The following is a 144,179-nucleotide window of genomic DNA, read 5'->3' as shown; positions in this document are numbered from 1 at the left end:
TTGCAAATGGAGAAACTCCACGAGAAGCGTCGCTCTCTATACATTGCGTTCCTGGTTGCGGAGAAAGCATTTGACCATGTCCGACATAAAGTTAGCTTAATTTAACTTTTTCTAGCAGTAATTAGTGCGAAAAGAACTACCACCATCCGGAAAGTAACGCTGGAAGCGTGCCAGGGATAAAAAAACATTCCATGTCTCTATATGTGTTCACCAAGAAAAGCCCTCTTACTGAACCTCTTTGCTCTTGCTATGACCACTATCACGCAGGGCAGCAAATGTTAGCGCCCTACACACTGCTTTATACGTGAGATGTTTTCCTATATATCATGGCTTCATGCATTACCGCAACTTGGATGAAGTTATGTTCCTTAACTGGCGTTCCACGTGATTGAGCTACTGACAAACGTCTCACATCCCAAAGCTGCGACAATGTCGTTCTTCATGTTGCCTTCTATGGTTCTGAGTGCTGGCCATTATCAAAGACTATGAACAACACCTTGTAGTAATAGAGACAAAGATGTTGTATTGTGTCACATCCACGATCGATATGAGATCGCACCCATCATAGGGCATGCAAGGCGTGTTACATGCTATGGTCATGTAATCCTGCTGACAAAAATTCACTAGTTAACATTCTCCTGCGCATTTAAACCGATGGGAAATAACCATACGGCCTCAGAAACAATGAAGGCTTTATACGCTAGATTGTGATTTGAGCCCCTCGACTCCATCCAAATTAGGCCTAAAGCCCGACCATATGGAAAACATAGGGGTGGTGGTGCGAACGCCGTAGATGGGAAGCCATTGAATAGGCAATTTACGGAGATAGTACAATAGGCCTAACAATAGCCTGAGTGCTCGGAGCTGCGGTTCCCCCCAGTAAACTGAACTATGACCTAAAGCCCAGGAAAATTGTGATATCTACATTTAAGCTATCACTTTCGCAAATAACGTGCATGAAGTCTTCATGTTAACAGGTACCTGTTTAAGGTTTGGGGGGGGGGGGGGTCCCCATACAGTTAAGTCCTTGGGTGTTTAACATAGGTACCGGTCGTGGAGACTTAATCCTACGGTCCTCTTGAGACACGGATTGATTTTGTGACCACAATAAGAGCCCCGCTGAGACAAGCAACAACGGCAGTCTATAGCAAGTGCATGGCTTAGCATTCATACTGGTGGATGCAAGAATTACCTAAATCTTTACCGAACTAAGGAATACGTCACCCGTGTTGAAAGGCAACACCACGCCGGGGTCCGAAGGTCTCTTCTCGCTTGAGCACAACCACCAGCAACAGGAGTTCGCCCGAAGTATGAGAGTCCAGGAACTATGCCGGTTCCCATGGTATCAGTATACCCAAGGTAAGGTTTCGTGACCAATTTGCCACTTCAGATGAGTCCCCGTGCAGACTCGGGTCTGATCGCCCTGATTAGGCCTTTGGCCTTCCCCTACTACATTACGGCCGGCAAACCAAAGTGAGTGCAGCGTCTCCCGCTGCCACCTCTATGAAGGCTCCCTCGGCCACTTGGTTTTGGTTTGGCCGACAGGGTTGCCGCCCCGTCTTCCTCACCGCCACCTCTGAGCACCGGGGTCCCCATACATGTAAAAGGGGGGCGTGAAATTTTTTTTCACCGAATGTAGTTATGTGGGGTATCAAATGAAAGGTCTCGGTTAGTACTTTCCGAAGCCAGTTTAGTTTTTAGTTTTGTTTTGTTAGAAAGGGGGAGTGGGAAGTGGGAGGGGTGGAAATTGATTATTTCTTTAACAGACCCATTCTCAGAAACTACACAACCGAAAAATCTTGAAAAAATAATGAAGCTGCCTCTATATGGTGCCCACGCTTCAAAATACTCTCCATATCGATATCTGTTCAAATTAAGTTAATAATAGTATAATACCATATTTTTGGGGAAATTGAGTAAAACCCCCGTTAAGTTTATCTCAGAGTTATAAAAGTTGGTAGTATATAAAATATAATATGGAGCATATTATTCCCAAGTTTGATCAAAATCATACTATTAGTAACAAAGTTACAGTAGCACAAAATTGAGTTTACCGTGTAAATTTGCAACTGAATACCAATATCACACTAAAGTGGGTAGTCAGACATGCTAAATGCAAATACATAACGGGCTACGTATAAATGGGATAGTTCTACACTCAGATATACTTACAGAAGAAGCAAACAAAATCTTTCATACCTGAAGCGCGCAGCTTCCGGTTTCCCGACTTGTTTAGTTGGTATAGGAGCTTGCATCTACCATACCTTCCGCAAATATGCAACCTGGGAGAACCGTTGCTCTAAAAGGCAGGTAAAATGTATTATATATCATTCAAAGTTGCAACATAAGTTAATTTCTCAGCATGTAGCCTGAAATTACATTCTGCATCTGTCGACCTTACTTCTCTATAACAAACAACAAAGATGCTCAAAATAATTTCAACAGTGTAATATGCTGGAACCTACGCTTAGAAAATGATGAAATGACGGTGTTGCCGGGATTCATTGAATTTCCATAGCTTTATACATAACCCAAATCATATTATTGGATTTCGAACTGGTCTGATCATAGCTAGTGCTCTTAGCCTTTATGTAGATATCAAAAGTTCATGAGTTACAAAATTAATTTCGAATATTGTTCGTAAGTTTCCAAAAATTTCATTGAGAATAAAAAAGTCCACATTGCATGTTTAGCTCAAAGGCCTATAGGTTTCAATCTAATCTAATCTAATCTCGTCGAAACGTACAAGAATAAAATAGTTATTCTTTTCTTCCTCTCTTTATGATGCTATAATATAATTCGTGCAATTTAAACCGTCACACTATCCATCTACCTCAAAACTGATTAAAGATTTCCAACTGTCAACCACGAGAATGCCAGAACAAGCACGTAACATAATCTTCTCACGGATATGTGCAAAAATAAAAATCTCCCACATACGTAAGTCGCCACAAAATATTTAATTCTCCATTATTTTTCGGTCATTTTAACAAATTTTGCACGTTTTCAGGTAAATATTTTTATTATGTTTCCCCAACTTAAATTTTATTATTTTACTGTTGATTTTATACCCATAAAAAATCCGTGAAATTCCAAAAAACGGAATTGTAGTTGAAATGAACCTATCATCGAAATAAATCGACATGATACAGATACTTTCATATATGGCCGCGCAAAATCCGCACTAAAGATGTCCATCAAATGGTGAAGGCGCATTAAAATGGTCAATGAACAAGTTACGACTTACTGGAATATGTGAATATGTGAATTGCTCCCGAAAAAATTATTTGCGTGCGAGTGTCGTACGGTAAGTACAATGCATATATACGAGCACGTATGAAAAAATACTGTCATACGTTAGATAAAAGTTTACTATGCGGTGTACAGTGGAGCACAATTAACACAGAACTTCTTCAAATTTACACCACAAAATTTGGATCTGAGAGTTATAAAGTGTGCGATGTTCTAAAGGTTATGATGTTTTGTCAGATTCCGTCATGCCTGAATAGCATCAACTTCAACCATATCTAACTGCAAACCGAATAATAATAAAGGTCTTTTGCTGCAAGTTGCAAATTTTTAGCTCCTTTGGGTATTGTGTGTAACCTTCTACAAACTTTGGTGAATGCGGGGGAGCAATTAAAGTTTTCTCAAAAGATTGACACACCGCTGTTTCTAGACCCCACGATCTATGTACCAAATTGTAGGTCCGCGTCTCCTCTAAACTGCAGTTTGTTGATAATCAACTATGACTAACTGGCTCTAATACATACTCATGTATCAGCGCAAAACCCGATCATTCATTTCGAGAAAGACGAAATTTTCAAAAAAACAAACACAGTTAGCCCCTAAGAATGCATACATCTAAGAGTAGCTCCACAGAGGCGATTGTCGACGCACCCTGCTTGTTACTTAGTTCGACCTAACGGCTACCATACATATGTAAGTTACTTTCCAGTGTGGTACTATGGAAAACAAAAAGTAAAAAGAATGTACCTTTTGCACTCGGTGATGATGAACCTTGTGCAACAGAAGCACAGGAGTAGTCGATAACCTTTGTGCTTTTCCGATAGTCCTTCAGCAGTGGAAAAACTATCTGTCAGCAACCCAGCTAGACAATATTAGTGAGCACTGGGCCGACTTCAAATTATTTTTCTCTCCGAAAACTTCCCAATTAATCCCCACAAAAGTATCATAAAAGTAAGTACTAAAACGTCGAACTGAACCGATGGAAGCTCCTATCTAAGTGCTCGTTGTTAGTGAAAGTCAACATAACACGCAACAACACTGGCAAAGCTCTTGAGTTTCAAGCAGTATACACTGTGGCAAATACGAGATTGTTTCCGAATACAAAATTCAATGCCGCCTTTCCATGCATGTTCTCACAATTTAAATGTTACTTTATAATGTAGGCTCACCATAATGATTCAATCTATCAAGCTCCCTTCATTCTTGGTTCCTCCAATAATGAAATAATGTATTTCAGATTTTAAGAATTACAGAGATAACTTAAAGCTTGCTTTCCGTTGACTTTATCTCAACGAGCACTTTCGGCTTTAGCTCCTTATAAGCTAGCATGCACGTCTGCGGGAGTGTGGTTCACTTACGACTGTTAATTACACTGAAAACTCTAGGTCACTTCACTGGGAAGTGATTGTACTCTTTTCCCCCTCGGACACCAACTTCTCGTGATGGGGATTTTGGACGCCTAACCAGATTCATGTTTTCCCACGAACAAATCTTGGAATACAGGCTCTCCACTTCAATAAATGCACCCGGTGTCTCGGACGCGATCAGCTAGAAAGGATAGTATAGTAACTCCTTTAATGAGAGCTGAAAACGTGGCTACGGCTGACCTGTCAGGGGCAACTTTGCCTATTTCTTCCAGAAAACGCGGGAAGAAGGCTTCGCAGGCAGCCCCAAAAAAGAGAGATGACTACAGCTTGCCGTCGAAGTCCTCTCTTCCGCCTCTACCAAGAAAAGCGGAAGAACAAGAAGCTGGTGATATGTACGCAACTGGCCGAAAACCTGGTAGCGTGTACCTGGCAGTACCCACAATCGACGCCAACGGAAGGCACTGCAAAAAAGGCGAAATATATTGAGAATGGGTTACTACACTACCAAGTGTGGCGATATCCAGAGAAATCGGACAGAAGGAAGCGAAACTTCCGGCGAAAGGTCAAAACAAGCTGGCAACCCTGGTAAGATCTACACCGGATGCAGCATGTGTCTATAAATATAAAGGTTAATCAAATTAACCTGCAACAGCCAAAGACTCTTTCTATCAATTGACAATAAGGCTGGCAAAGTTTCAGGACTGTCCTTATATATTTCTGGTTCAAGCCCCATGGGTCTGTAAAGGGGACAAGCATTTATTTCCATGAGGGATCGTCGAGGACGGAGAGCCTTCGTGCTGATGTCAACATTTTTAGAGGCAACCATGCTGAGACAATTATATTCCAAGCACCTTGTTGCAACATACAGTACCAGGTTAATTGCAAGAGAAGAAACGTCATAGTCGTCTCTGCTTACTTACCCTACGATACTTTGTGTCCCCCACCGACGCAAGAATTAAGGGATCTAATAATGTATGTAGAATCAAATGGCTTGAACTCTTAACAGGTTGTGATGCGAACGCTTAGCATATTTGTTGGGTCAGTAGTTAATCCAATCCTAGGGGAGAAAAACTGTTGAATTACATCACTTTAGCTGGTCTGATCACCGCGAATGTAGGGTGCGCTCCTACGTTCGTGAGGCCAAGAAAAAGTGAAGTAATTGACCTAACAATATGCACTTTAAACTTGTTAGAGTTGATTAATAACTGGCGAATGACAATAAAGGCGACTAAGGAAGTTCAATTAGAAACTTTAAATTGCATACCTCTAGAGTACTTTGAAGAGGCCTCCCCTATTTCACAAGGTCAAATCTGTAAAACGCTTTAATGGTGGAAACGAGAACTACAGGAGGAAATCAACCAGACGATTTCTAAATCGCGCTTGCAAAACTAACAAGAATGAAGACTGGTTAAACTTCAGCAATTCACAGCATGAATATAAGAGGCTCGAACCTGGAAGGTGAAGCGGAGACTTCCAGACTGTACCTTAATAAGGATGAATCGGCCAAATTGAACTCTCCTAGAAAATCGGTAGCAACTTTCACGAATACCAGAGTCCATACAGACTCTCTTGGAAGTAAACACCCGGGAGAACAGGTCTCAGATGAATTGGCGGTTGAGACAGACTGTTCAAAACGAAGGTGTTGCAAGGAGAATTCAGACACTGCGAGAGTGGTTGTTACGAATCAAAAGGAGAGAGTTGCTATACTATCCATTGAACACTTCACTCACCTGGCATTGAAAGCATCTATCCGGGGATGCTAAAAGAGGTTATAGAGCACTTAATGCAAATTCTAAGAAACTTTTTTCGAGGATTTCTTGCTCTAGGCTACGTGCTTTCCTCTTGACAGAAGGTTAAGGTAGTCTTCATACCTTGGGAAATATGGTTGTTCAAATCAAAAGAACTTCGGACAAATCTGCTTAACATCATTTTTGCTGAAATTTATAAAGAGACTGGTTGAGCGTCACATTCGCGAGGTCACACCCATTAAACGGAATCCAACATGCTTATCAGCGTGGAAAGCTTTGTCAATCTGCCTTTCACTCCTTGGTTTCAAACATAAAGGATACAACTCTGGAAGGTGAGTACGTGAGGGGATGGTCGCGGACATTGAAGCGGGAGTTTGACTGTGCGCCATTCTAAAAGCTCCGTGATGCCTCCTGAGATAATGGTGTTGATGAAACAAACACAGAGATTGTTGTGTGCAGAGGTGAGTAGTGATTGCTACCTAACAACGGGAACCACTAAAGGCTGAGGAAGGAGGTGCGCTATCGCCACTTCTTCTTGTTTACCTCGAAAGGGTGCTTGCATGTATTACTCAATTTGCAGCCCTTGCATTTGTTTATTCAGAGCATTCTAATCCGAGCACTCATAGAATAATTCCATTAGATCCATGGGGGAAGGATCAACGTGGTGCACAGAGCATTGGACTAGTTATTAGGAGAACTGAACCCAGTTTTCGCAATGCTTTCTGATTTTCGGATCTCCATACATCTGTTTGGTAGAAGATATGAAGTTACCCTGAAATGAAGAGAAAACTGGAACAAACCAGAAGAATGTGGTCAAAAACCGTCATTGTTCCTGGAGCTGCAGTCTACCCCACGATTAAAAACGAAAAGTTGGTTTTCCTTTGGGGCAGCAAGCAACGATCATTCAGGTTGAAGTGGCCATCGCTCCATCCTAGGCAGGGTCTGCCTCGTCTTCTTTTTCCACCATCGATATTGCTCTTATAGACTTTCCGGGCTGGAGCATCCTGTATGTGACCCGCCCACCGTAACTTATCGAGCTGGCATTTATCCACAACCTGAAGGTCATGGTATCGCTCATAGATTTCGTCGTTATGTAGACTACGAAATCGTACATCCTCATGTAGGGGCCAAAAATTTTTCAAAGGATTCTTCTTTCGAAGGCGGCCAAGAGTTCGCAATTCTTCTTGCTAAGAACCCAAGTCTCCGAGGAATACATGAGGACTGGCAAGATCATTGTCTTGTACAGTATGAGCTTTGACCCTATGGTGAGACGTTTTGAGCGGAACAGTTTTTGAAAGCTGAAATGTTGGCTAACAACAACCGTGCGCGGATTTCATCATCGTAGCTGTTACCGGTTGTGATTTTTGACCCTAGATAAAAAAAATTATCAATGGTCTCAAAGTTGTATTCTCCTATTTTTATTTTTCCCGTTTGACCAGTGCGGTTTGATGTTGTTGGTTGGTTGGTTTTCGTTGCTGGCGTTGCACCTTATAATTTGTCTTGCCATCATTGATGTGCAGCCCAAGATCTCGCGCCGCCTGTTCGATCTGGATGAAGGCAGTTTGTACGTTTCGGGTGGTTCTTCCCATCATGTCGATATCGTCAGTACAAGCCAGTAGTTGGGTGGACTTAAAGAGGATCGTACCCCCGCATTTACCTCAGCATCACGGATCACTTTCTCGAGGGCCAGGTTAAAGAGGACGCATGATAGTGTATCCCCTTGTCGTAGACCGTTGTTGATGTCGAATGGTCTTGAGAATGATCCTGCTGCTTTTATCTGACCTCGTACATTGGTCACGGTCTGCCTACTCAGTCTTATCAATTTCGTCGAGATATCGAATGTTTTAGCAAAAGAGGCCTCAATTTCCCCTATGGCCACGACCGAACCAGCGATCAGGGTGTCGGTAGCATTGACTATTGCTACTATCAAAAACTGGAAACAAGATTCCCCTAATGACAGCTGGCCTTGATGCTGGTAAAGTCATCAAACATTTCCTGACAGAATCAAACAAACATATGAAAATTTTATCAGGAAAGCGCAATTTTCACCAAGGAATATGGCGTGACTCCCTAAAGTTGCTTTTTGTCGTCAAGGTCATCAATCTTGAAAACTTGGTGGAAATATCAGCAGCGTTCAGAAGAACTAAGCAAGTCGGAATGCCGGAGACTGGCGCTTCGGATATAAACGTTTTGTGTTCATCTTATGTCAGAAACTTTTTACCCAAATTTTTCCATTTGTATATGTCGATATGTGATGAAGACGTCATACGCGTTGTTGAATGATTGAAATTCACAAAAAATTTGTTAATAATAGTTGGATTTCCTTCTCAAAATTATGCCTTATATTATCCCCAATACCACTGCTAATTTTTGTAAATTTCTAGCATAAACTTGACAGGGTTTTCGGATAAATTTCTAAAATATGCTAATATACTTTTATTAACTTTATTTGTGCAGATATCCGAGTGGGATGTATTTGGAGGTCTAGACTTCTTTTTTTTCTCAGATTTTTTGGTTAGATAGACTCTGAGAACGAGACCTGTTACACTTCTTGAGGGTCATATTCTCAGACCTTATTCCCTTATGTTATACCAGAGATCAAATATCGGACCAGTTTCTAAAAGAACTGGTTGAGCTCTTTCATACTTACATGGCCACATTCTATGAAAAAAATGTTGCACCCTCCTTTTGCATGTATGGGAAGCCTACCCTTAAACTCAACACAAAATAGTGCCACTTGCTGATGTAAAAGGATCGATAGACCACACGTTTTCCCCAACTTTCGTGACAATCGGTCTAGCCGTTTCCGAATAAATCGGGTGTGACAGACAACCAGGCAGCGGACAACGAGACAGACATCCACTCGACTCTAATAAGGGTTTGTTCAACAAAACCTTAAAATTGAAAATATCCGGCGAAGGCAAAGCTGGAGACTTCCGTAGCCAAGTCCAAAACATATGTACCGCCTTAGGGGAGCAGTTTACATTGCAAGACATATGGTATCGCACCGATGGCAACAATCCAGTTAGCAGCTGAATTAGCGCATAATTACCCAAATGTGGAAATGCATATTAAATTGCTAGTCTGTCGCCGTAGAGAGCAGACGTCCTTAGGTCTACTTTTGTACGGACGTCTGGCCAGAACAAATTTTGTTAATCGAGCTGGATGAATCAGACCTCCCCGAGTCGCCGGGAATCACATAGTGGAGGAAACTGATAGGGACGCTAAGTGTATGCTATGCATAGGAAGGATAAACCTTTACAGAATAATATCTATTCTTCCAGAAGCATCAAGTGTCGATCTGACAGATGTAGTGGCTTTGTGGTCATGCCATGACGAAGCTATCTAGGAATGAATTAGTCAGCCTATACACAAAAATGATAGAATAAACCTTTTCAATGATAGCTTTACATTTACTCCGTAGAGATTGGTCTCGGAGGAGAAAGAACCGAAACCAATAGTTATTGCCATTGACTTCAATGCATGGGCTGCAGAAGTTCTCTGACGAATGCAAGAAGATGCTACTTTTGGAAGTTAGATATCATATTGGCTAATCATGCATGGTTCAGTTATAAGCTTGACTTTGGATAGACTTTCATTTGTTTCTGATATGGTTTGTTACATTAGAGAACGCTAAATTCACAACGATCCCCACGCAATCTTTGACATGAAGAGCAAGCTATCCGGTGGAGGGACTAGGAACGTCCGAGAATAAGCATGATGAACGAACATTACTGCAGTTGTGTTTGAATGAGGACACCATACTAGAGCTTTTCCTGTTACCGCAGGAGACTCAACGATCCTGAGTTGTTTACTTTTGCTTACTTATCTTTGATCTCGGTCAGATCTTCGCTCGTGTCCTCGAGCCAAAACGAGTGACTCAGAGAGCAGTTAGTAAGACCAGTCTGGAAATGAAGCCAGGTTTCTACACGGAACCTCAAAGAAAGCTCAAGCAAGTAAAGCAAGAATGAGTACTTCAAAGAAATCTGCGCAGAAACGATTATAAACTAGAGGAGATGCGCCTAAGGGGAAGATTCCAGAGTCATTCCGCAAATTTATTTGCGTTTGTTTTTAGTGCTAACATTGCCATATATATACTTTGTCTTGCCATCATTGATATGCGGCCCAAGATCTCTCGTCGCCTGCTCGATCTGGATGAAGGCAGTTTGTACGTCTCGAGCGGTTCTTCCCATGATGTCGCTATCGTCAGCATAGGCTAGTAGTTGGGTGGACTTAAAGAGGATCCTACCCCTGCATTTACCTCAGCATCACGGACCACTTTCTCGAGGACCAGGTTAAAGAGGACGCATGATTGGGCATCCCCTTGTCGTAGACCGTTGTTGATGTCGAATGGTCTTGAAAATGATCCTGCTGCTTTTATCTGGCCTAGTCAGTTTTATCAATTTCGTCGGAATACCTAATTCTCTCATGGCCGTGTACAGTTTTACCCTGACTATGCTATCATAGACGGCTTTAAAGTCGATTAATAGATGGTGCAACTGATGTCCATATTCCATCGCCTGCCGCAGAGAGAAAATTTGATCTGTTGCTGATTTGCCTGGAATGAAGCCTCTTTGGTATGGGCCAATGATGTTCTGGGCATATGAAGCTATCCGGCCTAGCAAGATAGAGGAGAATATCTTATATATGGTACTCAGCAACAACATAATTGCTGCACCGTGTGATATCTCCCTTTTTATGTATGGGACAGATAATGCGTCGTTGCCAATCGTCAGGCATTGATTCGCTGTGCCATACCTTGAGCACAAGTTGATGAACCACTTGGTGTAACTGGTCGCCTCCATATTTAACCAATTCGGCTGTAATTCCATGGGATCCTGGCGACTTATGATTTTTTAGCCGATCAATTGCACGGACTGTTTCTCCTATACCTGGTGGTGGCAGTATTTGTTCGTCGTCTTCACTTGGCGGGACCTCCAACTCGCCGAGGTTCTGGTTGTTCAGTAGCTCATCAAAATACTCAACCCATCGCTCCAATATGCACATTTTGTCGGAAATCAGATTTCCCTCTTTGTCTGGGCAGGATGAGCATCAAGGTGTATAAAGCTTCATCTTGCTGACTTGTTGGTAAAACTTGCGGGCCTGATGCGGTTGCTCCTTGTACTCTTTGAGTTCACAGACTTGTTGGTTCTCCCAGGCTCCCTGTTTCCGTCTGTGAATCGCTTCTCCGCTCGACGGAGTTCGTGATAAGTCTCTGCGCGTGCCCGCGTTCTTTGAGAATGGAATATTACCCGGTATACAGCATTCTTCCGTTACGTAACTAGCTTACATTCATCGTCAAACCAGCCATTCCGACCTCTATTGCGGCTGCGGCCAAGTATGTTTGTGGCCGTATTAATGACAACGTTCTTCAGGTGATTGTGAAGATCATTTGTTGATGCTTCATCTTCAGGTCCTCAGTTGACTGCGGTTATTGCGGCATCCATTTCCCTCTTATAGGTTAGGTGTTGTGGATGGCTTCAGTGTTAACTCTCACCTGATTGTCAGAGGGGATTCTAGGTGGTATTGTTATTCGAGCTCGGAGTACCATGCCAACGAGATAGTGATCCAAGTCTGTATTAGCCTCCCTACATGTTCTGACAATCATCAAGGCTGAGAGGTGGCAGCGTTCGATCAACACGTGGTCACTTTGGTTGAAAATGATCCCGTCTGGAGAGACCCATGTATGTTTGTGGACCGCTTTCCACTCAAACCAGGTACTTCCAACAACCACTTCGTGTGACACTGCTAATTGGATGATCTGCAGTCCGTTATCATTTGTATTTTCGTGTAAGCAATGGGAGCCAACGTATCACCTGGATACGGGCTCCTTCCCTACTTGGCTGTTAAAATCCCCAAGTAGGATTTTGATATCATATCTGGGGCAGGCTTCGAGGGTGCGTTCTACTGCCTCGTAGAAGGTATTCTTATCCGACTCTAGGGCGTGAACGTTAATGAGGCTTACATTTCTAAACTTGCCTTGCAAACGCAGAGTGCATAGTCGTTCGCTTATGCTTTTAAAGCCGATAACAGCAGGTTTCATTTTTTGGCTGACTAAGAAACCTACTCCGAGCACATAGTTTACTGGATGACCACTATAATGAATAGTGTAGCGGCTCTTCTCCAGGAAAACGGTCCCTATCCAACGCATCTCCTGTAATGCTGTTACATCAGCCCTATATTGGGACAGGGTATCGGCTAGCTGCTCAGCAGCTTCATCTCTGTACAGGGAGCACACGTTCCATGAGAAAATGCACAAAATGCGAAGAGTGGTTTTAGTGGGAAAAAATCCCTCACTCCAGAACATATGTACGTATGGGCCGGTGCGTTTTGAAGATTTTCATCTTAAAAAAAAACGATTGAATTTTAATACAGATGAGTTTTTAAAGCCCAGTCAAATGCAAGTTTTTTATGTGCTATGTAGCGGCAGTGCTTCAACAATTATAATATTAATGCAACTTCGCTCAGCTTCCTGGAGAATGTCCATCTTTGACAGTAATGCATCCAATATCATGCTGAGTTGCAATAATTTTCACCATATCGGACTACTGGCAGGGATTTTCAAGGCCATCAGTCTTGTATAAGAATCATTCGGGTCAGTATATTATGTGATTGCTTGTTATCTGTTTTTGGGAACTTACTTCCCTTTTCCGGGTTTCCCGGAACAATTTCAGGTTTCAAGTTTGATTATGCAGTCATTAGTTGATAAAATATTGTGCGACAGTTACTTATAAAACCAAATACATATGCGATAGATTTGGAACTTTGACGCAACTTATATTTTTCGATTTCCGGCATACATTTTTGATGAACATTTTCTGGAATACCTTGAATTGATAAATTTGAAAAGATGGACAAAATTTGAATCCAGCCACTGTAGCAATGCAAATCTGTTGCCTACCTTTATCCGCGTTCGATTCGCAATCATGATATTCATAAATCCGCTTGAGTCGTGGACAAAACAGCTTAAATGTGGATTTACCTGAAATTCGAAAAAAAGTACGTTTCATTTTTGGCACGAACTCCTCGGACCAAATAAAAAATTTATTCGAGCCCCGGTGAGTGGAGTAACGTTATACGGTAGCTGAACTTTATGTGCTCGGAATTATTAAAGCTCTTATCGCACCGCGGGCGAGTTTGATGTCTTCCGCTCTAGATCGCGATTTTAAGACCATCAATGTCGTCTTTAAGACTGATAGCGCGATGGATAAACCCACACACGTTCACACAAATTCGGGGCAGAGATGAGGAGAATCTCCAAAAATTATCTCTAATATGCCTTGTAAATGCTAATAAGGTTCTGCCGTGGACATAAAAAACAGCCGTTTAGGCCCGGTCACTTTTCATCTGTTCGAGTGCTGATGGTATCGAAGGCAATTATTGTATCCAACATGCATGTTTGAGCATATGCCATTCTTCATATTTGTCATCCGGGACAAGGTACCGAAAATTGAGGGTTGAAATAATATCGAAGAAGAAAGTGACGCATACAATTCCATTCGATATTTGAGGACCATTTTTATCAATCATCAAAAAGTGTATGTGAAAGCGATGATGCAAGAAACTTGGGCTAGATAGTTTCTAAATTTGAGATATAATGTATTCATAATTGTTGACAATTTTATCAAAACTAAACTTTTCACTATTGACAAAATTGTTGATACGATGGATAGTAAAAGTCACTGCATTACATCTCCTTCTAACTGGAAATAACAATAATTTTTATATTAACTGCCAATTCAAACAATTTCCGATACCTTATTCACACACTTACATACAGATCTACAGATTGCTGCTCTACTCCTCGCATGTATCTTTAATCAGTTCAATGCACTTTCGGGAACAAAAACGTGTGCTGACACTCATCCTGCATGCGGACAATACAACCCCTCGGGATCGTCCCTTTGTTGGTACTGTCCGCGTGTCTATATTACTAGTCCTTGAAAGTTTCAGCGACTCAGGATCATGTCGCCTGTCAACAAGTTAAATTCAATCATTTTTCATCAAATTTGTATCTTGCTTGTACAAATATTTGACCAGATGTGATTTCTTTCACGCATATTCCATGCGTGGAAATTGGAAAAAGGGTTCTTTCAAAAATAATCCGGGAAAAACATCACCAGATACGATTCAATTATTTTTTTAGCATCAATAAAACCATGTAGTAATCATCGATTGTTGCTTCGTTTCAAAAACACCAAACCGACTTCCGTAAAATCATTCACTTAAGGGGGGAAAATAAGACTCGCAGTTTGATGCAGGCGCAGGTGTTTCTCCAGGTGCTTATATCAAGAATAATTTTAAAGATTTAGATACTGATCATTAGATATTCTGGAGACTGTTCTCTGGCATCAGAATAACGACTCATTAGACTTTGTTGTTTGGATACTTAAAGCATATCAAACAGCTTGAAATTTCCGGAAAAGTGTAATTAGAGTGAGAATTTTGGTAAGAAGATTTTTCGGGAGAGATACGTAATTATCGTCGACCGTCCATTTAAAGTGATTGATTGTTTGAATGCAAATAAATATTGCATCCCTTCAGGCACTCATAGGAAAAGCAGTGGTGTTCAGTCCCAATCGTTTTGGAGTAGGAAATGTTTTCGTAGCGCATTTTGAGAATTTCCTTGGTTAAAAATATGCTGCAGCAACGCAGTCTGGGAAAACAGAATATGTTTATGTGTTTTTCACTAGGAGTACGTAACGTAAGCGCCTCTAGACAAATGGGTGCCTACTATGTGCACTTTAAATCGAAGAACGCCACTTCATATTCACCATGTTGAGCATTTGTACAGAACTTAGGTAGCCGTGAAATAGTTTTTATCTTTCCACTTTTAATGAAATGCATGCGTGCTTTTAGCAAGTGGAAAATACTTTGCTCCAAGGTACAAACGAATAACGAAAGTTAACATCTCATTTTGCAGAACTATCAATAACCCATTGTCATTTTTGAACTACATATACAATGCAACTTTGATATAACAAATTCCAAGAAGATTAGAAAATATTCGTTATACTAAATAATTTGTTACAGTGAAATTTTTTATAGAGGTTTGGTTGGTCTACGATTCGTTTTAAGGGGCAGCAATACTACACAAATTTCCCAAAAACCATCTTTAGTTTCTTTCCTGAAAAAAAAATCTAAATACATTTTACATCTATCTACATTAAATTTTAGTGCAAACATACCAAAAATTTGAAACGCGTTTATCTCGAAACTACAACTACGTTTGCCGGACTCAAATAAATCTTTACGTATTGACTTGAGATTTTAACTGTATATTCACAATTGCATTTCGCGCGGAAGTGCATGGGATTCCCGCGATCAAGTGCATGGTTTTCTTTATAATTAATTTTCGGACAATTTTCATCGAAAGTTTTAATTCTTTTTTAAAGGGGGTCGTGCAAAAAACGATATATTGGAAAAATTCTATGAACTTATCTAGCTATGTATATCTAGAACTGAAAAAAAAATCCTTATTTACCATAACTTGGTTCGGCGTGTGACCTTCGAAAAGGGAAGCGTCGTCGAAGAAAGCTGTGTAGCCGCCATTTTCTTTTGCATTATTTTCAAAAAAATAATTTGTACAGTTCATCATATGTACAATTACAGACTTTTATAAGAATTTTAATTTACTTCATTGGACCGACCCTATCAAAAATCATATCGAAGCAAACATTTACGTAAATGACCACATGAACACCGCGTATCAACTCGAGAGGAAAATTTATCCCCAGAGGCGGTTTGAAAAGCACTCCTGCTCATTATAGACAGAATAAAAAATATACTGTCTGTCCTGCTGAGATTAACAAATTAATTCTAGAGAAATGTAGAACCCACGAACTATGACAAATAAACCGCACAACGGAAAGGAAAAAACTTCGAACTCCCGGTCAAACAAACCTAACAAATGTAAAAACGAGCCCTTCATCCGATATATCTTAAGTCTAAGAGCATAAAAAGACACATCTGTAGAAGGTTGCGAAAGATCTAAAAACACCCAGATAAAAAATCCCACCCATATACAAGGAAAATGGGAACCAGGCTCTTTCTGCACAAGGTAAAGCGGTTCTCTTTGGGAAGCATCTAGAAAGTAAAGACTCTAGGTACATCACCTCAATCAAAGAAGTTGACCATTACCTAATACATAGTGTATAACTAAATGATCTTAAAACAAAAGTTAAACAAACACGCCTCCTAATGAAGCACTTGATTATAAATTTATAACAGGGAGAGTACTGAAAGAATTGTCCGAAAGGCAAAAATCAGCATTCAGATTAAAGTACACTCCCTAACAATGGAAGTGGACGAAGTCTAATCGTATCGATCAATATCATTACTCCCTACTATAGCCAAACTATTTGAAAGGTTTCTTCTCCTTCAGAGACTGAAACAAATCATTGTGGATCGAAACCTAACAACAAACCGATGAGAGGAGAATACGAAGGCCGGTTCTGTCACCGAGCGGGATAAAAAGGGCCTCCCTAAATACCAGGCGATTGTTGAGGAATAAAACAACAAACGCCTGGCAAACGAGCAGAAAGCGAAGCCCACTGCTCTCAGAAGCAATCGATCTTAAGATGAGGTCGAACAAAAACACAAACGGAGCAAAGTGGCAAGAGCTCCGTCGCTAAGCAAAGTCTGGAGAAAGGTAAGCAGCAACAGCCAACCGACGAGCCGTGAACTGCGCAACTCTTTAGAGGCATGACCAGGAGCCATTTACGTGTGATACGGGGGATGTCAATTCCGCTAGCGATGAACTAGCACCGGAGGTGTGTGCCAGTGTTGACTCCAGGCTTTCGGAGATGGTCATTGAGTATCTCCTGGACACCAAAGACCCAAAGTAATCCGTATGTCCCACGTTATAGCTTGCGAGAACTCCAGGGACTTTCTCGGTTCGTGCGCCGCAAAGATCAGCGACGCCTGGAAGAGCATAAAGCTGAAAGTCTCTACGACGAAATTCCGAGGAGACCGGTTGCTCCCATTTGGTTGGAGAAGATCCGCATGGATAAGGACAATCTCGTCTAATGCTTGCGACATCAAAATCCAAAATTCCCATGAACGACTGGGTAGTTATCAAAGAGGAGGAATCCCAGACGAATAGCCAACATTTCCTAATTCGTATAAACGGAGAGTGCCTGGAGACACTGGAAAAGGTAGTCTATGAAATGCGGTTCGGCGTCAGGAACATAAAGGGGAAAGTTTTCCGCTTTGCAAAGCCGAATGACGACCTGGATTCAATCGACGCCGCCACCGAGCTGTTGGATGAGATGAGGATCGACGGCCCGACGGGGTGCTGACGATCTCCCCAACGCAAGTAGATCATGCTGAGGATAACACAAATAAATTTGCAGCACTTGAGATGCACCTCATCTAATCTGCTTGTCTTCTTTCTAGAGGAAGACATCGATATCGCACTAGCACAGGAGCCTTGAATCGTAGTGACCAAACCTTAATGGTTTGGGGCTCCTAAGCAAACACTATAATTCATTCCATAGTACAGGAGACGCTGATCAGGAGAGACTTAGAGCATGTATCCTCGCGAGGGGGAGTCTGCACACTTTTCAGTGTCCGGACCTTAGTTCACGTGACCTAGTCGTGGGCAAACTGGAGCAGGAAAGGGTAGAGAACGTGTATATTTCCGCGGCTTATACAGCTCACGACCAATCAGCTACGCCAGAAGAATTACAAAATTTCACGGCCACCATAGCAGCAAAGGAGGCCAATCTGTTGATAGACAGCGACGCCAATGCAAGGCATACGCTTTGGGCAGCTCGGAAATCAACGAGATAGGTGATTCTTCGATTTTATTATTACAACAAATCTATTGGTATGCAACAGAGACAGTACACTAGCCTTACATTTTCTCAGCTCGGAAAACTGTGACGGTTGGGAAGAGGTCCTTGATATCACTCTATTAACAGAGAATGGAATTTTTGGGTTTGGAGAACTGGAGAGTGTCTGAACAGATATTCATCTCAGGTCATAGTTGGATACTTTTCAGTCTAGATCTCGGCACAGAGATCTCCAAATCCTTCAGAGACCCGAAGAGATTCGACTGGAGGAAGTTTGGTTAAGTTATCAAGAACAAACTCTCCGGTGTTGACAAGATTGGCATGACAGACGAACTGGAATCAAAGGTCAGGGTACTGGGAAAGGCCTTCCATACCGTCTTTAAAATCTCGTACCCTGCTAAGAACAGCAAGCACACTGCCGCCAAGGTGGAATGAAGTTCTGTCCAGCCCCAGGAAGCTGACTAGGGAGATCTTTAACATTTGCTGCAGGCATAAATATTGGCAGCCATACAATGACTGCTTGAAAAAATACAAGTCAGCCATCAAGATCGCCAAGAGGTGGTCTTGGTTGCACTGTTGTCAGACCAAAAAACACTAGCGAATCCACAAGGCTCAGTAAGGTTCTGTCTAAGGATTCTTAATAAGTCCTGAAGGCTCCTGGACGAAATTTTCTGGTGAAACTTTGGAACTGCTGGCTCAGGCGCAGCCGGGCGAGACTCTCAAATCGATAATTACCGAGGAGAAGATCGGTTGGGCAATAAACAACTTCTCCGCATATAAATCCCCTGATGCCTTAATGCGAGTAATGCTGTAGTACTAACAAGAAAGGGTTATGCCGTGGCTTGTAGAGATTTACCAGAGCTGTATCTTTTTGGGATGCGTACCCCGCGCACGTGCAGCAGTGGTTCTCATACTGAATGCGGGCAGGCGCGCCATAATGCAACCACAGACCAGCGAGCTGCGAACAAAGGTACGCGTTAGGGTGGTGCCATCCCTCCGGTGCTCTGGTTAGCAGTGATTGAAGAAATTTTGCGAATATTGAACAGCAGTGGGATAAAGGGGGTGGCGTATGCTGACGATTTGGTGATAATAGTGTGAGGGATGTTTCCCTCCATGATAAGTGCATCATGGAAGGAGCGCTGCGAAAGGCGTGCCCACAGATCGCAAGATGTTGACTTGGCATAAATCCAACCAACACGGAACTGATGCTATTCACCATCTGGACAAGGGTACCTGACTTCCACCTAAAGCGGCTGAATGAACAAATATTGTTCTTTCTTCCAATGTAAAGTATCTTGGTGTAATCTTGGATCCAAAGCTAAATTGGGGATTGAACATAGAGCTGAAGGGTCTGTATAGCCTTCCATGCCTGCAAGAGAACCTTTCCAAAGAAATGTGTCTCCGGCCGAGGATGGTACATCACACACCGCTTTCTCTGTATGGTGAGAGAAAAAATGTACAATAGAACCTGCTACCGGGGTTCTGCAGTCCTGCTTGGTAGATGCTCTCATTGCACTCCTGCCTCTCCTCTCCCTTTAAATATGTTGCATGCAGTGCCGCCAGACTACGTGAGTCCGGATGCTGGACAGCGAAGCGCTACGGCCATTCTAACTTCCTTGACGAAGTACTTCAGGGAATCTGGGCAGTCTTCACGGACAATGCCACACGCAAGCTCAACTTCACGCGAAACTTTGCTGTGGACTTTCTAACCAGGGTAGAGTGGAAGACCGGCGTTATGCTATAAGGTTATAACACAGTGTTCTTCACCAACGGATCAAAGATGGTTTGTGGATTCGGTGCGGGCTTGTCTCGAATACACACAGTGTATTCAAGTCGTATGGTCTCCCAGGTTTGACAAGTGTATTCTAAGCGGAAGTACTAGTGATATTAGAATCCTATCGATGGCTGGGGCATGACCGAAACCCCAATCATAACATAGCCTTTCTGACCGACAACCAAACGGCCTTTAAGGCCTTGTCCTCAGCGACGAAATCCTCCAGACTGGTAAAACAGCGCAGAAGCGCGCTGAACACTCTGGGCGGGTACAGATGTTGTTTTGCTGGCGACTGTCAATGGCGGAATCTACTCGCAACTACTTTGCAGCCGCGGGCCTCAAATAAGGGTTCAACATATGTGCCAAGTTAAAAAGGATTTGGCCTTGTTATAACCAAACCCGATTACGAGAGCTCTTGTGCCAGACGCGTGCAAATGCATACAAGACTACAGCGGACTGGACGGGCACTGGGTCATAGGAGACCATGCCACCAGGCTCGGCATACCCTACAAATCGCATTGCCGAAGCTATAGAGAAGAGGGGGAAATCCTCAGGCATTTCCTGTGCGATTGTCCTCCTCATAACGACAGGCATGATCTTAGGAGTTAGTCCCATCGAAACAGCGCACCACAGCGCTAATTGGGCTCCTCATAACAGCCGCTGATACCTGCCTATCCTACTTAATACCAACTCGGTTTTCGTGAAAAGCATCCCGCCATCCAATAAGTGCACAAGATCACGAATCCGATAGAAAATGCAATGGTAAAAAGGCAGGTGTACTCAGCTATTCTTCTCAGTGCCCCCCAGGCGTTTGATAAGGTGTGGCATAGAGGTCTGTTCTATAAATAACATGTGGACCTCAAAGAAGAATTTTTTTCACATTATAGAATGGACCAAAATTTGATAATTAAAGTTAAACCAAACTAAAGTTGACATACAAAAAGGAGAATCCAGCTAGAGTCATCATAAACGGACCACACGTGGCACAGGCGGGTGAAGTTAAATACAGTGGATGCGAATCTCAGCTGAAAAAGACACATCCTAAGAAAGAAGAGATGTCTAATATTTGAATGTACTATAAACATTTATTTGATCTTTTGAACTTTAAGGACCATTTCTTCAAGGTGATTATAACACTTAATATAAGTAGTAAAGACATTTCCAACCTGATACACATTTGTTGTCATATTCATTTATACCGAGAAAAGGTCCCTTTTTTTCAACATTGTTATAAAATTATGATTCTATTTTTAAAAGTAATGCAACTCTTTGAAAAAATTATCAATTCAAATCTGAAACATATCTGAGATAAAGAAAACTGCCATACAAAGGACAAAACATCCTCCAATTCAATTGGACCAGCAAAGAAACGAAATGTTACATTTGAAAAAAAATACTATGCAGACATATACCAAAGCAAGAATCGTGACTAATTACGGAAATTAAAACTCTGTAATTAATTATGTATCTGAAGTTGAAGCCTTTTAGATCTGTCTCTTTCTCTAGGCTGCGACTGTCTGAATGGAGGACATGTAGAGTCGTAATGGCGTGCTATATGGACTGACGTTGTACTGATATGGAACTAAGTTGGCGCTAAGTTTTTTTGTCTGGTGAAAATAAAAATGAATAGCAAATTAATGAAATAGAAAAAATGCAAAATGGTGAAACATATTCACAAGAAACATATTCACAAATGGGAATACGTAAAGATCAAATCACTCTTTAAGGCGAATCAGATGAAATAATAATATTTTCAGGAGACAGTTGCAAAAGTTTGCGTAATCTACACATATGTAGTAAAAAGCGAACAAAAAGGATGAGAGTAAAATAGAGGAATAAGACCATTATGACCATTATGTTTATCTGTCTATCGAATGAAATTTGATGGACTAATTTAATCCCATGCATTATTTTGGATTAGGTTTGGAGGAAGAGCTGTCGTATACTTCGTATCTATTAACCATATAAGATAACCAAGGAATACCTTAATCAGTGCTTTAAGGGGGTCATCCCGTGTGTCGGGTTGGAGAAATCGATTTTTTTTTGCATGAATAGTGGAGAATATGTGGGCAAAGGGACTTTCCGATATTCCGAGTCCTTCAGAAATTACAGCGTCAAATAGGTAAGAAGTTTGCAGCCGCGGCTAGAGTACTCGATGTGAAAGAGCACCGAATCTTTTTTTACCTGCTAGTTTTTTACCTGAGCCTTATAAATTTGAACACAGGTGTAAATATAAAAAGATGAAAAACCAATCAATTGTCTAAACTTATTTGCTGTTTGGAGTAAAAAGGATAATCCAGTCTAGAGTGAGCACTGAAAAGCGTTCAAGTTATACTCAGTTATATTTTGTTGTAAGTATTGTGCTGTTTATGTGTTCAGTAATTTTTTTAAATGGATCGTACGAAGGGAGATCGCTTTAACGTTCAACTAGCACTAAAAAACGAGTATTTCATGGGAATCGATACTCATCAGAAAAGAAGGAAGGACTTCGCATCAACATCAGCAAAGAAACTTTTAGCAAGCATGAACATCGATGTTCCAATTGCGACAAGTTTTGTATATTGGATTTTGCTGGAGTTTTCTCCAGCATTTCTGCAAATTTCTGCAAGTAATAAAATATACGTAGTAGTAAAAAAGGAATGCTACACTACATTTTTTGGGCTAGCTTTTCGTCGACACGCAAATTCGATAGAAGAAATGAAGCAAGAAATTTGGGAAAGTTCCATAAATGTTCTACAGACGAAAATCCCTCAGCATCAAAATTGTCCAGCAGGCGAGGACAGTTGGTGCAAATGGCGCAAAGCGGAAGCTAAAGGAGAACTGGATAGTTTTCACCACGAGAAGGACCCTTTGACTGAAGAAGTTCAAACAGTCATCAAACCAATCTACGAAGATTTGTCACGAGATGATCTCGTGAACAGAAATTTAGGAGCAGAGACCCAGAATAACAATGAGTCGTTAAAGGCATTGATCTGGACTTTCGCTTCTAAACACCTTCATTCTGGGGCCAAGGTCGTAGAAATAGCCACTTTCTGGCTGTAATTATTTTCAATGAAGGATTCAATGGCATTCTCAAAATCCTAGTGACAATGGGATATCAAGTTGGTCACATATGTCAGGTTTATGCCGACCGCCATAATGAAGCGCGAATTTGGCGGTCCGAACGACGATCGACTGACCTCGCTAAAAGAGCCAGAATTGAAACCAGAGAGCAACAATCGGCCTTACAAGACTTTTTTGAAGAAACGGAGGGTGCTCTCTATGGGCCAGGTATAGCAGATTAATGGTGAACTAAAATTTTACTGTTGATAATCACATTTAAATTTTCAAATGCGTTTTTCTCGAAACTGCATCTTGAAAATCGGCTGCCACCATAGCTCAAAATCTATCCAACCAAATTCTTTGAAATTTTCACGGCTTCTTTAGTACATATTTCTACGGTCCGCAAACTAGGATAATTGCAATCGGACGGGTGTTTTTTTTTTTTATTCATAAAAAAAGCTGTAAAAAAACACCAAAATCCAAAAAATTAAGTTTAAAAGCCCACCAAAAATTTGCCTTTTAATATTTTCTAATTATCCTAGTTTGCGGACCGAAGAATATTGTCCACTTTAAAATGCCGTTTAATTTTTTTTCCTCAGATGAACACAGCGCCCTCCAGCGTGGCAGCAGGAAAACACCTTTTCTTGGAGATGGGTGCATAAATTAACACGTATTCCGAAAATTAGCTACGAAATCAAACTGAAAAATTGATCACATATACTAGAGATATCGATAAACATATGGTGAAAAAATCACGTTTCTATCTTTATCCAGTCCTTCAAAATAATGTTTCAAAAAAAGGCAAAAAAAAACGGCCTTCACACGGGATGACCCCCTTAAAAGTTCAATCAAACGAAAAATCTTAAGCTACGATGTTCGATGCCACCAAAATATCACGAAGTGTGAAGGTGTGAACTATAGATAAGGTGGTTTTCACCTTTTCACAACTTCTTAGATTGACAACCTTAAAAGTCCAATGATTTCGTTTACATGTCACTATTTAAAAACGGCGGTCAGAGGGTAGTATAGGCTCTAGGGCGAAAAGTGGATTGGTACCCACGATGGAACATAAAACGTCTGCTGAACCAACATCAAAAGCTCTACTACGAGCAGCAAACCCTACATTCAGCTCCGCATGGTGATCGCTGGAAATTCCTTCTTAACAAAAAACTGCAGATGGAGAAGGAAGGCAAGTCCCTCGCGCAAAACGGGACAAATTGCAGCAACTGGTCCTCCAGGTTGGGGTTGGGTAGGGCCAACGACACTATATCGAAAACCGAAGCTAGGAAGCTTTGAGAGGAGCCTCGGACAGAATGGATTTTACAACGGCGAACCCGGCAATGAAAATGGAATAAAAATTTGCGCATTTTCACTCCCTGTACAGTCCGAGTGGTGCCCAGCAGCTAGCCGATACCCTCAATATAGGGCTGATGTAACAGCGTTGCAAGAGATGCGCCGGACAGGGAACGTTGTAATGAACAAAAGCCAATACACCATATATTATAATGGCCATCCGGTACTCTATGTGCTCGAAGTAAGTTTCATAGTCAGCCAAAAAATGAAGCCTGCTGTTATCGGCTTTGAAAACAAATGTGCCTTATAAACGTTCCCGCCCCCTAGAGGAGACTGCACAGTCGGAGAAGGATACCTCCCACGATGCAGTTGCACTGAGCCCCGAAGTCTGCTCCAAGCATGATATTAAAATCATACTTCGAAATTTTAACAGTCCGTATTCTCAAAACGAATAAGTCCGTATTCAGATGATACGTTCGCTCCCATAGTTTAATAAAGATACAAAGGATAACAGACTGCGGATTATTCAGTTAGCAGTATCGTACAGGATGGTTATTGGTAGTACCTATTTCGGGCGGGCAGCGGTCCACAAACATGCATGGGCCTCCCCAGATGGGACCACTTTGAACCAAATTGACTACCTGTTGATTGAAGGCAGCCTCAGCCTTGATGAATGTCAGAACCCATAGGAAAGCCAATATAGACTCAGATCACTATCTCGTTGGCATGGTACTCCAGGCTCGAATTACAACACTGCCAAGTATCCCCTCTGACAATCAGGTAAGAGTGAATATGGAAGCCATCCTCAACAAAGCCCTCCGTAATACCTATAAGGAGAAAATGGATGCCACAGTAACCGCAGCTTACAGATACCCTGGAGATGAAGCATCAATAAATGATAAATGAGCCACCTGAAGAACGTTATCATTGAAACGGCAACAACATACTTGGCCCCAGCCGCATAAAAAGTCAGAACGGCTGGTTCGACGATGAATGCAAGCTAGCAATGCAATGCTGAACTTTCAAAGAACGCGAGCACGCACAGAGACCTATCATGAACTCCGACTTTACAGAAAGAAAAACGAAACCTAAAAGAACCTGCAAGCCAGTGAACTTGAGAAGCAAAGGGAGGAACCGCCCCAGAAGGGGAAATTTTACTAACAGTTCAGCAGGATGAAGCCTTATTCACCTCGATGCTCATCCTGCTGAGACAAAGAGGGAAATCTGATTTCCTACCGAATGGACATAGTAGAACAATGAGTTGAGTACTTTGTTGAACTGCTGAACCCAAATATCGGCGAGTTGGAGGTCCCGCAACTGAAGGCAATGAACAAATGCTGCCACCGCCAAGCATAGAAGAAACAGTCTTGCAATTAATGGGCTTGAAAGTCATAAGTCGCCAGGAGCCGACGGAATTACATTACATCAAATCAAATATGAAGGCTATCAATTACACCAAACGGTTTATCAACTGATGGCCAAGGTGTGGGACAGCGAATTAATGTCTGGCAACTGGCAACGAGGCATTATCTGTCCCATACTTAGAAAGGGGATATCTCGTAGTGCAACAATTATAGAAGTTTCTCGTTGCGGAGTACTATCTATGAAATATTCTCCATTACCTTGCTAGGTCGGATAGCCCCCAGAACATCATCGGCCCATACCATATCACTCCAGGCAAATCAGCAAATATGGCTATCAGTCGCACCATTTTTCATCAACTTAAAGGCCGCGTATGATGGCATAGCCAGTATAAACTGGACACTGCTATGCAAGATCACTCTCGAGACCATTCAACATCAACAACGGTTTAAGACAAGGGGACGCCCTATCATGCGTCCTCTTTAACCTGGCACTGGAATGGGAAGAACAACCCGAGCTGTACAGTCTACATTCATCCAGATAGAGCAGGCGACGCGAGATCTCGGGCTGCACATTAATGAAGGCGAAATAAAGTACATGGTGGTTTTGAAGTTATAAGACAACAACCTCAGGCTGCAGATTCCAAAATTTAAATGTCTTCGTGTTATTTATGAATTCCTCCGTTCAGTATTCAAGTCCTGATTAGGTACAGTTTTTATTGTAATTCAAATTACTATAATATTACTTTTTACATAACTCTTTCACTATAATTATGAAGAACAACACAGGCAACAATAATATTCGCCATTTTACAATATTCGATATCCGCTTTTTTTACTGTGACATAAGTTGAAGATTGAATGGGTTTTCTTGGTTACTCAACGTTGAGCGAAAAACTAATTGCCAGGAAAAATATGTTTGACATCTCACACCTCCAACTCTTGGTCGCGTTCGAGAGAAAAATGCTCCGAAGAATTTTTGGCCCCCTACATGAGGATTGACGATTCCGTAGCCTACACAATGACGAAATCTATGAGCGATACCATGACCGTCCGGTTGTGGATAAAATCCGGCTCAATAGGTTACGGTGGGCGGGTCGCTTAATCCGTATGGATGAACATGATCCAGCCCGAAAGTCTATAAGGGCAATATCTTTGGTAGAAAAAGAAGACGAGGCAGACCCTGCCTAGGATGGAGCGAAGGCTTAGGCCAGGACGTCAGACAGCTTTTAGGGATATCGAATTGGTGGACCTCGGCGCAAAACCGGGATGTTTGGAGTTCCTTATTAATGCAGGCCTAGACCGGATACCGGTTTTTGCGCCGTTGATGATGATGATGAATTCTCTTTGTTCCGGGCCTGTGGAACCATCCGGCCTAGGAAGATAGCGGAAAATATCTTATGGACGGTACTCAGAAACGTAATACCTCTATAACTGCTGCACTGAGTAATATACTTTTAAGTATGGAATAGATAATGCCTCGTTGTAAATCATTTGGCGTTAAATTGCAGTCCCAAACCTTGAGTATAAGTTAATGAAGTGGTTAATATAGTTGGTTGCCTCTATATTCAACCAGTTCGGCAGTAATTACATCGGTTCCTGACGACTTGTTAGTGTCCGTACTTAGACGCCGTTTGCAATTTGTGGGACCCCCAACTAGCCGATATTCTGATTGTTGGGCAGCTCATCCAAATACTCAACCCATCATTCCAAAATTTCCATACAGTGGATTTTTTCCTACCTCCCCCTGAACATCGAAATCTTTATGGCTTCATCCTCTTGACTTGTCGGCAACATTTCCTTGTGTGATTGCTCCTTATATTTTTTAAGTTCATAGATTACGTAGAGTGACAAAAATTGCTTCTCTGCTCAACGTGCACGCCCGTATTCTTTGAAGTTAGAACTTGGTGTGTTACCCGGTGTGCAGCATTTTCCCATTGCATTGAGCTTATATTTATCATCGAACCACTCGTTCCGACATTTTTTATGTTGGTGGCTGTACTAATGGCAACGTTTTTAACATGTTTGTGAAGATCATTTGTCTCTGCTTCATATTCATGTGTTACGAAGGACTTCACTATCTGTGGCTTCAGTGTTCATTCTCACCTGATTGTCACTTATCTGATCCGAGACAGTGTTCCCATTGAAGCCTCGAGGATAATTTCAATGCGTTAGTGATCCGAGTCTATATTGGCTCTCGTATTTGATTCAGCATTCATCAACGCTAAGAGGTCCGTTTCAAAAACACGATTATGATGATCAGTTTCATTGAACGTGCTTCACATTTGCTTGCAGACCTCTTTCCGCAAGAACCAAGTACTTATAATAACCATTCATTTGACACTACCAGTTGAATAATTCGCCACTTTATGGAAGCTGTGAAAGCCAACGTATCCTCTGCAGACGGTCTCTATCCCTACTTGGCTGTTCAAATCTCCAAATATGATTTTGATATCATACCTAGCACAGGCTTCGAAGGTTGATTGCCACTCCCGGCTTATATTTCGAAATTTGTCTTTCAGTTGTAGAGTACATAGCCGTTAGCTTATATTTTCAAAGCCGATAACAGCTCAAGAATTTAATATATTTTGTTTATGAATTGAGGAAATCGTGAATCCGCTACCAACTTGATGGCCGACCGAACCATTTAGAAAGCAACATACTTTCACGATTGTGATCAACTAACCCCTCAGATTTGGCTGAGGAGAGGCAGTATCTGATGAGTTGCTTCAAAATATACAACAAAGACAGTTAAACATGGTGGAGGTAATGCCAAGGTTTGGGGAGCGCTTTCTTAGCAGGGGTACCATTACTAAGAATAGATAAATATTGACAAGCACGTCAACCTACAATATTAAGAACCATCATGGAATCGTTAGCTTGTAAGTCCATCCGATTCAATTGTCAATTTATACTCTAAGCATATAGCCAATTTGATTAAGGAGAGAATTTAGAAGAGTATATTGAATTTTTTGACTGGCCAACTCAAAGGCCAGACCCGATTGAAAGTCGATAATAGAATCAATAATTCCATTAATTAATAAGACACCCTACTATACCAAATATTAAAAAGACAGCCCATTGCAAATCATGTTGTAGTATGATTTGTTCGAAAATTTAGTTTTTCTCACAACAAATCAAAAGGACACTATATCTACGTTCGCTTGAATGTTAAATTATTTAATGTTGACATATTTGTTCGTAGGAAAGAAAAAATTCTATAGAATATGTTCATACGTGTTGGGTGACAGACTTGGTAAGGTTAGGAGGATATGTTCCTTTTATCCGCCTTTCCTTGCAAAGAGTAAAGCGTTGTTGGCACATATGTACATTTATTAGATAGCCTCTACAGGGCATTATTTTCGTCTAGCCGGTAGATTTCACCCATGTTTTTCTGGTACATCTGAAATAAATTTGGTTGTTAAATTGTCACCTTTTTTTTTACGGCAGATGGGTGGGTAGGCCCTTCCTTTGATTCATTACGTGCTCATTAAAGGCAATTGAACCGACACCATTGTCATTCCACCTTCCCACAAACATGTTGTAGTCTGCATCTTGGAAGTGGTCCTCTGCGCTTCTAGATAATTTTACAAATCTTGTAGTATCACTAACTAGACATCGCTCTAGTCTGCTGTTGCAAATTGTTCCAGTAGCTTCATGTTTTCTTTTAGTGATTTCGTCCAATAGCTTCGAAGATGTGAAACAGCTATAAAATGCAAAGATAATGTGGTACCTGGATCTCCTTCTCAAGTCTGTTTAGGAAAGACAATATCTCATCCCCCATATTCCTTTTTATAGGAGTTTTTGCTATCATTATTATTTTTGCCCTGGTAAAAGTCGGCTGAAAACACATATCCCAAAGGTGTTCCGGCAATCCATGCTTTATACCACCCCTGTATGGACTTACCCCGGATAAATTGCTTTGCCGAATGACGGCCATGACCATTGATTCGTCAATCAAAACAGTCGTTAGTCCAAACACTCTTCCAAAATCTAGAAAAGTACTGTCAAATATGTCTAGTAATGGCTTAACTTTGGCAAATTTATCCCGTTTGGTAATTGTTATTGTCAGCTGCATGAAAATATTTCATAATTCCATCAAATCTGTTTCGGCGCATACAATTTTAATTCGACCAGTATAGCCGGCGACGCAATACACTGTTATATCCTGATAGGAGTAAAATAGCCAGGCACACATTCATTTCACTATTTTCAAGTGAAAAAGCATGGTCTCCCTTTTGAAAAGTATATCTCGGAGTTTCAGTAAGAAGTAAATTTTCAACCACTTCATTCAGAAAAAGTTCGAAAATTTCATGTGGCAAACGAAGGACATTTGCTGCGGGCGGCTGAGGATTGCAGTACTAGCACTGAAGGTTTGATTTTTCGAAATCATTAAAACACCAATGTCCCACCACCAATTGCTTTTTCCTGATTAGTTTTCTCCTTATAGATGTTTGTTGTGTCGGCAGCTAATGTTATTTGCCTTCCTGCTAGATTCTGGATCTGGACATCTTTTTCTGGTCCTGAATGCTGCTTAGTTATTCCTTCGTTCAGAAGGAGTTATGAATATAGACAAGTTATCAGTGCGTTCAATGACAGGAGAGGAGTTACCACTACTTTCAGAATTTTCATCATCATCAACGGCACAACAACGGGTAATCGGTCTAGGCTTGCCTTAATAAGGAACTCCAGACATCCTGGTTTTGCGCCGAGGTCCACCAATTCGATATCCCTAAAAGCTATCTGACGTCCTGACCTTCGCTATCGCTCCATCCTAGGCAGGGTCTGCCTCGTCTTCTTTTTCTACCATAAATATTGCCCTTATAGACTTTCCAGGTGGGATCATCCTCATCCATACGGATTAAGTGACCCCGCCCACCATAACCTATTGAGCTGGAATTTATTCACATGCTATCGCTCAATGATTTCATCGTTATGTAGGCTACGGAATCGTCCATGCGCATATAGGGGGCCAAAAACTCTTCGGAGGATTCTTCTGTCGAACGCGGACAAGAGTTCGCAATTCTTCTTGCTAATAACCCAAGTTTCCGAGGAACACATGAGGACTGACAAGATCATTGTCTTGTACAGTAAGAGCTTTGACCCTATGGTGAGACGTTTCGAGTGGAACAGTTTTTGTAAACTGAAATAGGCTCTGTTGGCTGACAACAACCGTGCGCGGATTTCAGAATTTTCGCTTATACAAAATTTAACATATATACCAAAATTTATATAACAATATAATAAGAAAAAAACTTCAAATTTTGTTCATCTGCATATTCAAGGAAAATAAACAGTTGTTTTAAATACCCAGTGTTACACAAAGGGAACAATGCATCCAGAGTGTGTGACCAATGTTGGGTTTGTGCAACATACTGACTACATCACTGTTGCCACGCACACGTCGACTAGACTATAATACGAGCGAAACAAGTCGGGAAATCGGTAGCTCGGCGCTTCAGGTATGAAAGGTTTTGTTTGTTTCTTCTGTTAGTATATTTGTGCGGAATTATCTTATTTGTACGTTGCCCGTTATGTATATGCATTTAGCATGTCAGACTACTCACTTTAGTGATATTTAGCTGCAGTAAATTTACACGGTAAAGTCAGATTTTTCGGTTGAGTATTTTCTGAAAATTTGTCTATAAAAGAAATCATCACGTTCCACCCGTCCCACTCCCCGCTTTTCTAACAAATCTCAAAACTAAGACCGGCTTCGAAAAAAACTAATCGTGACTTTTCCTTTGATACCCAACATGGTTATATTCAGTGAAAAAAAATTTTACACTCTCCTTTTGTATGTATCCCCCTAAATCTCAACGTAAAAGGATGTCATTCACTGCATATCTGAGCGTTCACAGTTCCCTCCTCATCATCAAATTTCGTGTCAATCGGTATAGCTGTTTCTGAGAAAAGTACGTGTGACAGGCATTGAGACAGACATAGCTGGCTTGTACGCCCCTTCCCAAGGATCTGAGTCTGCCTCTTCAAAGAGTCGCTTGTAGCAATAATATTTTACTCTGATGTGCGATCACCTACTGCAACTTCCGACAGCGGAAGCTACTTTATGATACGGACGAAGGGTCGAAGATGAATGTAATAACGGTAGGAGTTGCACAGGGGTTTTTTCTGGGCCCTCTGCTATGGAACTTATTATATAATGGCGTTTTACGGATTCCAGTACCTAAACAAGGCGTTGTCGTCGGATTCGCAGATGACGTTGGAGTGGTCATAACATCCAATCACCCCGACGAAGTACTAATACATGCGGACGATGAAGTCTTGGCTTAAAGATCACGGGCTGGAGCTTGCGGAACACAAGCAGAGTTAGTGCTCTTTACAAAGCGGCCGAAACAGAAAATTGTTGAAATTTACATGGTCGCGTATGTCGTTAATTCTCAGCCATCGCTGAAATATCTGGGAGTAACATTCAACACCAAGCTGAGCTTTTCACCCCACTTAAAGCTTACTGGGCGAAACGCGGCGACTATCAGCTCAACACTGGCGAGGATGCTTCCAAATATAGGCGACTCAAAGCACAGTCGACATGCGTGATTGCGGGGATAATCCCGGTAGGTATTCTAACCGATGAGGCTAGTTGTTTGGACGAGAATCAGAAAGCGAGCCTAAACAAGCAAAATGAGCGTATGTGGTCATCGGCTGCATGGCAAACAGCATAGGATCAGGCGAAGAATGGCTGGTGGACACACAGGCTTTTCCCAGTCATAAGTATGTGAACTATGCGGAACCACGGTGAGATGAGTTACGATCTGACTCAGTTCTTAATCGGATACGGTAGATACAGGAATTACCTCTATAGGTTCGGTCTAGATGAATCGCCCGATTGTCCTACTTGTGAAAATACAGGTGAAGTTAGAGTTGGAGTATCAAATGAAAGATCTCGATTAATAATTTCCAAAGCCGTTTTCAGGTTTGGCATTTGCTGGAAAGGTGGGAAGTGTGGGGATTGAAAGTGATCATTTCTTTACCGGACCCATTCTCAGAAACTACCCAACTGAAAAATCTGAAAAAAATCAAAAGGCTGTCCCTATACGTTCAAATAATGTTAATTATAGTATGTTACTATCATTTGGAGTAATTGGCTGCAAAACCCCCCTTAAGTACATCCTGGAATCATACAGCAATATAAGCTATAGTATGGAGCATGACCCTACCAAGTTTGGTGGAAATCGCACTATTACTAACAAAGATATAATAAGTCAATGCAGAAATGTCTAATAGGACAAATGCACAAAACCTTTCATACCTGAAGCGTCCAGCTTCCGGTTTCCCGACTTGTTATTTTATACAAGGAATAGCTGCATATACATAGTATTCCAGTTGGGCAGGAAATAGATTTTTTGATGTCAATCTTTTGGAGTATCCTTAGCCCAAGGTTACATAATAACTGGGTTTTGCACACGATTTGTCAAATTCCCCAAAAGTATAAAATCTTAGGTTAACTGCTTCATAACCTACCTTATTAACTACATTAGAACTTCATATATTTCTTTTGAACTAAATTCTGTTAATTCCGCACCGCACCGATTTTCACCTCTTCTTAACTATTTGCTTCTTTTGATAGACCCAAAATTAATAAACATATATGGGAGTGCTTTCATCAATACGCTCATTATATAGGTGAGCATTATATTTCACGAGAAGGTGCTCCATAGACTCCTGGTCGATGCCATCTAAACCAACAGCATGTCAAGTACTGTTGAAAAATTCAATGGACTAGGTGCTATCAAAAAGTCATAAATGCGTTATGCATAGTCAAGCAAATAAACACTGTAAAAGAGACAGACAGGAACACGATACTAATTAAAAATGCTATGGCCACCCAGTTCTGTGTAACTTCCAAGAATGATAATCATCCTATTGATAAAATCAGGCTAGACCAAAACAACAACTAATTATATTTCTATAGTGTTTTCTTAAACCACTCATTGCAATATCTCTCAATATATGGATGCATACGTCTCTATTGACGTGTACACATGTAACATTTTATATGCTGATGATTCCATAATGAACCGATACGCAATCGATCAAAGATTTCTTTCTCAAGGAGGCTTTCAGATAGTGGTCGATATAGTGGGGGCCGCCTTTCAGCAAAATCTGTACCCACCGCACTCAACGTTAAAATTCAAAAGAATTATTGGCTAAATTACTATTGAAAGACCGAACTTATCATTGAAATATCATCGCTCAAACTACAAGCACCTATTCTTCGAGGTGTGATTTTGCTGAAATAGTGCCTGCAAGAAAGATATTTTTCCGAAAAAGAACTTAAACAAACATCACTGAAAGAAAAATCAATCGAAAAAAGTAAAAATTAAAATTCCAGCGGAGACATCGCATTTGAATATACTCGGGCTACCACGGTTGCTGGCTCAGGTGAAAGAGAGCTGCAACAATGGTTACTGCTAACTGTTGAGCAGCTAACCGGCTCATATTTTATACAATCACTTTGTTCGCATGCAGTGACAATTTCGTCTTCGAGTTGGCGAGGCGATTAAAAGAAACAAATGGCTAAGATCAATCGCCAAGATGTCTCGTATTCAGGGGAATCGATCATGGATCGAATAACATGAACATTATGTCGCTCCCAATACCTTCCTCGATTTGTTTCCGTGTGATCACGTTGACTGCCAGATACAATTTCTAAACAGTATCTATGATCCGCGCTCTGTGTGTTGATGATGCTATTCTAAGATTTGGGAATACTTAGGTTTTGGTTTGTCGTTTTCTGTCAACTTATTTCAAATACAGCAGGAAAGATAGTTACCTATGGAAACACATGGATTTAATTAAACGGCTGGTAATCGATGTTGCGCCTTATTCATTTTGTCCGTAAATATACTTGGCTGCTTCGAAACTAATGGAATATGGAATATGAAAACTCCTTGATATTTTGATATCTGTAGGTAGATCGATATCATGCTTCTAGAAAATAGGAAATTGTAATTCCGTTTAACTGGAATGGATGAAATCTTGAATTGTCATTGCAAAAAAGAACTGAAAAAAATGATAATCTTTTGATCACATTTGTGAGCTGTGTTGTTTACATAACTTTTGTGTGCTGTGTTGTTTACATAACTTTTGATCGCAGGAAGGCAGTGTCCTTAGTATGATTAGAACAGCGGCTGATTATGATTGAACGATTGAATGAGTACAACAACGTACAATAATCTGGAAATTTAAATTGGGGCTAGAAATACGTGAAGGGTACCAATTTTCCAATCTTATAGGCAGAAGTGCCCTTGAAGTTTATAAAAATTAATCATAACTCATGTCTCTAGCTCATGTCTAGAGCTGACTGTGCCCAGGGATGGTTAGCATGAACATTAATCACGAGGACGGAGCTGCACCAAAATTCAGAAAGGAGGTGAAAGTTGACCACACAAGTTTTCTCGGACTACCCCAGCATTTCTATTTGTTGTTACCGGGAGATGTAGGGGAAAGATGGAAGCCTCGTTTACGCAACTTTTCACGGACACCCCGAACCCTTTAAATGTCAGACCCATCCTTGTGAAAAGTCAATTATTTAGACATGTCAAATTTTGTCCGTACTTGAAGGGGTCTATCAAAAAGGAACCCACCAGTGAGATTTGAACCGCGACCTTCCGTACGACAGCCTTGCGCTCTCACTACTCAGTTATCCGGACACACAGCCGTTTTTCAAGCTGTATGTATGTATACTGGGTGAGTAATGAGTAGTTCAAGGGCAGGCGCAAAGCAATCTGTACTGATAGCCATACTGCATTTAGGGCGTCGATTAGTCCTTTGATCGTCTTCAAAATCATTCAGAAAAGCATAAACAATTTGAACTCCATCTCTGAATTCAATACGGAGAAACTACTCTGGTCGCTGTGGTGGAGGGAGAAATGAAAAGTGGGTTCGATCTCCCCCACGCCGAGACTGGAAACAGCAATTGGAGTATCAGTAGCAGACCGTCTTCAGAAACTGGGAACAGGCCTCATACCCCTTCACCGAATATAGTCATGTTGGACATCAAATGAAAGGCGGAGGTCGAAAGCGAAGATTTCTTTAATGGACCCATTCTCAGAAACTATCCAACCGAAAAATCAGAAACATACTCTCCATATTGATATTTACTGAAATTAAATTATTAATAGTATATTAATACACTTTTGGGGAAATTGACTAGAAACCACCCTTAAGTTTATCCTAGAGTTACAGAGACTTGCATTTTGACCAAAATTTTAAAAAATATTAATAATACAGTTACAGTAGCTGAAAATTGTCTTTTCCGTGTAAATTTACTGCAACCCAAAATACTAAATATCAATATTTCATTAGAGTGAGTAGTTTGACAAGCTAAATATACAACATAGTATGCTGATCCCAAGCACAGGTAAAAGAGGCGGGTTTGAGGCAACGTACTTTGTACTATCCCCAGTAAAACAAAAATAAAATGGTGAGATTAGGGAAAAAGATAAATCAAGTATAGTTGGAGTAATTCCACAATGCTAAATCCTATCAGATCCTCAGTAAAACAAAAATAAAATGGTCAGATCAGGGAAAAAGATAAATAATTATAGTTGCAGTAATTCCACTATGTTGAATACAGGTACCAGTAATAACCTTCGGAAAAATGCAAGGGGCGTCCACCTCAGTCAACGCCCCGGTACTGTCGAGAAATGAGCAAGGGTTCTTGACGTATGGAAGTCGTCAGGATGTAAGTTCGTTAGTCCGAACAAAACGAATACATGTCTGCAGGCTAAATGTTGGCATCCTCACTGGAAAGGCCAAGGAACTCGCAAGAGCCCTCCGGAAAAGACGCATTGATATATGCGTTCTGCAGGAAATCCGAGTGCCAAAAGCTGCGACATTGAAAGCGAACGCAGTAAAAACGGCTTTAAACATCTCTATTTTTGTAGTCCACACACTCAATACGGTGTTGGCATTGCCATCTCACAGGGTTTCCGTGATGCCATTAAAGAAGTCGAACGATTTGATGATCGGCTAATGAACCCCGCGATTATACTAACCGATCGCACTATTCACTTCTTCACCGCGTACGCACCACAGAAAGGTCGACCTGATATTCAAAAAGATGCCTTCTGGCAACTTCTCGATGAAAAGACTAGTCACGTGCCTGCTGAGAACTATATTATCATTACCATTACATTAGGTCATATGGGTGAGAAGGCAGACGGTAACAGGTGCATTGGGCAAAGGGGTTTGGAGCGGGCAATGAGGGTGACGAGCGTATAATCGATGCGGACACCCATGACCTTGTACTTATGAACACATGGTTCATCCAACGATTGTCTCATCTTCCTACATTTTGTAGTGGGAACAGTAAAACCCAAATCGACTATCTTCACATAAGACGCCGACATTTTACCACCGTCACTGATTGCAAAGCCGTTCCCTGTGAGACCATCGCAACATCGGCCGTTGATTGCCGTCATGCAGAATAAGCCACCAATAAAACAGCGTGAGGAACGCATTGGCCCGCGGCGCATTAAATGGAGGCGATTTCGTAAGAAAAAAGAAGAAATAACCTCATTTACTCGAGTACCCAACCATTACGAATGTGGAAGAATCGTGGAACCAAATGAAAGACACGAATCACAAAGCGGCCTCTGCAACCCTCGGAATCACTAAGCCAGGTAAGCGGTACCGGTCAACCGAGATACTTGGCTTTCGAATGACGATGTTGAAATGAAGGTCCGTGAAAAGAAACGCCTCTACCACAAATTTCTCGACGAAAAAACGCTCGCCAATTGGCAAATTTATAAGAATGCCAACCGGGAAGCAAAGAAAGCGGTCGCTTTCACCCGAGCGGACCATTACAAAAATTTTGTGATAAACTGGACACTCGGGACAGCGAGCGAGATCTGTATCGACTTACCAAAAGTCGAAACGAACGCACACAGGTTATCGAACACTTCTGTTGCGACAAGAACGGTATTTTTTTATCATTACCGCCATTTGGAGCAGTTCCACCTGAAGTCGAAGAGGCAATAAAACGAATGAAATCGGGGAAAGCCAGAGGAGCGCAACTGAAGTCGAGAAGGCAACAAAACGAATGAACTTGGAGAAAGCGACAAGAGCGCAACTAAAGTCGAGGTAGCAATAAAATGAATGAAATCGAGGAAAACCACAGAACCTGACGACATCGCATCTGAGCTCTGGAAAGCGAATAGCTGGGACCCAAAACTGTGGCTCAGTGAATTTTTAATTGGGTTATTCAGGAAGGTAGAACACCGTCTGACTGGCAAGAAATACCACAATTCCAATGTAGATGAAGAAAGGTAGCTTAGCAGAATGTTCAAATTACCGTCCGATCCGTCTTGACAACCGTATTCACGAAATTGTTGAAATAGCCGTGAATCAAGCCGGATTTGTCAAGAAATTTGGAGCTACTGACGCAATACACGCTGCGTTGCCCTCGTTACATTGCATTTCTGGATCTAGAGAAAGCGTTTCACCGTATGCCACACGAACAATTGCTCTACCATGATCCGAAAAGTAAAGCTCGAAGTGTGGTGGGTAGATCAAAACCGCTTCATGTCTCTGTTCGTGTTCATCATCCAACAGTCAGCACCTATTACAATGCCTAATGTAGATGAAGTTTTCTTAGCAACCAGTTGCAAAAATGATCTCGAGCAACTTGTCCAAAAATGGAAAGATCGCGTTATGCAACACGGTCTCAGATTGAATTTGAAAAAAAATGAATTTTTGACAACCGATCCCCAATCACTGTCAGCGGCAGGGACCTGCCAAGAACTGAGCGATTTAAATACCTCGGGTCAACGCTATCAGCCAATGGAGAACTGTGCTATGAAATTGCTTCACGCATTAACGCAACCTGGATGAACTGGCGTTCCACAAATGGTGTTCTTTGTAGCAACGTATCAACCAACGTCTCAAATCTAAAATTTACTACAATGTCGTCCATCCTGTCGCTTTCTGTGGTTCTGAGTGTTGGCCGACTATAAAAGACAATGACCTGCGTCTTGCGGTAATGAAGACGAAGATGTTGCGTTGGACTAGTGGCGTGACACGTTTTGATTACATCCGAAATGAGGATATTCGCGATCGATATAAAGTTGCACCGATCGTGGAGAAACTGCGAGAGCGGCGTCTTTAATTGTGTGATCACGTAATTCGTGCTAACGAGAATTCACTTGCCAAGATTGGTCTGAACATCGAAGTCGATGGTAAACGACCAAAAGGCCGGCCAGAACAACGGTGGCTTCATACGCTAAGTGGGGATTTAAAAACCTCTAGATTGGGACATCAGGCAAAACCGATCACGACGAGCCTACCCCGCTTGTGAACGAGACAAAGGCTGACGAAAAAGAAGAAGATACATGACGGGCTACGTACAAATGGGGTAGTTCTACACTCAAATATACTTACATAAGAAACAAACAAAACGTTTCATACCTGAAGCGCTCAGCTTCCGCTTTCCCGACTTGTTATTAATTTGCAGTTAACAATAGAACTTATTTGTTGACTCATTCCATAACTTATGTTTTTGCGGGTATTAAAAATAAATGATATGAACAATCGACACATTGGATAGTGGCTATCCAGGTAGATTGGCCGCAAGCGGATTCTGTTCATGTAATTGAAGAGGATTCTCTCGCAACTTCCCCATGAAGAATGGAACATCATATCAACCGCGGATGCTTCCTCCATTATCGCGAAGCAGTATTTATTGTCTTTCATTGCTAGCAGACTCGGCACCACAGAAGGTAACAGGGTAAAACAACGCTTCGATGGATTTTAGATTTTAAGATGCTCGCGGTAGTGGAACGTTATTTCCCCGTCACTGGCAGTGATAGTGCCTGTTATATTGTAGCCGGTGGTCAAAACCTTCCTCAGATTCAGTCGCTAATCAGCAAGTTACTCAGTTTTGTTATGAGACGCTAGGAAATCATTATTTGCATAGTGGCAATGTGTACTGGCACTGAACGTCCCGTGTGATAGTAACCATAACAGTGAAGAAAAAAGAAGTGTAAATGTTTCTTTATTTTCAAACATTGTTTTATCCACTTTGAACTTTACCGCTACCTCATTATCATCGACACAACAGCTCGTATCTGCTCTAGGCCAGCCTTATTAAGGAACTCCAAACATCTCGGCTTTGCCACGAGGTCCACCAATTCGATGTCCCTGAAAGTCCATCGCTCAATCTATACTTTCGGGGATGGACCGCTTTCCGCACAGACAAGGTACTTCCAACAAATATTTCGTGCAGCACTGCTAGTTAGATACTCCGCAGTACATTAACATTGGTAGTTTTGTGTAAGCTATGGAAGCCAACTTATCGATAGTCTGCCCTACTCAAACCCCAACCTTGAGGACCAGTTGGTACAATTTATCCGGTTCTTAAGGGCGGGAGGGTCGCATCTATTTCTGTCTGTAGTTTTTCATGAAGAAAAACGCCCAGGAATCACATGTGGACGTGGAGGTAGGGTTTGATTGTAGAGCTGTTGGTGTGGGTTCAGCAGGCGTTTCCCAGGTTTTATGTTCATGTCTTATGTGCAAACGATGATACACCAATCCACATTTTGACCTCACACCTACACTACTTTTTGACTGCACTGCCTTGCTGTGCGAAAGCCGTTCATAGCACGGTTCACACATTATCAACTTCAAGTTCATGTTTTTAGTGACTCCAAAGTAACTCTCTAACAAATCTAGAAAAGGAAGTTAACATTTGTATAGATTTTAGAGGTTGCTCTTCGAAAAATTTTCTTTAAAAGTGGTCTTGCCCAAATTGCAGCTGCAGGATATATCATCTTTAAGTGCCTCTATTCAGCGATAGCAACCTCCAGTTTCCAAATCATAGAGCCAATCTACCATATATGTCGATTGAGTCTTTTCAATGTTTGCGTGGTTTTCTCGGTGGTGATCTTCCTAAGATCCCCCTGAAGTGTGGGCTTGGGGATTGTCCCGTCATCAATCTATCCATGGGTGCATGGGTGATATTGTACAGCTCCTGGTTCTGCCGACCTTTCCAGTCTGATTCATTTTGTATTGGTCCAAGTATACAGTGAAATATCTAAAGCTAAAAGCGTCGATTTTCTTTTCCAGTATTTTTCAGTACCCGCATCCAAACAGGGCTACTAACTTTATTATCGGTTTCAATATGCCAAATTTCTAAAATATGATTATATATCATTATTAATGATTATTAGTGTTGATTTTGAGGCCTAGATTTTGATGACTAATTGACCGACCGGAAATGACATAGAGGGGAGAATTAACACAAAAACCTAAAAAGATGGCGAAATTGATCGTTAAGGGTCGTCCGCAAAATACTAAAGCTTCATCAAAGTGCTCTGTCCTAGTTGCACGACTCTGTGCTAACTAAGGTCAGGAATGTGGGGTCCTTTGAGTGGTCCGATTCCTCACGTCTCATCTTCACAAAAATTCATCTTTCCTTTCAGGAGCCGACCGACGCGATCTAAAACACGCTATCAAAACAGCAGCGGAAATGGCGGCACCGGAAAAATGAATGGTTTGACGATAAATGCCAGAAAACACTTCTCAAGAAAAATTAGGTACACAGACAACATTAGAAGCGAAACACTAGGGCTAAGGCAATCTCCGAGCAGTAGCTAATATAATATTAAGGAAAAGAAGTGAAAATATTTTGAAGAAAGAATTGAAGAAAATTGATGGCCCACAACATAAGGCAAGCCTGCAAAGTTGTGAAAAGTTTGGAGGGGTGGATATCAATCCAAAGCCACTGTTTATAAAAACAAAAACGGGGCCATTATTGGGGATGAAGTTGAATCGGGTGTGCTTATTTCAAAAAACTCCTCAACACATCACGCACAACTCAATCATCAGAACTTACTAGAATTATGCTCGAACATAATGGGAAGATTGAACCGCCAAGAAAAAATAGAGTCAACAATCAAATGTCGGAAAATGAACAAGTCGACGTGCATAACAATCCCACTAAACTCATCAGGTGATCCTTGGACCATGGATGACGTCTTTAATTTGGTTCTCTCTATCTGGAATCATGAACAGATCCCGCAAGAGTGGAAGAAAAGTGTGAGATGCGCTATCCACACAAAACATGACAAGTTTATATGCGACCCTACTTTGTACATCCTATAAAGTCTTCAAAAAAATCCAGACGGAAAAATTAAACCGTATGCTGATAAGACGATAGGTGAACACCAAGGAGGTTTTCGAATTGGAAGATCGATATTTAACCAGCTATTTACATACGGTTACAAACCAGTGCTAGAAAAATGTTGAGAATTCGACATTGATGTGCACAAAATATTCGTGTACTTCAAACAGGCAAGTAATGTTCAACAGCATAGGTCAGAGTCAGCATGACAGATGCATTTCAGACAAACGTCCGATTAAGACGAGGGATGGGAAGGCAAGTCTTCTGTTGAATCTGGCATTGCAGCACATTATACCAAATTTGCCTGTGAACACAAAAGGCACTTTGCTCCACAAGGCCTGCCGAATCGCCCCATATGCGGAGAATGTAAACATCATGGCACATCCGCAGAGGATATTTTTATAAACCTCGGTAAACCAGCAAAGGAAGTTGGTCCTCGAATTATCGAAAATTATGATGCGAACGATAAAAAGGACGCTCACTAGACAAAATATAATGATTCAAGTGTGTAGCTTGGAAAATATAGGCAATGCAAATGATGTGGTCGAAATAAAATGCTGGATTTGGCTTGAAAACAGACCCTTTCTCCTGAGTCCTGACTATTTTAAAAACCATACATACATGGGAAAGCAAAGGTCAGAGTATACAAAACGATAATAATACGGTGTATGTGACGGTATAGGGCTGTATTGATATGAAGAATGTTGGATAGGTTTGAGTTTATGGTGACACTAAGGTGAATAACTTGATTCACTATTAGAATGGAGACGTAAGAATCCTTAAGTACATGTTTCCTATGCCTGAAACCTTTTTTGATGTAATCTTCATTATTCCTTTGAGGACGATTCTATAGCTTTGAAGAGCTAGTGTTGAATTGGTGCAGTACCGCTAAAACTCATCTATGATAAATATGAATGTACATGAGCTCCGGCGCGTATGATATGCCCCGTGGTAGTGTAAATGATAAGGCTATCAGCATATCGAAGGATTTTTATTATATTGGGTGTAGGAGCGAGGTTTAGGATATCTGTGGTGAAAAGTGAGAACGGGGTTGTGGAAAGAACTGAGCCATGTGGGATTCCAACGAGATTGGTATAAGGACCGTATAGTTACCGTTAAACTTTTACTTGGAATTTTTGCACTTCTATGAAACTAAAGATTAGCTTGCAAATATCCGGATGGAAGTCAAGCTCGTATTGCCATACAGAGTCAACAGCTTTTCTTATGTCAAGGACGTAGGCTATTGTGCTGTCTTGCAATTAACTCATCCATATGTCAGTCCCCTAGAAAATTTTGGAGGAGATGCTCCAGTAGCTATTCGGGAGAAGCGGGTTTTCATTTTTTTTTGTAATGGATGTGATTTGAGCACACTGTTGGACATAGAGCACATTTCAGGATTATGAAATGGATTTTGTCAAACTCTGTCAACTTTTTGCTCTTGCTCTTTTTAATGACATTTGCGACCATCTTTGGCTTGACGAAATTAATGGGCCGGATTGAATCAATGAGTTCATTAAGGAGAAAAAAAGTTATTAGCCCAGTATGGCTGATTGAACTGTCAGGATCTGACTGATGCATTGACTTCAGCTTCAAAGCTTTGGTCAAGCATGTGGAGAGTGGTGGGATTTCATGAAATGGTTCGCAAGAACGTTTACCTTTTCAGGAGAGGCTATGTTTTGAGGAAGGATGACGTTAGTTGCCTGTATATTTTCGAGTTAGTAAACCGGATCAAGGTCCATTCGTTGAATGAAGAATCGAGAAAATGGATCTCATTCTATACGAAGGAATACTGCGGAGCAGCGCTACAGCCACTCAAACTTGTCTCCTCTAATTTGGGCTGTGGAATGCCCAACCATCGTATCCAACTGAAATCAACCAATCAAAAGTGTTTCATTTAAATTCTTATTTCGCTTGACATGTACCTATTTTTAAGGAAAGAAAACAAAAAATGAAATTTGCACAAAAAAGTGCATTTTTTCGATAAGCAAATTGTTAAAGCAAATTGTTATCACACAGTGCAGCAATTATAGAGGTATCACGTTGCTGAGTACCATCTATAAGATATTCTCCGCTGTCTTGCTAGGCCGGATAGCCCCATACGCCCAGGACATCATTGGCCTATACCAAAGAGGCTTCACTCCAGGTACACGGCCATGAGAGAATTTGGTACCCCGACGAAATTAATAAAACTGACTAAACTGACCCTGACCAATTTGCGAGGCCAGATAAAAGCAGCAGGATCACTCTCAAGACCATTCGACATCAACAACAGTCTACGACAAGGGGATGCCCTACCATGCGTCCTATTTAACCTGGTCCTCGAGAAAGTGATCCGTGATGCTGAGGTAAATGCAAGAGGTACGATCCTCTACTGGCCTATGCTGACGATATCGACATCATGGGAAGAACGACGAAGACGTAGAAACTGCCTTCATCCAGATCGAGCAGGCGGCGCATGGCGCGAGATCTTGGACTGCACATCAATGAAGGCAAGACAAAATATATGGTGGCAACGTCAGCACCGAAGACGGATCAACCAACAACACCAAACCGCACTGGTCAAAAAGGAAGAATAAGGATAGGAGAATACAACTTTGAGACCGTTGACAGTTTCTCCTATCTAGTTGCTGTCAGCCAACAGAGCCTATTTCAGCTTACAAAAACTGTTCCGCTCGAAACGTCTCACCATAGGGTCAAAGCTCTTACTGTACAAGACAATGATCTTGCCAGTCCTCCTGTATTCCTCGGAAACTTGGGTTCTTAGCAAGAAAAATTGCGAACTCTTGGCCGCGTTCGAGAGAAGAATCCTCCGAACAATTTTTGGCCGCCTACATGAGGATGGACGATTCCCTAGCCTACACAATGACGAAATCTATGAGCGATACCATGACCTTCGGGTTGTGGATAAAATCCGGCTCAATAAGTTACGGTGGGGGGGGGGGGGTCACTTAATGCGTATGGATGATGATGATCCCACCCGGAAAGTCTATAAGGGCAAAATCGATGGTAGAAAAAGAAGACGAGGCAGACCCTGCCTAAGATGGATCCATGGCGTAGGTCAGGACGCCAGACAGCTTTTAGGGATATCGAATTGGTGGACCTCGGCGCAAAATGTCTGGAGTTCCTTATTAATGCAGGCCTAGACCGGATACCGGTTGTTGTGCCGTTGATAATGATGAAATTGTTAAAGCAATATCTCTCGCGATCATTAAAACCAACTTTTAGGTATATGCAAAGGCCAATACGTTAAAGAATATTTGTGCCAAAATTCTAGTTCATGGCTTAATTACATTCGACAGTGCGAATAAAAACATGTTTTGAAAAGAAAGGCGTGTAAAGTTTTCGTTTTTGTAATGTAGAGTTAAAAGCAATTTATAGTTACTCAAGTTTAATCTCCAGCAGCCTTCTACTTGGAAAACCGTTTCATTACGGCTGCATTCTTCTCCTAAAAAGTACAAATGGCGAAAGGATTAAAGAGCATAGGCTCTCAAGAGCGCGCTTGCTTAACCGGTTTTGATACTTCCGATGCTCACCACTTCATTCATTTTCTGGGGACTTTTTAGAGTCTCTATTGAGCTTAGAACATTAAAAATATATTTATATATATATATATATATATAGGTTTTAAATGGATTTTTGAAACAAAAAATTTCAAAATTGAAAATTCAGGAGGGTATCCCCCTCTTAAAGGGCTTTCAGATTATTGCGCATGATACTTGCGATAAAGCAAGCATAGTTTCAACTCCTTTGTGTTTTGTGCTACAATTTATCTTTATTCAAAACTGACATTATTAAAACGCGTTCCCCCGAGAGACTACATCAAATCCACAAATATATATAAAATTGAATCTACTTTGCAGAATCTATAATATAATAACAAATAAATCAGTTCAGCGTCAATAATTTCCCTTAATACGTAGGCAATATGATACCCCAAATATTTCGCATATTTACAAACACCTACCATGAATTAAAATGAAAATACATTTCTCTACAGATGATTCTACATGTTCATCCATTTTATAACATTCATATGACAATGTAAAATTAAATGAGATAATTTATTGGTAGCAATACATAAATTGACGTCTCATATATGTGAAATTGGGATTTTATTTATGTTCGTCGAACCCGAAATGAAAATGAAAAAATGTGAAATCCATATTACATACAGATGGTATGAAGTGAGTCCTTTGATGATCCTTTCCATTCGTATTTATCGTCCGACAGGCATGACATCCTATAGGAACAGGGGAAAGGATTCGAATCGACTTCCACTCTTGGTCCAGTAACAACTCTAGCGTCGCACTCCCTATCTTGAACTGCTCATTGCTGGCCATTGTCCAGCAGTGTCCAGCTCCAGCTGAGGCCATTATTATCCCACAGTCTATATGAAATGTAGATACGAATTTATTGGTAAATGTCAGTTTTGCAATTTTAATAAAACTTCATACCATTGCAATTCATTATATTTACGTTAAATGGATTTGTATAGGACTGGCACTACTGCTGGAGGACATCTACGAAATGGTGGCTTCGCAAGGAGGAGGGTGGCACGTAGTGGATGCAATCAATGAACCTTCCCGTTACACATATCTGCACACTAGCAGGAAAATATTCCAGTGCTTGCGTAGACAAAAAAATTGATTGGACGGCTGTCAATTTTAATGAATTAACGGTTCTGTTGCGATAAGTTTTCACAATAGATTTAATTATGTTAACAAAAATTTTGTAAATTGAACCCTTCCTCCAGAGATGCACATATTGCAGCAGTTATGGCTACGTGTATTGCAAATGCGTTGCATTGACCTTATGTAGAATTAGTTCAATTTATAATGCGGGAGATAGTAGTCTTTCTCATTTTACGAAGAAAAATATACCTAACAAGAAGCTATAACTTTAAACTCAGTCGCATTTAATTGCGCTGAAGAACAACCTGCGAATAAAGCAATTATTTTGATATAAGCTATCATAGCTTTCAGATGATTTTAGAGATGGGACGTGAATATTTACATCTAAAAATAATGAGTATAGTTAGTGGTTAGGTTGATTTTTCGGTAAATATTTGTATCTTTCTGCATTTTCCTTAAATCTTGTAACGTTCACACTTCCACTCAAATGTCTAGAACATATGCAGTAAATGCAGACCATGCAGACTTCTTTGAATTCTGCCTATGGCTCGGGGGTCGGCTCGTCGTGATCGGTTTCGCCATTGATCCGAGATATTTAAATCGCACAGTTGTGGGCAGGCCACTGCCACTGACAGTGCTAGTGCCTTTTTGATTCGGGTCGGCCGTCAAGAATTCAGTTTTGTTCAGATTAAATCAGAGAGCTCTTTTGAACAAGTTGTTCGATGTCAGCTTAGTTTTGACACTTGGTGGAAAGATAGGAGTGCGGGGGGGGGGGGGCGAAAATGATCATTTCTTTCACGGATTCATTCTCAAAAAGCACCCAATCAAAAAATCTGAAAAAAAAATCAAAATCTATGCCGTGCCTACGCTCTGAGGTACCCTCCATATCCGTTCAAATAAAGTTGATAATAGTATACAACTATCATTTTTAGTATTTGACCCCAAAACATCCTTAAAGTTCATCTTTATATAACACAGAACAGCATAGAGCATGATCCTACTAAGTTTGGTGCAAATCACACTATTATTAACAAAGTTATAACAAGTCAAAATTGTTGCTGCTGTGCAAATTCAAGGCTTTGCATCAAACGGATATTCTCACATAATATATGCGTATACTACGTGATAGGTACTAATGGGGCAAATGTCCAGTCTTATGTTTTATAAAGGAAATACAGAAAACTCTGCATCGGGTTTCGCAACATGTTATATGTCGAGTTGTCACAATCTCGGCAGATGCCAGATTTTACCTAATACTAGCACTAAGTACCGAGGCATTTAGACTTGGCCGATCCTACTTATTTAAAAGATAAAGGGGAGCTGGCAATGGCCGGCGCTAAGTTAGTGGGAGAGTCCGTCAAAAACTCGCCGCAACTTTGAGCACGTATGCAGAATGGTATACTTATATGTGGTATACATGGTTTGAACCAGACTGTGTCTAAGCCCCAGGACATCAAAGGATTCCGCGAGGGAATTAGTTACAATACATGTAGCTGACAATATTATGCGAACTACAAACACCCGCTCGAGACACCAAATTTCTTTGATTTCCCGAGCCATGGCCTTCTTTTCCAAGTATTTTTTCGTTCAACGTTGCTATTATTGCGAATAGTAACATCAATAATATACGTGTCAACTGACAGCACGTCAGGCTTCTTCTGCGGTATCTGAAATTCAGTTACAACTGGGCTAGGCCCAATACATGCTGTAAGCAGAATTATCAAGTGCTGCTTGTGGCTCATATCGGTAAACCGGACATGTTCCGGCGATCAATCCATACTTGTATGCAAGGTTTTGGTGAATCATTGTGTATTGCGCCGGTGTCATTAGAGTGCAACCAGAAAGGAGATGGTCTAACGCCGAACCACACATTCTGCACTGGTCCTTCTTCACCCGCTCTTTTATTGTGAACTTTTTATAAGCTTGAGTGGCGATCACGCCGTCCTAAATGGCACTCAAAACCGCTTCCGTCTTAGCAAACAACTCCACAATACACAGCCTGTTCGACAAATGCAAATCGACAAATGGCTGCCAAGGACAATTCACGTGTTTACACTGCGTTCGCTCCAACTTCCATTCATCGATCCGCTCTTGGTCCGACTTCACCCTGCTCAGAGGATTGAAAGATCGATCCTTCAAGTTATGTGGAGTCAGCCCACAGTCTGCCTTACAAATAGCCGCATGCGACGGATTCGCCTGCCTTTTTCTGTAAAAATAAGCGCACAGTGAGTCGATTTGGCGATGATGTTGTGCCGCCACGTCAACCACGCCGCTACCTCTGTTGTCATTAGGTAGGTTCATCCGCTCTACGGCAGAATTTGGATGATGTATTTGGAATTTGGACATACTAGTTCGTATCCACCGCTGGACGTTTTCCAGATCGACTTTCGTCCATGGCAATATTCCGAATGCATAAGCCAGTCAAAGCGTAGCGAATATGTTCTCTGCGCTTATTTTATTCTTCCCCGAGAGATGCGATTTCAGCACAAGCTTCAAATTCGACACTTGTCTGATCCAAATCTCATCCGAATATCACGGCTAAAAACAATTTGATGTCATCTAAGTTCATCAAGTGTGTCAGCTCGCACTTGGCACGTAGGCCATATTTTATTACAAAACCATGCCCTCTAGCATCATTCAGTGGTCATGAATGAGGGTTCAGTGCCACGCAAAACTAAATGGGACTCAATGGATCCTCTGGACGATGCCTCTCCATATATGGATACGCTCTGATGTATTGGCACCTTCAGATGAACGCACTTATAATATTACCTCACCCTTGCATGACTCTCGCCAAAAACATCGATAAGCCAGGTATGCGGGACGCTGTCGAAATCCTTGACGTAATTGAAATTGCCTCTAGTTGTTTGTTCTACAACTACCTAGCCGATAATGAGCTGTTATTTGCCACCCCTAGAACCAATTCCGGAGCCTCGGATTAGGAGTGAGGTGCCGATTGACCATTCCACTAATACTGGACGTTATGAATGTGTGGAGGGTTGGTAAACCAGTAATCGGTCTTGTCTGCACCGTATTATTATCGGAGTTATACTATGTTATTAGTGGGGTCTTGAATATGATATATGGTTACGTATCAAGGCTGCTTTATTCCATTTGCAGTAGTGCTAATCCTAGAATTCCAACGTTTTCTTATTCTGTATATTTGCATCTGCAGTCCGAACCACGATTATAATTTTAGCTTACTAGATATTAAAATGGTGGAGACTTAAAAAAAAATCTTCGAAAATCTGATCAACTTTTCACTGAAAATCCAGAACACGAATAAGAAATTATTGATGGAATTATTTTATCATGGTTCAGAGCAGAATTACAGATGTGTAAATTATTGTGTAAAAATTGCAGCGCAAATCGGTTCAACAGAGTTTAAGTTGTTCGTCCCACTATTTGAAAAAATGCTGTTTTAAGAAGAATACGTTTAAAATTTTCGTTCTGAATGTATTTGCTATAACTTGGTAAATATTCTGGAATTTCAGCAGTATACACCAATATATTCCTGTTTAAAATAGATATAAAAGAAAAAAATCAATCAAAAACGCCACAAAGGAAAACTACCTAAGTATAGCTTGTTCTTGATTTTTCTAGAAATTTACTGAAAGCCCGCTGCCCCCTAGGATTATAAATCATTGAACTGATATAGACCATGATAGCGTTGCGAAATTTGGGAGAAATGCTGTTATTAACGAAGTTGTCTATTTCAACCTATTACCTCTGAATTGCCAAGCTCCCGGTTTTCGACCCTTTCCAAATACTGAAATTTGAAATGCATTGTTTTCGAAGCACAAGCCATTAAAAGGACAGGCAGCATAATCGCAAAAATTGTCGCTGTAACTACTCGCTGTAAATACTCCATAGAGAAAGTTGACTGAGACATTAGTTACAAAAAAAATATTGTGTTTTTCGCGACATAAAATTGCGGTTTTTCTATCGAATGGTGAATTCATAGGTTCAAAGTATTCTCAAAACGCTTTAACTTCAGGACAACTACTTTCATACAAATGTTTAACACTTTTTCATTTAATTGAAAATACAGGTTATAACCCAGTAGAATATTATCTCTGAAGTTGAAGCAAATTATTTAAATTTGTGAAAATTTTGTTGTTAAAATCGAAATTGTGGTCATACCCCTTACAGAAATCAGGATGACGGTGATTATTTTTAATTGTTTCGTTATATTGTTAGTAGCTTGTCATTGTCATCTTTTGATTTGTTTAACATGGTCTTTGCTGGTCTTTGTACCACAACAAATAAATTATGAAGTCCTTAGTGTAAGCAATCCCATCATGTGAACCTCAGGTAGAACTCTTCCATAAATCAAAATAAATTTTAGTCCCCGGGAATAAGTCACGAACGTTTTCAGGCTGAGGCAACCTGGCAACTTCTAACTAAAGATCCAGTTCTACACCTTCATTCATGGAAAATTTCATTTTCGTGCCTGTGGTGCAAATTATTATAAATAGTCGAGTCCTAACGATAAAACTCGCTAATCACCACCTCCCCATCAAATTAGAAAACTTTTCAAATTTGTCTGCATGAAACACTTGATTGCAAACTATAGAGAGCACTTAATGAGTGGAACCATTCAAGCACTCGTTAAATGTGATATAGTTATGATTACATGACTCCTCTACTTGTCGAAGTACAAACACTTTCGGTCACGGAATTATGCAGCTACAAATTATTCGCGCATGTCTTCGTTTTGTTAATTGAAACAACTGACTTGACACACCTGTATTTCCTCCAACTACGTACCAAGTCAGGTATTTCAAACTCACTACAATGCCTTCATTTTCCACTACGGTACGCCGGCATGGTGCGGCAATCATTCCGTTTACACTTGATTGTTGTCGGAGGTATCGAATCAACCTATAAAATAGATAATTGGCGGATTTTTTTTCAACTCTTTATTATTACAGTGGAAGCACTCATATATGAAAACGGGGATATTGAGTTTTAACATGCCAGCATGAATTGAATCTAGCGGAAGTTATTATGGGGTGTGGCATCGATTTGCTCGTATAATTTGATACTTGATTGATAATAATTTTTCCGCTGTTTATCCGTGCAATGACGAGAAAATTTATGTTATTAGTCCTCATCACGATCTGTGGGAAATAATTTCAAATGAACGGATTTGTGAGGTGATAGGATTAGAGTACACGCCGTTAGGATAGCTGAGAAAATGGATTTTCTTTTATATTGCGGTAGTCCCTATGATTTAATCAAGCGAAGTGTATTGACTAGTTACGATATCATAATCACTAATTCATTTCTCATAAAATCCCTTAAAGCCAAGCACGCCAAAATTACACCGAGTGGTAGAATAAAATGAAATAACTATCAATAAGACATCAGATGCATATGTATCAGAGCTGATTTTCAGCGTTTCGAAATCAGCGCTTCAATGAAATATTCTAAACTAACCCATCCCGGGTGTAAGTCCTTATTACAATTGACACATATGATTTAATCCAAAGCAATTTGTCGCCGTTTGACATATAAACAGTTATTTTTCAAGTAACCACCACTGTGTAATCTGTGGAACTTGAAATCCTCCTGCAATTTATAACGTATGTATTCGATAGGGGATAATCTGAATTCACATACTAAAGTGTAGCACATATACACACACGAATGACTGAAAAGTTCACCTTTTCAACTGATACCATTGACTTGGAGATCCAAGCTCCAGCTTCCTGTAACCATGGTACCATAAACGTGGTGGCTGGTGGCCTGCCATTAGTTCAACATGAGCAAAAGTTTGTGCTGTCAATAAATCAGGCGAGACGAAATTATATGAAAGCGAAGTTTCCAAGTACTACATTACCATCAATATATGAAGATATAATTCGTTCAATAAGTTACGAGACTTCAACTAGATCGTGTAGAGGCTACACCATATTTGCTAACAATTCACATCAATCCCCAGTCTTCCGCTTGCTCGTTCATTGTCTCATTCCGATGCACTGCTGCTGTTCGTTATAACCCCTGTTCCCTCGCAAATTCAGGCCAGAGCAGTCAGCATGCATGAATCTATCGAAGCTTCGGAAACTTTGGATTGTGATACCTTCGCCGAGGAGAAAAAGGACGAAGACTTGTAATTAGGAACATGGGAGTAATAAACTTTCTCGTATGCATTCATATGTGTCGGAAAAGTGGTACAGTGTGATCTATGGCGAGAAACTTCTTATCCACCCTCGATGTTATGCTGATCCCATAAACCATCCACTAAAAATCCCGTCACCCTAAAACATACTTGTGTGGTTGTTGGGGTAGCAGAGCAAACCTCAAATCTTGGAACGTTAATAATCTCGGATTAGTAATTAATTTCGATATTTGCTAGGGGTTCATGCCGTGCTTTTATACAAAAACATCTCCTTGGAAGGTTCTGGTCCTTGGGTTGCCAGTTGCTGTGCACACGTTTATCAGCCCCTGAGTCAAACTCAGAGAAAAACGTTCACCATTTTCATTTCCTTTGAGGTATTTTTCAAATCAGTGCTGGAATCCTCAGCAATTAAAACGTAGTTCAGCATGCTGAATTCGGGGTACGCTTTCTTTGCAAATTTGGTAAGAGTCGTCAACTGCTCTTTTTAAATATCCAAATAACCTAAATGACAATACCAACCACCTTCGTTGCCACTATTAAATGAACCGCTTCTGGACTTCTCATATTCTGGTGAGAATCTCAAATATGCCTTTTTTGTGTTTTGAGTGGAAATATCTTGCGGCGTCACATATTCGCGAGGTAAAACAGTTTTATCTTGAAAATCGTTTCATATAAATTAGAGCCGATATGGCCGTATATCAAATTCCACGATGACATGATGTCATATCTCGCGACTTGGCTCAGCTGCGGCGGCGGTCCCGCTCAGCCTTACCTGCGTGCACAGGTTCCATTCGATAACATTCAGGTGTTCGGTAGCTAGCTTACTTCTATGGGAATATTGCGCTTATCGATTCTCCCATAGCTGGAAATCCACGCGGAGACTTTGCACTTTTCAGATCTTTATCAAATTGATTGATACTGGACATGATACTCTCAAAATGATGAAGGATTCGATGAAAAGTGAACGAAACGATAATGCTGGATATTAATTGTGGATACCGAAAGATGATTTCTTTATGTTAAACGTAGATGGTTAGATGATATTCATTTCCAGAGAAGACAAATGTTGGGTCTAAGTTATCCCGGCTTATTCGCCAACAATAGGCTAAATTGGACATAATTTCAGTAATTTATTCTTCTGAAAGATGGTCAAATATCTGAAATCAAATATTTAGGAAATTAAGGTAATATGAGCAAATTGTCTGGAAAGGTCCAGTAACATTTTCAAAAGAAAAGGCGACCCAACCAAACATATCAACATTTCACTGATATCTTTCTACGAATTTTGTGATGCTGAGCAAACAAATTTGATTTATTCAAGAATGAGTTCTAAATAATTTAATTAGAGGCGATTGAAATGGAATGGATTAAAACGGAATACTTTCTTTGCGGAGTACAGGGCATTGACAAAGTCCCTTCCTTTCCCTCCATTGGGGGGTTGAAAAAGAAAAAGAAGAATCCGCTCTGTAACCGACCTGAAGGTGAAATGTTGACCAGAATTACTCGAAAACGACTGAACCGATCTTTCTGAAATCTGGCAGGCATGTTTTTCACGGCTATTTGTAAGGAAACTGTGTAATATTTTTTAATAAATTATTGAAAGGTCTTCAATGTATGCACTTCAAAGCAATGATCGCTTGAAGAAATTTCGTAGCTTTCTTTAAAAAGAAAATAATTAAAATAACCTACTTTCTGCGCTATTAGTGGGGCTAACCCTCTGATATTAGGAGATTACCATTTTTCAGAAACCGATAGATCTTAAGTTCATATAAAATTTGTAGAAATGTAAACAATAATATGATGCAGCAAGCTTATTGGTGGGGAAATCCTACTCTGCTGTTTTTTTTTGGTTTTCTCCGCAAATTTTCTCCATAACATCCCATCTGTAGGTAGAATTTCAACATCACAATAAAATGAATAGTCTGACGTTGTAACTTAATATCAATGCAAGCTCGATTGTTTCCAAATATTGTCATATATTGCAGAAAATCCAGAAACCTTTGGTACCGGAAGAGCCTAGCATCCGGTTTCCAACTTGTTTGTTAGTGAAGTTAATGTAAGTCGATTTGGTTTCATTTATTTTGACTTTCCAGGCCCAGCTCCATTCTTGCATTTTCGCACAAGGGAAATTTTTCAATTACTAGCCAAGTTCGATGTGTCCAAATCTGCTGGCCCTGATGGTATCTCGCCCATAGTCCTAAAAAGCTGCGCGTTTCATCTGTTTTACGCCCAAGGTATCTTTCGATCGGTTTAGAAAACTGCTCATGTTCAGCCTAAAAAAGGAGAGACTGCGATTCGTCTAACTACCGACCAATAACATTAACTTTAATTCTGTCAAAAGTTTTTGAGAAACTTATCAACTCTAAGTTAACCCAGCCACATTATCAACGGCAAGCAATACGGATTTAGTTCTATGCGCTCGACCGCTGACTTCATGACAGTTCTCACGGAAAAATGGAATCATTGTCTGCATAATCACGGCGGGGCCAAAGTGGTTGCCCTTGATTTATCAAAGGCTTTTGACAGAGTATGGCACCCTGCCCTCCTAGTCAAACTTCGCGCATTTGGTCTTGATGACAAACTCTTCAAATGGATTGAAAGCTTCCTCAACGCCCGTTCCATTCCAGTTGTATTGGACGGTGTTGAATCAGAACTTCATACCCAAAATATAGGGGTACCTCAAGGTACTGTTCTGTCACCCACTCTCTTTCTTATTCAATATTCGTTTGATTCACTGGCTGACTCTTGTCGTAGTATATTGCGTGTCAACCGTGAGAGCATGTTTGAGTCATTGAATTAGGACATATCATTTATTATTGTTTGGAGCAAAGCAAATCGTGTTCAGTTCAATGCTATCTCATTTCAAATAAACTATCTGCTCCCCCATCATCTTAATATATTCTTGTCGATGGTGAAAATATTCTCGACTCACCCACACTCAATATACTGGGTATTAACATCTCTAGTAAGCTCAACTGAACCGACACATATTTTTCACCATTCGACCTAATGTAGATCTACAAGACTCACGTTAGACCTAGACTCGAATACAACTCTCGCATTTGGGCGGGCGCAGGTATAACTGCACTGTCTGCTCTTGATAAAGTTCAACGAAGAGCTTTTAAATTCGTCAGTAATGTGAGCGTTATATCACAAATTGAGTTCCTTGAGCACAGACGAAATATTGGATGTCTTCCAATCCTCTATCATTATTATAACGGTCACTGCTCCCCTGGAAATATCGGGTCTCATCCCTTGTAGAGTCTCTCACAAATGCAACACCCGGCTAGGTAGCCGCTCCCATCCCCATACTCTAAAAGTTAGTGCTAGTCGCACCGTGAAATACCGACGAATCCTTCTTATCTCCACCTATGCGATGCGGAACAGACTATCTTTTGTCTTCTCGTCTGGCTACAACATGCAGATGTATAGGCAAGGAGTACATCGCCACGTTCAATATCAACAAAATTTTAACACTTGACGACAGTTTGAAGAAGAACAACATCCGAGTAGCATTTAGCACAGTGAAACAGATGAGGACAAGTTTTAAACTACCCTCTACAGAGATCAGAATGACAATATCATCAGCCGCACGACTGAAATAAAAGCAAAATGAATTCAGCATTTTTAAGACATCTTGAACCCCTTCATCATTCCGGATGGTCCAAACGGGGAACGTGCGAAGTAGAGGAAGCTTTGTCCAAATTAAAATCACATAACGCTTCCGGGATCGATAGAACCTCAGCCGAACTCTTAAAATAAAGGGGGAACAGAGCTCCCCAGTCGAATCTACAAACTAATCAGCAGAATCCAGACAATCGAACAAATACCTGACGACTGGAGAAAAAGTGTAATTTGTCCAGTGAACAAAAAGGGTGATCGTTTGCTTTCCGAAATATACAGGGGATCTCATTGCTGTGCGAGGAATATAATCAAACGACGACTGAGAGAGTATACTGACAGCATCACCGGGTAATTCGAAAGTGGCTTCAGATCCGGACGATTAACAACGGACCTATTCGCAGTTAAGCAGGTGCTTGAAAAGTGCTGGGAATATGACATCGATGTGTACCAACTGTTCGTTGACTTAGGTACAATGAATCCGTAGTCTCTACAAAATAGTGGCTAGCGAAAGCCACAATAATTAATAACTAGGGCCAAGTAAAAATCCAAAACGAACTTTCCTATAATGTCGAAACTTAAGCAAGGAGATGGTCTCGCCATTACCTTCTTTAACTTAGTGCTTGAATTCGTTGTCAGGAAGGTGGCCTCAGTGGACGCCAGAGGAACGTTGTTGTTAAAATCCGGGCCACTGGTAGCGTACGCAGAAGGCGTAGATATTTTTGTTCGCTCGATACGTGCGAAAAGTCCGAGTTAGCAGCGGGTGAAGTACGGCTCAGGGTCAATGAATGCAAAACGAAATGCATGGCCCAAACTCGAAAGGTGGCAAAAATGCAGAACATTGTAATGGGTGAGCATAATTTTGAACAGGGGGACCAATGTGATCGAGAAAAGTACACACGCAATAAACTTCGCATCTACAAGATATTAATTCGCCCTTTTATGTTGTATGGACGCTAGGCGTGGATCTTGACGTAAATTCCATGCCTGGCGAATCAGATACAATCATGAATTGAATGACCCTCCAGCACAGACACTAGTCAAAATCTGGAAATTAAACTGGGCTGGTCACATCAAACAAATACACAAGGTAAGGAGTCCTAAGCGAGTAAAAAGCAGAGCCGATGGTAGCCGACCAGAAAGGAAGCTAAGGTAACCTTGGGAGGAATTAGCATTATATAATTATAGTAGTAATTAATAAGTAATAGTAATTATAGTAATATACTATTATGAACTTTATTTGAACACATACCGGTATGGAAGGTACTTCGGAGCCTAATGGCTGCTTAGGAATTTGGAATTTTCGGTAAAGTAGGTTCTGACAGTGGGACCCTCAAAGGAATGACTAGTTTCAGACACACAGCATTTAAAGGTACTGATCGATACCTGTCATTTGATACCCCACATGACTATGTTTGCTGGAAAAAATGTACAACCGCCTTTTGCATGTAGAACGGTGTAATTCACTATATGGATGGGAGTTCACAGTTCCCATAATCTCACCAAATTTGGTGCCAATCAGTACAACGGTTTCAGATAAAAATGCGGGTGCCAGACTGACAAAAAGACAATGTGAATTGAACTGTTTCACACAAAACCTTAAAATGGTTAATGATTTGATGGTTTGATTTGAGAGGGATTCCAAAAATATTTCAATGCCCCCACACATAAAAATCCACGGGGTTAGGTCTACACTTCTGGCTGGCTATGGTAATAGCTCATCTCGTCTAATCCATCTGTTGTGTTGATTTACGACCAGCCATCCTCTAACACTTCTCCTGAAATGCGCAGGCTAACCATCATGCTGAAACCACATGTCTCGTAGTAGATTGAGTGACTGGAGGGTCAGTCGCCTAGGTCGCCTCTCCGGAAATGTTCGTAGTCTTCGCCATTTAAATTATCAGGGAGAGAGGCCCAATCAAATGATAAAAAATTATACGCATCATTCACGCTGAATCTACGTTGTGCCCCTTTACTCTTTCCTTATTGGGATTTCCTTGTTCTTTTGAGGCCCAATAGTGAGCGTTGTGGTAATTCGTAATCCCATCTTTATCAAATGTTGATTCATCAGTCCACAATATCAATTTAAGGAAATTCGAGTCTTCCACATCAATATTTAGCATAAATCTGCAGAAATTGAACCTTCTCGCGGGATCTCCTTCTTATAAAGCTTGTACCGGCGTGTAATGGTATGGGTACTGTATGTACTCTCAACCACACTTTCCATTGAGAGAGTACCAGTTCACGAGCAACAATTTTAGTGGAAGTGGTTGGATCTAATCTAAATCGTTCTACTATCTCATTATCTTGATCTTTGTCGTCATCAATGACGTAGTCTTGAAACAGAGCCAGTTTCTCGAAGTCCTCATAAACTCCGTCGAACACGCTCATATTCGGCATTCAACGGTCGGGATAGGGTTATTATTTTTAAAGCGCCATTATTTTTAAATCCCATCTAGCATAAGAAACTAAGTTTTTATATGAGTCTAAATAAAACCCTTTTTATACCTAGTTGGATAGCTGATAAAATGTAGATATTTATAGGCGCATCCGCAAAGCAGTTGCCATATTTTTTTTTAAATATCTTGCAAAAAAAACTTTTTAAAATTTTTACTAACTTTTCTAATTTGCAATCGTCTACAACGACCTATTTAGTTAATTTACTTACAATTATGGTTATTGATATCATAAACCATCCAATTAAGTAATATTACTAAGAAAAGTCAAATATTTCAAAATATCTAATTTAATAACCGAAAACTTGTTAAGTCTTAAAAACGGTTAAGTTTGCGGTAGGGTGTTTCATAGTGAAATCAAATGACGGAATAACGGATCTAGGTGGACTTATTCTGTACCCCTGTACATTAACGTTTAAAATACGTCGATGTTTTTTTGTCAAAATCAAGTCGAGATGAGAGTTTGAAATTTTTAAGGAAGATAATAGATGTTCTGTGGTGGGGGGCATGCCAGATGGAAAAGAAAATGTCAGTGAGCTTATCGCGGGAAAAAGACGAACGAAATGATCTGCATGCTGAAAACTAAGGCACCTAGGGGCCACTACAGGGAAGCTGGGTTTCCAGCACCAGCTCTAGGAAAGACAGCTAAAGACCAAAATCGACGCAGCTATAGTAATCCTTGGAACTAAAACCAAACACCCCACCTATGACGTTGGTCCTAGAACGAACTCTGCAAAACACATATTGCTAAAGGGCAATTCAACAATAACGATTAATCGCTTGTAAATAGCTTCCCACAAAATATTTTCTATTATGTATACCTTTAAGGAGAGATATACACCTAGATTTTTTTTGCGTCGTTTGAGGGATCTCAATAGAGAATATCTGAAACCGGCAAGATAATATTTCATTGAACAAGCCAGTTACAGTCGATAAAGTGAAACATGTTTTACGATGGTTTTATTCGTTACCAAATTTTGAAAGGCGTTTTTCTCCAAACCACGTTTCTCTTATCGGTACCCAAAGTTTCCCGAAAAGTAACGAACCGATTGTCTTGAGATTTTTTGCGGTTATCCTATACGCCACTATCTAGTACTTGTCATAGGATTTTTTTCCATTACTGAGTTCTTGTTTTATAGGCAAAGTAATAACTAATTTTTGGCCCAAAGATCACATTTATATTAAAACGTGCGCCAAGTACTAGATCTTTTTGGTTTCCTTTTTTGCGGATGATTTTTGAAGAAACGCCAGTGAGTATCGCGTACGTCGATTTTTTTTACGGCACAACAACAATACAATATCGTTGTATATTTTTGATATTTTTAAAGAGAAAAATTAAGTATATTTTGATGGTACACATATACTTTTAGGAAATTAAAACCCCAATAAGAAATTTCAAACAGTTTTTCTTGAAAAAATAACCCTTTTTTCCGGCTGTTAGGTGTCTATCTTCCCTTAAAAGGGAGGTGAATATGGTTTTCTCCACCTTGCAAAGAGCAAGAGATTTTAATATAATCACACAAAATTTTTGTACAACGTTAAATTACCACCGGATTATAAAATCATTTAATAAAATCTCTATTACTATAACCAGGGAATTAAAGTCTGAGGAGCCAAGCAGTCATTAGTTTGTTGAGAAGTGGTCATGGAAATTTTCGGCTACAAAATCTTGTGTTGCCTTCGTTTTATGTGAAGGGGTAAAATCTTCCTGAGTTATTTATAGCATGCCCAATATACACTATCAATGTAAAGCTTCACAACTATCTGCTTGGAATTTCATGCATATTGATTCAGAGTCCTTGAGGAAAAAAGTGTGATGACATAACATGCCATGCCATAGAATTCGAACATTACCATATTTCCTTTCTATGATGGGAGTTTTGGTCTTGGTTAAACATTTTTTCGTTCAAAAGAAACCACAACACGTCAGACGCCTCAACGTGTTTAAGGGACTTCCACCCTCATCATCATCATCAACGTGATTGAAAGTGGTCCTGTCTGGAGAGCCAAGTACTTCCAACAACCATTTCATGTTACATTGCTAATTGAATAATCCGCAGTCCGTTTTCATTTGTATTTTGATGTAAGCTATGGGAGCCAACGCATCGCCTGAATACGGACTCCGTTCCTACTTGGCTTGTAAAATCCCCAAGTATGATTTTGATATCATATCTGGGATAGGCTTCGAGGGTTCATTCTAATGCTTCGTAGAAGGTATACTTCTGCAACTGCTCAGTCTCCTCTGTAGGGGCGTGCACGTTAATAAGGTTCACTTTTTTTTTATTTGCAGATTGAATGTAGCCTTGAGAATCTATCCCAAAATTTCAAGTTGCAATTCGCTATTGTATTCTTTTGAACTTTCTTTTGTGAAGGGAAGTCAAGAAATTTCATACAAATCTCAAACTGACAAGAAGACACAAAACATCCTATTCTCATATTGTATTAACATTTTTTCATGACACCATATTTTTCCTGACCTGATACTATTACAAACGAGAAACTTGCTCCGCGCGCAGGCCTAGCACCCGTATTCATCGTGATCGGAAGGCAAAAGTGGCAGTGGATAGGTCACATATCAAGGTGGGGGGGCAATTGCAATGCTGGTTATGCCAAGCAATGGAATACACTCTCCCAATATTGCCGATAAGTGCGTCGCCCCAAAGACAGTCGCTGGTTATGCCAAGCAATGGAATACACTCTCCCAATATGGCCGATAAGTGCGTCGCCCCAAAGACAGTCAACAGACAAACAGTAAGGAAGGAGTGCAAACACCTTAGGAAATCTATATTTTGAAATTGCAAATGATCGGAAGCAATTGTGAAAGTTAGTTAAATTAGTGTGTTTTGCATATATAGCCACAATTCTTGTATCTCTAGTGCTAGGTGATAGTTTAAATATGCGCACTTATTTGGACAGCCTTGACCTTTTCGTGGATTGAAGTTAAAAGTTAATACAAGTGGAAAGACGCAACAAGATTGTGAAGTTTTGTTTTACAACTAAATAATGTGCAGAATCCGTTCACTTTAGATATATCTAGCTGTTGCATCAGTGAGAAATGGTAGAGTATTTTACAAGTTCATCTCATTGTAATGTCTAATCAATCTTAGATTTTGTTTTTCTATTCAGAATTGGGTTCTTTCGTCTCTCCTACTTTTTTCCTGTTTCGTTTTCCATGATACCCCCCTTTAATATTATTATCAAAACACTTAGAACTGGGTAAGTGACAAACCAGCAGCAAACGAACAAGCACAAATTCAACCGCAAATATCCAAATCCAACCAATATTCAAGCCCAGGACACATGAATAAGAAGCTGAAGTTCAAGAAAGTCCCAAAAGCTTTTCAATGATGTCGATGCAGGCGCAGATGAATGGCTAGTATGTAATTGACAAAACGGCCAAGTATCTGTGTTGACCTCATATTTCAGTATTAAGTTCGTTAAGATATTTCATGAAAACGTCCATATAAAGGCCATCGACAAACAAATCTTCAAGAAGCATTGGAATCACCTGCTGGTGATAGTTTCTGCTCCCATTAGTGTCCTCCATATGCCAGAATCAACAAATAGAATTATTCGTTTTGAGAATGAAGGGGGTCCTAAGTCCGCATCAACTTGATGCAGGACCGGACCAATTAGAATTATACTATCCTCACTTACCACTGAATTGATATCAAATGAAGCAAGTTCATTATTTGATAACCACTGATTAATCACATTGTTGTTGGTGGGCGGGAAAACACTGAATCAATTCCCCATGAAGTGACGTGTCATTTCAATTATCACGTTTTAGCATGGTTGTTCGCTTTCCTTTTATTTGAATATCCATCTTATTGTGAAATTATTGATAATATGTCGTAGTATACTTCTATCCTTCTGTTTTCCCCGGAAAATATCTAATTAGAATTAATTTAAGTATACATTGTTTAAGATCCCATTCTGAATAATTACCCAACGAAGAATTAGTCAGGAAGAATAAATGCATGTTTTGGTGACAACTTTTTTTTTCTAGCACTAAAATCAATCCTCCTGAAATACCAATCAAAGCGTTTAATAATGTCCAAGCCATATTCTCTTATTTGGAGATAACGAGGGAATTTATGAACACATAAAGAAGGAAGCAGAACAAAAGCCAATAGAAGGCTATTTTAAAAATACATAATTATTACCCTAATTTATTTTTGTGTTCGATACTTTGTTTAATATAATTATTTTTATGAATAAAGCTGGTTCATTATCATAAAACCATACGCTTCTTTTCATTTCCATGGAACGTGCTGGGTATGTTTTCATATAAATTTATAGATAAATTTGTCTCATGTTACGTCAATTTGTTTTACGTCACTCAAATTATCAAACAATGTAAAAAATTATTAGAGCTTTTTTTTATTGAAGAAAAAATTTAAGAGAATTTAGAAAGGCTAACTGATTTTTCAGATAGCAATTAAGTCCCGCTTATTTTTAACGTTCTTTATTGCCACTCAGAAATAGACTTTTATTCATAGTATACTCCTTTTCAAAGTTCAGTCACTCAAGCAGAACGTGATTGTCAGTAAAAAGCATCTGTAGGAATACAGACTCCAAAGTACGTTCCATTATTGTGTCTGGAAAATGAAAATACAGAACGAAAATATATCTTAGGATGTAAGGGAGGGGGATTCCGCAGATGAGTTGAAAATCATTTCAATGCTAGTCCAGATTTTCCTCTCTACGACACTGCTTATGATAAAAAAAATAATATGGCTAGGCTTGGAGGTCATGGGTGGAAAGTCTAACACAATTTTAAAAGTTGGAATCTTGGTTCAAGTTTAATTTAGTAATTTTCAAGAATTGCAGTTTTTGGTCGAATAATCTGCATACTGGAAACTTGACGCTTCAAGTATGGATGAATATAATATATAATCATGAAGTCTGCAATGTTATTGTTAATATTATTGCTGTTAACTCCACCATGTTATTGACATCACATTCAGGCCCTAAGCGCAGATAAAGAGGAAGGGCAACGCACTTTTTACTAAGTAAACCGAAGATAAAATGCTGAGATCAAAGAAACAGATAAATAAGGTATACTTGGAGTTACTCCACTAAGCTAAATCCTGATTTCGGCTCTCAAGGTACACAGGTATCGAACGCTTGTATTAATGAGACAAGAGCGGTACTTTGCTTATCGGCCAAAGAACCATAAAAGTGAAATGATTGCCTCATGCATCATGACCGCATCTGAACAGACCTTTAAACCACCGAACTCATTGAACATGGCGACGACATGCGAATAACAAAAATACTGAGGTGGATGGGTGGGGAAACATACCTAGATTACATCAGATACCGCTACTTTGGGCTGACAGGAACTCACTTGCCAAGATTAAATAAGGAAACAAGAAAACACCACAGTTCCAATATGGAACAAGTTGGGGAACCGCAAGCTGGACGCTTCAGGTATGAAAGGTTTTGTGTCTTTCTTTCATAAAGACATTTCGCTGGACATTTGTCCCGTTAGTGCGTAGTACGTAATATATGTATATATTATATGAGAATATCCACTTTCTAGTAATAATGATATTCACAGCCTTAAATTTGCACAGGAGCGACACTTTTGTCTAATTATAGCTTTGTTAGCAATAGGGTTATTTTCACCAAACCTGGCAGAATCAGGCTCTAGATTATAGCCTACTTTATTGCAATTTCGTGATTCTAGGATGAAGTTCAGGTGGGTTTTGCAGTAAATTACTAAAAATTATTGTAACTACCATGATATTATTAACTTTATTTGAACAGATATCGGTATGGAGGGTATTTCGGAGCCTATGCACCATATAGTGACAGCCTCTTATTTTTCTGCAGATTTTTCGGCTAGATAATTTCTGAGAATAGGTCCGCGAAAGAAATGATTATTTCATCATCCTTTCCAAGAAATTTCAAATATCGTCTAAATAAACAAACATTGCCTATTACCGCATGCCAATGCATACATATATATGTGCTCATCTAAACTGGTATACGCATCTTCACGTATTTGCACTTTACTCCGTACATAAAAGCATACATATATGTTATGTATGTAAATTAAAAATCGCAGATAACCAGGTACACAAGCAAGCATTACTAGCGGATACATATGCATATGGTATTATACATATGGCTACCTCAAATAATTGACACTGATATCCAAATGACTAAAAAAGTCAAAAAGTGATAACTAAAATGTTCATTTTATGTGTCATGTGTCATACACGTTTTAGGGTACAATGAATTTAACTCAAATGTGAAATTTCGACCTTCGATAACTTTGTTAACGATAGTTGGATTCCGTTCAAACTTTTCAGAATTATGTCCCATATTATCGCCTATGGTGGTGCTACAGTTCGTATTTATGGAATGAACTTAAGATGGGTTTCCGGCAAGTTTCTAAACCATTTTCAGGATCGCTGTGATTTTTGTCAGACTTTTCGGTTGGATAGGCTTTGAGAACGGAACCTGTTCCACTTTTTGGGGGACACATTTTGCGACCTATCGCCTCGATGTTTCACCCAATGTTATAAATTAGATCAGTTTCGAAAGATACTAATCGAGCCCTTTCATTTGATAGCCCACATGACCATATTATGCGAAAAAAAAAATTTACACGCCCTTCCAAATCAACGAAAAATGGCGTCACTCGCTGCATCTAAAGGGACACACAGCCCACATATTCTCACCGAATTACGTGACACCTGGTTCAGTCGTTTCCGAGTAAATCAGGTGTGACAGATAGACAGACGGACAGGCAGATATGGAACCAACTTTAATGAGGTTTTGTTTTACACAAAGCCTTAAAAAGTAGTCCAACAGAATGTTTAAATGGTCCTCTCATCGGGTTACTATCCCATACTATGAAGATTTTTGAACCACAACCAAATTCGCGGCATCGTTCAGTTAACCGTGAATCAAGCCAAGTTTGTCAAGAACTGCGGAAGTATTGACGCAATACCAGTAGCGCCGTTAATCATGGAGAAATAGTGTAAGAAGCATCGCCCTCTTTACATTGCATTTATGCATCTGGAAAAAGCGTTTGCCCTTGTGCCATATTAACGACAACACCTAGTGTCAAAAGAACTGGAGCCCTGGGTTAACTTGCTCTATCATGACCCGAAAAGTTCAAAGTGTGGCGGACATAACAAAACCACTTCGTTTCTCTGTTCATGTTCGTCGTCGGGTCATCTCACCACTCCTCTTTTTAAGGTTTTGTGTGAAACAAAACCTTATTAGAATCGAGTCGATGACTGTCTATCCGTCTGTATGTCTGTCACACCCGATTTTTTCGGAAACGGCTGGACTGATAATCACGAAAATTGGTAAGAGTGTGTGATCTGTTGTTCCTTTACATGCACCAAGTCACGCCATTTTGTGTTAAGTTTAAGGGTGGGGGCTCCCTATACATGTGAATGGAGGGTGCAAAATTTTCTTAGCATAAAATGTGGCCATGTGCAGTATTAAATGAAAAATCATAATAAGTATAATACTTTTCGAAACTGGTTCCATATTTGATATCGGGTGAAACGTAGAGGAGTTGGGGGTAAAAATATGACCACCTAAAAATGTAACAGGTCTTGTTCTCAGAACCTATTTAACTAAAAAATCTGAAAAAAATCACAGTGGTGCATCTCTACGGAATCTAGGCCTCAAAATACGTCCGGTTCCGATATTTGCACAAATAAAGTAAATAATAGCATATTTCCACATTTTAGAAGTTTACTCGGCAATCGCCCTTATGTCCACCCTGGAAGTACAAAATTCGATATGGGGGGATAAAGGATAACATAATGCACAATTTGGTCAAGCTTGAGGAAAATCCAATTATTATTAACAAAGCTATAGGGGGTGAAACTTGGCCATTTTGTGTGAATTTCGTGCATTCTACAACGTGTATGGCGTAATCATCAAATATAAAATCGTCAATACCACAAGGAAGTAAGTTCATGTGAATGGGATCCCAAAGAATTATTTTGTTTTAGTTCTTTATTCATTTGTATGAATATCAATTACTCCAAACAGACATGTGTATATATATAGTATATGCGTCCTAATGAAGTTTGCGGGTAGTGTCTAATTCAGATAGATATATTTGTATATTAAAACAACCGTATTTAATATACGTGCTATATATGTATATATGGATGTTTTTGTGCAAGTAAATCGGAAATATGGATACGATCAATTTATATACATGCATATATATGAACAGTATCCGGAAATAGGCAGTTTGTTTTTTTAGGGTGTGGATAATATTTATGACTGTAACATGTACGTATGACTTGTAGTTTGGAAAAATATGAAGGATTATGTTGGATTTGTAGCTATATACGGATAAGAAAATATGGGTTAAAGTTTCTTACATAAGATGAATACAAAGCCTTTATACCCGAAGAGCGAGCTTACGGTATTCCGACTTGTTTCTTGTTGTAGACGCTGCCACAAGAAACGGACATCCAACCTCCAGCGTTCTACAGTCAGATGAAGATGGTGTTTTCCTAACGTCTCATAGTAAATCTGATCTCGAGCAACTTGTCCAGAAATGAAATGATCGCCTCGTGCAACACAGTCTCAGATTGAATTTCAATAAAACAGAATTTTTGATGACCGAAACCAATGAAGCAGGGACTGTTAGTGGCAGTGGCCTGCCCAGAACTGAGCAATTTAAATATCTCAGATCAATCTTGTTAAGCAATAGAGAACTGTGGTCTGAAATTACTTCGCGCATTAACCTAATTTGGATGAAGTGATGTTCCCTAGTCGGCGTTCTTTATAATCGACGTATCAACGAATGTCTCAAATCTAAAATTTATCGCAATATCGTCCATCGTGTCACCATCTATGGTTCTGAGTGGTGACCGACAAGGAAAGGATAATGGAGGCGAAGATATTACATTGGACTAGTGACGCAATACACCGTGATAACATCCAAACGATATGGGATCGCATCAACCATGGAAGAGTTGCGCGAGAGGCATTTTCGATGGTATGGTCATGTCGACCTCGCTTGTGAACGAGACAAAGTCTAAAGAAAACGAAGAAGAAGCACACTTGGTACTTATTTGTCATTCCCAATAATTTCATGAAGTGAAGGCCTCTATGATAGATGCGCCTGTCTCAAATGTAAATATTTGAGTTAGAAGGTCAGTGAACCCATCGGTATGAATCTTGACATCGGATCAAAGGCTTGGGTCAACAGACGTGGCTAAAAAGGTTTACCAGGTAATGCAATAGATTGAATATTTCTGAAATCACGTAGCCAGTTTATTATTATTGTTGTCTTTTTCTGTTATTTGTAGTAATACTAAGCGTCAGTTTTATTATCATCACACTTAATGATGTAAAGGTGAGATGTTCACAGTAGTGAGCCAATCAAAATGCGAACACAAACATCCATGACGACTGGGATTTGAATCCAAAGAAGGGAGATTGAGAGGTGTTAAACGTGTGAATAATTTAGAATATTGGCCGTTGAATTTGAGAAGTGTGCTCAGATAATCGACGTCTTCAAGATTTTCGAACCTAGATAAGAGAAATTAAGAAGGGTCTAAAAGTTTTATCCGTTTATTTTTACTATTCTCATCTGACATTTGACAGTGCATTTGGTATTGAAGATGCTTTAATTTTTGGTGTTGACGTTGCCGCTCTATATTTCATCTTTCCTTCCTTCATACGGAGCCTAAGATTTCGCACCGATCGCTGCCTACTCGATCTAGATGAAGCGAGTTTGAACACCTCGGGTTGTCTTCCCATGATGTCGATGTTGAAGGGGATGGTGCTTCTCGCATTTATATTAGCATTACGATCAGGTTAATAAGGAACCACCATTATGCATCTATTAGGCCGTTCTGGGTGTTGATTGGTCTCACGGCCGTGTATAGTTTTACCCCCGCTATGTTATATGTAATAGGCGACCTTGAAGTGCATGAAAAAATGGATCTTTTGTTTGGGCCAATGATATTCTAGGCGAATGCGGCTATTCGGCCAAGCAAGATAGTGGAGAATCTCTGATTGGTGGTATTCAGCAACGTGATTCTTCTGTAGTTGCTGCACTGCGTAATAATCCCCTTTTTGTGCCCCGTTGTCAGTCGTTAGACATTGATTCGCTGTACCATACCTTGAGCATCAGTTGAAAAACGGCTCCAGTCGCCTCCATATCTAACCAGTTTGGCGGTAACTCCATCGGTTTCTGGCGATTTATGGCTTTTAAGGCTATATATAGTGCTAAAATTTTTTCAGAAGTGTAACCATTCCCGAAAATCGTAATCTGAAAATATCTTATTATCTTAACAATTTGAATTTTCCCTTTCCGCTATTCCCCTCTTTTTAATCCCGAAGCATGCGATATATTGACGTATTCCGAGTACATACTACTTCCTCTTTCTTCTTTACTAAAAGCCCATAGCTAGCCTGCAAACTTCTAAAATGTGAACAATATACCAATCTTTCCGTAAATATGTGTATCTCTCTGTATATACCTTGGGTCTGATTTATTTTATTTGCTCATGAAAAGGCAATTACAGAAGTCATTCTATTAAAATTGCTTCCTGGGCTAATTTTTCAGTCACAAATGCATCGTGTAACAATTATACGTCAAACAATGGATACAATAATCTACCTCCACATAATGTTTTGAGGTGAAATCCGTGAATCGGTCATTTTTTGTTAACCTCTTGTGTAGTAACTTGACCACGGGAATTAAATCAAGTAAATCATTTCCTTCCAGACATACGATCTTATACGATCTTCTAATTTTCCACTAAAGTCAGACAAATAAAGTATCTAAGACAAGGCGCCCCAGAAAATCTGCATACCGTCTCTGCGAAGCAGTGTGCTTACTTTGAATCTCGATTTAGAAATCAACTTGATTCAATGATAATGATAGGTTCCGATAGTCCACCATCAGCATTATTCTCATTTGACAAGACCTGATGGAATGATTGACTATTGGAATTGTTTCGAAAGCAAATTCTTAATGCCTCTACTAGTTCATGCTTGTGTACCTGTATTTAATACGTACATACATACAGCCATAGATACTTTAACGAAAACGTGAATATCCATATTTATCAATCAGCTGGTTGCAGATTTCTGGTGTTTGGCCGTTTTCGTGGTCTAACTTTCTTTGTTAGTTCATGATTTGGAATTTAACTTATATTTTTTGCGATGATTAGTGATCCTTATGTGGATGCACTTTATTGTAAAAATATTGCAAATTTCCATTAGGGAAAATCTAAAATTCTTCACGAATTGAGATGGACTGAATGCTAGCCCTGTTTTCTCGCCGTAATTGTAAAATCGAATTTTCTAAATCATTGATTTCGATTTTATCCGTTGCTTTTTCATCAAGAATCGACCTTAGTGCTTTTGAATATTCAATTGAGCATATCACATCACACATACTCTCTTCAGTGACAACAGTGCTTTCACGTGCCACTCAACTGTCAGGGAGTGTCTCGAGTTAGTGCAGTGTCGATTGCACATCTATCAGCTATCGGCATTGTCACAAAACTCTAATTTCCAAGCTATTTCCCAAAGTACTTTTAACCACGTTGATCGTAGTATCTAGGCCTGATATTCTATTAAAACCTCTTCAACTTATCGATAAGTGCGTCCATGCGCATAAATTTTCCTGTTTGCGTATTTCAAAACTCCACATGCTTCCTCGGGATTGGAGCATGTATACAGCAGATTATTATGACAAATGTTACAAGCCATTTTGTTGGAAGTGTATCCGTTATGCAAAGTATGAAGTATTTCTCTAGGACTCGCAGGGAACAATAAATATTGATGATATCGCCACCCTCAGACTGGCTTTACAAGGAGTGTGGCCAAAATGGAGACACGCCCTCAGTGAGAATATTGTAAGGGATTAAGTCAGCTTCTGGCCGGATATCCCGACGATTTATTGCCCCATTTCGCACTGCAATATATTCAGATAGATCATAATATCAAAAGGAAATGTCAAAATGTTTTGATAGCGAGCAATACCCGCATTTCTGTTCACTTCGATGGAGGCACGTGACCGGGATTCTCATTCGGACTTTTGATGCTCATCTCCAAATGAATTGTGCACGTCGGCCCCGGCTATCTGAGGCGAACACATCCGCTGATTAAAATCCCTAAATTGCATCTAATATCTTTTTGGGTGTTCATCTGAAGAAAAAAGGGCTTTACAATATTTTGCCACCGATTGTACAAGTACGTATATGTACAACATGTTGTAGCTATCATGACTTGGAGGGCGCGGGAGAACAGGACGAACGGCACGAGGATAAGCAAAGATTAATGGAAGTATTATGCAATTTGTATTTACGGTTGAACTCGGGGAATAGAAAATTGCATGTTCCATGCTTTGCTAGTTCCATGCTTTCTATTTTGAATATTTTATTCGTTTCATTTCGGTTTTAGGGAGCGATGCTTATCGTTGTATAGTTTATGGCTCATACTATTTTCTTAAGAGTTTTTCCACAGTAGCACTACCAACCACCACTATAAGACGCCAAAGTGCGGCTATAGAAGGTGAAATTTTTCTTTTAAATGAATGTTTCAGTTAGAATCCGCATACATTATGCGCAAAGCGAATGTTTTCTTACCTAAGTTGCTTTGAAAATTTAAAGTGACATTTTTATGAGACGGTGGCTCAGAATATAGCACCAGCAAAATTGTATCAATTCAAAAAATATCGGTATTTGGATGAATACAAAAATAGTAAAAATACCATTAGCCTGATAAACATGGAAAGAATGAATTTAACTAAAAGATGAATTAACCAGAGTTATGAAACCGGAAAACCTGAAGAAGCATTTTTTCTGCAAAGTAAATACTCCGGCAATGAAGATGTTCAACCAAGGGTTGAAATGATTCAGATACACAAGGTAAAGTTTCTGATTACATGCAACTCGGCAAAGGCCAGTGGCGATCGTTGTCCATGTCTGGATCAAGTCGACTCACAACTCCCAGTGGTAGCCCTGGGTAACCATTAGGCAACCGCCGTGTGGTGAACAAACGTAAGCGGCGTCCCAGCTGGAAGTGACAAGATGGCAAGGTATAAATTGAACCAACCCATATGCAATGGAACAAAACGATGGAATATATAGGTGTAAACCAGTTGTACTGGAAAATCTACCCTCTCAGGAAATCGGTCTTACGGATTCTGGGTAGGGCGTCTTATTACTTTTCAATGCCTCTTTTATTAGTGCAAGATCGTCACCATCGATCAAAAACGTAACCCAAATAATAAAAAAACATAGCACTAACACTAAAGGAAGAAAAACCTGAAACTATAAAGCCAATTAACTAGTCATGTAGTCCCTTAGGAAATGGAAAATAAGGAACTACGCGTAAAGCTGAGCAAGTTACAGAAACTTACATTGCAGCTTAGATCGCAAAATAAAGAGCTGCAGCAGGAAAACTAAATCCTCACGAAAGCAACTCAGGCTAGTAGCTCCCAGCGAAGTGCAGTAGTAAATGTGCCGAAAGGATACCACACAGAACAATTGGCTAGAGAAGCTGACTTGATCTTCGAAACAATAAGAGCATCTAAGGAAAGTAAAACGGACTCGTCACTGCAAATTATTAAACAAAGCCCCGCGAAGAGAAATTGCCCGAAAAACACAACGAAGTTGAAAGTGAAACTTCCTCCGCGATTAATATTAGCGACATCGATAAGCACCTGAAAGTTAAAAGCCTAGGTAGTTATGATAAAGGAGTACAAAACAATCGCTCTAAACGATAATGTTTGGAAAGTACGTACTGGAGACCCAGATGACTACCGAGTCCTCTCGAAGAAGGTGAACATGGAAAAAATACGGTAGTACACGTATGAAGACAAAAATAACAGGCCTTTCAAAGTTATAGCCAAGGGACTCCACCCAACGTGTCAAAAAGACAACATTGTAAAAGATCTAAAGAAAAAGGGTTTTAGGATCCTAGACGCCATGAATATATTGAATAAAAGAAAAAAATCTAATGAAGAGAGAAATGATAATCAGTAAGCGGTGACTCCCACTGTTCATTCATACCTACGTTCGACAAAAGTGACGAGAAGCAAAATTCAGAACTTAAGAGTTATTTTTAATATAAAACTCAAAATAAAAGCACCGAGAAAGGCAGCGACCTAATACCCCAGTGCAAAAGATGCCAAGGTTTCAGTTACACATAAAGGTATTGTGAACGAAATCCAAGCTGTGTGAAATGCGCTGATGACCATAAATCATCAAAATGTGCAAACAACAGAACTTCCTCGGAAAAATGTGTAATTTGAAAAGGCCAACACGCGGCCAACTACAGAGGCTGTAAAGTAGCGAAAGCATTACAAAAGCTAAGACGTACAGGACCACTGCCGCCAATATTGGCTGCTCACGGAAAACAACAACATGAGCCTCGCAAAAACAACCCAACGCTGTTAGATAGAATACTCGCAAGTGGTAAGCCAAGTTGGAATAACAACAACAACAAAATTTTTGACAAACTGAAGTAGTATAATGTAAGGAGAGAAAAATATGACAAGAAAACCAAATGGAAAATGACCTGAAAATCATCACGTGGAAAAGAAATGGACTGCCACAGCACCTACAAAAGTTAGAAATCTTTCTTGATACTGAGAAGATAGACAAAGCCCTTATCTCAAATAGCAATTTAACGGGGTTCACGAACGCTACAATCCGTGGCTTGCCCATACTATGCAACACATCCCAGTCAGCAAGCGAGAGGGAGAAGCCACGAAGAACAGAAAATTGAAGTTAAAAGAATGCAGCTTGTGACTGTTGCTGAGAAGATTCTTCAACATGCTGTCCGCCAAAACCTAGTGTGAAAAAAGAAAATTTCGCACGACTCTTCTAATTCAACGGAAGCTCCTGCATTTTAAGAGGTTATCTTAGACTGAATAAAAAATAAACTGACTGTGCTGCTGAGGTTGATAAAATAATTGAAGTGAAATATAGAGCTCGTAAACTATGGCAAAAAAAACCCTTAACTTTCTGACCAACAAGCGAAAAACTGACTCTCGCTCGACAGATATATGTCTAATCTGTCAGCACAAAAAGACACAGTTTATTTTTTGTAGAAGGCCGCGAAAGATCTAAAAAGGCCAAGATAGCAAATTCCTCCCATTAAACAAGAAAACGGAAAATGAGTTTGTTCTACGCAGGATAAGGCTGATCTCTTCGCAAAGCATCTACCTTCAAGCCTGTAGATACACAAGCGTCTACATGCTTAACCTCACTCAATAAAGTGGACCATTACTCAATACGCCGTGCAAGACTGAGCTGAGGCAAAAAAATTAAAACAAATATGTCTACTGGCTATAAATTTATTACAGGGACAGTTAAGAATTGCCAGAAAAGGGTCTAATCTAATTATTAAAAATAATTAAAGCAGCTTTCAAATTAGAATATGTCCCTCGACAATGGAAAGTGGTCGAAGTTACAATGGTCCTCGCACAAGAAACGGAGCCAAGTAGAACCGAATCGTATCAACCAATATCGCTACTCCCTGTTACAACCAAGCTATTTGAAAGGCTTCTCCTTAAGAGATTAAAGCAAATTATTGTGGACCACCAATTCGGTTTCCCCGGAGAGCATTCCAAAACGCATTCCAGCATTCCTGGTGCACGGGATCACGGATCTGATAAAATATACAATGGAAAAAAAGCAGGTGTGCTCAGCCATTTTTCTCTATGTCCCCCAGGCGTTTGATATGGTATAGCACCAAGGTCTTTTGTATAAATTGCATAAGGACTTCCCAGAAGAATTTTTCGATATCTTTAAATCATATGTATCAGAGCGCCTATTCAAAGTAAAGTTTGAAGGAACCCACTATGAGCTGAAAAAAAGCATCTAGTGTACCGCAGGACAGTGTCTTGGGACCAAAACTGCCTCATTTGTTCACCAATGAAATGCCTTGCTGTGATAAAGCCAAAATAGCGACATTTGCCGATGACACTGCTATCGTTATCATAGGTACAACTACTAAGGAAGCAAAAAAAAAGCTTGAAACGGCTATTGATAACATTGTAGAATAGACCAAGAAATGCAAATTAAAATTAAACGAAAGGAAATCAACTTTAACTTCACAAAGAAGAAGGGTCTCCAGCTAATATTCCCATAAATGGACAAGATGTGCCACAGGCAAGTGAGGTTAAATATTTCGGTATGACACTCGATACTAGGCTCAGCTGGAAAAGATATATCCTATGAAAGAAGAACAACCTAAACGCCAAATGGGGAAGGAATTCTCAACTCGTAATGAGGATCTGCATGTACCTGAAATATAGTTGGTCAGTGAAGTCGTCAAAGCCCAACCAATTAAACATAGCCACTAACTACGATCCCAAGAAAATAATAAAGTCGGAAAATTGACTGATATCTCTAATATAATGAGACGACTGAAAAGAGTAAAGCCGAATAACTTGCTAACGTAAAGGATGCCTAATGATATAAGGTACTTGGGAATAGCCACTGCCTTCACGAAGCCAGGTTGATCACAGGGTCTTGTCCCAATAAAATCGAGAATTAAATAAGCAAAGAAAGCTGCTGGATGGGGAAATCTCAGTCGGTTTTGGTGGTTTTGATGAGTAGAGGGAACCAAAAAACTCCGCCAAAAATCAATATAAAAGAAGTTCCTTTCGACTAACCTGCATAAATTCATCACACTTTTCTCGTCAAATGTAATGAGCATTGTTCTGACTACTATAGCCCCTGCTTTGTAGTTCTTCAAGTTAATGTGCTCGGAACAATTTCGTATTTCGTTTGCGCATCGGAAAAACCTTTCAACAAATATTTGCCCATATCAATGTTTGTGAGTGACACTTCTGAGCTCAGACATAAATCCCCGAATTTCGTCTCGAAACCCGCATATAAAGTAGAGAATAACAAGTCGGAAACCGCAAGGTCAGCGCTTCAAGTATGAACGGTTTGGTTTGTTTCTTCTATAGTATTTTGGGTTGAAGTAAATTTCCACGAAAAAACGACTTGGAGCTACTGTGACTTTATCAGTAATAGCACTATTTGATGAAATTTGAAGATATCAAGCTGCGTACCATAGTCTATATTACTGCAAATTTTAGCAACTCCAGAATAAACTTGAATGGGCGAGAGGGGTTTCTAGTCAGTTTCCCAAAAAGGTAACAATGTAATTAACTTCATTTAAGTAGATATCGATATGGAGAGTATTTTGAGGCCTGGACATGACTACATTCGGTGAAAAAAACCGGCGAACCCCCTTTTGGATGTATGAAGATCTCCCATTAAACTCAATGAGGAAAGATGTAATTTACTGCATGTGTGGGCGTTCACAGTTCTCACCTTCTTACTAAATTTTGTTAAAATCGCTATATCCGTTTCTGAGAAAAATATGTGTGTCAGAGAGGCAGACAGACAGAGAGACAGTCGATTCGATTTTTGTTCTACAAACACAACCTTAAAAGGTTAATGAAAGAAAACCAAAATGTCCCTGTGGACTTCACCGTTCTAACATGTAAATTCACTTTATATGATTATGACGTCAAATATGTCCCAGGTTGCAATAAATTTTCGTGAAATGCAAAATTTTGACCTTTTACAATTTAGCGTTTGGATTTCATTCAAACTTCCCATCATGATCATCATCAACGGCGCAACAACCGGTATCTGGTCTAGGCCTGCCTTAATAAGGGAATCCAGACATCCCGGTTTTGGTTCAGACAATTATTATAAAGGCCAGAAGTCATTGACTACTAAACCGAAGATCAATACTTAGTCTGGAACATAAGTAATATAATAATCTTGTCAATCGAAGGTACTAAAAACGATTATAACTGAACCATGGTACATTAAAAACAAACATAAATATCAAGAACTGAACGCGCTTCTTTTCCTTCTTCCTTGTTAAGTCCCTTAGACAAATTCAATAAGCAACACATGCGAAACTGTACTATCAGGAATAATTCTAATTAATTCAACTTTTTTAGTTCACCCTCCTATCGTATTCGGGCCTATTGCCTATGGTCTGTATTATTGCCACATTAGACTCGAGGGCATGCCTTAAAGCTACAGTAATTCAATATCGGATTCGCGCTAATTTCCATCGGGCTTTCCGGAGTACAAGGGAGAGAAATGCTTCTCAGAGTATCTAATGTCACTTAACTCCTAAATATTTAGCTTGTAATGCGGGAACTCTCACTTAAGTTGTGAAAAGTGAGCACTCAAATCCTAGTGCGATAGCCAAAGTTCGTAACCGATAAGTCTAGTGTGATAGCCAAAGGTCGTAAGCATGGATAATGTTTCATTATCAGAAAGTTTGGATATTTGGAGGTTAGCAACCTTCACTTACTGATAACCGCCTTTAGTGGCCTTTTACGACAAGCATCGAATATTTTGGGTGAATTCTTAGCCCTCAACTCAAAGGGGAGTCACTATGTCAGTGAGGCAAAGATGCGCTAAATTAATTGTGAATGCAATTAATAAAACTACTCAGAATATAGTGACTCGTTCTTCCTCATGTTTCAAACGGGCTTAGGGCCGTCTATGAAGAGCTCAGAATCTCAGAGTTCAGTAACTCCACACGAATTAGGCAACTTTAACCTATTAAAACTTTCTGAGTAATAGTAGAAGGTTCATCAAACTGGCAAGCATGATGCTGTTTGCTCATATTTTTCGTTTATCTTAGGATGGATGCCAAGATAAGTCCTTATAAAGGTGATACTCCTGCATTCCACCTTTTACAACGGATATCAAAAGTAGCATTTACTTTTTAAAGTACTAATTGAGATGTTTCTCTTAATATCCCCCCATGAAATTTCCGTTACAAAAAAATAAACCTCCTTTTACATGCATGAGAACTCCCCTAAGCGACGTAACCTGCTAGTTGATCGTTTTGCAGGCTTCTATTTTTCGGCTGCTAGCCATTTATTGAAGATAATGAACTCTGCACTCAGGTGTATTGCGCTTGATCACTGACATAGTGCTCTATTGATACGATCAAGCAGCTAGCGTGTCCACCACTGGACGTGTCAGACACAAAGGAATTCTTCCATACATTTTCTATTAGACTTTTCATACGACCCAACGCAGCGCAGATCAGAATTCTTGGAAAGAATATGAATATAAGGAAATCGAAAAGCTGTTCCATTGGAAGTGAAGAAGCACAGACATGCCTATGAGTTTCTTTAGTAATTGTTCCATGGCAGGCCAATCAATATGGCATGGTCAAGAAATCCACCCCACCCGGACAAAACCTGTGATCGGAGAAGTTGACCCCATCTAAACGAGATGACCACCCCACCGAAACGATAGAGAGGAAGAAAATGATTATCTGAATCCTTATCGCCTTTGTAACAGCCACTGCAGTTGCTCTCTCATTTTCAAAAAGGATTTTCAATCTAGCAAATTTGGTAACTAGAAATTCAATAATGTTTTCGGTGGTGCAGGTAAGTGGAAACTATCTCAAATTAAAATTTCCATTTATCCATATTGCTTCACGTTATAATAATTTACTTTTTAAGATCCTTTTTCTTCATTAAAAGTGCTCTCTTCGCCAATGACAGCGATTTTAAGTCATTTATTTTTCCGTATATTGGGATGGCTTATTGGTCAGAGCGTTTCAAAATGGTCAGGTGCGGATCAAACTCACTCGGGTCTGGATATCATCCCACCTAATGCACTATTACGGTGTTCTTTTGAAAGTCTTGGGTCGATCATTTGTTAGCTACTTTTTTTCAAATTTGAACAATGGGAAGCTCTATTGGCACTGCAATACTGATTTGGGTTCCGCTTGCTTGCTCATGCATTTCGCAACTACCTTTACTTCCAGCTACTGAAGCAACATTAGGAGTAATCAATAGGTATTGACACATATTTGACTGAACTTATTGGCATTTGAAGAAAGAGCTATTTTCCGATCTTTCATATGTCACATTACAAAACTTCACGAATCCTTATGCCGATGGATAGGTTCTCACCGAAACCTGAAAATCAAACAAACATGGGACATCACGTGAACTTAGCGAATGGTCAACACGCATGCTAGCCCTGGGAATAAAAATAAAACAAAAAATGTAAGATCCATGACAGATCGCATCCTCAATCGACGCTCCGCCAGCCCCCCATGTACGATGAGGCACGGCCTTTTAGGTTCCCTCAAGTGGTAAAATTGAGGGTATCTCTAAATTGGCTCAAATTTTGCAGAATGAGAAGAGGAGAAAAGGTAATACTCAAAACAAAACGATTTCAGTGTAATTCATGAATAGTTATAAATTAAGTTAGAAAAGAAAACCAGAACAGACAATGATTCAATTTAAATTGTTACGAGCATATAAAAAAGAAAGAAAATAATAGAATAGAACTAATTCTTAGTTTAAAAATAATATAAAAAAAACTCCGCCGAAGCCGGTCCCAAACCCGGTTGTGAAAGGAGGAGGGATGGATAGCTTCAATCAGAATGGCTGTACGCCACCGCAGCGTCTCAGGGGGTAGGTGAGGAAAGTGCAGGAACTTTGCAGTCTTGCAGATTACTCACTAAGGAAGCTATCTCAACACCTGGCAGCTAGGGATAAAATGCAACACCAAACATGAGAAGAAGGAGAAATTTAAGGTCCGGTACGGATAACCGGCGGGAGTCGTCTGACTTGGTGACTGGGTCGGGCTCTCGTAATGGACAGCATGGCGTCGAAACCGCTAGTCGTGGGACGGTTCGACGTCTAGGCGCCACGACGACCAGGAGCACAGCTCCGCCTGCTGCAGCTGTTTCGCCACAATGTGTGGCGACCACTTCAGCAGGTTCGCGTAGGAAGCGGATAAAATGGACTGAAGAAATGAACCTTTTCATCATCCGCTCCTACTACGAAATAACGGCGGGGGCAGGTACAACATCTTACCGCCCTTTGTTGCACCAGAGATTCGTCGAGCGTTTCCCGTAATTCGCACACGTCACTGTGTAGCGAGTCGCAGACCAGTACCGCTTTATTACTCGCAGCGACACAATCCCGGCCACCATTAGGGAACGTGTTCGACTTGAGTTCATCGGGGAAACTGGTGACCGAGAGTCGATGGGTGCAGAGGCGGCGGCATAAACAACATCACGCCGCACTGCAGGCAACAGGTTCAGTACTCGCCGAAGCACTCTTCTCCACCGTCCAGCTGAGGTTTCCGCTGAGGTTCGGGAGCGTGTATAGAATTCTCGGATATGGATCCTTTGCATAGACCAGGTATTCCCAGGGTCTATGCATCTCCAGCAACTCCGGGAATTCTATCTCAAATCAATGATAAGATTGCATCTCGACTGTGTGTTGATATGTCGCTGCTGCAACTACAATCACTTGTGTATTGTGGTGCAGTTGCGGCTATCAGATTTCACGGTCAGAAGATTCGCTTTCGCGTTATTGGTTTGAGTGACAAAAGAGATCCACCATGGAAAATTCGTCTGGAACGTTGGCGGGACCCACTAAGGCAGGACATTGCTAAACTGATTCAGATCAGCACTGGCAATGCCAGCCGACGGGTGAAGACAAAGTGCAGAGGGTTTACCGGAACTATGCCATCCCCCGTGAGACACCCGTTGTTGAAATTCTGGACACACTAAAAGAAAAACTTTCTGTCATATGCAGCCGGTTACGACGGTATGGAGAAAGTTATTCCAGATGTGAATACAACATACGGGAGGAACCAACGGAGCTTTTTCCGATCTCTCAACGAATCCCAACAGAGCGCCCAGACAATACAGTTCTCGATGACGGAAGCGAAAGAGTTTTGGGGTGGACTTTGGGGGTTACCTGCCCAGCATGCTGAGCATGCTGAGTGGATCACCGCCGAAGGCACCCGCCATGCAATACACCTAGCATGAATTTTGCGGATGTTACCGAAGAGGAAGTTCGATGAGCCATAAACAGCTCGAAGAACTGGAGGGGCCCAGGTCTGGATCGGGTGCAGAATTTCTGATATAAGAAATTTACCAGCGTACACAGTCGGTTGGCACGCAGTATAAATGAGTTCATGAGTCGGCCGGAGGAATCTCCACCTTTCCTCACTGCGGGGATTACCTGCATTATCCCTAAGAAGGACACGGTGCAGGACCCCGCAGACACAAGACCGATCACTTGCTTACCAACCCTCTACAAATTCATCACGTCCATTATTAGTGGAAGGATCAATGCGCACCTCGAGACCAACAACATTCTGTCCGAGGAGCAGAAGGGCTGCCGAATTGGGTCAAGGGGTGGCAAAGAGCAACTCATCATCGACTCGGTAGCTGTAGGACAAGCAACTAGAGGCCAAAGAAACCTCTTCAGTTGCTATATCGATTATGCCAAGGCTTTTGACAGCGTTCCGCATACCTGGCTAATCGATATCCTATATCTGTATCGCATTGATCCGAAACTAATAAAGTTTTTGGCAACAGGCATGGCAGGGTGACATACCACAATATCAGTCCGTACATCTGAGAGTGCTAATACCTCAGAGCCCATCCGTATACGGAGGGCATCTTCCAGGGGGATTCGTTGAGTCCCCTTTGGTTTTGTATGGCACTGAACCCCCTTTCATGGCTACTGATGCTAAAGGGCATGGTTTTGCAATAAAGTATGGCCTACGTGCTAAGTGCGAACTGACACACTTGATGTACATAGATGACATCAAGCTGTATGCTGGTACTGACAACCATCTTAGAAGTCTGTTGCGAATAATAGACATGTTCAGCCGTGATATTCGGATGGAGTTTGGATTAGACAAGTGTCGTATCCAAGCCATCCGCAAAGGCCATCACGAGCCGCATGCCGGACATAGTATTGGTGACCTCCACATCGAAGCTATGACCGAGACAGACTTCAACAAGTACCTAGGAATTCTGCAAGGAACCCATGCTCGAGTTGGTGATCTGAAGGAAGCTCTGCTGTCCGAATTCCTGCGACGTGTAAAGCTGGTGCTGAAATCGCATCTCTCGGGGAAGAATAAAATAAGCGCGTTGAATGTATTCGCCATCCCTTCACTGGCTTATGCATTCGGAATATTGCCGTGGACGAAGACCGACCTGGAAAACGTCCAGCGGCGGATACGGACAACTATGTCCAAATTCCGAATGCATCACCCAAAGTCTGCCGTGGAGCGGATGAACCTGCCTCGAGACATCGGAGGTAGGGGCGTGGTTGACGTGGCGGTACAACATCATCGCCAAGTCGACTCGCTGCGCGCTTATTTTTACAGCAAAGAGCAGGCGAGTCCCTTGCATGCGGCTGTCTGTAAGGCAGACTGTGGACTGACTCCACTTAACTTGAAGGATCGATCTTTCAATCCTCTGAGTGGGGTGAAGTCGGACCAAGAGCGGGTCGATGAATGGAAGTCGAAGGCAATGCACGGTAAACACGTGAATTGTCTTTGGCAGTCATTTGTCGATATGCATTTGTCGAACAGATGGCTGTGTGCTGGGGAGCTGTTTGCTGAGACGCAGGGGTTCATGTGTGCCATTGAGGATGGCTTGGTCGTCACCCGAGCTTACAAAAAGCTCATTATGAAAGAACGGGTGGAGAACGACCAGTGCAGAATGTGTGGTTCGGCGTTAGAGACGTTGGACCATCTCATTTCTGGCTGTACTATTATGGCACCGGTGCAATACATCACCAGGCATAATGCTGTATGTAAGGTTATCCAACAAAACCTTGCATACAAGCATGGGCTGATCACGGGAACATGTCCGGTTTGCCGATATGAGCCGCAAGCAGTACTTGATAGTTCTGCTTACAGCATGTATTGTATTGGGTAGCCTGACGTACTATTAGTTGACAAGACGGGTCGCTCCGCGTATATTATTGATGTTGCTATCCCCCATAATAGCAACATTGAACGGAAATACGTGGAGAAGAAGGTGAACTATGAGCCATTGACTCGGGAAATCAAAGAAATTTGGCGTCTCGAGCGGGTGGTTGTAGTTCCCATAATATTGCTAGCTACAGCTATTGTACCTAAATCCCTCACGACTTCCCTTGATGTCCTGGGACTTTCGCACAGTCTGGTTCAAACCATGCAGAAGTACACCATTCTGCATACGTGCTCGATGTTGCGGGGGGTACTCGACGGATTCTCCCACTGACCTACCACCGGCCACCACCACCAGTACCCCTTTAGTTTTTAAGTAGGTAGGATCGTCCGAGCCTAAATGCTTGGCACTTAGTGCTAGTATTAGGTAAAATTCGGCATCTGCCGGGATTGTGATAACTCGGATATAAAAAAAATTAAATAAAATTAAACTCGATCCCGAGAAGGGATGGATGCATGCTGAGTAGATTACCGCGGAAGGTACCTGCAATAGCGCTATGACGGGCAGAAATTTTGCGGATATTACCAAAATGCAAGTTCTACAAGCCATAAAGGGCTCGAAGGATTGGAGCGGAACAGGTCTGGATGAGGTGCTGAGTTTCCGGAAAAAAAAGTTCACCAGTATACATAGTTGGTTGCCACACAACATTAACCAGGTCATTATTCGAGGAATTTCCACCCTTCCTCAGGGCACTGTGCAGGACTAACCGATAACCTTCAACAAATTCATAATGTCCGTTATTAGCAGATGGGTCAATGGCACCTCGAGACCAGCAACATTCTGTCCTAGGAGCAGAACGGCTGCTGAGTTGGGTCAAGGGGTTGTCTGTATCGCAAAGATCTCAAACTAATAAAGTTTCTTGCGGCAGTCATGAGGGTTGGGGGGGGGGGGGATACTATGGGGAATATTATGATTCTACAGCATTAGAATGCCAAAGGTTTTCCCTGTTCAGGAAACCCTGCTTGCAGTTAGAAAGGAGCGCTGTATTTGTTATCTAGCATCAAGTATAAGGATTTACCAGGGGTGGGCGGAAAAGAATAGGCTATCTGCAGTTCAGTGAAAGTTTGTGATTTCTTATATTTATTTAGGAAGGTTTTCGTCCTATAATATAGTTGAAAATTTTACACAATTTTTCACCAGAAACTGTTTACAGGAATATACAATTTTTCCTAACTAGTAGAAAATAATTAGTTTACTTTCGTCTTCCGGTTAATAGTATCAACTAGCTAACCAGATGGGAGTATGAAGAAAACAACGATGATTATTTTCACTCTCAAAATAACAGATGGCAAGGAAATACTAATTTGGAATAGGTTTTGACGTCTTTCTTAAAAAATTGCAAACCGGTCAGAAAAATGCTTGTGAATTATTTTAGTTATATAATAATAATAATAATGGTTGGCGCAACAATCCATATTGGATCACTGGACTGGTATCCGACGTCAAGTCACGATACAAATCCCACTGCCACCAGTGAGATTTGAACCGCGACCTTCCGTACGATAGCCTTGTGCTCTAACCACCCAGCTATCCGGACTACTTTTTTTATTTTAGTTGGTTTATAAAATTAAAAAGCGTCCTATAGAATTAAAATGTCGCTCATACATCCACATAAGTTTGACTTTTCAGTAAGCGCACGTGCTTCAATCTTGGTTCACTCAATTTCCGAACTGTCTAACAAAAATCGGAAATACAATAATCTGGACAGTGCCGAGTTTTCTACCAAAATGCAAATAGGGACTGGTGGATGTCAATTGGAGAAAAATTCGAACGGAGGTAGGTGCATCTGAGTCACTTTCAGGTTTGTGAAGAGTTTATTAAGGAAAAACGCGAAAATAACTGATTTAGCGTCCTCTGCAATGAAAATAATGGACTTTTCTTACGTATAGTTGAATGGTATGATCTTATTAAAATGTCTGCTCCATAATGTCTTCCGACGCTTACCATCTCTATGGATCAATTTAAAAGCGTTTTAAGCACGCTTGGTAAAATATACATTGTAGCTAGAGGTAGAAGCTTCAATACTAGCTCTTGGGCCAAACTCCTTAAGGGTAAACCGGTCAATTTGACGTGTTATGGAGAGATCACCCAACATATTGCCCAACTGTTCGCCCTACAATACCTGACCTTATCGGCTCAGCCATAACGAACAACAAAAGAAACCAACTATCTGCACAACCTTGGTTTGTCTAAGCTTCGATAATTCGCCGATCCTCACCACCAAATCCAACCAACCAAGTCTGACGGCAAATCAGACTGATTAGCATAAATATCAAAGGAGCGGGGGCTATTTAAAAAGTAGTGATAAAAACGCTGTACCGAGAAAAGTAATTCTAAACAAACAATTCTTTTCTAAAGTCACTCTTGAAAACTGTGCACCGATTGTCTTATTCGCATAAATAGAACTTAAGTGCAGGTATACATGGCAAAAGAATGCTGAATACGATGGTACGCATTATTACCACCTTATCCAATCCAAATCCAACCTCAAGACTATTATCATCACTACACATTGAACAGCCCTCATACTTCTAACTTCGAACTCGATAAGGCTGGACATTTCTTTCCAAAATCCCAAAAAGGATAATTAACCTAGGACCCCGCATCTAAATGACCCATTTAGTTATGTCGAGATATATCTTGCCGACTTTTTCAAATGCTGGAAACACGTATCATATGTTATAGATCCATAAGCTCGCTACCCTCTAATGCTAGCGAGATCTGCCTAACAGCTGCCCTTCGATTTGTTATAATGCAAAAAATATCATCTTACTCAAATTCAAAGCGGGGGTAGCTCAAGGTTGTGTCATCGGAGCTCTGATTTACTTGATATATTGCAAACTTCCCCAAAAATAAATGACCATTTACCGCTACCTTTCCCGATGTAACCGCGATTCACTGAGTACATCCCTATCCCGTTGTCCATCTTAACACCTTAGGAATCACATGAAAGGGGTTAAGCAATGGTTGTTCCGCTCGAGAATCAAAGTCAACGAAACAAAAGGTAGTCACATTGCCTTCACATTCAAGGGCAGTCTAAATACTGAGAACATTCTCATCGCAGCACATTAGAAACTTCAGAATTCAACGTAACCTGAAGACACTGCCTGCACAAGATCACGTTAATAAATTGCACCGATCATTTACTGGAAAACCTGCTTCACACTTGAATACCCTGGACAGGGGGGCAACATAATGAAAAAGGGAATTAGGATCTATCTTTTAATTGACATGAAAAGAGAAAATAAAACCCTTGAAATTTCGAAACCTCTGAAAATGTTTAGAAAAAAATTTTTCGGAAATATTCTACTTCCGATTTCTGACTTATTCACTTATGTGTTAAACAAAACAATTCATCTGCTATCTACGTAGTTTTCAATTTTCCTCAAGAGCAATTTTATTCGGAACATATGGAACCACTGATCACCATTCTAAAGGTATTGGATCAGCGGATCCAGTGCCATCCTCCCAACGTCGTCGTGTTCGAATCCGCTATTCTACTGCTGCAAGTTGATCAATTCCACAGCACAGGGTGTAATGATAAAGAAATTAAAGTACATATACTCCATAGGAATGAACAGGAGACATAAAGTTATTCACAAAAGTAAATGTATATAACTCCTTATAATTCTAATCACAAATCCATAAGGAGCTGTATCAAATGCTATATGCTTCGAATTTGGTATTTGTTGATCCCGTTCAAAATTACAGCAAGCTTTTCGCAAAGTACCGGAAATAATCATCACAAAAGTTTGCAGACAGTCAGTCAGCATTGATCGATTAATTAGTTGATTGAAGATTTTTATTAGCAACTGAGCAACATCACCACGAAGTGCTGATATGAATCCCCCGGAGTATCTATGGGAACATCTTGACGGCAAGATTAGAAAATACACCCTTCCTACAAAAGTCAATCTAACAAAAATCTCGAAAGAAGATTGGTCCAAAATAGATAGAAAAGTAAAAAAAATCTGCCATTTTCAATGCCTAGCAGGAAGAAAGCATTTATAAATTCAAAGGAACACCGACACTAAATTCAAGCGCCTTTTTTTATTTATTATCAACTTTTGTATACTTACTTTTGTGACATCGAATTTCTGCTGCTGCACTACTGTTTTTGACATGTTTAATAATACAAACCTTAATCAGTTCAGCTTTGTTTTTGAATTATATTCGATTGAGCAATGTTCAAAAAAATATTGCAAAAGGTAAAAGATTAAGTCCTAGAGCTTTCACCATTAACAATGTTATTGAATATTAACGACTCGTCTTAAAGATGAAATGACCTCACTCTATAGTATTTCAAAGTCACACCTACACTGACATGATGGTACCAAAATGTAGTAGACGTTGATATTTCTGGTTACCTGCAATATCATTTCATTTTCGTTAAATATTGTATTATACTTCACAGAATATTCACGTAATATTTGTACTCTTAGGAATAGTTATCCATGAAAATACATTTCTTTGTTTTTATTATAGTTTAATGCATTAGTTGGGACCCATTTTTTTATTATATTCAAATTTCTGGTGATAAACGTTATATAGCATAAATGTAAATGCGGGAAACCTTAAAAGGAATCCAACCGAAGGGTGGAGCCCACACTTATTGCAGGGTAACTCCTCCAACAGAAATATGTAATAACTTGATCACTACGAGTATTATTATATTGAATACCCAACGTAACACGATCACTTCAATATTGACATTTTGAAGCAGGGTAGGTTGAAGTTCATAAATCATTAGCATCATTGCATAGTAGAAACGAAAAGAAAGAAAAGAAAAAAACTGCGAAATTTGTCTTGTTCATTCCCACCATCCATTAGTAGTTCGATCCATACACTAAATGTCACTAAAGTATTACGGAGAATATGAGAATGTGACACCCCCATTGTCTGAAGGCTGGTTTATCTTTCCTACATTTGACGAATCTAAATAAAGAAGGAAATGACAATTGTTTTTTTTTCAATTCCATTTATTATTTTTTGTATTTTTTTTTTTTCATTTCAATTTTATTATTTTATATTCAATAAGAATTTGATACTTTTTTATTTGTATAATTATCATTACATAATTATATTTTTTCACTACACATTTTCTTATTTTCCTTACTCTTTGTTTTGCAACTTAATTTTCTTGTTTTAATTCTATTACGGTTTATATTATTTATGCTCAATTACATATTACAAATAATAATAGTTACAGTTATAATAAAAGTTAATTTTACTTTATATTTTCCATGATAATATATATAGAACTAGTTTATGTGTACTCCAAATAATATTCGGCTTTTCAAGTATTCTTTGTTTACTTTCTCATTCTCCTAGCAGATATTTCTAGATACCTATATATTACAATTGAGGTAAAACTAGGGAAAAATAATATTTACGGATATGGAATAAAAATTTCGAATATGAACAGCAGAGAGAAATTTCTTTTCAGAAAGGAAAATTGGTGAAGTAGGTCACATAAATTAAATAATTACTAGAAATAGCAGTAAATAATAACATCACAAGAATAACATCGTAATTCATATTACGTTTAGTTTGTTTAAAATTAAACATGCGCGTTAATTTAGGTAGTTTTTTTAATTACATAGTCTAACATTTGAAATATTTGCTTTGATTTTGCAAATACCTCCTTTAATATCTGTTGAATTTACGATTCTCGCAAATAATCTCTGGCTTTGTGAAACTGCAGAAGAGCGATTGTTTGATTTTATAATACATATCTAGTATTTTTCACATAAATAACTTAATTGTACGCATGGATACCTACGAATAGCTTTTTACATATAAAGAAAATATCAATTTTTGATTGAACCGTCATCATTCCCCCGTAGGAGTTTGGAAAAAGGTATTACTTCGGAAATATCATTATTTTGAAACTCATGAATTTAAAGATTTAATATAAATAGATATTAAGTTGATTGGTTTCATGCTTCCAACTTTCATTGCATTTAGCGCTTAATCTTATATGATTTATATATAACGTATATCACAAATTTGGTTTCTTTGTTTTTTTTTTATTTTATTTTATAATGTCTATAATTAGATTAACTGCGCATTAACTTGTCGATTGGATTACTTTAAATTATTCTAAATATTTACAAAATTAAATTATATTTAATTTAAATAAAAATTATATGATTTGGAAGAGGTAAATTGAGAAAGGAAATATAATTTACAAAACATTTGGTTTCATATATTTAGTATGCGATTTCTTTGAATCCTTAAGTCTTTTTTACTGTGTTCTTTCCACCAGTCAACAATCTTCGGACAGGAATTAATTTAAATAAATAAATAAATGATTTAGGGAATTTTTGATTTTCAAAATGTCATAGATACGCACGCAACAACCCTAAAGCTAATTTAAAACAGAACGATCAGTCATTTCCCGCATTTCAAAAATATCTGTTTATCATTTAGATATTTTTATGTAGTTATTCCTACATTTTAGTTGAGATCTTCGAAATTATGGGATCATCAAGGTGAATACTACCACGCACATTTAACTTCAATATATACATAGAAATCTAAATATATGCAAGTTGCTGCTTGGCGTTCCAGCATGGCAGAGAGGATGGATCATCGATCATTCCTGCTAAGAGAGATGATCGCGATATCGATCTTCAAATGTATGTATCTACGGCGAAGGTATCTATTCAACGTACTCGTAGTACAGTATGAGATACCCATAAATTTTACTTTCAAATGTATGCAGTGACATCTATCGAGGTCACTCGGATCAAACAATTTTTAATCCAGGCGAATCACACTAATTCATTCACATACGAGGAAAGATACTCGCGATCACGCTAATACGGCGACTCGAAGATCTAGTCTCGCCGTAGACCATCACGCTGCCATCAAAATATACTTAATGCGGTGACATGGGACATTATTCAAAGCCTTCTTTCCAGTTGCTCATCTATTTCAATACAAGAAAACAGATAAATCATAAATATCTTCTCCTGGAAATGCTAATCGGTTATTCTACATATATATCTAAAACGTAAGCCTTGTAGTCTCTTACGTAACATATTATAAATTAACTATTCATACACGATCATAATAAATTAATAACATACATTTTTATATGCATAAATATATATTGGAAAATATCTAAAAACCGACACTTACATATTTAACTGCACGATTTCTGAACGCGTCTTGTTCCATGTCGCGTATCTTATGCGTTAGCATATGTTGTTTTAAATTTCCCTGTTGAAAAAATAATAAAACATGAATTAGAAATTTGAAAAAAAAATGGTCATAAGAGGTGTATTAATAAAAAAATATTAAAACCGCTCGAAATGTAGGCTTATACATATGTCGGTCTACAAGAATAATATTTAGATCGAATAAAATGATAGGTTAAAATATTTAAGCAGCCCAGATGTTGTTTTGTTTAAATTCAAGACACGAAGAGAAAATGTTAGCTTGTGATCAAGTAAAACCTGTTAACATATTTTTGTGTTATGAATTCAAAGTGTTTTATGTTCATTTTTCCCTCACAAATAAATTGATCTGCTTTGTGGATTTCGCCTTTGGTAAAAACTCTGCTAACTGCCTTGAAATGGATAATAATGACCATTTTTCATATTTTAAATATTCAGGCTAAATTTAAGAAATTTAGACTCCGTGCTTCACATTCATCGATCAAGATAAAAATTGATAAATAACAATCTGAAGTAAAATAGGAGCCGAATGTTATGTCTACACGAGTTGCTCGAAAATATTAATAAATTGTAGTTATAAGATTTGTAATACTGGCTCAGCAACTTTTGTAAAATAGACCAAAAATAACGTGAGAAGATTTTTAGTTGTATCTAAGGTACCTTATAGTCTATTATAAGGATTTGAAACTGTTACTTATATGTGCTTTTTATCGATCGTAAATGAAGAAAAAATAAAAAAATAACTATTTTTTTTACTTACTTTTGTTGTGAATCCTCGATCACAGATCGAGCATTTAAAAGGTCGCTCCTTGGTATGACTTCGGTAATGTATTTCCAAGGCTGAATGACATGGGAATGTTTTAAAACAAATGCCACACGTTGTGCTTCCTCGCACACCTGTCGCAAAGCAATATAATGACATGATGTTAGTTACTCAGTCAAATAAAATGTTTTTTGCAATATATATAAAAATAATCTAACCGTCCGGAAAAAATCAACAAATAAATTTGTGATGATAGATAAATATTACCAACGTATAAAGCAACAACAATACCCCATATGCGGTGATGGGAATACGCAATTAGTTTCCCCAGGCAGCTATTTTTATGACAAAAATTTGAGGTATTAAAAGATCTCAAATTCTATGGAGTTAATATTCATAAAATAATCCGTAGACCAAAAAAGGTTGGCAGACTGTGGACAGATTTTCTAGCTTAAATAGCTTAAAAAGCCGGTACAGATGCTGCATGATTTTTTAATAATTTTCGGCTGAATAGTTTTTGCCAATGGGTTGTGATTCATAACTGCTCTTTTTACCTCTACCCCCCCCCCCCCCCTTTACAACCAATACCAAAAGATTGACCTCGATTGTAAAAGATTAATCACTTTCATGTAATGTTTCCTGTTCACTCCTTAATGGAATATAGGGCATAACACAATCAGACTGTCCTTCAGTTTCACTATCACTACACTCAACGCTCAAACGAGACAAACACTGACACCTATAGCGATTGGGGTTTGAACTCAGAGCCACGAAATTGAGAAGCTGCCGATCTACCTCCCTACCTTTCATTTAATGGCCCTTCCGCATTTCCCGCGAAATTTAGCACTAAATGTAGAGACTCAGACTGACGTAAGAAAACTAAATTAGAGGTTTGAACATGAGAAGCTGTCATATAATAAGATATAAACTGATTGTTCTTAGAAATACTTCGACGATGCAACTCGCAAAGAAAACTTTCAATAATACATTACGAAACCCTAATTAATCAGAGGCCAAAGAGGATATTCTGAATTTCTGGCAACTATACCGGAATACCCTGCATTTTTGGACATCGAAAACTCTTCCATGACTGAATTCTAGGCAAAGGAGACAACGTGCATTTACTTAAGATCACCTCGAACCCAACTTTTTGATGGTCAGGCTAACCGCCTCGACTCTACTCAGTTCTGTTTGTGCTTTTTATTCACTAAAGAAATAATTTGCCTCCAAAGAAACACATTGAAAGGTGCAAATGCGCAACGCAGAAATGCTCTGACGCAGCCACGGATGATAGTAATATAATGCTTCAAACTACAATAAAGGTGAAGATAGCATCGCCTGCCATAAGGGGATGGAATATTATTTAATAGATCCATGCTTTGTTCGACTAATATCAGCGGAATAATGAAAAATGTAGCTACTGAAAACCACTTCTGACATAATAAATAAAACCACTGATAGCGTTCAAAAAATTACAGAAAATAGTTTCGTGGATGTCGCGTCAAATAACGTCGGTGAAATATAAATTAGCAAACGGTCATATTCTAGATAAAATTAAATATATAACTAGCATACACAGGAAAAAATAACAATACTTACCAGACAATGCAAGAGGATTAAACGGCGCCGCTGGCATCACGGACTGCGCAATTGAATTCATTGCATTACACATATTCTGTGCGGTAGAACTAACAGGCGGGAAAATAGGTAAATTTGGAAACATGCCAAATGGTGGTCGATTCGGTAGCATATTCGGTGGCATTGGTTGCGGGAGAGATGATCGCGGTGTCAAATCCAAAGCTCCTTGTGACGTATCTGACGGTGCTGGCGAGCATTTATTCATTGCACTTACAGGACTAGTTGGAGCCGAACTCGTACTAGCCTCAGATTTTGGACGATTACTCTCAATTTTAAGCTTTTGCTCTAGCATCCCCTTCATTTCGTCACGAGATTTAGGTCTATCGCTATCACCTCCGTTCGACATATGATCAGAAATGTCTTCATCGTCGAAGTCATCGCTACAATCCATGGCGTCGTCATTATCACCTTGCGAAGATTCAGACCCCATATGACCGTTCTGTGGAGGCATACCAAAATTGAATGTGAACGGATTGATAAAAGATCCTGGGACCATTGTCGGAGGGAAATCTCGTATTTCGGCTGCTTGGATCTGCTCCGGAGTGAGGTCAGTTGGCTCCCCTGTATGCAGTCGTATATGCTGCTGTAGGACCAAAGCGTTTGAATACTTTTTGTGGCATACAGGGCATTGATGGAAATTTCTCATTGGTGGGCGGATCTTGTGAACAGCCATATGAGTTTTAAGGTTGCCTTTTGTAGTGAATGCCCTTCCACATATTCGGCATTTAAACGGCCGCTCGCCTGTATGTGTCCTATAGTGCATTTGCAGAGCACTCTTGCAGGATAACACTCGATCACAGACAACACATTGGTTTGGGTCAGTGATTTTCTTATTTTTCATTAACTCCTTAAGCTTCACCGTTTCAGACGTATTTGAAACTTCTATGAAATTTTCCCACGAATTATCATTACTATGTGGACGAGGGAGAAGTGCCATTTCATGCTTAATTGGACCTAAGAATGGTGATCGGGGTATGCTAACTGGGCTTCGAATAGGTGACCTCCGTTCTGGGGAGGTCTTTGTGAAATTGAGTGGTGACCGATCCGGAAATTCAGCCTCGCGACTTCCACTCAACATGGAGAGATGATGCATTTGCTGTAGTACTGATGGTGGCGGTGGTCCTGAAACCGGTGGTTGAAGAGTTTGCGAACATAGCGATGGAGACTGTTGAGAATGCATTGAACTTTCTGGAAGTGGCGATGTAAGTAATGAAGGTGCCGATGCCAAAGGTGTTGAATGATGGGATGAAGATGGCGGTAACGGTGGTGGAGGAGTTGTACTTTTAGGGCTTTTAGGACTTACACTAGGCGCTTCTTCCCGCTCTCGCTTCTCTTCCTTAATCCTAAGACTGATTGGTTCGAAGTCTTTCGATTCCTCGGTCGCTTCTTCTTTGATTTTTGGCGAGGTGGCAGAAGGTGGTTGAGCTTGCGGTTTTCGAAGATCAGTCGGTTGCTCTAAATCACGTTTTGGTGGCATCGGCGGAAGGGCTCCAAAGAATGGTCCAGGGTAAGGTCCCAAGGACTTTAATATCTCCAATGGTGGCCGGTACAGAGGAAGACCTGGGAAACCTGCACCAGGTGGGAATGGTAGCGGTAAAGTAACGGGAACGTTTGGAACATGAGGCATTGATGGCTGATGCTGAGGTGAAGTTTCTGGAGACATTTGCTCTAACAGAGGTGGATGGAATTTATCTAAGTGCTCTGGGATTGGTGTGGAATTCATGGGAACGTTAGGAAACTTTTGTGCGTGTCGCTGGAAATGAACTTTTAAGTTCCCTTTGGTTGTAAATCGACTACCACAAACATTGCATTTAAAAGGCCGCTCGCCTGTATGCGATCTGATATGGATTTGGAGAGCGGAATCTGAACCAAAAACTTTTCCACAATATCGACATCGGTGTTTGAAGAAAGGTTCATTTCGATTTTTCCCGTCCCCTGCCTTATCCTTACCAAAAGCGAACTCATCGGCAAGATTGCCAGCTAAAATACCTTGAGATGCTGATTCCAAAACTTCCTGAGCTCGTTTTTGAAGCATCTCTAATGAGTTCGGTTCATCTAGTGAAGGTGGATTGTCATGGTTTGTTATGATACTGGAGGCTAGATCCGACCCAAAGGGAAGTGGAGTGTTTTCATCTTGTTTTGGTAGGGGTGCAGATATATCTTTCGGCATATTAATTCGACTACTTGTGGTTTCTGACTTTTCTGAATCCATGTGAGTTTCTTCTTTTTCAATCTTCTCATCATCTTCGAAACGACATATATCCATGCTGCTATTCCGACCATCCTTGTATTGACTCTCCTCATTTTCACCCAGCTCAGTACTCGACCGATGAGAATGATGACGGCTATTACTGTTATTTTCCAAGCAATTTTGTTGCAGTCGTTCCTCCTCTTCGGTTCCACATTCCTCGCTTTCACCATCTTCCTCCTCATCATCATTATTTTCGTTATCTTCACCTTTCATCTGGTTCATAGCCAGTTGTGACTGAAGTTGTTGAATCAGCTGTAGTTGGAATATCTGTTGTTGCTGCAGATTAAATAAGGTTTGTTGAAGGAAAGCTAATTGTTTCATTGCCGCTTCATTATCCGCGCCCCCATTTGCTAATGTCTTGGCGGCGAATTGTGCTATCGCAATTTGCATGTTCTGAATTGCTTCAAGTGTCATTGGCGGATTTGGAAACTGAGGCATTGAAGAAGGTGGGCTAGAATTTGTGGATCTACTGATCATCTCCAATGCGGTTGTTACGGCATTTTTACACTGATCCGAGTCATCTTCTGCGTCTAGCGGATGCTGTGAAGATATGGCCAAATCAGGATTTCCTTCCTTCTCTGCGACTCCCAAATCATTTTCGTTTTCGGTATCAGACATTTTATGCATGTCTTCGTCTTCATCCTGTGCTTCGGATTGCGATTGTCTAAGGGGTGACGAAACCCTCTGATGCGGGGAATTAGGGGATGATATTCTCTTCGATTGAAGACTTTCCTGATGATCTACATTTAAATTAGGATATGTTTCGTTTGATTCAACTTTCGCCGACTCTGCATGATCTTCAGTAATGTTATTATTATGGTTATGATCCTCGGCCCCAGACCCATTATTCCGATTATCATCGTGTAATCCGGGGCTTACTGACCCGCATTCCGCTATAGGTGAGCATGGTAATGAAGTGCCATCCTCTTCTTGATCGCTTGCTATATCTGTAAGAGGAAAAGTACATTTTTTTATGAGACTTTCAATAGTTATGTAGTAAGCTAATAAATATAGGGAGATAATGGATACGCGGTAGTATTTAATGCTTTCCAGCTATGATCTACTATATCAGTCAAGCTAAACAGAAAGTGGGCCTCAATCATCGAATTCGTTTCATTAACATAATACGATTCAAATTCTCTCTAGTTTTTTCCTTCCAGAGATACGCTGCTTCAGCTTTATGTGCTGCATATCTAATTCGAGTGGAAAAGGCAACAACGAATGGAATCCAATAGAGATCGTGCGGAATTAGGCACGTGCTAAATCACTTGCTGCAATTCAGCGAACAACATTATATCGAGAAAAAAGTCGAATTAGAAACGTATTATAATGCAATATCAGATTGCAACATATCTCGATCACTGCAGCTACAGTAGAAACATTGCGAGCCTAGGCCAGGATGGAGAGGCTGCGTTCTCATTCTTAGCAACTGATCTTGTGGCATGAAAGGCATGAGAATTCGATATGCGTTCGATTCCAGTAACGGCCTCACATATTGACGTAAAATAGAGAGAATTCATAACACTGCAACCATGTAAAAAGCCAATATTTCCCCAGATACATTCTTCGGAGGGCAAGCCACTTGGAGATCGCGTGGTACATTTGTACGCTTGTTGATCTTGCATCGTCGTAGTTCCATATGGGATGCAGCCGTACTGGCCGATGACTTAATTTCCACTGCAGCCAGCTATGCAGTGCCGAGGGGGCATGATATAACGATTGCGCACGCGAACCATACTTGCTCCTCTTCTAGGAGATCCCCAGCACTTCGAACCGATTCAATTCGTGCTTGTCGGTGTGGTTTAATCTACACCTGACGACGCATACAACATCTGTAGTTTACTAAGTCTTTTACAGGTATTTGTTGTGTGCAATGTGCAATTCGTACAGAATTGTACGCGCTAGAGTGTTAAATTGCATTCAACTTTGGATATTGTAGTTGAGCGGATTTTCTTGTTTTGCTTTGTTTGCTATGTACGAGTATACTTAGCGCAGAACCGTGATTTCCTTAATTGCCAAGCTATGTTATGGAAAAGTATGGAATTTTCACATATTTTTCATAGTATGTCGTTATGAAAGTGGATGCATTTTTTTGACGTTCTTTTAAGTAAATTAGAGCAGATATGTAACCAGATATGTCACCAAAGGATGATTTATTGTATAGCATTACTGCCACTGATTAGACTAGACTGATTAGGTACATCACCTGATCCTAACTCAAGCAAAAAACTTCTAGTTTCGAATACTTGCTCAGAGCATTCAATCATGAATCCAAGACCGAACAGGATCAACCGAAATAAAACCCAAGGAGCTAGAAGTCTTAAGGAATATGTCTAATTTACGGGTAGCAAACAAATCACTTGTAGTAGTCGAAAGAATTTGCATTTCAAATAGAAGACAATCTTGTAATGGGTCAATGAGGTCAAATTCTGGTCAAAATGCATTCTTATTATTTATGAAAAAACTGAATCAAAAATTGGACACTCTTTTCTCCATTCACTTCATTTCTTTCTGAGCCCATTGTTTTTTCGCACCCATTCTCTCCAATGTCTACACATCCGCATAACATACTAAGAGTCACTTTTTTTTGAAGGCATCGCAGGTTCCATTGCCTGTTCTTACACGTCTATCCCCTAATTTATGAGTTTCACGTGTATTTTGAAAGCGAATATTAATTAAATTTCATTCGAACCGGTACGACTTACAAAAATACACTTATCATTGCTTTTTATTAAAATTAAAAAATCGAACAGGGACTACGTCTGAAATTATGTTCCGCTGATTTTGGTTCAATAGAATCCGGACACATAAAACTATAGTAAACAAAATTTGAAAGATGCAAATATTATTATCTTTTTAGATCACCTAGTCTCCTATCGAGCTAGACTCATAAATTTCGAAATGACAGCCCACAACACCGTCACTCATAAGTCTCGTAGTAGGAAATTCGAAAACGAAGAAAATGTATCTCCAAATCATTATTGCAAATTTTCTCGGCATACCATCTATCCACAGCCATTCAATTCTAAGACTTATGTCGTTCTAATTTAATACTGACAACATTCTGATAAATATTCAAAATACGGCATGAAAAATGTTCACATTTATGCATTTTGCAAAAATAAAAAAAAATAAGAGAGATACACAGCAAGCGTAAAACTATATCTATGAGTGTTCCGACGAAAAATATTTCAGATAGATACATCCATTGATTATATTTACTGTATTTTAAATTATTTAGTATCTCAACATTTAAGATATTCACACAAAATTGAGATGCGGCCCATTTTTATTTATTTAAGAGCTTTATAATAATATTTGGCTATATGTAACATCTTTTATGATGCCGATACTAACGAAAAGAGAATGAATTTCAAATTTATTCACATTTTTTTCCCTATCTTGAGAATCAACAGGAGCAAGAATTCGAATTTAACACCACAACGTTGTGAAATGTTGAATATCAATAAAAAACTGAATGAGAATGGGAAAGAATCACGGGATAATACAAGATTTGAATTTATAATGAAACTGGTTGATAAGAATAAAGAAAAAAAATATAAATATATAGGTCGAACCCATTAGTGCGTCCATCTAGCCTGAATTTGTTACTAGTTCCATAGATATTACATTGTTTTTATCAAAACTTGATTAGCGGTATCTTCAAGATGCTCTCATAACAGCAACATATATGCTGTTGACAAGATGACGCTCCAAGAATTTATTCGATTTATAATGAACTAAAGTATAATTTTTGGAACATAGTATATTGATGAGTCAGTAAGCATTTTTTCAACTTTCTATTTCACTTTTGTAATTTTTCGTAATTTATAGTTTCTAGTTATACTAATTGGAGGGTTATTATTTTCAATTAACAAACGGCTTTGCTATTACAGACATTATAAAAAAGAATTCTATCATTTCGCAGTGGCAACTTTGCCATTTCAGACTAGAATTCGGTAAATACTCAAGGAAACCCAACATTATTTTATACCCGAGCAATGTGGAACAACAAACGAAAGAAATAGATAAAAGCAAAAGTTGTGAGACGACTCTAACTATGTGAGATATGTTGGTTTCGAATGATTATGGCTTCCGACAACAAACTGCTTCTCGAACCTACAAGCGTGATCAGGTGGAACGTAGATTCACAGTATATTTGTTCATCCTAAAAGGCAAACAGGGTTACATTATTACTTTCAACGCAAGCTTATTAAATTATATAACTTATACTATATATTTTCTTTTCACTGAACACCTAAGCAGATCATTTTGACGATTTTTAGCAGTCTAAAAAAAAGAAAAAAAACAGAAACCCATCTACTGTTGTATAAATATTCATCACAAAACGCCATTAGTTTCCTATCGAATATCTGGTTGCCACCTCAAAACTAATGATCTATCTTAAATCATTTATATCTAGATGAAAATCTGAAAAGTAAAGCAACAGTACCTGCCTATTTCAATGAAGTTTTGAATACTAATAAAAATTATATAATCTGAATACTTGAGCGTTAATAATTTCAATGAATAAAAAATCAGTAAATTAAAATAAATTATTAAACGACCGCCTTTGCGGATGATTAGTTAGACCACAGGCAACCAGTTTTATTTTTTGCTAATTTGAAAGTTGACTTATCCATTTTCCCAATAGGAATTTTTACGATTTAAATTTTTAAATATAAACCATAACTTGGATGAATATCACTCAAATAAATAAAGCTGATGAATTAAATATCGTCATTATAATTCTTCGAAATTTTTAGTCGAACCGAATGTGGACATAAGTATATTTATTGAATGCGGTCAGAGAGCAAAAAAATAGTTGTTCTTTGTCGAATGATTTTACTTTATTTTAAGTTGAATTCTGGAAACAACCTGAATCTAAAGTTTCCACATGTCGTTCCCACGTTATTGAATCAAAACCGTCATCATAATTCATAAATTCAGGTAGAAATGGTTAATTTGATATATCTGGAAGTTTCTATTTTGCGCTTTCTTAAAAACATTGGCATTTTAGGAAACAAAAAACTTCCATCACCATGTTTGATTAATGAAACTCGATGACGCGCTTAAAATACAAAAAATTCAATCCCAAATTGAAAAACTGCTCTATTTTCATAGTAATAAGTTGAAATGTTGACGAAATGAATCTGAATAAAGCGATGTGAGTGTGTTTTTTGTGTGTTAAACTGAAATCGAATTCATAAAATAGAAAATAAAATCACCTTTTCAAACGTGGCGGTTACATGTCTGAATCCAGGCAAGGTTTTGTGAATCGAATGGAATGAATAACGTCGTTAAATGGGTATTATAATCTACCGCTGCTTCCTCAGCCAATTAACACTTGTTTATTCCTTTCCCGTTTTTAATTAATTTAGATAATTCAAATACGTTCAATAAAAGCTTATGTTGAAAATTCGATTTTTTAAAAACTGAATATTTGCCTAACTGAAAAAAAATATTGACTAAAATTCACTCATTCAAAGGTGGTTCGTTAAAAAGCAAAACGGTTCAAAATTAAATTTGATATGTACATACACGAATTTCGATTTTGAACCCGATAACCTTACTATGTCATCGACAGTCTGCAACAGACGCTATCTACGATTTTAACAGCACTAATGAATAATATAAACTAGTTTGAAAATAGTGACAGAACACAGCTCTAAGGGTTAATCAATTATCAGGAGATGATGCAAAAGAATAAAATAAATAGTAAATATCCCAGAGTATGAATCCATAGAAGGATAAAGTTCAACCATTTCTGAAACTGCTCAGAAACCCAAATAACCCAAAACAAAGGACGGGAATGATTCAGCTACTTCGAACACAAGTGAATAAAAATGTTGTCCATTCATAAAACGGCTTTAGACAAAGATAACCTGGAGGCGGGGTCCATTTTCTCCATTCAGATACAAGAGTATTCTCCAAAGGTATTTTTTTCTATTAGAAGGTCAATAATAATGATCGATGGTTATAACTTTGTTAGTAATAGTGCCATTTCCACCAAATTTAGTAGAATTATGTATCATTCGTGATTCTAGGATGAACTTAAGGGGGGTTTTCCTGCCAATTACTAATAATTATAATAATGTACTACTATTAACTTTATTTGAACAGGCGTCTATATGTAGGGTATTTTGGAGCCTAGGCACCATATAGTAGCAGGCTCCTGATTTTTTTTCAGATTTTTCCGTTGGGTAGTTTCCAAGAATAGGTTCGTAAAAGAAATGATCACTTTCACTTCGCCGCCTTTTTAGCAAATATTAAAACTAAGACCGGATCGGAAAGGACTAACGGAGGCCTTTCATTTGATATCCCACATGACTACATGTGATGAAAAAAAATTGACACTCCAGTTTTGCATGTATGGGAACCCCCCTTAAATTCGACGTAAAAGGATGTAATTCACTGTATGCCTGAGAGTTCATAGTTCCTATCTTTTCACCAAATTTGGTGTAAATCGCTATAACCGTCTCCGATAAAAATGCGCGCGACTGACAGACAAACAGACAGATTTTAATAAGGTTTACAATAAGGCATCATCGTCTTAAAAACAAAATGGTCTTCAAAAGTATTTTTTAGGAACGTTTACTATCGGAGAATTAGGAACAGGAAAACTGGTTTTACTTCAAAAAATGTCAATCGTGATTGCGCTAAACTTATTTCCACATATGAATTATCTTGTTAGGTATTCTCTGCGGTGAAACATCTACATCTTAAAGAATATTCCCCAAATGCACCATTCCATGGAGCTCCATGGTGTAAGGGTTTATTGACTTCATTTGCTTTACTAATACCTTGAATGTACATTTTTTCGCTAAAGTGTAATGAAAGGCTCTATAGTGAAAAGAATAAATATTATCATCATAATTACGGAATGTCGCGGATTTGTATCGTGATTTGACGTCGGATACCAGTCGAGTCAGCTGTGAATAAGTACCTGATCCACATCAGGGTAATAATCTCGGTCGAGCGCAATGCTGACCACATTGCCGCCTACTGTAGTGTACCGTTACGGTCTTGAATGAAGTGCTCTAACACACTTTAAGGCCCTGATCCAATATGGGTTGTTGCGCCAACGATTATTATTATTATTTATAATTAAGATAATGATCTTCATCATCATAGCCAACTCTAGCCTCCTGCATCATCATATTCTAGGCTCATTCTTCAGCTGAGAAAGATACCACTGTCGAATGACGAAAGAATACTACGGAGTATGGCGGAAAATTGAGTGCAAATTTTCATCTAATTATCAACAGCCGATTTGGAAAATAAAAACAAGTCTAAAATAGCACATCTAACTGCATTATCTGTGCTAAGGGAATTCGTTTAAATGAATCAAAAAACTTTTACAGTTAAATCCTTAATACCAATGAATTTTTCCGCCATTTGATAGAAGTTTCACCTAAAGCAAGTATCCTGACAAGTATTTACACAATCTATGTACAACAGCGGATAATAATATAGTTATAATTAGCGATTAAGGCTGCTGACATAGTGCGTTTTGATTAGAAAGCGTGAAAAGTAGGTCCAACTTACTCTGAATCTCTTTCTAGTACGAATAACATGTATAATATGTCAGTGGTAGTAGTAGCCGGACAATCTAAGAACTAAAATCATGATGAAACAAAAAACCACATATAAAGCAACCTTCTAGTGTTTTGAAAACTAACTTTTTGCTTCCCGTCAGGAAATCCCTGGAAAGCCAAATGGCTGGCGATTAATAATTGAAAGGTACATTACAGGACATTGCCAGGTCAACTGGATAAGGCGGCTAAGAAAGTGCTACACCTTGCAGTTGCATAAGATATACCAATGAAACTTATTAAACACCGGAGGCATTATAGGAGTTGAGGGCAAGCCACCAGCGGTGATGCCAGGCGAAAGTAGGGCACTTTTAGCTGCCGGTAAATGAATAGGAAACCCCAAAAATTGCATCACAGCTAACCGACGTTGTCGGTGCTCGATGATTGTCCTGGGGAACTGCGAAGATCCTGGAAAGTTAATCTGAAGTGAAAGTCCCCTCCTGCAGCTAAACCAAAAATCTATCTATCACAAAACAGCAACAAAGAAGGAATATTCAACCAAACGTTCATCACTCTATTATTCTTTCATAATAATTCGATCAATAATTGGCACTATCACAATATCAATCATAAAAGAGAAGCCTCGAATCCGCAAGAAGGTTGTAAAAAAATGATCCCCCAACCTCGACAACAAAGGGTACCTTTTAATTGTTGTGAACCTCATATACATACGCATATACTATACAAATAAATATATCAACAGAATACAAATGAACGAAATAATCAACTGATTCCAAACAAAAATTTGAATACAATTAACAATTAACATAACCAAAGGTCAGATAAATGTTTCTAATTACCCTTCCATGCTAAAAGAATCCAATAACTTCTTCCCTACGACCTCAATCAAAAGTAATTACCTTTTTTTAAAAATCATAAATCACTTATCGTTTTGCGGTATGAAATGAATTATTCATCTTTCTAGCAAATATTTTTATTTTTCAATTGGATGAAAACCTGAATTCCCTGTAATATCAACTCATAGAAAATAGAACCTAAAAGTCAATTAAGAATTCAATTATTGCTTAACAGACTACCTAAGACACTTGTACGTCTATAGACTTTACGTTTTAATGTTTATACACATAAATTATTAAAGTGTCACTTAAAACTGAAATGGAATGAAATATTTGATTACATTACTCATAAACTTTAGATTGTATACATTGCATGGTTAACTATAGTTACTTTTTGTCGTGCTTAGTTTGAAGCACAATTGTTATTATAAGCGTCACACAATAACTACCTATATTCACATCCATATATACTTAAGTAGCAATATATACAGACGTAGGTATTGTTTTATTGAAACAATTTTCTGTTTGTTAGCACTGTTAAAAGTTTGATTATATGTAAATTATGTGACGGATGTGAGGATGAATGAGTGGTTTTATAATTAATAGAATAATGGGGTATGCATAATCGGGTACAATTTTCATTTATGAATGTTATTTAGACACAAAGCTTTTTTTAAAAGAAGTAAATATGGAAATTTTCCAACATAAAGTATTGAGTTATTTTGATTTTATTATGAAAATGTGCACCAGGATTTAGGTTAAAGGTGGTTTTATTCAGTCAAATGGAATGACGGGTTAAATGATATATGGAATTAATTCTACTAGCATATAATTCAAACTTCATGAAAATAAGAATGAGCTCAGTATTTTGTAGCGATAAATCTAAATATTTCGAAAATTTTGAAAGGAGGTTATGATATCGAGCTTTCGGTATATTAACTCAGGGGCTGCACCGAAAGTCTTTACACTTTTAGTAATGATAACAAAGCGTAAGAGATGACCAGGTGATGAAATTTATAGAAATAATGTGTGCGAAAAGGAACATTCGTTTAATCCGTTCTACTTCCAGATAAGAAAAGACTAAGCATTCAACAATCTAAAAAGAAGAACAAGGCGAGGACATATGTCTCCAAGGCGCTCGAAAGGGAAGTACTTCGCAGTATATAGATAACCACGAAATTTCTAGAGGTTTTCCGAACGCAGTCATTCGCAAGACCAACAATCTCAGCCTCTCTCTATTTACGTCATGGCGAACCGCACTAATTTTAAGGAGCAAAAACTTTTTTCTCACGCATGGAATATTTTTTTAGGACAATACCCAATTTTTCCAGAAGACCAGCCAATATCTAAATCTAATCTAAAGCGACGGTTTTTCGATCGATATAATTCACAACGATGTCAGGTTTTCTAATTATTACATATATTTAAAGCTAAAAACACTTGTAGCAGCTTCCGCTCCGCAGCACGCATATTGTTAATGGTACTTCAACATTTTTTAAAGATGGAATTAAATTCAAAGTAGCATTTATTATAAGATTTAGAAATAATTTAGTCAAAACCTGTTCTTCCTATTTTAAAAATGAAGTCACTTTAAACTTTTTAAACATGCATTGTCGTGGTATCACTCATAAATTTCGTCGTTATACAAGCTAAGGAATCGTCCATCCTCATATAGGGGTGAGAAATTCTTGGAAGAATTCTTGTCTGGAACGCTGCTAAAAGTTCGTTTCACTAAGAACCCAAATCACCCAGGAATACATGAAGACTGGCAAGGTCATTGTTTTATACTGTAAGAGCTTTGAGGTTTCTAGCGAAAGACAAAACAAAATACCTGATCAAAAGACATCCTTTCCAAATAAATACAACCAGAAATCGGTGATTTGTAATAGCAGTCATGCTTAAATAAAAAAATATTATGAAACTTCCTCGCAAGGTTGACTTACTGAGTACAAAAGTAGCCATTTCAAGGCAGCAAATGTGACTCTCTAATAAGTGAAAATGGAGACATTGCTGTGTAGGATATGAAACGAAATAGATCTCGGATTTCACGTCGGTTTTCAAATAGAGGAATGAGGGCACACAGAATACAATTTGAAGTGAGATAACACTCATTCTTATAAAACAACTAAACCAGAAAATTTGAGCAATCATGGGAACGCCTAAAATCTAACCCTCAAAATATATCTCAAACCGATTTCTGTTTAAAAAAAGGTTTAATAATAGCACACCACATTTATTCGAAAGTGCTCCATAAACTCAAACTAAGATTACAAAAAATCAAGCCTATATTGCCATTTGGCACAAACTCTGTTCCAAACTAAATGAGATATGTAACGATGAGTGGAGATATATAGTAATGATAAACAGATTTTTACAGTATTTATAACATTAAAAATAAGTAAATCTATATTTGTTGCATATCTGAAAATCATATATGTAAATAGCTAAGACATCATTCCCATGAAATCCTTCAGTTGACAAAAAACTACGAAAATTGTGAAAAATGAAGTAAGATCAATCATTAAATATCCTTGTTTTAAAAAATGTATACAAAAAAAGATGCATGCTAAGTTGATGGCAAGATGAGAGGACCACTTTAGACATTATACAAGGAGGTTGAGTTGGATAGGCCATACAGGAAAAGTGAACAGTACAAAAGTTGGACATCCTTCCCCCACAAACAGAGCAATGAAAACAAATCGCCGTTCTGACAATAGCTGACGTTAAAATCACTGTCAAGAAAGTAGAAAACGACTTGATATTTCTTGTGATGACAATGGTTAAAGAGTTAAGACACTTTAAAAATTTCAAAAAATGCATCTTTTGTTTTTCCACTGAAAAATTCGCTAGTAAGTTAAAAATGATACACGTTAAGGACGAAGATGGGAAAAATATCGAAATACCTTTATTTTGAGTTTTGACGCAACCCATTTTGTTCGATGTGAACATAGCAAAAATGTCAGACTGGTTTTCTCATAACTGCACTTTGCATTTTTCACGATGGCCGAACTCATAACTCGACAAATCTTGACCGACATAGGATATAGAAGAAACCATCATTGTTGATTATTGAAGGAAGGGGGTGTATTGTGGAAAGCTATTATGGAAAATACATGATCTGCCGCTTGCAAGTTCTATTTTAGGTCTGGCTCTCAGCGACCACTGCCGTCTTCCTTGTCTCAACAAGATGGTAGCGAGTTGATGACTGCTATAGTGACATTTTTAATGCAAAGATAAAATAAATTAAAATTGTAATTTGATGTTTCACATATTATTTATTACTTGTGGATCCCGTCCCTCACTTTCAATGTAACTAACGAATTGTGGAATGGAAAGTAGTTTTCTAGGATTCAGTTAACCATACATTCTCATATCGTTCAACGACGCTATGGAAGAGGTTAGGAGGCATGGTACTAGCAGTGAGGTTGAATCGGTAACCGAACAATTTTTAGTTGTTGTTCAGCTCATTTCATTAGAAGTGGCATGATCAATTTAATAAATATTGCTTCTGTGCACCGATGATAATGAACTCTATTAATTGCATAGAATGCTGTAAACTAATATTATGAATCATCCTTTCATCTTCTCATATCAGCTAGCTTGTTTTCGATAAATTAATATCCGGTTGAGTTGTTTATAATGAACCTGCAGTTTCAATGTAATAATACTCTGTTAGCTACAATTTTCAGGCAACGCTGTTTCTACCCTAACTATTAACGTATGTTAGCGATAATTTGATCCTTTCAAATAAAAACAATTTTTTATCACAGTTTACGACTTTCAAATCCACTTGCAGTTTATTCAGGATTATTATTATCATTGGTTCCCGCAAGTTAAAAGTCTCGAAAGTTTAATTTTCTATAGTGGATATGCTATAGAGATTCAGCGATGATAAATCAACTTAATTTGAGGGAAAGCCAACTTACTTATTACTTTTAACCATCGATTTGAGAGTTTTGACCAACCATCAATTACAATTAATAGTATGTAATAGCGAGCAAATTAAAAAAAAATGAATAAAATTAACTAAGCTGAGTGCAGAAAGAAGTGAAATTCTGGCTACTGCTGGCAGTTAAAAAAAAGTGGACCTATTAAATGGCTACGGAAATAGGACAAAAACCCTTTTTGATTCAAAAGTGAATATCTAAGGCAATTGTCATAAAATCAAGGTTCAAGGTGATAAAAAAATATATTTATGGATTTCACACTTGCGAAGAAAGCCGCACAGATAACTTAAGTGATACGGTTTGAAACCTCAATGTCGACCATATTAATACAAGAAAAGTTGTTTTCGTTTGGAAATATTGATACCATTATTTGAACATTGCCCTCATTTTGGTGAGATGTGAAATTTTGTTCAACCAAACCAAATGTGACAGAAGCAATGTTACTTTTAGGTAATAATTTAGAAAAATCAACTGTCACAAATAGCGCAAACGAGATTCTAACTTTTTTCTGAATGAAATTCAAGCTTGGATGAAATGCATTCATTAAAATAGGCTACTTCCCATAAACAGATCTTTCTTGAGTTTGAATACATTCCAAGTGATAATCATAAATTTTACAATACAAATATGCATAAAAAATTTAAATATGCAATTTAGGAATTAGATGTATTTGAACCATTCAACACTATCAATAATTTTACTATTATATCCCATTCAAATTTTTTCAGTAGGAATGGAATTTATTATTTCAAAAATTTAAATATAAAAACTGTTTCACGTCTGGCAGTGGTAAAAAAAAACATTCCATTAACATAATTTTGACCAAAAACTTCGTACACGCACCATCGGTCGCAAGCAAAAGAAGAACCCCAGGAATTTTACATACTATAAAACAGCACCTGATGGCAATCCACACGTCAATAGTTTCTAAAAGCCACACGTTTTTCATAGCGTTCCGAGGTATTTATCAGCCACCGGTAAAAGAGCGGCCCCTGAATAGGCCTTAGATGTTCTCCACATATTATGGAAATCTGAGTGACTTTGATAAGATGGAACAAAAGCTAAATAAGAGTATCTAAGTGTTTTAGATAATTATTAGTATTTTACTTATTTATTACGTAAAAGTCAGTGAAAATTAACATAATTTTCCTATGAAGGTGATGATATATATTGAAATTAATAGGCTGCCCAAAAGAAAAAAATAAATAAGGAAAGCGTAACCCATTTGCCCCGCTTTGTAGTTTAATCTCTTTATTTATAATATGATAAGTTAATGACATTCACATGAAAGTATCGTTTTTAATGAAATGTCTCATTCACGAGTAATCTGAGGTAGCACGTGGAACAAGGAAAGTAAACATTGACGTCACTATTGCACCATGAGTTGTTTTCATAAAGACACAAACACGATTGGAAATGCGTAAATCAAGCGATTTCTGATATGCTCGCTGTAAAGTTGCGTGGAGTGAGTAGTTTAGGGATATATTTAATTTTTAAAGCATTATACAAATATATTCATATTGTTCCATTAGAATGTGCGGCGATGTTTTCGGCGCAAAAGCGATGGGATAATGAGCTCCTATGTTTTTTCATGACTGGGGAAAATTCTTATTTTAAGATAAAAATTCAAATAACATAAGAGGCATATGATTCTCAACGGAATATACATTTCCATCTATACAGTTAAGGATTTGTGATGATCAAAGTTATGGAATCCTCATCATTCCAGCATTTTAAGTCTAGAATTTCTAGGGAAACAAGTTCTTATGAAGTATTGAAATTAAGTTGCCAAAATTAAAAGTATCTCTAGATTTGTTAAATTTCAATTATAGTCGATGTGGCAGAATGGAAATAGCTTAGGATTTTTATCAAACCTTAACAGGAAGCTGGAGGAGCGTCATACGTTTATAGATCAAACAAAGTTGCAAGAGGGGTAGTAAACTGGTTGACATATTCAGCTGAAAAATAAACTATTTGGGAGTTAACCAGATGAAGTTCCCAGATTATGGGTCAGTTAAAAAAACCATGACCTACTTAGTATTGCTTAACTTGTCTAAATAGACGAATACGTTCAGAGACATGTTGTTGGAAGTTCACCACATCGGCTCTTTTGTTGTTGTTTTGGCCAATATCACTATCATTTCCGAGCATGAAGATTGTTACTTTCAATTTATGCGATATCGCATACACACCTGGCCGAAAATAGCTAGCTCTTGTTCAATACTTGCTAATGAAAGAAAGTTACACGAGTTCTATAAAGTTAGCAACTTCTTGATAGCTTTGACCGAAAAATAAGAATAAAGCTTTAATTTCTCAGACCACCAAGTAATCTCAAATTTACTTATTTTCAAACAAATTTAGCTTTAATAGGAGAACGTATAATTTTACTTACGCCGATTCTTAAAATTTTGCTACATTTAATTATAGTCTAAAAATAGTAGCAAAATATAATCTTGTCATAAAGCAATATTTTGTTCACTTTTTTCTATTCTATTCCGCTCCGAAAACCCTACTTTAGGAATGGAAGTAGATTTTAATTATTATATAGTAAAAAACGTGATTGATAGAAGAAACGTTCTGCAAAGAACTTCTGTTTCCACATAATTGCAAAAGGTTAACGATTACTCACAACCAACCAACAGTTGAAAATTCGTCGATTTCCTCAACATTTAGACATTTTGTGGATAGAATTCGAAAAAATATTAGAGAAAAGACACAATCTAGAAGTAATAACAGTTTCTTTCGTACTAACTAAGCAACTAATTATTGAACGTACAACAGTCAACATATTTATAATCTCAATTTTAAACAATAGAAAATTTCCCACTATACTATTATGGCTTTCTGTACTCAGATCTTACGGTAGGGGCAAGTATCCAGTGAGATTATCCAATACAACTCAAGATCTAAATCTTATGTATGTATTTCCGCATTTCAGAAACAAAAATTTGAAATTAATATGCCTCGAGTAACATTTAAAACTTTGCATATATTTTTTCCCAAATTTTTCAAAACTTTCATATTAATTTTTTGCCGCAAAACATTCCACATATGTATAATCCCAAGGCGAATATTATTTGGCGAAGCCTATAAACTTTGCTGTTATCGAATCTAATGTTTGATCTCTATAACGGAATCACATAGTTTATTCTTAAATTATCACACATTAAAGACATGCGCCATGAACAAATTTGCCTAGAAAAGTGACCACAGTTTGACCCCCGTTATGATCAAACAAATAAATTAGTATTATAAAAAATAGAACGCATTTATACAATTTCAAAATTTCTAATCACCTTTAGATATAATAAAAAATCAGACAAAAATTAGATATTTCATTATCATCATACAAATCGACTGCACAAACTATGCCTATGGTCCTCCTTTAGGCTATCAAATATAGACAAAAACTTTTCAAACAATATTTTTTATTGGCATAAAATTGTATTTAGTGTGACTGTTATTTTTTCCACAACTATATTTGATGCTAATACTTTATCAAAAATTATATGTTTTTTATGTAAATTGATAGGATTGAAGGCGGATTGAACAAATGCTAGGAAATGGTTCAAAGAGAGTTTATAAAATTTTCCGCAATCTATTGCGACTACTGAACACTTGGTCGACATAGTTTTTTCATTGTTTCATTTATAATTTCCTCCTACATTGCCCTAAGTGACCCGAATATGCTAATAGAGTTTAATAGGCTCTCAATGAAATTTGTTTTGTTAATTATATTTTTATCTGTTTATTTGAAAACCAACGGTTTGCGAAATGATCACAATCGCGTAAACCGTCTCGTTAAATTAACAGAGCTTCATCATAACGTTTTTACGGAATACGTCAAATAATAATCTAAGCCTTTAGCAGCTGTTCTAAAATTGTACTTGTTTTCACTTTCCTAATGTTACTCGCGATAAAAATAATTCAAAAAAGAAACAGAACATCCTTTTTTTATGCTATGGTTTTGAAGGTTTTGTTTCCAAAACAATACATATTCCAATTGCCACGAAATTTGGCGAAAAGCTGGAAGTTATGGGCGCCATCACACGCAACTGCACCCATAGATTTCACCAATTTAAGAAAAGCTACACTATAAACTTGAACCTGGATGTATAGAACGTCGTAATATACGAGTATGTCGAAGAAACAATCACATTTATGCCGAACGATGCAAAGAAGAGACTGGGAAACAGCTAACTAAAATTGCCATTTGAAAGTACACAGACTGCTACAAAATGTTTCTACTTCTATTCCTACAAACCATAATAACAGTTTCCGCCCGAATATTCATAATAAACATTATCAAAAAATGCAAGTATATTTTGAAATAACAGAAATAATTCAGCACCACCTATGTATACCGGAGTTAGTTTCTGTCGACCCTACAACAACATGTCTCATAGTTGAGGAAGTCCTGAACACACTCTGCTCCTGTGATTAGCTTTAAAAGCATACTTTACATTAACTGACCATTCTAAAGGCGGTGCCATCGACGATTTTGAAGGTGTAGTTTCATGAATTGACGTACTTAACTTAAGCAAGACAAGACACCGTGAACTGTGAGTCAGGCATCGAAACTCCGGCTGGAAAATTTGTTACCCCAGTAACTAAAACTCTAATGTGGCAGACCAAAAAGATTATTTTTGCGCTTTTTTTACAATTTTTTTAAAAATCACCAGCCGCCCCTTAGATTAATTATCTGCAATCTTTTCTACTTTTGGCTTCTTCCGTTAAACATCAGTAAACCAAAGCCACTACTAAATCGTTCAGTTCTTATAAATCTCTATGTATTTCAAAGTCATGAAGTGATAATAAATATTAAAATGTAGATAATATAGTAAAATACTATAAAGGCAGGAAATTGGCTAGACATCAGCCTAGAGCGTTAGGTTTCGGACGGCGCTCTAATCCCCCTGGTTATGGAGAATTGTAAGTTGGACATCTGATGTTAGACAAGTCAACGCTCCAGCACGCTCCGTGAAAATCAATTGTAAACGAGGAATTCGATGTTACAATTTCCTAAAGTTTCACAAAACCGATCTTTTTGAATAGTTACTAAGAATCATGAAATTACAAATACAACATAATGTACAATACATTACACATTCAGAGAAGAAATCTAAAAACTTTATTAGATGGTAAAAATGCCACATCAATCCCTGTCGATATGGATTCTTTTTATGATTGCTACTAAATTTTCATTATTTACCCGCTTCTCCCCGCTTATCCCTTTTCGCTGCTAGATTTGAAGTTGAAACAAACTTATTCAAGACATTTTGCTCATTGAGCATTGATCTAAAAGTCGCAACGAGCTTAGATCATAATATATTTTCGTATATTATTATTTTAAAAGCTACGCTGATCCAATGGAATAAACTATTACCCAAAAAAATTGATTGCATTTCAAATTTTTATTAGTTCTATTTACCTACATTCCCTGAAATTATGTAAATTGGTCGTTGTTGGTTTATCACGCCACATACAATATGATCTATAGTATGCAAAGAAATAGACTGCAGATAGGTAATATTCATACCATTAGACAATGGACCCTCCCTACACAGTTATGACTATGACAGAAAAACCTTTCCAAAAAAATTGAACGAAGTACAAATGATACTGCCCAGATGAATAATTCATAACCAGGGCGCTTAACCTTTGCAATATTTTTATTTTTTTACATTTTGGAACCCTCGCTGGGAATTCTCATGAAAATATTTTTAATTCAACACCAGAAGCAAATCTTTTTCTCCACAAATCATTCTACATAGAGAAAAAAGTTGCTAGGAGGTAAAATTTTGTAAATATGATCACATATTCATATACCACATAGTTAATTGTCTCTTAGCCGCAGAGATGATTCAAGGAAAAAAATTGAAGCTCAAAGTATCTACGAGCCAACTAAAATCAAATAAAATTAATCCAACCATTCAACTGTTTTTTGCTCTTTGCTTTATAAGCTTCTATTTATTTGCATTAGAAAGAGTAAAAGTTAATATTTTCATTTTTTAAACGGCCTGAGGGATTGTCTGAGCTTGGGAGGAAATCCGTCAATTTTTTTTATTCTATATTTAGAATTTTTCAGAATAAAATATTGTAAGTCTTCACTTTAAAAGTTGGTTGCTAAAGAATGGAAAATGGCACACATTTCTTATGAAGCGAAAAATCTAATAGTTTGGACTGGAATTCCTCCGTTGAAAATGATTTGAATGTATCTTAATTCTAATGCAAGTTTAGAATTGTAAAAAGCAAAACCATACAAGGGTCAACGAATTTTTCAAGTGTTTCAAACTCAAAAGAACTCACACTACATATATGTATATGTAGTTCTTGATCAAATTAGAACCTAACACGTTTTATATTAACAGTAATACGTAAATAGATATAATGAACAGATATAAATAATCTTGAAATATTTTCTACCTATCTTCACCTATCAAATCATTCTAACTGGAACGCCAAAGTCGACCACCAGATATTTCTAGATGATGCAATATATAACATAGCTTAATATTCATTAAGCAGAAGGGGAGTGTTATTGGTTTTGAGTAAATTTTATAATTTCTTAATAAAAATCCTCTCTTTTTTAGTTATTCTCATTAAATTTGGTGAAGTATCATTGCTCAACTGAAGTCTTGAAAAACTTCAAGATAAAAATTGTTACAATCATTGGGGTTTCTGCAATCAGGCATTGGTGGCAAAAAAAAACCTAAAACCAGAAACTAGTTTCTTTTATTAAAACAACTTATTAAATTGCCTTCTTTAGTAACGCAAAAAGAAACGCCAACGAATAAAATAGAAACTTTTTCAGAATATTGTCTGAAGTGAGAAATATCTTTTATGACTTTTGAAATTAACTTCTCAAAAACTAGTGGAGATATCAACCCTGTTACAATTTCTTATTGTAGATCTATAGTAAACAATTACCTTATTAATACTTTGGGCATCAATTGACCACACAATGGATAGCAATAGATTCCAGAAAATTGATTAATAAAAAGCAGATAAAACATGAACAATAGAAACGATACCTAAATGTGACATCTTTTTGAAGGGGATCGATATTCTATTTCAAATTGAACAAAGCTTGTATCTACCTCTATAAAAGTAAGGGCTCTTCAGGAAACATTTAAAATGAACGCTTTTGAACAAAATGAGGGCAAATTAATTAAAATTCATTTTATCGTAATTGGGGACGGGACAGAAAACTAACCAGCAGGTTTGAAAAACGGTTGCACTCCCCTTAGCTGAAGCCTTTTAAAAAAAGACTAAATAAACATTTGGTCAATTCATAACTTTGTCGCCTTCTTATTTTATTGAATGCTTCCAAATTAAAAAATTGTCGATATTGAATGCATATATAATCAGCCAAAAGGAGTTGTTTATTATTTTATTCTGGTTGCGGTACCTGTTCTTATCTCCAGAATATATCATCAGTATTTCCATGTATAATGCCGGTTATTTCAAATGTTATGCAGCTATAAGAACAAATTTTATTGAAAACACCTCGAATATAATTTAATAAAATGTATTTGTCTCAAAATTCTTGACTTTATTTCGATTTTCAATCAGTGACTAGTTGATATATTTGAATTTAAAATTCATTTGTGAGCAGTCATATTAATTGGAGAACCGCTTTATTAGAAGCATCTTATTGCCAATAAACAGTTTATAATTAAGAAAAATATAGACTTAACGCTAGTTGGAAACTTGATAGATTTGTAAGATTATGTCATAATATTTAATCCAATGCAATTTCTGGATTGAGAATTTATCTAAATAATTTTGAAGTAGATCCAGAAAAGTGTGCGGTTGCTAGACTGAACAATCACTTTGAAACTAATTGTGTCTCAAGACGCTTATACGGATAAAATAAAAACAGGTAGCCTACTTATTTAAAAACATTCCAAGGATTAAATTACTGATTATTCAGAGAAATACGTAACAAGGAATTCCAACAGCCTCGAAATATTGCAGCTCTAGATTATAAAAATGTGTATGTATTTAATTCATTTTATTTGAAAAATTTGATATATTACATAAATCTTCTTCTTCAGCCTTCCGTTCACAAGCTGGGTCGACTTGTCTTGATCAGTTGCGCCATTTTGTTCCAACAAAAGTCTGATGTGAGTGTCGTCGGGAAACTTTCAAATCACCATCAAGGGTATCAAGCCACCATTATTTCGGCCGGCCTTTTGGTCTTTTCTCATCGACTTCGATGTCCAAACTAATCTTGACAACTGACTTGCCGTTAGCACAAATAACGTGACCATATAATCGAAGACACCTCCCTCGCAAGCTATAGTTCTAGTCTATAATTTCATAGTCTTCAATTACATGGTCGATGCAACCACATATCGATCGCAAATATCCTCATTATTGACGTGATCCTGGCGTGTTACGCCACTGGGTCAACGTAATATCTTTGTCTCCATTACCTCGAGATGCTGCTCGTTGCCTTTTATAGTTAGCCAACATTCAGAACCATTAAGGACACAACGTTTCAGCTGCACCTACGAGTCATTATTGTTGCTTCTAGACAATGTTTTTTAGTCCCCATGAGAACTTTGCCTCCATTAGTGTATAAAAAATTAAACAGGAGCCGGTATTTGGTCCCAGAAGATAAATTCGTTTTGCGAATTATAAATTTCAATCATAATAAACCGAGAAATCACAGTTCGTAAAGTGTCATATAAACCCGAAAATCTGTCTGTTATTTGTGCACAAAATGCATACTCAAACGAAGAAACTTTAGGTAAATTGTTGTCCCGCGCCGAGTGCAAAATAAGCAAAACTAGCAAATGGAAATCGCGAGAATCCAATCTTCTTTGTTTGGAATCAGAGAACAGAATGATCATGTGACCGAACGAAGAGATTGTTCACATAAAGGTAAAAGAAAAAACTCTCGGAAACGCGTACAGTTGCAAACTCCCGTAAATCTTGATGGTTCTGGAAGGTAATTACCTACAAGGCTGTAAGTCTCAAAATGAACACAAAAATGGCAAGCTGTCGATTTATACTAAGAAAGGAGTACTCTACCCCACAAGATGAAACAGTAATGAGGCTTGGGAACACTCGTTTCATGCGGAAAACTGTCAAATAGGAGCCTAGGTATTTCCACAACGATGCCGGTGATACCTGATGTCTAACCAGATTTTGCCTTCAGAGTTTACTTAGCTTAGCTTTACTTCATTTTGTGTCATCAACACTGGCGTAATGTTTTTTGCAGCACAACAGCAGAGTAGCATCTGAAGAGTATGCCCGGAAAAGTACAGCTGCAGGAATGCGCTAGTTGGGATCGTTTTTTCTAGGTAAGATTCAAATCGAATCTAAGCGAGTATCTTTCCTTTAAACACCAAATTCGGTTAATTTCTCGTATATTTGTATTTACAAAAATCGAAATTATTTATTATATATGTAGAACTCAAACCTGAAAAAAGAAAGCTTTCAGGGTCAGCGAATATTTCCAATAAGAACAGCAGAAGTTATAAAAGCTTTGCTTTATGCATAACATATGTGGGAATTAGGGCCTTAGAGAGAAAATCCGAGCCCGGGGTAAAAATCACGTGAGAAATGGGACACGGAGTGAGAATTATACGGCTCAAGGGAGAAAATTGTGCGAGCCCGCCAATTATCCCCCTTTTTTCACTAAAATTCCGAGCCCCCGAAAATACTCCGGGTCCGGGGAAAACTCCCCGCTTCCACCCCCCTCCGGCAAGCTTAGAGGGAATTAAATAAAATAAAATAAAAAATAAATAAACCTTAAACGATAGCCCCATCGGAGAAAAACTGATCTAAAGTTGCGGTAAGACGACATTATATCGGGCCAAGGTTTTTTTTCTTCAAGTGTAAATGGACGAACTAGGGTAGGGTGGGTAATTTCTTACAAAAACCGAGTTTTAGAAGGTAAGATATACATAGATGTGTATACAGCGGGTATTTGATTCAAAATAAACGGCTCATTTTCACAGTACTAGCCAACTCTAAACTGCAGTGTGTCCGCAATAGGCAATATTTCAGTAAAATATGTCAATATTAATGTGTAATCAATAAAATATAGAAGCAAAATTCATGCTTTTAATTCTTATTTAATTATATTATTACATCTAGATATATGTCTTGCACATTTGTGAGAGGTATATACACTCTAACTAGTAGAATTTGCGTCGTGTGATCGAGATGATTGAGAGCCAGTCAGTTGATGTTGTGTCCTATGTACGAAACCTAGTTCAGTTATAAGTGTTTTGATTTATGCTTATCTTGTTCCTGTACGCTTACACAGGATTCAGTGTAAAGATAACGAAACTGATGAAAAGACTCCTTGGAAAGATGCATATATTAGGATAACCAACATATCGTAGTTGGAGTCGAAAGTTAAATTAACTTGCCGGAGAAAATGAGAAATCAATTTGAATACGATCTGTCCAAAAATGATCGAAACTGAGTTATTCAAACGTCCGGCGTCAGCAACCAAAGATTCTAATTTACTTGAATCCCTATCGCCAATTTTCTCTATTGGCAAAAATATCAAGTATACAGTGCATAGCTTTACATTGCATTGAATTGCTAAAGTCTGGAGTCAGTTTGAAAGTCAGATTTAATAACCCATCACTATAGATGACGAAGCTTTCGAATATGGTTTTAAAAATAAACCAAAATGAAAAGGGCACATAAAATTCTATCAAAAGTAAAGGTTTTGCCCACCGTTGTCTGTGCTGTTTTGTTGTGGAACAGTTGAGAGAGAGAATCTGCAAGAAAAACCGGAATTACAATAAAGCAACTCTGGGATTTTGCCCCACGTAAATGCACCAAGATTCAAATCCATCCCAATCCCCGACTTTTTGACCAAAGTACTGCCAATATGATCGAGCCGGCACGTGTGGCTTTTTTCTGTTTTCGGAACTAAATTATACATTTATGTGCCCTAAAACAGCTGGAGGTGGTCATAGGATATGTCTACAAAAAATGTATGGATGGACAAATAAATATTGATAATTAAAAAGTAAGCCAAGACGGCTTCACGATTTCGTACCAAGGCAGACGCAACACCTTAGATTCTGCCCCACCTCTGTCCTGGGACCAGCGTCACTGAAGCGGTTCTCAGATATTAAACGCTCCTTTATATAATTCGCAAAATACGACATGAGTGCGAATTATATTGAACGTAAATCCCCCCCCCCCCCCCCCATACAACTTGGGTGCTAAGTTGAAAGAAGGACTAAGTTATTCCCCATTTGTTCTGGATTTGGATTCGATTACTGTAGAAGGAACATTAATTTTTTGTTGATTTCTTTTATAAACTTTTTAAATAAATATTTGGAGTAGCCATTTGGTTCCCTAATCATTTATCTTCATCCATATATAATATGGCTTAAATCCTTTTATTACAAGAAAAACGATGATCACAAGCTGACAATAGAGTAAATGTAGGAGTTCCCATTTTTCTGTTTATGAAGTAATCTAAAAATTGCGTTTAGAGCGTTTAAGTAAAGTATTGTAACTATAAATAAAAAATAAAAACCGTATACGTTTACCTTTCTATAAAAATTCCATTTTTTCAAAGCGACAAGAAACTGTCTCTTACTTTAGAGGTCTTTGGACTTCATATTTTGGGCAAATTCCCCATTTTTAAGGTTTTGTCTAAAACAAAACCTTATTAAAATTGTTTTACTGTCTGTCTATCTATTTGTCTGTTTAACACATTCATTTTTCTCGGAAATGATTCCAGCGATTGACATCAAATTTGGTGGAAAACTGGGAACTGTCAACGCACACATATATAGTGATTTACAGCATTCTACGTCAAATTTAAGGGGGGTCCCCATACATACAAAAGGGTTGTGTAAATTTCAATATCAAATGAAAGACCTCGGTTAGTCCTATCCAAGACCGGTGTTAGTTTTGACATTAGAAAGGTGGGGAGTGCGGGGGATCGAAAGTGATAATTTCTTTAACGGACCATTCTTAGAAACCAACCATCCGAAAAATCTGAAAAAAATCAGAAGGCTACCGCTATATAGTACCTAGGCTCCCAAATACCATCAAATAAAGTTATAATAGTATATTACTATAATTTTTAGTAAAACTGTGAAAACTTTCATCCTAAAATCATGACATTTTGCGGCGATGTAGCGATAATATAGAGCATGATCCTACCAAGTTTGGTGGAAATCGCACTATTATTAACAAAGTTATAATAAGTGAAAGTTGTTGCTTCTATGAAAATTCAAGATTCAAATGTTTTTATAAAAGAAATACACATAACCTTCCATACCTAAAGCGTCCAGCTTATGGCTTCCTGACTTGTTTAAATAAGGCGACTAACGTGGGCAGAGAGAACTCATCAGATGTTGCCCACCTTTGCCCTAGAAGTTGGATACAACTGGTCTGTTATATATAGTATCTTCCATTTTCTCCACTATTTTATTAATTTTCAACCTGAAAGTTAAGATCGCCTTTCATTCAGGGAGGGTAATTCTTCTAGTCATACTGTCTGATCTTAGTTTTATTTAGCTACTCTTAAGTTTTATGTACTTCCAAATAAATAATAATTTCCGTATCTTCTTTTACGAAATTATGATTTCTGCTGGTAATAATTGTCATCATTAAAACAGCAAAGCAGACAGCAAAGAAAGTGCATCTATTATCAATTTTCTCTTAAGGCAAGAAAAGCACGAAATGAGGTAGTAGGAATGCGTTATTCCCAACGAAGAAATAAAAAGAAATTAGATGTAAAAACTATAATTATTGCGTCAACTTCAATCAAACTGAGCAACAAAGTTACGATCTCCATGCACTCTGGATTGATAGCAAGGCACTTCTAAAGAAATTATAATTGACAAGGGTCTTTTGTATAAAGATAATATAAGTGAGAACGAACCTTTTATTCTATTTCCATGTATCTAGCAAATATCATCTGCTACATACTTCATCAAGTGTACATTAAAATTATGGAAGATTAAACACATTTTTCGGTGTTCCGTTGTAAGCAAACTTTTCTATTTTCATAACATACACCGTATTTCGGTAACCATTTGATCTTCGGCTTCAATATAAGATTTGATTTCTTCCTCAATGCCAGATCAAATGGTCCCTTTGATCATATATATAATATCACAATAAAAATTTTTAGTTTGACCGCAAATTACTGCAATTTAAAGATTGTTTTAAAGTCCTCATTTTTACTAGAAGCTAATCATGGTATTTCATCCTTCAATCTGCATGGAAGTTTCTCTTTAACATAGACAATACCTTAGAAAAAAGCGTCAGTTACTCTGTTTAAAAACTTGGGTGATCAGCCCGCAAAGCGTGAACCAAGCCAGAAGTGATGTTGCGTCTGATGACTTGCCTTTGCCCTCGATAAAACCATCAATCGTTTGAATAACTTATATAATCTGGACAGTAATTCAAAATAACAAAAATAGTAATTTCAAGATGAAATGTTTAATTGCTTATTAACTCAAATGAATTTTGAGACAGAACCTTTTTCGCCCAAGTAATTCTCAAGATAATTCGTTAGGATAAGATTTTTATTTAAGAAAACATTGGTCATTTCCTTCACGACTGATGAAATTTTCAATTAACAATTATAATTTCATCCCGTTGATTTCAATGGTTATGTTTTTAAAAAAAACCTGTAGAGTGGCATATATCTGTCCATAGTAGTTTGATTACACTCTTTGATAGCCGATTTCTACTGTGTCATTTAGGCTTAGCTGAGATGTTTTCTTGTTATTCAGAATCTAGTATATTTGCTCTAGCTTCATTTCAATGTATTTTGACAAAGTTAAAAAAAACAGCATGAAGGATTATGGTTTATGTATTTTACACAGTCTCTTGTTAGAGCTTCTATTTCGTTCAATTTGAGCACAATTTTTCTATGTTTCTTTTTTGTGTACTTTCTTATAAAATACACCTTCAAAGGTTCGTATCCATTTCCCTTCTGCACAGTAAATAAAAGTAGCTCATTCTAGTTTTTAGATGTCTTCTTCCTAAGTTTTCAATAAAATATGGACATTCGTAAAGCTTGAAGTGGAAATGATAAAATCAAATAAAATATGCAGCTGGAAAGTGTGCCGTGTACTACGCTAACTGCTTCAATAGAGCTGTTCCTGGTGAACCTGATCTTTGGTAATCCTGAACAGTCATAGGTCGTCAATTTCCAAAATGAGTGCTTCCCGTACGATACCTTGCAATTTCCTTAGTTTTTTTATTATACTTTCAGGTCGATTACAGCTTCCAGGCTTAATAAGAACTTTCCACTTGGAATAGTTGATTTCTAGCTTTGATAGCGGTTCTTTTATTGTTGTTGGAACTTCAAAAATAAGCTAAATTTTTAATCACACTTTGCTATCTAGATATAGTGCTGCATATTCTAATTTATTACTTATTTTCGAATTTCATTCTGAATATCTTTTAGGTTTGCTAGCCATTAAGGCTTATTATAGTTCTTGCATATCCAAATTAGTATTTTAGAACACTTTGGAAATAAATCCTCAACCACATTAGATATGAAGTTAAGGGCGGTTTTACAAGATTGTAGGTAATTTTCAAGAATTCTATTTCTTTTTGGACAGTAACTTTTAGTACTCTGATGAGGAATAGTATTGAGGACGTTTCAAGAACAGGATCTCTAGGAGTTATATTTGGATTTCGGTTGTCTGAAAAGGGTAAAGGAGATAATTAACACCCTCTCCACTCCAAGTACTGTTAAAAGCGCTTTATGAATCATCTATGTTTCTCATAGTCCCGTACAGTCACTTTTACAAGCAACTTTTAGGGCCAGATACTAATTAACGATTCTTAGCTTTTGAGTTTCACTTGTCTCCCCTTAAATAATCGTTTGTATTCTTTAATGACAATAAGTTGCCCATATTCTCATCACTGAATTTCAATATCTCGAATGATTCCTTAATCTTTCTTAACATATGCCTCTTCCGAATAATTATGTTTACTATGTTATTGACTGTTACTCAAATTCTTTTCAATGTATGTTTACTACTTCCTACACTTTCACTACCCTTCTTTGAATTTGTTGACTGACTCTTAGCATTTTGCGAAATTTATCTGTTTGACTGCCTTTAGCATTTTGCGAAATTTATCTGTTTGTATCCCGACCTTAAGGCAATACCAGAAATTAATGATGTTTAATTATGAGAAATAAAATGATGTCGCTGTTTCTTATTAAATTCTGTAAGTAGAACAATTGTATTGAAAGAAAATCATTGACAAACAACGTTAATTGAAATAGGATTATCTACTTCATTGGAGTAAGCTACAATATATTTGGCATTGACATCGCTGGCGACTAAACTACAGAAACATTACCATATTTCGACAACTGATGGATTCTGTCTAATTACTGGAAACTACCAAATTATACTATTAACCAAGTTTGAGTATTGTTCAGCTCATACCTTATCATATTATTAAAATGGAAGATTATTCATAAATCTAACTCAAATAACTACTTTTATTCTACATCATCTTAGAGGCCTTTTGGCTACTGCATTTCGTTGCCTATAAGCAATAATATCGAATACTGCATACGCATTCAATTAAAATGTTGCTTCCTTTTTTTCCCGACAAATCGAAAAACTTAAAGAAACACTCCCTTTCCCTTTGGCTCAGTGGAAACTTCATCTCACAGAAGAAGCCATTCCCTAAAACTTAAGAAACCAGCAAACTGACTAATAATGTACTCCCATTAGGTAGTTCGCCTATTATGACGGAGAGGAACATAAAAATCTAAACCACTTCACACTTGCAGATAAAAAGTTGTCTAGTATCTCATTCGAAACTGATTAGCAAATATTGCCATATCTTCTAAAATATTTCTAGGTAAAAAAGAATAGCAAAATAACGGAGAAAACAATTTGTATGTACTTGTACTTGTAGCCATTCCATACATAATGTACTTTTCTTTCTGAAATATGCTTTACTATCAAAGCATAAAGACGATCTTAGAGGTTTTTTCCCTACTAATTTTTTAATCGAACAACCGTTATTTTACCGACCCTTAGTCTTACCCAATGATAAAATGAGAAAAAATCGAAATATAGTTTGCAATAATGTTTCGAAACCAAGAAAAGGTAAACATTTACTAATTTCCCCGCCAACCCTTTTTTGTTCTTCTTAAATCGTCCTTAATCCTATTCTTCGAAAATGCTACACCCCCAATAAATCATATATTCCCATCAACCAAGGCACAATTATCAACAGGCTTCGAGAAAATTACACTCCTACAAGGTCAAAAATCCCTAAATTCTTTTGCCGTCGGCACAGTGTGGTTTTCCACCATTCATTAAAAGAAGGCATTTCAAATTTCAACCTTTATCATAAAGTCACACTCACCACGTTCCGATCTGGCACGATCCTTGAGTTGTTTAACAATTCCATATTTGACGGTACCAAACTGTATCATTTTAGTGATAGTATCTGAAGTATCTCTCAAATCACTTCGCATTTCACACCACAAAAACACAAAATACGAATTTTTGAATTTTCTCTTTCTTTCGTTTTGAAAGGATTTCAAAATTTCATTGATATTTGTAAATGTGAGAGATGGCTCTTAATTATTTTTATTCTTGTTGGTTCGATTATTATTTGCACGTCATTTGTTTGAGTAATTTGCGGACACGATTCGAAATATTCACTTTCACATTAAATATTTAGTGATCGATTCGAATTGGAAATGTTAAAGGTGGAGAATTTGTTCTTTTCATTTTACTCATAATATAAATAGGTATTGTTTAATTTTAGATAAAAATAGGATGATTTTGCTTAATTGTTAAGAAAAAAATATTGCACAATTGAAATTTTATTGAAAATATATTTCTGGTCAAAAACAATCACTTTTTTGTTGGGGTCACTACTTTTATTTTTATACACCCAGGAATCTCTCTGAATCATTAGCACTTTTTTGAATCCGGTAATAGTCACAATGTCGTTACTTTCTGAGTGACCGCAATTATGTTTTATGTTCGGATGTCATTCGTTGGGCACTTGTTCCTCAGCAGGACGATTGCTGTAACTCTCGATTTACTAGTAGAACCGGCCTGCGGGCATGTTTACGCTGCACAATACTATCAACTACTGTCAACTAGGGTACCGAAACATGTTGTACAGGTGACCGCACCGAAAGAAGTCATATGAATTTCTATATTCTTTATTGTATATACATAATAACCATGTACATATCTATGAAATGCATGTATTTGTCAGGAGAGATGAGTTGTGTATCGGTGCCGTTACTGTTGCTCCACGTCCACTTTATCATTTATTTATAATATATTCAGATTATAGAACCAATCGAAATCATCAAATACGAAATGATTTTTTTCTTTTTCATATTATATAGTATTGTGTTTTTTACTTGTCCGACCTGTGTGTGTATGTGCTTCGACTTATGTATATAACGTGCACTGATTGAAAAGGAAACATTGGTGTTATTTATAGAACATCTATACGCACACTTTAAGTGTTTTCAATGTCCATCTTATGCTAACCATCTTCTTATCACTTTCATTAAATTCTAGTGTTATTTTTGTTATTTTTTTCACGACCGACACACGTTTTCCGGGCAATTTTAGCAATTTCTCGAATAACAAATTGTTACAAATCACATTCACAACAAACTATCTAATCTCCTCTCTCGCCTTGAGTACGAACGTCGTCCGTCGTCATACAGATATGTTCACAGCGCGCGTCAAAACACCACTGACACTATGAAAACCGAACCCAAAGAAAACCTATCGCTCAACCAAAAACCGAGCACGAACTTGTCGGACTGGCTTCCACCACCATTATTTTCTACACACCTTCATATCAAAACGCACGTCTGACATTCGAAATTCATTCTTTTAATATGAAAGAGAAGAAAAAAACAACAACGATTCCGAAAGCTGCCTACTCCTTTATTGAACAACTTATGAGGGCTACGAACACCACCAAACCCATTGGCAATTGGACGCCTGTGGAACAGCATGGGCCCAAGCAGCACGACCAGTGGGACACCATCAGATTTCGAAATATGCCATCGGCTTCAGGTATCTTCGAAAACCATAGAGAAAACAACACCAGCCCGACCATATGAGAACGTCTCGCTCGACCCCTCCCACCAGAATCTCGGCGTTCTGATAATTCCTGTATTATTATATATATAATATACATGTCATAAAACAGCCAGCCCCTCCATGACAATTTGCTTATGGGCATGTCATAACTTTATCGTCCCCCTGGTCAGTAAACAGGTTCCAATTTCGGCAGCACACGGCGATGTGTTCGAGTGGATTGTGAGTCGAGGAGCAAAAAGAAAGATACAATCTGTATCTGAATCGACTGCCTCTGTACACCTTATCTACTCCCACTAGTACGGAACTCGTTTGGCGGAACCTGTTTTCGGAATTGTGCGCCTGGGAGAATCACAGACGAGTGCATGAGCTCAATTCACTTCCCCTCACGGTCTCGATTCCTTCGCTGAGGTTCAGATACATTCTCGGTCGGAGAGGACCTGAGTATCTTCTCCGAGTCCGGAACCGTATAAGACTTTTCGAATAGTTCTCTGAAAATGTGGCCATCCCTGTCCTTCGTACAGACATATGGCATCAGAATTATTGTTATTAGCCAGATATGAGACTGGTCCCATCGCTCTCTGGTTATTAGCGCAGATACTTTCTGTATCTGCTCCAGTTCTCTCCCGCCTCACTATGTACAGCGGCGGAAATATCTTCGAATCTTGCCTGCAAAGAATTTTATGAGGTTATGACAAGGTTAGGCGGAGCGATATGATAATCGAATTTGAGTAATCCCCCACTTTCTTGGCGTTATCATATTATTCTCCCTCGCCCATTTTTCTATGAAAATTTCATCTTTTCGAACTTCTCTTTTTTTAAGTATATTTTAGTGTGTATGTTTTCGCAGTCGGTGGCAGATATAGCATTATTATTATGCTTTGCCTCCGGATCTCGGTGCCCCCTCGCCGCTTCGAACTGGCGCCGGCCGTCTCTGTCGCTCCCGAGGAACCCGGCTTTCTTGGGTGCTTCTTGCAAGGGAGCTCAGCAGTCTGTTTCATTTGAAATTGAGATTCCTACATACGTATCTCGGTTTGTAGCCAGACTTTCCGAAGCGTCCGGGCGCATTTTATGAATTTTGTATAAATGCGGTGGAAATTCAGGACGAAAGGAGACGAACTGGTGCACCAAGGAAGCATAGGGGTGAATGTGGTCTTATGATATGACGATTGTGCTCTCCGGTCTCCTACAAGTAGGTGTGGTGGTGTGTGCGATAGAGTAGGGAATAGTTGATTGCTGCAAGGGAGGGGGATGTGGGTAGCGAACATTTCTTTTATGGCATAGCGAATATGAAATGTTGAAATGATATTGCAAAGTGAACGAGCTGGAAGACCTCTTGTTCAGAATAAGTGTTGGCCCGGGGAGGGGAGTGGGACAGTGATGGGAAGTTATTAGAGATTTTTGGTTCGAGGAGGGCGGAGTCATAAATTTTTGCTCCTTATATAGTAGACGGGGATAGACTGTTTGTGGAGTTTGTTTTTTGGCTTTTATGTTTTGTCGATTTTTTTCCTTTGGAGAAGGAAAAGAAGAATTCATTATTTTTGATATATGAAGGAAATATATACGAAGGAAAAAGAAATTGAAGATGACGACTTCGTACGAGGACTGGAGGATATATTTTATCGGAAACTATATCATAGTGGATGTGGTATATGACAAGTATGACTCTACGGAAGGATAATAATCGAAGAGGGTAGGCGGCGGGAATCCGACTGAGCTAAAGTAGGTGGGTGAGTCGAGCTGGCGAGGAAAGTTACTAAGTCAAACAGTAAATCGATAACTTGGGTATTTTGATGGAATGATCGAATTGGGAGAGCAAAATACTATTCAATTAGAAGCAGATATTAATAATATAAATACCGAAATTGCAGTTTTGATGAAATATCAAGGTTGGTATTTAGCTAGCATTGTATCTATTATATTATGCGAATTGGCACATACATATGTACATAAAATAGTGAGCAAAGGCCAATTTTAGAATAATACAGAAAGACAATGTTCTTTCCTTTCTATAAAACTGCAAATAAAACTTACGTAAAAGCACAAAATTGTGGTACTCGATTTTGCAATTATTGTTCCGTTATAGAAAGGTCAGTAGGTACTCTTTCAAAATCAGCCTCTTCTTTGAAAATTTGTTTACAATTGGAATTTCTACAGCGAGTATAAATATCAATATTTTTTCTAGAAGGGAAAAAGTGTGGGCGGAAAATTACAAATGCTAGTCATTTTTCGACAGCAAAGCTTTCCGAAAGTTTGGCTTAAATAACTTTTCTTTCAGAACCTCACCTTTAGAAACGAAGTAGCGCGAATTTTAAAAATAGCGGTTAGATTGTTTAGAACGTACAACACTATCAACGGAGGTGAGGTTGTGATTTTTCGCATATGTGGCTCTGGAGTCAAATGAACAAAATCATTCATTTCATTCATTCAACTAAATACCAGGCATCTGGTTGCAGTCGGAAATTGAATTGGATTGGAAACCACATGAACTTTATGATTTATTAATAAATAGTATTTGTTGCAGGATAACATTTGCGAAATGCCCCAACCTACTTCTGTTCTAACGAAAAAAGGGCTAAGAAACCTGTGCTGACCTATCCTTATAGGGAATACGATTGTAAAATTTTTAGGAAATCGATTTTTATTTATTGGATTGAACCTTTAGGACTAGAAGAAAAAGGCTCTTCCCCTAAATCCAGCATCAGACTATGCACAGAAAAAACACCATTTCCTTTTTTCAAATAAAGATTTTGTATTTAAGACGAATTGTTAATCGATTTTTTGTAGTTTTAGACTTTTTCTAATTTGCAGTTTGAGTTCGAAAAAACCGTACGCAAGCAAGAAAAGTACAAAACACCGCTTATAATGTGGCACTGGAGCTCTGTATCGTGATGACGAACGATGGATAGATTTAGGGCTGAAAACGATTCGCTTGAATTGAAATTCGAAGGGGCAGATGTTAATGTTAATCCTGAATTTGACTATCGAATCTTCAGTTTCACTGTAGTTCCCTTTTCTGTTATTTTGGAAGAAACGAAATCTGTGTGATTTAGATAAAAAAATGTCAAAACAAACCTTCGGTTTTACGATTCAAAATTGTCATTCTTTATACGAATTCGATGTGCACAAGTGGATAGAAGCAAATTAGGATAATAATCTTAGGCAAGCGAAATGCTAGAGGAGAAGGTCTAAATGTGGCCCCCCCCCTTTTGTTTTTCGAGCATGAAAAGAAAAATGAAGATCGGCATGTCAAGTTTCATGTGCTATGCATTTCAATATTCTCCTGGTCATTGATTCGTAAGGAAAAAACATGATAAAATTCCATATATTTTTAACAAAATCGTATATTTCGACGTATCCAAAATTTTGGTTTTGATGTAAAGTGTGGGTAATATGGCACCCAGGGGGCCATATTGGAAGTATGAAAAATTCTTTAAAAAATATTCTCCAAAACTTAACAATTAAGTAAAAAATAAACAATAAATTACCTTCTTTTCTTAAAATTAAGTAAATCCATTAATAAAAAAATAATAATGAACATAATAAAAACGAAATCAAGATAAAATACATATAAAATAAAGTTATCGGCAAAAATCGCAAATAAAATAATCTCCTTCGTTTCCCGCACAAACGCAATGAGCCCATAAATTGCATCCCTGGCATTGAATCCACTCCTCCCCTTGTTGGTCATTTGAATACCTTGCATCACAAAATAAGCATTCTGCATCTAAGCTCGTTGGTATTTTATCATTTGAAGGTCCTTCGTCGAAGCTGTCGGATTGTGTGTCTAAATGATTTTCATCTGAGACAGTGGTTTTCCCTCCACGGCTACGACTTTGGATATTGTCAGGATTCTGATTTCCATCTGAAGCACTTGATGTACCTGCCAGGTGTGTTCTATATGCAGAAGAAGTGAGTACTTTTGGTGTGGTACGTTTTCGCCCTCGATTCGAAGTTTTATTTTTAGGTTTTGGTATTGGTTGAATAATTTCTGGTGAAACTATGATGTTTAACTGATGATGCAACAACTCATCTCTTTGCGATGCAGTCAAATTTTCCTGTGTGTTGCTCCCTGGGCGGTTTTCGGAAGTGTTTTCATCGTTATAAACTTGAGCTTCTGCTAAAAAATCTGCGTCAGAAAAAATCTGCGGATTAAAGGGGTAGATTCCGGTGACGCGAAATCCATTTGCAGCGATTTCTCCTGTTGAGCTTCGTAGATAGGCTCGACCAAACAATTCGGCGATATCGTCGGGTTTAAGCAACCGATCGGAATGCAACAAGAAATTTCGGATTTCTTCACTATAATAGGTTTTTAGTGCCCCCATAAAGGTTTTATCCAGGGGCTGCAATTTATGCGTGGTGTGAGGTGGAAGAGTAACTATTGTTACATAGTTCTCATGAGCTAACTCCAGAAGTTCAATGTTACGAGTGTGGCTGTAATGCCCGTCGAGTATTAACAGTACAGGCGACTCCTTAGTTGGATTTGTTTTAGAAAGAAAATGACGAAACCAATCGGTGAATAAATTCGTTTGAATCCAGCCGGATGGGTGGACTTTGCCGATAGCACCATGCGGAGCTCCTTTCATAAGTATATCGGAATAATTTTTGCTGGGGAAAATCATCATGGGTGGTATAAAAAACCCGGAAACATTCATACAGCAAACCACGGTCATCAATGATCCTCGTTCCGCAGCAGTTAAAGCACCTATTTGTTTTTTGCTTTTCTTCCCAATTATTTGAGGAACTTTAGATTGAACGATTGTCAGCCCGGTCTCGTCAACGTTTAAAATGCGATCAGGAGGGTATCGAATTTTTCCCATTTCCGCCTTCAAAATCTCAAAAAATTCCTTTACTGCCTCACGGTTAAAGCCTTGAACACGGGCAAAAGATGTTCCTAATGGTTTCCTTAAAGAAAGTTCGTATTTGTGTCTTCGTAGATAAAGGTCTAACCACGAACGCCCTGCTATTTCCTTTGTAAAATTGTTGGGTATGTTATTTTTCAAAGCTAACTGATAGGCCATTCGCCGAACATCTATTCGTGTTAGACCATAGTATTTCGCTTCCATTAGAAGAATATACTCCACGAGTTTCTTTTCTATATTAGGTGGAAGTACAGTTTTCCTGCCTAGCGGTTTTTCAACAATTTTTTCAGACTCTCCTAGATCGTGCACCAACCTTCTTAATGTAGTCCTCGGTACGCCAAACATTTTTACGGCTTTTTTGTAACCCATCGTCTTACTCCTGACTGCATCTATAGCTTTTTTCATTTGTTCCGGGTCCCATGTTTTCCTCTTTTTGGCTACGGTTAACATAATGCTGTTCCGGGGCATCTATAGGAAACAATACAGCAATCTTTAATACTTTTGTGTTTCAAACATCGATTATGGCCCCCGGAGGCCATAATCGAAACCGAACGGGGGGCCATTTTAGACTTATGCAATCACAGAAAAAAAAAGCAAAAAATAAAACGAAAAGTAAGCCGTGCTTCAGCATTACCTTGATATGTAATACTGCTGAACCTGTAAAAACTTTTTAGCACAAAACACCATTTAAACATGCCACATTTACAGGAATACCGACAACAAATATCTTCTTGGAAGAAAGTTAGAAGAACACAAAGAACAGAAACTAGAATTTGTCTCTACCATTTGTCATTTAAATGACATATGGATACATGAAAAAACAGCTGTTAAGATTGTGGTTGTTGCACAGTGGCGTTTTTATCTGTGGCTGGTTTGTGTCGCGTAGAATCGTAGGGGGCCAAAATACCAGCAGGGGCCAAATTTAGACCTTCTCCTCTACTAAATTGGTAAATTTTCAAAAAGCAAAAATCAAAAAATGTATGCATAGTCGATTTACTTGGTATTTTAAAAACAAGCCAAGAACCCATAAAGAAAAAAAATGCTTATTCAAACACTAAAAAACAAAAACAAGATAAAATTGGGGAAACTAACCTTAGTAAATTATATTTTTTCTAAATATATATGGTGTACTTGTACCTATAAAAATTAGTGTTTGGAATGCAATGAAAGAAAAAATCTATAGGATGATAAAACCATCAAGAACAAGAACCAAATAAGTAAGTCAAAATCACTGAAAAATTTTGAAAATGTTCCTTAACTCATGCAATCTGCTGAGGAAATTTCAAATTTTACATTATTAGGTGAATTTAAGTATTTATGACAAATGGCGCCCAATGTGGGAATAAATTCAAATACGCCAGATTAAAACACTTGATTTTAATCATTGAAAGAGGAACATTAAGAGGTTTTGACAATCGATTTTTTTTATTTATATAGATTGTTAGCTTATCTATTTCAGAATACGCTGCAGAAATTTCAAAACGAAATTCGTGTTAATTTAGATTTTGTCAGTGTAGAACCGAATGATTATTGGCTGCCCCGGCTCGAGCACCGAGGAGGTAGTAGCCTTATGTTCTTATGTTATCTTGTAGCGTTATTATTTTTGCAAGTCACGTGTTTCTACTATAGTTTGTTATATTTTTTTTCAATGTTCTAGTGACAATGCATTTTTGAATGTAATTTATAGTGAAAAAATTGATTGATTTTTTAAATAACAAAATTGATAACAAATACTGAAAACTCAATTGCATTGATATCAAACGGCCGCGCTACAGACAGTCTCTTAAAATGACTTTTTCACACTTGCGAGGATTCTGGCCAATCATTATGAAATTTGCAGGTACGATTCTTCAGGAAATTAAGCATTTTTAAGGGTGGCTTTTTTAGATAATTGATGGTAAAACGATTGTGAAAATTGAAGTATTTTTTTATAAAATTAAAACCTTTTTATTTTCAGATAAAAACTGCAAGACTAGATATTTGTCTGCTTTTTGTAGTCTAGCCTAAATTTGATAGAAAAATAGCTTCCGCCAAACTACGATTTTTAGTTTCTAATATATATTTCGGGAGCAACTTACCCCCTTCATCAGTATAAAGCTACTAAAAACAGTGGCGATTATACTTTTTTTTATACTAATTCACTAAATACTTAAATTACTTTTAAAAATTGTTTAATCTATCAACCTAATTAAATGTTACCGCGGCGAGTCTTATTAATTTTTAGGGGCAGTTACTCAAATCTGTGTTTAATAACCGCGTCGCGTCTTCTCTCGAAGTTTCTAAATTGTCCCAAAGGTCCAAGCTTGTCGTTCGGTTTGTATAACGGAAGATCTCAAGATTTTCCCGTTGAATGGAGTAGACTTTTTCGACTATGTGCGCTGCCACTGATGATCTTATGCACGACTTTTCTTTCCGAACACTACTTGCCGCTTCCCTAATGTGTTCATTAAATTTAGTCGTTATCAGTCTATAGTCTGTCCTATGTATATCTTATTACAGTCGCTGCACATTATTCGGTAGACCCCGCTTTTTTCTTCCGCTGCCAAAGGATTCTTATCGCTTCCCAGTGAATTCCGCAAGGTGAACGATCGACTCGAACCTACGACCAGTTGAAACTTTTTTATCAAATTCCTGATGTTTGTAAATAGGTTGGAATACGGGATACTTATCCGTCTCGTAGTTATTGTATAGGCATGCTTATTGTGTTGCTTGATTTTCCTTCCGATCAGTTTCTCAATAGTCTGAGGATTACACCCATTCTTAATAGCTTTGTCAATAATACGCTGTCGTTCCTTATTGAAACCGTTTTCCAAACTGACTCAACCATCTCTCGAATTGACTCTTTCATTGGCGAGTTGGGAAACAACGCCTCGACATCGAACGGCACCATCACCTCGTCCTCTCCCATCCTCTCAATGCGTTGCAAATTCTGGATTAGTTCAAGGGAGTTAGCAACTGAATACTAATTGTTCGTCGTCCCAAGGGTCTGACACTCATTGATCAACCGAATGATTTGTTCGGGAATAAGGCGATTCAGGTAACTGCCCCTCAAATTAATAAGACTCGGCAATTAACGTTTAATTAGGTTGATAGTTTAAACAAATTTTGAAAACTAAAACCTGTAGTTTGAAGGAAGTTACTTGTCTATCAATTTTAGATAAGAACTGGATCTGCTGCACGTTCCGCAGTTTGAAAACTACCCGCCGCCTAACTTTGTTACTTGTTACTCAAAAAAATCTCTGCTCATTGTCTTTGATACTAAAAGAGTGGTTCATAAGAAGTTTGTTCCTCAAGGACAGAACGTGGATGGGCATCGACTCCGAAAAAAAGGTCATAAGGACGAGAAAAGACATCTCCACTACCCGGAAAATCCATCCCGACAACACGCCTTGCGACAACGCGCTACCAGTCCGCGAGTTCCTGGCCAAATTGCAGGTGCCAACGCTGCCCCAAATGCATTTGCACGTGTCTGGCACAGGAGCTTCCGTGATCGGGTTATGTCGTAAAAATGGCCAAAAATGCAAAATCGTCGGATTTCTGAAAGTGATGTCTCGTTCGAAAGGGGAGGCGACCCAGATTCAGGAAATGCAAGAATTTTTACTCTACGACATCGGGAACGCGAGATATCGTAGAAAATCGATGGTCGGAGAGCCTAAGAAAAATCGAGGAAAATTGAAAATTTCCACGACCCCCGGGTCGTAAAAATGGCCAAAAATGCAAAATCGTCGGATTTCTGAAAGTGATGTCTCGTTCGAAAGGGGAGGCGACCCAGATTCAGGAAATGCAAGAATTTTTACTCTACGACATCGGGAACGCGAGATATCGTAGAAAATCGATGGTCGGAGAGCCTAAGAAAAATCGAGGAAAATTGAAAATTTCCACGACCCCCGGGTCGTAAAAATGGCAAAAAATGCAAAATCGTCGGATTTCTGAAAGTGATGTCTCGTTCGAAAGGGGAGGCGACCCAGATTCAGGAAATGCAAGAATTTTTACTTTACGACATCGGGAACGCGAGATATCGTAGAAAATCGATGGTCGGAGAGCCTAAGAAAAATGGAGGAAAATTGAAAATTTCCACGACCCCCGGGTCGTAAAAATGACCAAAAAAGCAAAATCGTCGGATTTCTGAAAGTGATGTCTCGTTCGAAAGGGGAGGCGACCCAGATTCAGGAAATGCAAGAAATTTTACTCTGCGACATCGGGAACGCGAGATATCGTAGAAAATGGATGGTCGGAGAGCCTAAGAAAAATCGAGGAAAATTGAAAATTTCCACGACCCCCGGGTCGTAAAAATGACCAAAAATGCAAAATCGTCGGATTTCTGAAAGTGAAAAATTTCCACGACCCCCGGGTCGTAAAAATGGCCAAAAAAGCAAAATCGTCGGATTTCTGAAAGTGATGTCTCGTTCGAAAGGGGAGGCGACCCAGATTCAGGAAAAGCAAGAAATTTTACTCTGCGACATCGGGAACGCGAGATATCGTAGAAAATGGATGGTCGGAGAGCTTAAGAAAAATCGAGGAAAATTGAAAATTTCCACGACCCCCGGGTCGTAAAAATGACCAAAAATGCAAAATCGTCGGATTTCTGAAAGTGATGTCTCGTTCGAAAGGGGAGGCGACCCAGATTCAGGAAATGCAAGAATTTTTACTCTACAACATCGGGAACGCGAGATATCGTAGAAAATCGATGGTCGGAGAGCCTAGGAAAAATCGAGGAAAATTGAAAATTTCCACGACCCCCGGGTCGTAAAAATGGCCAAAAATGCAAAATCGTCGGATTTCTGAAAGTGACGTCTCGTTCGAAAGGGGAGGCGACCCAGATTCAGGAAATGCAAGAATTTTTACATTACGACATCGGGAACGCGAGATATCGTAGAAAATCGATGGTCGGAGAGCCTAAGAAAAATCGAGGAAAATTGAAAATTTCCACGACTCCCGGGTCGTAAAAAAGGCCAAAAACGCAAAATCGTCGGATTTCTGAAAGTGATGTCTCGTTCGAAAGGGGAGGCGACCCAGATTCAGGAAATGCAAGAATTTTTACTCTACGACATCGGGAACGCGCGATATCGTAGAAAATCGAGGGTCGGAGAGCCTAAGAAAAATCGAGGAAAATTGAAAATTTCCACGACCCCCGGGTCGTAAAAATGGCCAAAAATGCAAAATCGTCGGATTTCTGAAAGTGATGTCTCGTTCGAAAGGGGAGGCGACCCAGATTCAGGAAATGCAAGAATTTTTACTCTACGACATCGGGAACGCGAGATATCGTAGAAAATGGATGGTCGGAGAGCCTAAGAAAAATCGAGGAAAATTGAAAATTTCCACGACCCCCGGGTCGTAAAAATGGCCAAAAATGCAAAATCGTCGGATTTCTGAATCTGATGTCTCGTTCGAAAGGGGAGGCGACCCAGATTCAGAAATGCAAGAATTTTTACTCTACGACATCGGGAACGCGAGATATCGTAGAAAATCGAGGGTCGGAGAGCCTAAGAAAAATGGAGGAAAATTGAAAATTTCCACGACCCCCGGGTCGTAAAAATGGCCAAAAATGCAAAATCGTCGGATTTCTGAAAGTGATGTCTCGTTCGAAAGGGGAGGCGACCCAGATTCAGGAAATGCAAGAATTTTTACTCTACGACATCGGGAACGCGAGATATCGTAGAAAATCGATGGTCGGAGAGCCTAAGAAAAATCGAGGAAAATTGGAAATTTCCACGACCCCCGGGTCGTAAAAATGACCAAAAACGCAAAATCGTCGGATTTCTGAAAGTGATGTCTCGTTCGAAAGGGGAGGCGACCCAGATTCAGGAAATGCAAGAATTTTTACTTCTACGACATCGGGAACGCGAGATATCGTAGAAAATCGATGGTCGGAGAGCCTAAGAAAAATCGAGGAAAATTGAAAATTTCCACGACCCCCGGGTCGTAAAAATGGCCAAAAATGCAAAATCGTCGGATTTCTGAAAGTGATGTCTCGTTCGAAAGGGGAGGCGACCCAGATTCAGGAAATGCAAGAATTTTTACTCTACGACATCGGGAACGCGAGATATCGTAGAAAATCGATGGTCGGAGAGCCTAAGAAAAATCGAGGAAAATTGAAAATTTCCACGACCCCCGGGTCGTAAAAATGGCCAAAAATGCAAAATCGTCGGATTTCTGAAAGTGATGTCTCGTTCGAAAGGGGAGGCGACCCAGATTCAGGAAATGCAAGAATTTTTACTTTCGAACATCGGGAACGCGAGATATCGTAGAAAATCGATGGTCGGAGAGCCTAAGAAAAATCGAGGAAAATTGGAAATTTCCACGACCCCCGGGTCGTAAAAATGACCAAAAACGGAAAATCGTCGGATTTCTGAAAGTGATGTCTCGTTCGAAAGGGGAGGCGACCCAGATTCAGGAAATGCAAGAATTTTTACTTTACGACATCGGGAACGCGAGATATCGTAGAAAATCGATGGTCGGAGAGCCTAAGAAAAATGGAGGAAAATTGAAATTTCCACGACCCCCGGGTCGTAAAAATGGCCAAAAATGCAAAATCGTCGGATTTCTGAAAGTGATGTCTCGTTCGAAAGGGGAGGCGACCCAGATTCAGGAAATGCAAGAATTTTTACTTCTACGACATCGGGAACGCGAGATATCGTAGAAAATCGATGGTCGGAGAGCCTAAGAAAAATGGAGGAAAATTGAAAATTTCCACGACCCCCGGGTCGTAAAAATGGCCAAAAATGCAAAATCGTCGGATTTCTGAAAGTGATGTCTCGTTCGAAAGGGGAGGCGACCCAGATTCAGGAAATGCAAGAATTTTTACTCTACGACATCGGGAACGCGAGATATCGTAGAAAATCGATGGTCGGAGAGCCTAAGAAAAATCGAGGAAAATTGAAAATTTCCACGACCCCCGGGTCGTAAAAATGGCCAAAAATGCAAAATCGTCGGATTTCTGAAAGTGATGTCTCGTTCGAAAGGGGAGGCGACCCAGATTCAGGAAATGCAAGAATTTTTACTCTACGACATCGGGAACGCGAGATATCGTAGAAAATCGATGGTCGGAGAGCCTAAGAAAAATCGAGGAAAATTGAAAATTTCCACGACCCCCGGGTCGTAAAAATGGCCAAAAATGCAAAATCGTCGGATTTCTGAAAGTGATGTCTCGTTCGAAAGGGGAGGCGACCCAGATTCAGGAAATGCAAGAATTTTTACTTTACGACATCGGGAACGCGAGATATCGTAGAAAATCGATGGTCGGAGAGCCTAAGAAAAATCGAGGAAAATTGAAAATTTCCACGACCCCCGGGTCGTAAAAATGGCCAAAAATGCAAAATCGTCGGATTTCTGAAAGTGATGTCTCGTTCGAAAGGGGAGGCGACCCAGATTCAGGAAATGCAAGAATTTTTACTTTACGACATCGGGAACGCGAGATATCGTAGAAAATCGATGGTCGGAGAGCCTAAGAAAAATGGAGGAAAATTGAAAATTTCCACGACCCCCGGGTCGTAAAAATGACCAAAAAAGCAAAATCGTCGGATTTCTGAAAGTGATGTCTCGTTCGAAAGGGGAGGCGACCCAGATTCAGGAAATGCAAGAAATTTTACTCTGCGACATCGGGAACGCGAGATATCGTAGAAAATGGATGGTCGGAGAGCCTAAGAAAAATCGAGGAAAATTGAAAATTTCCACGACCCCCGGGTCGTAAAAATGACCAAAAATGCAAAATCGTCGGATTTCTGAAAGTGAAAAATTTCCACGACCCCCGGGTCGTAAAAATGGCCAAAAAAGCAAAATCGTCGGATTTCTGAAAGTGATGTCTCGTTCGAAAGGGGAGGCGACCCAGATTCAGGAAAAGCAAGAAATTTTACTCTGCGACATCGGGAACGCGAGATATCGTAGAAAATGGATGGTCGGAGAGCTTAAGAAAAATCGAGGAAAATTGAAAATTTCCACGACCCCCGGGTCGTAAAAATGACCAAAAATGCAAAATCGTCGGATTTCTGAAAGTGATGTCTCGTTCGAAAGGGGAGGCGACCCAGATTCAGGAAATGCAAGAATTTTTACTCTACGACATCGGGAACGCGAGATATCGTAGAAAATCGATGGTCGGAGAGCCTAAGGAAAAATCGAGGAAAATTGAAAATTTCCACGACCCCCGGGTCGTAAAAATGGCCAAAAATGCAAAATCGTCGGATTTCTGAAAGTGATGTCTCGTTCGAAAGGGGAGGCGACCCAGATTCAGGAAATGCAAGAATTTTTACATTACGACATCGGGAACGCGAGATATCGTAGAAAATCGATGGTCGGAGAGCCTAAGAAAAATCGAGGAAAATTGAAAATTTCCACGACCCCCGGGTCGTAAAAATGGCCAAAAACTGCAAAATCGTCGGATTTCTGAAAGTGATGTCTCGTTCGAAAGGGGAGGCGACCCAGATTCAGGAAATGCAAGAATTTTTACTCTACGACATCGGGAACGCGAGATATCGTAGAAAATCGATGGTCGGAGAGCCTAAGAAAAATCGAGGAAAATTGAAAATTTCCACGACCCCCGGGTCGTAAAAATGGCCAAAAATGCAAAATCGTCGGATTTCTGAAAGTGATGTCTCGTTCGAAAGGGGAGGCGACCCAGATTCAGGAAATGCAAGAATTTTTACTCTACGACATCGGGAACGCGAGATATCGTAGAAAATCGATGGTCGGAGAGCCTAAGAAAAATCGAGGAAAATTGAAAATTTCCACGACCCCCGGGTCGTAAAAATGGCCAAAAATGCAAAATCGTCGGATTTCTGAAAGTGATGTCTCGTTCGAAAGGGGAGGCGACCCAGATTCAGGAAATGCAAGAATTTTTACTCTACGACATCGGGAACGCGAGATATCGTAGAAAATCGATGGTCGGAGAGCCTAAGAAAAATGGAGGAAAATTGAAAATTTCCACGACCCCCGGGTCGTAAAAATGGCCAAAAATGCAAAATCGTCGGATTTCTGAAAGTGATGTCTCGTTCGAAAGGGGAGGCGACCCAGATTCAGGAAATGCAAGAATTTTTACTCTACGACATCGGGAACGCGAGATATCGTAGAAAATCGATGGTCGGAGAGCCTAAGAAAAATCGAGGAAAATTGAAAATTTCCACGACCCCCGGGTCGTAAAAATGACCAAAAACTGCAAAATCGTCGGATTTCTGAAAGTGATGTCTCGTTCGAAAGGGGAGGCGACCCAGATTCAGGAAATGCAAGAATTTTTACTTCTACGACATCGGGAACGCGAGATATCGTAGAAAATCGATGGTCGGAGAGCCTAAGAAAAATCGAGGAAAATTGAAAATTTCCACGACCCCCGGGTCGTAAAAATGGCCAAAAATGCAAAATCGTCGGATTTCTGAAAGTGATGTCTCGTTCGAAAGGGGAGGCGACCCAGATTCAGGAAATGCAAGAATTTTTACTCTACGACATCGGGAACGCGAGATATCGTAGAAAATCGATGGTCGGAGAGCCTAAGAAAAATCGAGGAAAATTGAAAATTTCCACGACCCCCGGGTTGTAAAAATGGCCAAAAATGCAAAATCGTCGGATTTCTGAAAGTGATGTCTCGTTCGAAAGGGGAGGCGACCCAGATTCAGGAAATGCAAGAATTTTTACTTTCGAACATCGGGAACGCGAGATATCGTAGAAAATCGATGGTCGGAGAGCCTAAGAAAAATCGAGGAAAATTGGAAATTTCCACGACCCCCGGGTCGTAAAAATGACCAAAAACGGAAAATCGTCGGATTTCTGAAAGTGATGTCTCGTTCGAAAGGGGAGGCGACCCAGATTCAGGAAATGCAAGAATTTTTACTTTACGACATCGGGAACGCGAGATATCGTAGAAAATCGATGGTCGGAGAGCCTAAGAAAAATGGAGGAAAATTTGAAATTTCCACGACCCCCGGGTCGTAAATGCAAGAGGACCCGGGTCGTAAAAAGGCCAAAAATGCAAAATCGTCGGATTTCTGAAAGTGATGTCTCGTTCGAAAGGGGAGGCGACCCAGATTCAGGAAATGCAAGAATTTTTACTTCTACGACATCGGGAACGCGAGATATCGTAGAAAATCGATGTTCGGAGTGCCTAAGAAAAATGGAGGAAAATTGAAAATTTCCACGACCCCCGGGTCGTAAAAATGGCCAAAAATGCAAAATCGTCGGATTTCTGAAAGTGATGTCTCGTTCGAAAGGGGAGGCGACCCAGATTCAGGAAATGCAAGAATTTTTACTCTACGACATCGGGAACGCGAGATATCGTAGAAAATCGATGGTCGGAGAGCCTAAGAAAAATCGAGGAAAATTGAAAATTTCCACGACCCCCGGGTCGTAAAAATGACCAAAAACTGCAAAATCGTCGGATTTCTGAAAGTGATGTCTCGTTCGAAAGGGGAGGCGACCCAGATTCAGGAAATGCAAGAATTTTTACTCTACGACATCGGGAACGCGAGATATCGTAGAAAATGGATGGTCGGAGAGCCTAAGAAAAATCGAGGAAAATTGAAAATTTCCACGACCCCCGGGTCGTAAAAATGGCCAAAAATGCAAAATCGTCGGATTTCTGAAAGTGATGTCTCGTTCGAAAGGGGAGGCGACCCAGATTCAGGAAATGCAAGAATTTTTACTCTACGACATCGGGAACGCGAGATATCGTAGAAAATCGATGGTCGGAGAGCCTAAGAAAAATCGAGGAAAATTGAAAATTTCCACGACCCCCGGGTCGTAAAAATGGCCAAAAATGCAAAATCGTCGGATTTCTGAAAGTGATGTCTCGTTCGAAAGGGGAGGCGACCCAGATTCAGGAAATGCAAGAATTTTTACTCTACGACATCGGGAACGCGAGATATCGTAGAAAATCGATGGTCGGAGAGCCTAAGAAAAATGGAGGAAAATTGAAAATTTCCACGACCCCCGGGTCGTAAAAATGACCACAAACGCAAAATCGTCGGATTTCTGAAAGTGATGTCTCGTTCGAAAGGGGAGGCGACCCAGATTCAGGAAATGCAAGAATTTTTACTTTACGACTTCGGGAACGCGAGATATCGTAGAAAATCGATGCCTAAGAAAAATGGAGGAAAATTGAAAATTTCCACGACCCCCGGGTCGTGAAAATGGCCAAAAATGCAAAATCGTCGGATTTCTGAAAGTGATGTCTCGTTCGAAAGGGGAGGCGACCCACATTCAGGAAATGCAAGAATTTTTACTCTACGACATCGGGAACGCGAGATATCGTAGAAAATCGATGGTCGGAGAGCCTAAGAAAAATGGAGGAAAATTGAAAATTTCCACGACCCCCGGGTCGTAAAAATGACCAAAAACGCAAAATCGTCGGATTTCTGAAAGTGATGTCTCGTTCGAAAGGGGAGGCGACCCAGATTCAGGAAATGCAAGAATTTTTACTTTACGACTTCGGGAACGCGAGATATCGTAGAAAATCGATGCCTAAGAAAAATGGAGGAAAATTGAAAATTTCCACGACCCCCGGGTCGTGAAAATGGCCAAAAATGCAAAATCGTCGGATTTCTGAAAGTGATGTCTCGTTCGAAAGGGGAGGCGACCCAGATTCAGGAAATGCAAGAATTTTTACTCTACGACATCGGGAACGCGAGATATCGTAGAAAATCGATGGTCGGAGAGCCTAAGAAAAATCGAGGAAAATTGAAAATTTCCACGACCCGCGGGTCGTAAAAATGGCCAAAAATGCAAAATCGTCGGATTTCTGAAAGTGATGTCTCGTTCGAAAGGGGAGGCGACCCAGATTCAGGAAATGCAAGAAATTTTACTCTACGACATCGGGAACGCGAGATATCGTAGAAAATCGATGGTCGGAGAGCCTAAGAAAAATGGAGGAAAATTGAAAATTTCCACGACCCCGGGTCGTAAAAAATGGCCAAAAATGCAAAATCGTCGGATTTCTGAAAGTGATGTCTCGTTCGAAAGGGGAGGCGACCCAGATTCAGGAAATGCAAGAATTTTTACTCTACGACATCGGGAACGCGAGATATCGTAGAAAATCGATGGTCGGAGAGCCTAAGAAAAATCGAGGAAAATTGAAAATTTCCACGACCCCCGGGTCGTAAAAATGGCCAAAAATGCAAAATCGTCGGATTTCTGAAAGTGATGTCTCGTTCGAAAGGGGAGGCGACCCAGATTCAGGAAATGCAAGAATTTTACTCTACGACATCGGGAACGCGAGATATCGTAGAAAATCGATGGTCGGAGAGCCTAAGAAAAATCGAGGAAAATTGAAAATTTCCACGACCCCCGGGTCGTAAAAATGGCCAAAAATGCAAAATCGTCGGATTTCTGAAAGTGATGTCTCGTTCGAAAGGGGAGGCGACCCAGATTCAGGAAATGCAAGAATTTTTACTTCTACGACATCGGGAACGCGAGATATCGTAGAAAATCGATGGTCGGAGAGCCTAAGAAAAATCGAGGAAAATTGAAAATTTCCACGACCCCCGGGTCGTAAAAATGGCCAAAAATGCAAAATCGTCGGATTTCTGAAAGTGATGTCTCGTTCGAAAGGGGAGGCGACCCAGATTCAGGAAATGCAAGAATTTTTACTCTACGACATCGGGAACGCGAGATATCGTAGAAAATCGATGGTCGGAGAGCCTAAGAAAAATCGAGGAAAATTGAAAATTTCCACGACCCCCGGGTCGTAAAAATGGCCAAAAATGCAAAATCGTCGGATTTCTGAAAGTGATGTCTCGTTCGAAAGGGGAGGCGACCCAGATTCAGGAAATGCAAGAATTTTTACTCTACGACATCGGGAACGCGAGATATCGTAGAAAATGGATGGTCGGAGAGCCTAAGAAAAATCGAGGGAAAATTGAAAATTTCCACGACCCCCGGGTCGTAAAAATGGCCAAAAATGCAAAATCGTCGGATTTCTGAAAGTGATGTCTCGTTCGAAAGGGGAGGCGACCCAGATTCAGGAAATGCAAGAATTTTTACTCTACGACATCGGGAACGCGAGATATCGTAGAAAATCGATGGTCGGAGAGCCTAAGAAAAATCGAGGAAATTGAAAATTTCCACGACCCCCGGGTCGTAAAAATGGCCAAAAATGCAAAATCGTCGGATTTCTGAAAGTGATGTCTCGTTCGAAAGGGGAGGCGACCCAGATTCAGGAAATGCAAGAATTTTTACTCTACGACATCGGGAACGCGAGATATCGTAGAAAATCGATGGTCGGAGAGCCTAAGAAAAATCGAGGAAAATTGGAAAATTTCCACGACCCCCGGGTCGTAAAAATGACCAAAAACGCAAAATCGTCGGATTTCTGAAAGTGATGTCTCGTTCGAAAGGGGAGGCGACCCAGATTCAGGAAATGCAAGAATTTTTACTTTACGACATCGGGAACGCGAGATATCGTAGAAAATCGATGGTCGGAGAGCCTAAGAAAAATCGAGGAAAATTGAAATTTCCACGACCCCCGGGTCGTAAAAATGACCAAAAACGCAAAATCGTCGGATTTCTGAAAGTGATGTCTCGTTCGAAAGGGGAGGCGACCCAGATTCAGGAAATGCAAGAATTTTTACTTCTACGACATCGGGAACGCGAGATATCGTAGAAAATCGATGGTCGGAGAGCCTAAGAAAAATCGAGGAAAATTGAAAATTTCCACGACCCCCGGGTCGTAAAAATGGCCAAAAATGCAAAATCGTCGGATTTCTGAAAGTGATGTCTCGTTCGAAAGGGGAGGCGACCCAGATTCAGGAAAAGCAAGAATTTTTACTCTACGACATCGGGAACGCGAGATATCGTAGAAAATCGATGGTCGGAGAGCCTAAGAAAAATCGAGGAAAATTGAAAATTTCCACGACCCCCGGGTCGTAAAAATGGCCAAAAATGCAAAATCGTCGGATTTCTGAAAGTGATGTCTCGTTCGAAAGGGGAGGCGACCCAGATTCAGGAAATGCAAGAATTTTTACTCTACGACATCGGGAACGCGAGATATCGTAGAAAATCGATGGTCGGAGAGCCTAAGAAAAATCGAGGAAAATTGAAAATTTCCACGACCCCGGGTCGTAAAAATGGCCAAAAATGCAAAATCGTCGGATTTCTGAAAGTGATGTCTCGTTCGAAAGGGGAGGCGACCCAGATTCAGGAAATGCAAGAATTTTTACTCTACGACATCGGGAACGCGAGATATCGTAGAAAATCGATGGTCGGAGAGCCTAAGAAAAATCGAGGAAAATTGAAAATTTCCACGACCCCCGGGTCGTAAAAATGGCCAAAAATGCAAAATCGTCGGATTTCTGAAAGTGATGTCTCGTTCGAAAGGGGAGGCGACCCAGATTCAGGAAATGCAAGAATTTTTACTTTACGACATCGGGAACGCGAGATATCGTAGAAAATCGATGGTCGGAGAGCCTAAGAAAAATCGAGGAAAATTGAAATTTCCACGACCCCCGGGTCGTAAAAATGACCAAAAACGCAAAATCGTCGGATTTCTGAAAGTGATGTCTCGTTCGAAAGGGGAGGCGACCCAGATTCAGGAAATGCAAGAATTTTTACTTTACGACATCGGGAACGCGAGATATCGTAGAAAATCGATGGTCGGAGAGCCTAAGAAAAATCGAGGAAAATTGAAATTTCCACGACCCCCGGGTCGTAAAAATGGCCAAAAACTGCAAAATCGTCGGATTTCTGAAAGTGATGTCT

The 144,179-nt window shown here is 39.0% G+C and overlaps 1 protein-coding gene across 2 annotated transcripts; it reads right to left on the bottom strand.

The window, feature by feature from the left end:
- Positions 1-87,422: 87,422 nt before the first annotated feature.
- On the bottom strand, positions 87,423-124,287 carry LOC119661327 (homeotic protein spalt-major). 2 transcript variants are annotated; one of them, XM_038070627.1, is made up of 5 exons: positions 122,927-124,287; positions 91,942-95,178; positions 90,340-90,476; positions 89,542-89,622; positions 87,423-89,329 (listed from the first exon to the last, which is right to left on the bottom strand). In XM_038070627.1, the coding sequence occupies exons 1-5, from the start codon at positions 123,036-123,038 to the stop codon at positions 89,300-89,302; spliced, it is 3,597 nt and encodes a 1,198-aa protein (XP_037926555.1). In that variant the 5' UTR covers positions 123,039-124,287; the 3' UTR covers positions 87,423-89,299. The 2 variants fall into 2 exon arrangements, with proteins under 2 accessions (XP_037926555.1, XP_037926556.1); XM_038070628.1 differs by having other exon boundaries at positions 90,340-90,419.
- Positions 124,288-144,179: the final 19,892 nt, after the last annotated feature.

Source organism: Hermetia illucens, chromosome 1, assembly GCF_905115235.1.
Source record: "Hermetia illucens chromosome 1, iHerIll2.2.curated.20191125, whole genome shotgun sequence".
Classification (NCBI taxonomy): domain Eukaryota; kingdom Metazoa; phylum Arthropoda; class Insecta; order Diptera; family Stratiomyidae; genus Hermetia; species Hermetia illucens.
This window is presented reverse-complemented; position numbering and strand designations above follow the sequence as displayed.

Excerpts from the sequence above, each read along its gene's own strand:
- LOC119661327 (XM_038070627.1), bottom strand. The coding sequence starts at position 123,038 with ATGCGAAGTGATTTGAGAGATACTTCAGATACTATCACTAAAATGATA. Across the intron at positions 89,623-90,339 it reads ATCGAGGATTCACAACAAAA|GGAAATTTAAAACAACATAT; the intron begins GTAAGTAAAAAA and ends TTTTTTCAACAG. Across the intron at positions 89,330-89,541 it reads GAAATCGTGCAGTTAAATAT|ATGAGCAACTGGAAAGAAGG; the intron begins GTAAGTGTCGGT and ends GTATTGAAATAG.